This window comes from Euprymna scolopes, chromosome 38 (genome assembly GCF_053919585.1).
Source record: "Euprymna scolopes isolate OS-2025 chromosome 38, ASM5391958v1, whole genome shotgun sequence".
Taxonomy (NCBI): domain Eukaryota; kingdom Metazoa; phylum Mollusca; class Cephalopoda; order Sepiida; family Sepiolidae; genus Euprymna; species Euprymna scolopes.
In genome coordinates, this window is record NC_136519.1 from 55995021 (window position 1) to 56116916 (window position 121896).

Consider the following 121896-nt stretch of genomic DNA (forward strand, 5'->3'; position numbering starts at 1 on the left):
GTTGATTGGTTGAGAAGTGCACTCTTTTGTCACATGGTATGCTTTCAACTACGAACAAAATGCATTTTAAGTTTTGTTCCTCGCAGAATTTGCGTAGGCATATTTTAAAATTTTTTGTGCCTCTGAAATTTATATTTTTTTGTTTGCGCGTGTAATTGGGTTTTTATTTATTTATTTGTTATTTTTAGAACAAGAAGTGAATGCTTTTTTTTTTGGGGGGGGTGTTTAATCGCACAAATACTCCCACTAGATTGTAAAAGATGTGAATATTTTTTAATATGTAATGTATTCTTTCAAATGTTTTGGCTAGTGGACTTTCCTACCGATTTTTGTCGTAGGTTTGGCGTTTGTATCTTTTTGTGCTGCTGCACTCCCTTTTTTCATGAGAGTTTGTTCAGGTGGGAAAATTGTTTGAGGGTATTTCTCAATGTACGCTGTTTAATTCAGTCGATCGCGATGTTATTCTTCATTTCTTTCCACAGGACAGTAAAATATTTTTTACACCTGTCCAAAACCTGATAAGGTCCTGAGTAATTAGGACAAAGTGTTTTTTTTAACTGTATCACTCCTGATGAACATATTTGCAAGTGTGGAGGTCATTCGGAATATAAGTTTGTCTGTCAGCTCCTGGTGGGGGTTAAATTGAGAGAAGACATTTTGTGTTTTAACTCTGTCACAAAGGTAGTTGTGTGTTCTCATTAAAATATTGTCCAGGTACTGTCACTGCCGACCTGAAAACTACTTCTGTTGGCATGCTTTGCAAGTCTTCTTTTATTGTGTTTCGAATCATTAAAAGAATTAACGGTAAATTATCTGTCCAGTCTGTGTTGTTAAGACTCGTAACCAAAGAAGTTTTTAGTTGTCTGTGCAAACATTCGACAAGGCCGTTCGAGCAGGGGTGGTAAGCTGTAGTCTTTATGTGGTTTGTTTCCAATAATTGGTTGAATTCTGTAAAGAGAGTCGATTGGAATTGTGAGCCTCTATCCGTTGTGATTACTGAAAGTACTCCAAAGATCGCTATTCAATCCTGTAGTATAGCTCTAGCTGTTGCCACAGCCGATGTGTCCTTGATAGATATAGCTGTAGGCCACCTGCTAAATCTGTCGACTATAGTGAGGATGTGGGTGTGTCCTTTTGAGGTGGGTAATAGTCTTACCAAGTCAACGTGGATATTGGTAAATCTAGCATCAGGCGTGCTGAAAGTGCCCAGTGGTGACTTTGTGTGCCTGTGAATTCTATTCTTTTGACAAGGTACACACATCTTAGTCCAATTTCGAATATCTGTGTTCATATTTGATCAAACAAAACGGTCTGCTATTATTTTTACAATGGCTCTTTTGCTTGGATGGGATAAATTGTGGAAATGTTAGAAAACTTGTCTGATATTTGGCCAATATGTATGGATGTGGTTGTTTTTTTGCTGTGTCGCAATAAAACGTTGTTGTACTAAAGGGTATGGGCATTTCCTTCAGTTATAAAGACGTTTTCTGTTACATGTCTGTGAGTGTTGCATCCGTCTTTTGTTCTTGTGCAATTAAATCCATACTAAGTGAACTGGAATTTAGCAAAGTAATTGTAGCTCGTGATAATGCGTCTGCTACAATGTTTTCTTGTCCCTTGACGTACCTGATATTGGGGTAAATTGGGCTATATAATCAAGATTTCTGATTTCTCATGGGCCATATTTATCTACATGTGTATGTAGTGCATATGTTAATGGCTTATGGTCAGTATAAATGCAAAAGTTTATTCCTTCTAACAGATGTCTGAAATGTTCAATTGCCAAGTAAATCGCTAATAGTTCCCTTGAAAAGGTATTGTACTTTGTCTGTGTCTTGCTCAGTTTGGTTGAAAAAAAAAACGATATAGGAGTCATCGTATCTTTGGTCTGTTGGTGAATAACTGCTAACTGCTCCTACAGTTATGTCTGACACATCTGTTGTAAGTGCGAGTTTCGTTTTTTCACTATCCTTAATGTAGTTCAATTTTGTGAAGGATCACAGAACAGTTGGGTAAAAATCATTTGTAATATAAAACGACAAACTTGTCTAACAGACGTAGGTTGTGGGAAATTTGAAATGGCACTTACTTTCTCGGGTAATGGTGATATTCTGTCCTTATCGATTGAGTGTCCGAGGAAGTTAATCTTCTGTTGGCTGAAGATACATTTTTCAATGTTTATTTTTAGCTCCTAATTGGACAGTCTTTGGAAAGCTTGTCCTAAATGTTGTCTATGTTCGTCAAGGTTTTTTACTAGCAATGAGGACATCATCCATGTATGCGAATATAAATGGCAGGTCCCTAAAAACCTCATCTATTAATCTCTAGAATGTCTGACAAGTGTTTCTAAGTCCGAAAGGCATTTGAACGAATTTGTAAAGTTCAAATGGTATGGTCAGTGCTATTTTATGGATATCTTCTCCTGCCACTGGAATTTGGTAATCTGCCTTCACTACATCTAACTTGGAAAATACTGTGGTATTTTGCAATCCGATTGTGAAATCATAAATGTGTGAGATCAGGTATATATCCGGTATGGTTTGTGCATTTAATCTCCGAAAATTGCCGCAATTTGTTGTCGCATCTGATTTTTGTACCCTGTGTAGAGAAGAAGACCAAGCACTTTTGGACGGTTGGATAATTCCTTGCTGTAACATTGAAATTCATTTTTCGCGATCCTGTATTTATCAGGTTTCAAACATCTGGGGGTGATGTAGATGGGTTGTCCATTCGTTTTAATATAATTCTTTGCATTATGCTTAATAGTATCAGTGTCCTTGAATGGCTGAGAGAGTTATGGATATTTTTGAAGAAGCTGGCGAATATATCTTCGGTTAAGGCAGAACTGATTCCAGCAGACCGATATCTCGTGGTGATACCTTTAATCACGATCTTCGTTTGATTGTCTGTTAATGTGTGATTAGTCACGTCTACAGACAAATTAAATCTGACCCTAATATTGGCGTTGTCAAGTTGGCTATGGTAAAAATCCACGGAAAAATCCATCGCATGCCGAAATTAATATTTAAGGATTTCTCTCTATATGTACTTTTGTGCCGTTAGCTGCCTGGAGGTGATAAGATTGTGGAGTAATTTTTTGATTTGGTGGCGGTGGAATCACACTTATCTCTGCTCCAGTGTCTATTAAAAAGTTATACCCGTGAGTGTTGTCATGAATACAAAATAGACGACCTTTAGTAGAAAATCCAGCAACAGTTGTTGTCTCTACTGGCTGGAATGTTCGTTTCCCTGTTTCTTATTATTAAAAGAACAAGGGTAAGTACAATGTCACTTTGGTACCGAATTTTTTATGATAATAATATTTGCTCGTTCTCTCCTGTGTGATGTTTCGACCTTTACTAAGAATTTGTCTTCTATAGCTCGGTTGCTTATTGAGTGGGTACAGACGGTCTGTCTGTAGCAAATCTTGTAATTGCTGCGAAAGTTTTATGAAATTCCTTGTCTTTTGTTTGGAACGGTTCACTTTGCGGTTCCAAAGATTTTCATGTATTCAGTCAGCCATGTCCGCTACTTTTTCGGTTTTTGTTTCTTCCGTCGTGTGCACGAGAATTTGTATTGTTGTATCGGGTAGTTTGTCCATCCATAGGCTCTCATGATATTTTCGGACATTTTGTTGTCACCCAGTAATGTTCGCATATGCCATAATAGTTATGAGGGGGTATGATCTCCGAATCTGACCTGTTTGAAGAGATTGTGCAACCTCGTTGGATGAGCCAGTCCATTTCATTATCACCTCCTTGGTTGTACAGGTTGTCTGTTGCAAGGCCGAATGTCGGTGGTAATCGACCCTACAACTAAAAGACAACACAGGCAAGAAGAAGACGAAAAATGACAATGGCAAAGAAGAAATGACAAATGCAGTGGGTACTGTTGTGAACAAATACAGATCTATTCAGGTTTATTTAAAAAAAAAAAAATGAATGGTGGTAGGAGGTCTGAGGCTGAGGGTTGGAATCCAGCTGGTGTTTGAACTGGCACGGCTACAAGGTTGTCACTAGTGGCTACGGGAAACAGGTGCTGGCTTGAGAAGCTGGACTGCTAGGAATCGAGCACATCAACAGCAAGTGGTCGCTGCTGCTGCTACTTGGTTTGGCCGTTGTCAGGGAGGTAGTCTAAACCATTCTGCGTGAACATGACTGCTGCTGCTGCTGAGTTGGGTTGGGCCGCTGATGGGCCCAACCTCGCCATGCGGTGATCTAGCCATGACTGACTGCTTGTTGAAAAAAACTGCTATATTTATACTCGTCTGGCGTACATAGTTGTAGACACCGAGGCTTTGCAGCGCTGGTCATCATTTTTCGTTCTTGATTTGTGTTTATTTTGTGTCTTTAAAGTGCTGTAGGAAGTCATCTGTTTGAGGTTTATATTCATGTGCCATATCAAATTGAAGCTGGGAAAGTTGTGAATATTATTCTAGCGGGAATTGTACTATTCAGAGTTCCACGGGCTAATTATTCACGTTGAAGTACTTGTTGAAGGGCCGTTAGCTGTGGTTTTTATGTTTTGAGTTGGGATCCTTTTTTGGTGAGTGGTTTCCTTTGGTGGAAACCATGACATGTCTTCTAGTACATTCTCCAGTAAATCTGTCACCTTGTAAAAGACATCTGTTGGTAACTTTTCGATTAAGTAACAATATCTGGTGTGTGAAAGTGATTTTGAAGCCTTTAAACTGTTGATTGTTCCGTTCCGAGTTCGGGACACTTATTGTTGAGGTTGAAAACTTTTGGTTTTGGCTTGGTTGCAAAAGTTTGTAGTTTCGATGTTTTTAAACTGCCAAGTAACATAAGAAATTGTAGTGGACCATTGTATGAGGAAGTTGCATGCTCAAATTTCATTCAGGTTTGTTGACTTGTAGTCCTGTGTGTTTGTTTCACGTTCATGGTCACCAACTTGTAGGGACCTTTTAAACAGCAGGTGTCACCAACTTGTAGTCATACTCAGGTCTCATGAGATCCTTTTTCCACCACAAATAAAATAAAAAAAAATAAAAAAAAAAAATAAAAAAATAAAACATGTGAAATAAACAGTGTTTATTTACACAAAAATAACAAATAACAAACGAATCATTTTTAGTGTCCAAAGGGTGTGTCTTGATAGACAGTTCTTCAAATGTGAAAGTTATTGAGACTGTTCGTTGTTTTGACAGGAAAAAAAGCAGAGAGTGTCCTTTGTTTTCTCAGCGAGAAAACAAGCTTAATTTTTGTGTGTGCTAGGAGAAATAAAGAAGGTAAATGTCCTTGCGTGCGGCTGAATATCTGCATTATTCACAATGTGTGTTCGCGTGCGTGTGGATGAGCTCTTCTCTGTGTGTGTGCATGCGTATGGATAATCGTGTTTTATCATGCTGGTGGAAAAATATGTAGCAACAGAGTCGTTGACATGAATAGAGAAGTGAGCGAAGAGTGGTAAGCGAAAAGTGAGGAACGCAGAGTGCGGCGTGCCGAGTGAGAATGAGTGAGTGAGTGAATTCATTTAAGTATTTGTTGATCGGCTCCCAGGCGATGTGAGAAAAAAGGTTTTGAAAATTAAATCCTTCTTTCCATGCTGATTAGTTGAGAAGTGCACTCTTTTGTCACGTGGTATGCTTTCAACTACGCCTGCCGAACAAAACGCATTTTAAGTTTTGTTTCCCACAGAATTTGCGTGGATGTATTTTTAAAAAAATCTTTGCGCCTCTACAATTTATCTTTTTTTGTTTGCATGCATGATTATGTTTTTATTTATTTGTTATTTTTAGAACAAGAAGTGAATGCATTTTTTAGGTGTGTTTAACTGCACATAAGTATGAATTATTGTTTTCTCCTTTGTGTTTGCGATTTTTTTCAAAATGTTGGACGAGACATTCACTTCTCGGATACTTATAAAATTTGATTTTCTTATTTAAAAGTAAAACTACTTGATCAATTTATGTGATTTTTGGAATATGACAGTTTTGTTTCGTCACGTACATCATACAGCCTTTTTTTTATCTCCTATATAATATATTTTTCTATATAGGGGAAATTCGGTGTTTGTTAAGATATAAGTTGACCGACCACTTTTTAAAAATATGTTGTTTTAAGTAAAAACAACAGTCTTGTCATTTCGAAAATAGTAATATATCCAAAAATTACGAAAATTCATCAAGTAGAAAAACTATTTATAGTTAAAAGTAATTTTTATAGAAAATTGGAGGAAATTGCATTTTCATTAGATGTGAACACCTTGGAGATTGTGAATACAGGGGAATACTTATCTCCCATTTCACCACTCTAATGGTTTCCGACATTTGTAAACCTATAGCGATAAACTTTTTATACTAAAAACACAATAGAAGTTGTTCTACTCGATAAATTTTCATAGTTTTTGGATATATTACTATTTTCGACATAATAATTAAGTAAGTACTGTTAATTTTGCTTAAAACCACATATTTAAAAAATCGATTTGTCGACTCTATTTTAAAAAGCATTGGGAATTTAAAACAAAACATTTTTACCTTAAATTCCGCACACAAAAAAAGAAAACGAGATTAACACCTGTTAGAAATGTGATAATTACATCATGCCTCCCATTGTATTTGTTTTGGACCAATCAAATTGGTCGATTGTATTTACTGCATGCAATTCGCTTTTGCGTTTTCTTTTTTTTTTTTGCATTTCGTGCCTTTTTTTAGTTTCATCAAGCCAGCCGTACAAGAAGGATCTTGGAAACTCACCCACCACATGAGACATTAATAGTGCCTCCGACTTTCGTCTCCTTTTATTTCAAGCCTAAATGATTAGGCTCATTAGTTATTATTTAAGTCCGCTAGAAAGATTTTAGGTTTGAATTGCAGCCCTGATATCAAGGACTTTTCCTACATGAACATTAATCATGTACTTCTGTAATATCCTCTCTCAGGGCAAGAACTGAATCTTATTACATCAGAAGAAATCATATCGACCCCCTTTACATGGCTGCAAACCTGTTGAAGATGAAATACTATCACCTTTCGAGGTTGTTAACAGCTCTGTCTACAGAGGCAAAACGGGCATTGCTTTTTGCAACCAAATAAATTTTGTATTGAATTTTAATTGTTGTGTTTGTCTTATTTTGCCAATGTCGTGGAGCAAAAAGCATGTGAGATAAAATATCTAACATACCTTCACATGAATCATGTTCCTAAAAAAAATAAAATAAAATTAAATTAAATTAAAAAAATTAAAATTAAATATAAGATTTTACTTATTTTAAGTGATTATGCGTGTGAACACAAAAAATAACTTGTTAGAAAGAAAAGGAAAAAAGCTAATAATTACATTAGACTTTAGAGTGGAGAATCAGTTTTGTATATAAATTAAATGTAAAATCAGCTCCGATTTCCATGTCATTCTAGTTTTTCATGGTAGTTAAACAAGTTATGTTCTATAATAAAACATCAGTTGCTTAACATTCTGAGGGATTCTTTTTCATGCTAAAAAATAATAGAAAAATAAGGACTTACCCTGCTACTAACCCTAACTTATAGTAGCAAGCTTAAATTGGAATCGAAAAAATTGGAACTTTTGGTAGTATCGTAATTGTAGCAATATATATATATATATAAATTTAACGTAATTTCCGATTTCAACAACATTCTATTTATTTATTTTTTAATATTTTAAATTTCATTTTCCATTGCTGGTACTAATGATAAAACAATAAATATGTATTAGTTTTAAACTGGCAGTAAAAAATAAAATCTATGGATCGCAGTAACATCAAAATGTAAATTTATTTGACTTGTTTATAAACAAAACAAAAAGGCCAATGTACACGAGTGCTACCCGACTAGCGAAATACGCAAAAATTCTTTCCTTGTAAAAATAATGAATTCTCCCTCAATCGAATAATGTTCAACACCAGAGCCGATGCGTATTTCGCTAGTGGGGTAGCACATGTGCATGTTGGCCAACAAAAAAAGATGAAACTTTGCACAAATCGCAAGGTAATCTGTAAAAGATTCCCAAAATTGCGAAAATGTTTAAAACTGAAACATTTTTATCAAAATATTTACAAACATTATTGATAGTTGTAATGAAAAAAAAAAATATCCCAAGTCTTGAAAAAAGATTTATTTTACTGAGAACTATGCAACGATGAGCCACTACAAGTACTGCAGTTGATTTAACGAAAGAAAGAAAGAAAGCTCAAGGGAGCATAAGTGGAAATTAAAGACTTCTTTTTTTAGTACATTCTCTGTTGCTCAGTAAAGTTCGAGGTCATATGATTGTCTTGGGACATAAGGCTACATGAAATATCAGGAGCAGATCTCTATTTAAACTGAAAAAAAAAAGAGAAAAGAAACAAAAGTACAAAGCTGGTAGCTTTCAGCTAAATATGGAGAGCTTCGACTCAGTACCTCATCATCCTTCAATGATCTCCTCTGTTGATGATCTGAGTGGGGAGGAGTAGCAGTTGAATTCTCGAGGATGGAGTTTTCGAGCACACTTGGCAGAGGATCTAAATTGTTGGACTGCAGAGGTGTATTCTGTAGTTATTAGTTCTTCAGCACAGGATCTAGTTCTGCCTCCAAATTGCTTGTCCTATCACCAAATAGAGATAAATAGTGTAGGGACACTGTGTCTCTCGTGCATTATTGAAACAAACATGAGCAGTTAGAATTGACTTCAAGTAGGTCTATGGTCTCGATTAGGGGCTCAAATTTACTTCTGCATACATGTCCCTTTAAAAGGATAGACCTAGCATTTGCTAGCTGGGTGGGCATAGAATCTGTGATAGCCGATTTCCTTTGGAAATTGAAGAGACGTTCACGGGGAGTACAATTAGTGGAGGTGGAAAGCAATGAGCGAATGCTGTGGAGGGCTACATCTAGTACTCTTTCCCAATTTGTAATATGAAGGTTTCTCGAACATAACACCAGGCTCACTGTTTGCCAGATGATACCATTATATCTTTCAACTTGTCCATTACCTTGAGGAGTGAAGGCAGTCATTTAACTATTAACAATATGTCAAGAAAGCAAGAGTTCCTTTAGTTTGTCCGACATGAAAGTGGTTCTACGATCAGAATATTCAAAAGAAGGAGTTCCAAATATGGAGAAAAAGCTAATTAGGTGTTTTCAGACAGATGCAGCTGAAACATCGGCATAGGGGAAAGTAAAGTGAGAGTATTTGTCAATGACTGTCAGTATGCATCGGTTGCAAGAATTTGAGGGTAATAGTTCTTTGAAGTCTACACTTATTCTTTAGGAAACCTAGGTTTTACTTCAGAACAGACCCAGTTTCAAGTATTTCTTCATTTACAGTAAAATAAATTGTTAAGAAAAATCCCAACAAGTCTAAGGATGCTTGAAAGAACAACTATGCAGGGACGAGCCACTACGAGTACGGCAGTTGATTTAACGAAAGAAAGCTCAAGAGAAGTTACTCATTTCATAATAGCATAAGTGGAAGTTAATGAGTTCTTTTTTCAGCACGATGATTAAATCAAAATATAAAACATGTTTTTAATTTGTTTTTAATTCATTTATTCGTGGTATTAGTTCATTATTATTATTATGGGCTCACAAGGAGCTTTCACACAGGTTATCAAAGATCTCATTGAATACAGTCTGTGGTATTCCCTGGAAGCTGAGTAACAACAAGTCTCCTCAGATTTTTCAGTACTCTCCACCTCTTTCGATTGTTACGAAAATAGGACCCCTGTTCTTGTAAGTACGTAAAAATGAGATAGGATAGTCCGAGAATTCGAACCTGGGAAGCTAAGTTTAGAATTAAGATTCAGGAGAGTTTAAAATAAATAACAGACATGTTTGTTGAAAATGAATTCGTTGTTTGGAAATGTTATTGAAAAAGGAATTTGATGATTCAATTCTGTTTATGAAAATGAGATTAAAATAAGGAATTTGAAATGAACAATAGCAAATATTAAACATATTGAGAAATAGGTTAGACCAAAAATAGGTTAAAGAATTCTTGTTGGAGATATGTATGCACGTGAATTCAGGACACATGAGTCGGGCACATGCTCGAACATAAAGAACAAACATGTGAAACATGTCTAGGCCATGGGATCGAGATACACGTGTTTGATCATGCAATGACATCATGGCTAAGAGATGAGTTCTCATTATAGTTAGAGCTTTAGTGAGACAAACAGTTAGAGACGAGGAGTGCTGGGGGAGCGTTGAGACAGAGCTGACATTGGGGAGACTTTGGAGGCGAAAGGTTGGAAGTTGAAATCATGTAGGACTTTGAATTCCTTGATGTGAAATCATTGACCGGTTGAAGAAATAAAGGACGTCATCATATTTTGTAACAGCGTCTTGTGTTGTGGCATCCTACAAACAAAGGTATTGTGAATCATTTATAAGAACTTTGTGTATAAACCCACCTAAGTAATGTGTCTCCATCACCTAAGTAATGTGTCTCCCTCTCTATCAAGAAAAGACTGATAATCCTCATCTCTAAAATAAATATATGTTATAGAAACACTCCCAGACTGTATCTTCATCGAAATGTATTAAAATGTCCCTGTCTCACTTTATATATACGCGATATATTTTTCTCCAATCGGAACAACAAATACACTATACAATATTTATCCCTAATATGAACACGCAGTATATAACACGATAACATTTGCAAATAAATTTGCGTTATCGCAACAGCTGCTTGCCATTGATTTCTCGTTGGCAGTGGCCATTGATCTTTACTGGAATTTGAGTGGCAATAAGCCTCCCCAAGGTCCCAGTTCTCTTCGCACTTATTCAGTAAAGGTCTGGTCAGTGCTCACTCTTCGATCTTTTCTTCCTCCTTGACTACTTGCCTATAGGCATGCAACTTCAATGTTCTTAGTTCCATGTAGCGTCTCATGTTTTGTCTCTGCAGCAGTTTGTCTGGTTTGCGTTTGTGGTTTGTGTATATTAGTTTCCACATTCAAGGGTTTTCCTTAATATTTCAGCTGTTTTCATTATTGTTATTTGTTGTATTTTTCCAGTCATTCCTCTGATTCCAATTTCTCCCATTATCAAAGTTTTTTTGGTTGTTTCTAATGCTCTTACTATATATACTATGTAGGTATTATTTTGATTTTCTTCATCTTCCATATCCTTTTAAGCTCTGTGATTATTATTATTATTAATAATAATAATAATAATAATAATAATTTTGTATAGTGGCATTTTGTGTGGGGAGCTTTCCTCAACATTGACAAACCTAACAAGAGGAAGCCGAAGTGTGTGAAGGAAAAGTAAACATTTTGAAAAGCTTGGTGTAGAATTGAATTAGATAAAAAGGAATTTAAAGATTTTTATAGCTTTGTGGGTAAACTTTGGCATCTGTTCTTCGATTTTGAGTGTTAATGTTTGGACTGGTTGTAACACAAATTTTTTTAATGATAAAAAGAAATAGAATGCAATAAAATCCAATAAAACTGATTCTTGGTTATTAATATTATTGAAACATTTATAACATGTTGGTTATTAATATTATTGAAACATTTATAACATGTTGGTTATTAATATTATTGAAACATTTATAACATGTTGGTTATTAATATTATTGAAACATTTATAACATGTTGGTTATTAATATTATTGAAACATTTATAACATGTTGGTTATTAATATTATTGAAACATTTATAACATGTTGGTTATTAATATTATTGAAACATTTATAGCATGTTGGTTATTAATATTATTGAAACATTTATAGCATGTTGGTTATTAATATTATTGAAACATTTATAACATGTTGGTTATTAATATTATTGAAACATTTATAACATGTTGGTTATTAATATTATTGAAACATTTATAGCATGTTGGTTATTAATATTATTGAAACATTTATAGCATGTTGGTTATTAATATTATTGAAACATTTATAACATGTTGGTTATTAATATTATTGAAACATTTATAACATGTTGGTTATTAATATTATTGAAACATTTATAACATGTTGGTTATTAATATTATTGAAACATTTATAACATGTTGGTTTATATTTTTATTGAAACATTTATAACATGTTGGTTATTAATATTATTGAAACATTTAAAACATGTTGGTTATTAATATTATTGAAACATTTATAACATATTGGTTATTAATATTATTGAAACATTTATAACATGTTGGTTATTAATATTATTGAAACATTTATAACATGTTGGTTATTAATATTATTGACACATTTATAACATGTTGGTTATTAATATTATTGAAACATTTATAACATGTTGGTTATTAATATTATTGAAACATTTATAGCATGTTGGTTATTAATATTATTGAAACATTTATAAAATGTTGGTTATTAATATTATTGAAACATTTATAACATGTTGGTTATTAATAGTATTGAAACATTTATAGCATGTTGGTTATTAATATTATTGAAACATTTATAACATGTTGGTTATTAATATTATTGAAACATTTATAGCATGTTGGTTTTTAATATTATTGAAACATTTATAACATGTTGGTTATTAATACTATTGAAACATTTAAAGCGTGTTGGTTAATTATATTATTGAAACATTTATAACATGTTGGTTATTAATATTATTGAAACATTTATAAAATGTTGGTTATTAATATTATTGAAACATTTATAACATGTTGGTTATTAATATTATTGAAACATTTATAACATGTTGGTTATTAATATTATTGAAACATTTATAACATGTTGGTTATTAATATTATTGAAACATTTATAACATGTTGGTTATTAATAGTATTAAAACATTTATAACATGTTGGTTATTAATATTATTGAAATATTTATAGCATGTTGGTTTTTAATATTATTGAAACATTTATAGCATGTTGGTTATTAATATTATTGAAACATTTATAACATGTTGGTTATTAATATTATTGAAACATTTATAACATGTTGGTTATTAATATTATTGAAACATTCATAACATGTTGGTTATTAATATTATTGAAACATTTATAACATGTTGGTTATTAATATTATTGAAACATTTATAACATGTTGGTTATTAATATTATTGAAACATTTATAACATGTTGGTTATTAATATTATTGAAACATTTATAACATGTTGGTTATTAATATTATTGAAACATTTATAGCATGTTGGTTATTAATATTATTGAAACATTTATAACATGTTGGTTATTAATAGTATTGAAACATTTATAGCATGTTGGTTATTAATATTATTGAAACATTTATAACATGTTGGTTATTAATATTATTGAAACATTTATAGCATGTTGGTCATTAATATTATTGAAACATTTATAACATGTTGGTTATTAATACTATTGAAACATTTAAAGCATGTTGGTTATTAATATTATTGAAACATTTATAACATGTTGGTTATTAATATTATTGAAACATTTATAAAATGTTGGTTATTAATATTATTGAAACATTTATAACATGTTGGTTATTAATATTATTGAAACATTTATAACATGTTGGTTATTAATATTATTGAAACATTTATAACATGTTGGTTATTAATATTATTGAAACATTTATAACATGTTGGTTATTAATATTATTGAAACATTTATAACATGTTGGTTATTAATATTATTGAAACATTTATAACATGTTGGTTATTAATATTATTGAAACATTTATAACATGTTGGTTATTAATATTATTGAAACATTTATAGCATGTTGGTTATTAATATTATTGAAACATTTATAAAATGTTGGTTATTAATATTATTGAAACATTTATAACATGTTGGTTATTAATAGTATTGAAACATTTATAGCATGTTGGTTATTAATATTATTGAAACATTTATAACATGTTGGTTATTAATATTATTGAAACATTTATAGCATGTTGGTTTTTAATATTATTGAAACATTTATAACATGTTGGTTATTAATACTATTGAAACATTTAAAGCATGTTGGTTAATTATATTATTGAAACATTTATAACATGTTGGTTATTAATATTATTGAAACATTTATAAAATGTTGGTTATTAATATTATTGAAACATTTATAACATGTTGGTTATTAATATTATTGAAACATTTATAACATGTTGGTTATTAATATTATTGAAACATTTATAACATGTTGGTTATTAATATTATTGAAACATTTATAACATGTTGGTTATTAATAGTATTAAAACATTTATAACATGTTGGTTATTAATATTATTGAAATATTTATAGCATGTTGGTTTTTAATATTATTGAAACATTTATAGCATGTTGGTTATTAATATTATTGAAACATTTATAACATGTTGGTTATTAATATTATTGAAACATTTATAACATGTTGGTTATTAATATTATTGAAACATTCATAACATGTTGGTTATTAATATTATTGAAACATTTATAACATGTTGGTTATTAATATTATTGAAACATTTATAACATGTTGGTTATTAATATTATTGAAACATTTATAACATGTTGGTTATTAATATTATTGAAACATTTATAACATGTTGGTTATTAATATTATTGAAACATTTATAGCATGTTGGTTATTAATATTATTGAAACATTTATAACATGTTGGTTATTAATAGTATTGAAACATTTATAGCATGTTGGTTATTAATATTATTGAAACATTTATAACATGTTGGTTATTAATATTATTGAAACATTTATAGCATGTTGGTTATTAATATTATTGAAACATTTATAACATGTTGGTTATTAATACTATTGAAACATTTAAAGCATGTTGGTTATTAATATTATTGAAACATTTATAACATGTTGGTTATTAATATTATTGAAACATTTATAAAATGTTGGTTATTAATATTATTGAAACATTTATAACATGTTGGTTATTAATATTATTGAAACATTTATAACATGTTGGTTATTAATATTATTGAAACATTTATAACATGTTGGTTATTAATATTATTGAAACATTTATAACATGTTGGTTATTAATATTATTGAAACATTTATAACATGTTGGTTATTAATATTATTGAAACATTTATAACATGTTGGTTATTAATATTATTGAAACATTTATAACATGTTGGTTATTAATATTATTGAAACATTTATAACATGTTGGCTATTAATATTATTGAAACATTTATAGCATGTTGGTTATTAATATTATTGAAACATTTAAAACATGTTGGTTATTAATATTATTGAAACATTTATAACATATTGGTTATTAATATTATTGAAACATTTATAACATGTTGGTTATTAATATTATTGAAACATTTATAACATGTTGGTTATTAATATTATTGACACATTTATAACATGTTGGTTATTAATATTATTGAAACATTTATAACATGTTGGTTATTAATATTATTGAAACATTTATAGCATGTTGGTTATTAATATTATTGAAATATTTATAAAATGTTGGTTATTAATATTATTGAAACATTTATAACATGTTGGTTATTAATATTATTGAAACATTTATAACATGTTGGTTATTAATATTATTGAAACATTGATAACATGTTGGTTATTAATATTATTGAAACATTTATAACATGTTGGTTATTAATATTATTGAAACATTTATAACATGTTGGTTATTAATATTATTGAAACATTTATAACATGTTGGTTATTAATATTATTGAAACATTTATAACATGTTGGTTATTAATATTATTGAAACATTTATAACATGTTGGTTATTAATATTATTGAAACATTTATAACATGTTGGTTATTAATATTATTGAAACATTTATAACATGTTGGTTATTAATATTATTGAAACATTTATAGCATGTTGGTTATTAATATTATTGAAACATTTATAACATGTTGGTTATTAATATTATTGAAACATTTATAACATGTTGGTTATTAATATTATTGAAACATTTATAACATGTTGGTTATTAATAGTATTGAAACATTTATAGCATGTTGGTTATTAATATTATTGAAACATTTATAACATGTTGGTTATTAATATTATTGAAACATTTATAGCATGTTGGTTATTAATATTATTGAAACATTTATAACATGTTGGTTATTAATACTATTGAAACATTTAAAGCATGTTGGTTAATTATATTATTGAAACATTTATAACATGTTGGTTATTAATATTATTGAAACATTTATAAAATGTTGGTTATTAATATTATTGAAACATTTATAACATGTTGGTTATTAATATTATTGAAACATTTATAACATGTTGGTTATTAATATTATTGAAACATTTATAACATGTTGGTTATTAATATTATTGAAACATTTATAACATGTTGGTTATTAATATTATTGAAATATTTATAGCATGTTGGTTTTTAATATTATTGAAACATTTATAGCATGTTGGTTATTAATATTATTGAAACATTTATAACATGTTGGTTATTAATATTATTGAAACATTTATAACATGTTGGTTATTAATATTATTGAAACATTTATAACATGTTGGTTATTAATATTATTGAAACATTTATAACATGTTGGTTATTAATATTATTGAAACATTTATAACATGTTGGTTATTAATATTATTGAAACATTTATAACATGTTGGTTATTAATATTATTGAAACATTTATAACATGTTGGTTATTAATATTATTGAAACATTTATAGCATGTTGGTTATTAATATTATTGAAACATTTATAGCATGTTGGTTATTAATATTATTGAAACATTTATAACATGTTGGTTATTAATATTATTGAAACATTTATAACATGTTGGTTATTAATATTATTGAAACATTTATAGCATGTTGGTTATTAATATTATTGAAACATTTATAGCATGTTGGTTATTAATATTATTGAAACATTTATAACATGTTGGTTATTAATATTATTGAAACATTTATAACATGTTGGTTATTAATATTATTGAAACATTTATAACATGTTGGTTATTAATATTATTGAAACATTTATAACATGTTGGTTTATATTTTTATTGAAACATTTATAACATGTTGGTTATTAATATTATTGAAACATTTAAAACATGTTGGTTATTAATATTATTGAAACATTTATAACATATTGGTTATTAATATTATTGAAACATTTATAACATGTTGGTTATTAATATTATTGAAACATTTATAACATGTTGGTTATTAATATTATTGACACATTTATAACATGTTGGTTATTAATATTATTGAAACATTTATAACATGTTGGTTATTAATATTATTGAAACATTTATAGCATGTTGGTTATTAATATTATTGAAACATTTATAAAATGTTGGTTATTAATATTATTGAAACATTTATAACATGTTGGTTATTAATAGTATTGAAACATTTATAGCATGTTGGTTATTAATATTATTGAAACATTTATAACATGTTGGTTATTAATATTATTGAAACATTTATAGCATGTTGGTTTTTAATATTATTGAAACATTTATAACATGTTGGTTATTAATACTATTGAAACATTTAAAGCGTGTTGGTTAATTATATTATTGAAACATTTATAACATGTTGGTTATTAATATTATTGAAACATTTATAAAATGTTGGTTATTAATATTATTGAAACATTTATAACATGTTGGTTATTAATATTATTGAAACATTTATAACATGTTGGTTATTAATATTATTGAAACATTTATAACATGTTGGTTATTAATATTATTGAAACATTTATAACATGTTGGTTATTAATAGTATTAAAACATTTATAACATGTTGGTTATTAATATTATTGAAATATTTATAGCATGTTGGTTTTTAATATTATTGAAACATTTATAGCATGTTGGTTATTAATATTATTGAAACATTTATAACATGTTGGTTATTAATATTATTGAAACATTTATAACATGTTGGTTATTAATATTATTGAAACATTCATAACATGTTGGTTATTAATATTATTGAAACATTTATAACATGTTGGTTATTAATATTATTGAAACATTTATAACATGTTGGTTATTAATATTATTGAAACATTTATAACATGTTGGTTATTAATATTATTGAAACATTTATAACATGTTGGTTATTAATATTATTGAAACATTTATAGCATGTTGGTTATTAATATTATTGAAACATTTATAACATGTTGGTTATTAATAGTATTGAAACATTTATAGCATGTTGGTTATTAATATTATTGAAACATTTATAACATGTTGGTTATTAATATTATTGAAACATTTATAGCATGTTGGTTATTAATATTATTGAAACATTTATAACATGTTGGTTATTAATACTATTGAAACATTTAAAGCATGTTGGTTATTAATATTATTGAAACATTTATAACATGTTGGTTATTAATATTATTGAAACATTTATAAAATGTTGGTTATTAATATTATTGAAACATTTATAACATGTTGGTTATTAATATTATTGAAACATTTATAACATGTTGGTTATTAATATTATTGAAACATTTATAACATGTTGGTTATTAATATTATTGAAACATTTATAACATGTTGGTTATTAATATTATTGAAACATTTATAACATGTTGGTTATTAATATTATTGAAACATTTATAACATGTTGGTTATTAATATTATTGAAACATTTATAACATGTTGGTTATTAATATTATTGAAACATTTATAGCATGTTGGTTATTAATATTATTGAAACATTTATAAAATGTTGGTTATTAATATTATTGAAACATTTATAACATGTTGGTTATTAATAGTATTGAAACATTTATAGCATGTTGGTTATTAATATTATTGAAACATTTATAACATGTTGGTTATTAATATTATTGAAACATTTATAGCATGTTGGTTTTTAATATTATTGAAACATTTATAACATGTTGGTTATTAATACTATTGAAACATTTAAAGCATGTTGGTTAATTATATTATTGAAACATTTATAACATGTTGGTTATTAATATTATTGAAACATTTATAAAATGTTGGTTATTAATATTATTGAAACATTTATAACATGTTGGTTATTAATATTATTGAAACATTTATAACATGTTGGTTATTAATATTATTGAAACATTTATAACATGTTGGTTATTAATATTATTGAAACATTTATAACATGTTGGTTATTAATAGTATTAAAACATTTATAACATGTTGGTTATTAATATTATTGAAATATTTATAGCATGTTGGTTTTTAATATTATTGAAACATTTATAGCATGTTGGTTATTAATATTATTGAAACATTTATAACATGTTGGTTATTAATATTATTGAAACATTTATAACATGTTGGTTATTAATATTATTGAAACATTCATAACATGTTGGTTATTAATATTATTGAAACATTTATAACATGTTGGTTATTAATATTATTGAAACATTTATAACATGTTGGTTATTAATATTATTGAAACATTTATAACATGTTGGTTATTAATATTATTGAAACATTTATAACATGTTGGTTATTAATATTATTGAAACATTTATAGCATGTTGGTTATTAATATTATTGAAACATTTATAACATGTTGGTTATTAATAGTATTGAAACATTTATAGCATGTTGGTTATTAATATTATTGAAACATTTATAACATGTTGGTTATTAATATTATTGAAACATTTATAGCATGTTGGTTATTAATATTATTGAAACATTTATAACATGTTGGTTATTAATACTATTGAAACATTTAAAGCATGTTGGTTATTAATATTATTGAAACATTTATAACATGTTGGTTATTAATATTATTGAAACATTTATAAAATGTTGGTTATTAATATTATTGAAACATTTATAACATGTTGGTTATTAATATTATTGAAACATTTATAACATGTTGGTTATTAATATTATTGAAACATTTATAACATGTTGGTTATTAATATTATTGAAACATTTATAACATGTTGGTTATTAATATTATTGAAACATTTATAACATGTTGGTTATTAATATTATTGAAACATTTATAACATGTTGGTTATTAATATTATTGAAACATTTATAACATGTTGGTTATTAATATTATTGAAACATTTATAACATGTTGGCTATTAATATTATTGAAACATTTATAGCATGTTGGTTATTAATATTATTGAAACATTTAAAACATGTTGGTTATTAATATTATTGAAACATTTATAACATATTGGTTATTAATATTATTGAAACATTTATAACATGTTGGTTATTAATATTATTGAAACATTTATAACATGTTGGTTATTAATATTATTGACACATTTATAACATGTTGGTTATTAATATTATTGAAACATTTATAACATGTTGGTTATTAATATTATTGAAACATTTATAGCATGTTGGTTATTAATATTATTGAAATATTTATAAAATGTTGGTTATTAATATTATTGAAACATTTATAACATGTTGGTTATTAATATTATTGAAACATTTATAACATGTTGGTTATTAATATTATTGAAACATTGATAACATGTTGGTTATTAATATTATTGAAACATTTATAACATGTTGGTTATTAATATTATTGAAACATTTATAACATGTTGGTTATTAATATTATTGAAACATTTATAACATGTTGGTTATTAATATTATTGAAACATTTATAACATGTTGGTTATTAATATTATTGAAACATTTATAACATGTTGGTTATTAATATTATTGAAACATTTATAACATGTTGGTTATTAATATTATTGAAACATTTATAACATGTTGGTTATTAATATTATTGAAACATTTATAGCATGTTGGTTATTAATATTATTGAAACATTTATAACATGTTGGTTATTAATATTATTGAAACATTTATAACATGTTGGTTATTAATATTATTGAAACATTTATAACATGTTGGTTATTAATAGTATTGAAACATTTATAGCATGTTGGTTATTAATATTATTGAAACATTTATAACATGTTGGTTATTAATATTATTGAAACATTTATAGCATGTTGGTTATTAATATTATTGAAACATTTATAACATGTTGGTTATTAATACTATTGAAACATTTAAAGCATGTTGGTTAATTATATTATTGAAACATTTATAACATGTTGGTTATTAATATTATTGAAACATTTATAAAATGTTGGTTATTAATATTATTGAAACATTTATAACATGTTGGTTATTAATATTATTGAAACATTTATAACATGTTGGTTATTAATATTATTGAAACATTTATAACATGTTGGTTATTAATATTATTGAAACCTTTATAACATGTTGGTTATTAATATTATTGAAATATTTATAGCATGTTGGTTTTTAATATTATTGAAACATTTATAGCATGTTGGTTATTAATATTATTGAAACATTTATAACATGTTGGTTATTAATATTATTGAAACATTTATAACATGTTGGTTATTAATATTATTGAAACATTTATAACATGTTGGTTATTAATATTATTGAAACATTTATAACATGTTGGTTATTAATATTATTGAAACATTTATAACATGTTGGTTATTAATATTATTGAAACATTTATAACATGTTGGTTATTAATATTATTGAAACATTTATAGCATGTTGGTTATTAATATTATTGAAACATTTATAACATGTTGGTTATTAATAGTATTGAAACATTTATAGCATGTTGGTTATTAATATTATTGAAACATTTATAACATGTTGGTTATTAATATTATTGAAACATTTATAGCATGTTTGTTATTAATATTATTGAAACATTTATAACATGTTGGTTATTAATACTATTGAAACATTTAAAGCATGTTGGTTATTAATATTATTGAAACATTTATAACATGTTGGTTATTAATATTATTGAAACATTTATAACATGTTGGTTATTAATATTATTGAAACATTTATAACATGTTGGTTATTAATATTATTGAAACATTTATAACATGTTGGTTATTAATATTATTGAAACATTGATAACATGTTGGTTATTAATATTATTGAAACATTTATAACATGTTGGTTATTAATATTATTGAAACATTTATAACATGTTGGTTATTAATATTATTGAAACATTTATAACATGTTGGTTATTAATATTATTGAAACATTTATAACATGTTGGTTATTAATATTATTGAAACATTTATAACATGTTGGTTATTAATATTATTGAAACATTTATAACATGTTGGTTATTAATATTATTGAAACATTTATAACATGTTGGTTATTAATATTATTGAAACATTTATAACATGTTGGTTATTAATATTATTGAAACATTTATAACATGTTGGTTATTAATATTATTGAAACATTTATAACATGTTGGTTATTAATATTATTGAAACATTTATTACATGTTGGTTATTTATAGTATTGAAACATTTATAGCATGTTGGTTATTAATATTATTGAAACATTTATAACATGTTGGTTATTAATATTATTGAAACATTTATAGCATGTTGGTTATTAATATTATTGAAACATTTATAACATGTTGGTTATTAATACTATTGAAACATTTAAAGCATGTTGGTTAATTATATTATTGAAACATTTATAACATGTTGGTTATTAATATTATTGAAACATTTATAAAATGTTGGTTATTAATATTATTGAAACATTTATAACATGTTGGTTATTAATATTATTGAAACATTTATAACACGTTGGTTATTAATATTATTGAAACATTTATAACATGTTGGTTATTAATATTATTGAAACATTTATAACATGTTGGTTATTAATATTATTGAAACATTTATAACATGTTGGTTATTAATATTATTGAAATATTTATAGCATGTTGGTTTTTAATATTATTGAAACATTTATAGCATGTTGGTTATTAATATTATTGAAACATTTATAACATGTTGGTTATTAATATTATTGAAACATTTATAACATGTTGGTTATTAATATTATTGAAACATTTATAACATGTTGGTTATTAATATTATTGAAACATTTATAACATGTTGGTTATTAATATTATTGAAACATTTATAACATGTTGGTTATTAATACTATTGAAACATTTAAAGCATGTTGGTTATTAATATTATTGAAACATTTATAACATGTTGGTTATTAATATTATTGAAACATTTATAAAATGTTGGTTATTAATATCATTGAAACATTTATAACATGTTGGTTATTAATATTATTGAAACATTTATAACATGTTGGTTATTAATATTATTGAAACATTTATAACATGTTGGTTATTAATATTATTGAAACATTTATAACATGTTGATTATTAATATTATTGAAACATTTATAACATGTTGGTTATTAATATTATTGAAACATTTATAACATGTTGGTTATTAATATTATTGAAACATTTATAGCATGTTGGTTATTAATATTATTGAAACATTTATAGCATGTTGGTTATTAATATTATTGAAACATTTATAGCATGTTGGTTATTAATATTATTGAAACATTTATAAAATGTTGGTTATTAATATTATTGAAACATTTATAACATGTTGGTTATTAATATTATTGAAACATTTATAACATGTTGGTTATTAATATTATTGAAACATTTATAACATGTTGGTTATTAATATTATTGAAACATTTATAACATGTTGGTTATTAATATTATTGAAACATTTATAACATGTTGGTTATTAATATTATTGAAACATTTATAACATGTTGGTTATTAATATTATTGAAACATTTATAACATGTTGGTTATTAATATTATTGAAACATTTATAACATGTTGGTTATTAATATTATTGAAACATTTATAACATGTTGGCTATTAATATTATTGAAACATTTATAACATGTTGGTTATTAATATTATTGAAACATTTATTACATGTTGGTTATTTATAGTATTGAAACATTTATAGCATGTTGGTTATTAATATTATTGAAACATTTATAACATGTTGGTTATTAATATTATTGAAACATTTATAGCATGTTGGTTATTAATATTATTGAAACATTTATAACATGTTGGTTATTAATACTATTGAAACATTTAAAGCATGTTGGTTAATTATATTATTGAAACATTTATAACATGTTGGTTATTAATATTATTGAAACATTTATAAAATGTTGGTTATTAATATTATTGAAACATTTATAACATGTTGGTTATTAATATTATTGAAACATTTATAACACGTTGGTTATTAATATTATTGAAACATTTATAACATGTTGGTTATTAATATTATTGAAACATTTATAACATGTTGGTTATTAATATTATTGAAACATTTATAACATGTTGGTTATTAATATTATTGAAATATTTATAGCATGTTGGTTTTTAATATTATTGAAACATTTATAGCATGTTGGTTATTAATATTATTGAAACATTTATAACATGTTGGTTATTAATATTATTGAAACATTTATAACATGTTGGTTATTAATATTATTGAAACATTTATAACATGTTGGTTATTAATATTATTGAAACATTTATAACATGTTGGTTATTAATATTATTGAAACATTTATAACATGTTGGTTATTAATACTATTGAAACATTTAAAGCATGTTGGTTATTAATATTATTGAAACATTTATAACATGTTGGTTATTAATATTATTGAAACATTTATAAAATGTTGGTTATTAATATCATTGAAACATTTATAACATGTTGGTTATTAATATTATTGAAACATTTATAACATGTTGGTTATTAATATTATTGAAACATTTATAACATGTTGGTTATTAATATTATTGAAACATTTATAACATGTTGGTTATTAATATTATTGAAACATTTATAACATGTTGGTTATTAATATTATTGAAACATTTATAACATGTTGGTTATTAATATTATTGAAACATTTATAGCATGTTGGTTATTAATATTATTGAAACATTTATAGCATGTTGGTTATTAATATTATTGAAACATTTATAGCATGTTGGTTATTAATATTATTGAAACATTTATAAAATGTTGGTTATTAATATTATTGAAACATTTATAACATGTTGGTTATTAATATTATTGAAACATTTATAACATGTTGGTTATTAATATTATTGAAACATTTATAACATGTTGGTTATTAATATTATTGAAACATTTATAACATGTTGGTTATTAATATTATTGAAACATTTATAAAGTTTACAGGAAGATAAAAGTCATTTTTAGTAAGAAATGTTTATTTAGGAAAATTGATATAACTCATATTCTTGGTACAAAAATATCCAGTGAACATAGGACGCAAGGGGTTGGTTTGTACACGAGGTGATGGATTCGTATGTGAGTCTTGAAATGTTCCTTTCTTGGTGCCTTTCACGAGTAAGGGAGCCGGAGAGCAGGGTGGGGCACACGTTTTTGTGTATTTAAAGGTACTAAGTTCAATCTCTGGAGAACTCTCATTATATTTTCATTTTTACAAAGATTTCTAAGTTTACATCAGCTTATTAAATTTTGAATTTAAAAGCATTTTCATTGGTTGAAAAATATCGAGTTAACACATTCCTGTGAAAACTTCAACTTGCTTTTGGAAGTGAAGAGGAGAGCATATCTCAACAAAGCAGAGAAAGAAAGAGGGTGATTATTCAAGGCAGTTGTACTTTAGCATTCATTCAAATCGCATCTTGGTTTAACTACAGACCCCAAACTATGAGAAAGACAGTGAAAATTTATATAAAATGTATGTACCTATATATATATATATATATATATATTTATATATATATATATATATATATATATATAATTATTTTTTTTTTAATTGTAATGTATTTTATGAATTAAAAATGAATTACTAACAGGCTTTTTAAATATTTATTTTAATTAATTTTTGTTTAAAAAGTTTGAATTGAATCTTTGTAGAAGGTTAGTTGATTTTTGTACTATATAAAAACTTAGTAGTAGTGAGTAGTAATGAGTAGTAGTAGTAGTAGTAGTAACAACAGTAGTAGTAGTAATAAAGAATTATAATGTAACCTTAATATTATCCTAATGTTTCATAAATACTGGCAACTTATTTTGAACAAGTCAGCATGTTAACATAACTGCATAAGTAAAAACAAAATATGCATAACGTCTTTTAACACTCGATAATCGCACAAACATAAAATGACATCAACTTCAACATGTAATGCAATTCTGCTAAAATACATATACAGCCTCGTTGAAGTCTTGATAATCGCTCAAAATTTAAACATTAAATACTGGGATCCTAAAAGATTTTCTACGGTGAGCTTTAACAAAAGGTTTCAGAATTATTGGCATTTTAACACGCATTGCTATTTCCTTGCACGCATGGAACTAACATAAACACATATTGCTCTATCTTTGCTCAGAGGGAACACTCTCCAAATGTAAACATAGCATTGGTTTGAGAATGTAAATACGCACAAAATACCAACACGCCACTATCCCTCACCCCAAAACGACCCTAAAAAAAATTTCTTTTACAGGTACCAACATTTAATTTTTGATTATGGAGTGATAATGAAGACTTTAATGATTTGATTTTTTTTGCATTTTTTAAATTCTTGTTGACGATTAAATTATTTGTTATATATTTGTTTTCTTACCACTATTACTTCCTGCGAAGTATTTTATTATTTAGAAAATGTGCTAGAGCTACTTTTAGAAAAAAATGCGTGCAGTATACCGAGAAGAAAAACGCTGTCCAACTTGAAAGATCCTGTCATTGGTAGAGGGCAGTTATCTACCTCTATTTTCACTCAATCTAAAGATGTAATAAATGCTTTCTTTATAATCGCCTCAAACCAACACTTATCACCAGTAACTAACAGTGCTGACAATCACAGAAAATGGCTTCCACTAGCTGTCACTGGAAAAAAAATACCAGACAGTGGAAGCCAGATTATTACATTTGAGCCACGGCCGCCAGTGTCTGCAATTTTCCAGGGACTGCAGTTGCCACTAACAACAACGTATTTTAATTTGTTTTCAAGGGGGGGGGGCGGGGTCCTTTAACAATTTTCTGGATCTGTCATGCTTCCATCGGGCAAAGCCGGTTAACGGGTCCTGCTAGTATATATATATATATATATATATATATATATATATATATATATATATATATATATAAATATATATATATATTTATTTATTTATTTATTTAATATCTAAAACACTTGTATGTATTTCATGAAGAAAGACATATTATACTGAACGTACATGGTAAAAAAGCCAAACAAACCGTGGTTAAGACCAAAAATGACTGTTTCATGCCCTTTTTATTGTGTATCTGAAAATAACGGAAGCAGGCTTTAGAATTTGTGAGTTAAGGGAAATAACTCTGCTTCAATAGATTGCATCCCTTCAATCTTACTTTGAATCACAGACATAATATTTCCATTCTATAGATGAGCTATGAATATGTTGTAACACTGGCTGGCACTTGTCTTCATTAGTTGTTGTTGGAAAAATAAAAGTAATACAAAATCTAAACCTTTAAAAGGAAAGAACTTTATTTGCCTTTTTACATTTTGGAGTGAGTACACCTCTTGTTAATAATACGTCTTGTTGTTATCAGGGCTAAGAGTATACTGATTACTCACCTGTCATGTTCGTTAGGGATTCGTTAAGGAGAAAGAGAGAGGGAGAAGGAGGTGATGAGGGACTCTGGATAGCAGTTCCTGGTTTGCATCCGATTTATGAGAAAGAGAAAGAGAGGGGCTAAGAAACTATTATTTCTTGGGGAATGGTATCATTTTCGTCCTAATTCTTGGCTTTTAGGGGTGACTCGGATCAGTCCTACAATATTCCCCTACCAATTCACGGAGTGTTTTTTTAAAGTTTAATAATAAATGTATTCATTATCTTTTTTCCATCTGACTCTCCTACCTGAAGTTCTTGTTTTTATTTTATTTTCCTGTACTTTTTCAGGAGGTAAACTATCAGGCTTTTTATTTGTATTTGTATTTTGAGTGCATTTTTGTTTGCTTTCAATGTAACATTTCAAACTTTGAACTATTGAAACTTGTGTATGTGCGTCTGATTTTTGTGCATCTGCCAGTGCTGGGAGGTCATACATATCTATTTGTACAGCAAATGTTGGGTGAGATAGACAATCTGCAACTATATTTTGGTTACCCCTCACATGGACTATGTCTGAAATTAGTTCTGTAATAATTGCTAGCTGTCTTTGTTGTCTATCTGATTTTGCAGGTTTTAGACTGTGGAATGCACAGCATATTGGCTTGTGATCTGTCAGAAGTAACACTTTGCGACTTTCTATGAGGTGGCGAAAATGTAATACCTCTACATATGCTGCTAAAAGTTCATGGTCGAAAGTGGAATAGCATCTTTGGGGCATGGAAAAGATTCTATTTTTTTGATTTCATTATCAGTTGGCTTGATTCCTTTTGAATTAATTCTGAAGCCTAGGAAGTCTATTGATGTTGCATTGAAAATAGATTTCAATAATGATATTTTTAGGTTATTTTCTTGTAAGATTCGAAAAACTGTGCCTATATCTCTCTTGTGGGCTTGCTCGTCATTGCTGAAGATTATAATATCATCTATATATATAAGGACAGAGTTGATATCCCGAAAAATCCTGCCCATGAATCTTTGAAAAGTTGCTGAAGAATTTTTTAATTCAAATGGCATAAATTCGATAAGGTATGGCATAAGGGCCTACTTCACAAGATTTCCAGCTACGGTATAACTGGAAATGTTTTCTCAATTATTAAATCATTTCTCTATGATAGGCTCATAAGAGTAGTGGTTGATGGCCACAGTATTAATGCTGGAGTCTCTCAAGGGTCTATCCTGGGGCTAAATCTCTTCCTGATCTACATCAATGATCTCCCAAAACATATACTTAAAGCATTTGTTGACATCTATGCTGATGACACGACCATTTATGTAAACACATTAAAGGCCGTAAATGACAAAGTTCTCTCTGATTCTCTCTCCTCTGATCTTGAGCGCGTGGTACAGTGGGGGAAGAGATGTCTGGTTACTTTTAATGCATCCTAAACCAAACTCCTATCTTTAAATCATCAACGCTGAGTCACATCTGACATCAATTGAAATGGATGACTCTCGTCTTGAGGAGGTTCCATGTTTTGACAAGCTTCTGGGTTTGACCTTTACTCCTGATCTGAAATAGAACACGTACATCAAGTCAATTGCCCAGGTTGCTGGGAAAATGGTAGGATCATTCTACCGCTCCAGAAAATATCTCACTACTGATGCAATTCTCTATCTGTATAAAAGCCCAGTACGTCCAAGGATGGAGTACTGCTTCCACATCTGGGCAGGAGCTGCTAAAAACAGCTTATCCTGCCTTGACAGAGTACAAAATAGACTTTGTGGCTTAGTGGAGGATGCCCTTTTCTCTTCTCTGCAACCTCTCTCCCACAGAAGAGATGTTGCGAGCCTGTCTTTGTTTTATCTCTCCATGGCAGGTGCTCGTCCGAGCTCCAATCTCTGGTTCCCCCTTGCTAATCTTTCACGATAAACACCCGTCTACCTGAAACCACTGTCAATAATTTTTCCCACTCTTTATCTGTGCCTGAATCAAAACATAGATTCCAATAACAAAGCTTCTTTCTTAGAAGTGCACACCTATGGAACTCTCTTCCATTTGCCTGTTACCTACCTGACTACAACTTGGATGTCTTCAAGTCCAACATAAACAAATTCCTGATGAATCGCCCCCTTAAGTAAGACACTTTATCAAATCTCCAATACTAGCAATTACTATGATACTATCCCATTGATTACTGTACACGCAATAACCATTATCCTCGAGTGGCTTCCGGGTCTTGATAAGTGGTGACCTCCATGTAAAAAAAAAAAAAATCATACTGAAAAAGTCTCATCGGTGAAATAACAGCGGTTCTGGGAATATCATCGGAGTGCATCTTGATTTGATGATACGCTGAAATTAAATCAATTTTTGAAAATCGCTGTTTATTAGCGAGTTTAATTGTAAATGAGTTTATGTTAGGGATGGGGTATCTATCACTATTAGGGATGCTGTTTAGGGTGCGGTAGTCTCCACAACAATGATATCCTCCATTCAGTTTAGGTACCAGATGTAGTGGGCTTAACCACTCGCTATTTGAAGGAGTTATAATGCTTTCGTTTATGAGTCTTTTAAATTCTTCTTTGGGTGTCCGTCAGTTTTTCAGCAGACAGTTGTCTGGATTTGGCAAAAACTGGTGAGTGGCTACTTGTGTCTATTCTGTGATAAACACCGCAGTAGTTGTTTTTGTTAGTATGTGGAGAAATAATTTCTGGTATTTATCCAAACTGGTTTGAATGAATTTGGGTAGTTTACTGGAGCTGTCGTGCTTAACATTAATTTCTTTCTAGTGGTTGTTACTGGGTTGTAAATTGGTTAAGAAGAAAGAGCAAGAGAGAGAGAGAGAGAGAGAGAGAGAGAGGGAGAGGGAGATGATGAGGGACTCTGGATAGCAGTTTCTGGTTCGCGGTTTATGAGAAAGAGAAAGAGAGGGGCTAAGAAACTATTATTTCTTGGAGAATGGTATTATTTTCATCCTATTTCTTAGCTTTTAGAGGTGACTCAGGTCAATCCTACAATGTCCTGACCTGTGAATGTGAGGTGTTGCAGGATTTTCACCACTGTTGGAGTCTCTGTAGTTTCGTCTATATGTCTGCCCTCAGGTAATGGACTTTGAGAAATTTCAGGTATGGCGGAATTCTTAAGATTATGTGCAGTGTTATCTGCCTGTACCTCAGACATCATTTCCTCTGATTCCATTTATGGAGTTTCACTAGTAGGTCTGCAAGTCTTCTCACAAGCCTTCCACTGGCCTCCACTTCAAAATTCACAGCTCCCAACTGTTTAGTAATGGTACCTTTAATCCATCATTAACCAAATCCTAATTATGTAAGCATACATAATCGGCTACTTTGAAATAACAAAGTGGTACTATCACTTTGTTCCCGCCTTCTATTTTGTTTTTCATGCCCAGAGTCTTACAAGTGTCTGGCTTTACCAAATGAAAAACAATTCTTAAGTGTCATTTGAATATCAGCTCAGCTGGAAAAACCTTAGTTGATGCGGTTAGAGTTATCCTATTAGTGAAACAAAATCTGTTCACCTTGGTTTTGAGTGTTACCCTGTGGTTTGCTACCATCCTTTGAAGTGCTGCCTTGAATGTGTATATGTATTTTTTTTTTTTTTGCACTCCTTTTTTTTTTTGGTTCTGGTGGCTATTGCAAAAAATAAATACTCAAAAGATCTTAACCGCCATCTAATCTTTACATTTACTCCGTTTAAACCCATCAACATTCCCCCGGATAGGGACACATTAAGCTACTGTCAATAAGTAAATCCCGAAGAAGGTATTAATAATGTGGAAACGAATAAACTAATACTTCATCATTTTATACTCAAGTTCTACAGCATTAGTAAAACTAATAAGAATATGCTCGGAGTGGCCTTCGGGCCAAGATCACAGTGTGGTATCTGTTCTGATACTGCACTTCATTTTTTCTGTTCTCGGTCAGTGAAGGAGAAATATTTCATGACTTAGACAATTTTTATTTTTGTTCCTATCCAGAGTGCCCCTTTTTTTTTGGGGGGGGGGGGGGGCTGGGGTTTCCTCACATTAAAAACTGATGTCGTGGGGAAGCAAGTAAATAGAAACAATAATACGCTTGGAGTGGCATTCCGGCCAAGATCACAGTGTAATATCTGTTCTGATGCTAATTGCTACACTGTACCTTTTCTATCCTCAGTCAGTGGAAGAGAAATCTTTCATGACTGAGACAATTTTTATTCCTATCCAGAATGTCCTTTTTTGGGGAGCTGAATTTTCCCCACATTAAAAACCGGCCTTGTGTCTAACTCTGCTCTCGTAGGGGAAGCAAGTAAATAGGAAAAATAATACGAAAGGAATAAAGAAAAATGAAAGTAAACATGGTCACGTGATCTAAAATTCTGAGAAAAGAAAACTTTACGCCCACTTAGTTTTTGTGCTTTTCCCCATTTCATAAACTCAGCTTAACCACGGGGTAAGTGACAATATTACTTTCCAGTTTTTAATCGATGAGAATTTTTGTTGCATACTTAGAATTACACTCATTGAAAATAAAAATAAAAATAAAAAAATACAGAAAAATACGTACTCGTCATGGAACGAAGTCTTGTCTACATTCGGGCCCATAATTTTTTTTTTCTTCCAATAAAAATCTTTATGATGTACACCTGTCATCGCACGAAGATGTCATATTCCAAAAATTACGTAAAACGATCAAATTTTTTTTTTTTTAAGATTTTTAAAGAATTTTCTTAAAAAAAAAAAAAAAATTATAGGCCCACAAATAACCATGCACCAAGATATCATATTCCACAAATCACGTAAATTGATCCAGTAGTTTTTTTTTCTAATTCTTAATGTTTACGATTTTAGCGACTAATAATAAAATAAGGTATTTTGGTAAATATCCAGATACGCTACAACAGAACCCCGACTACTCTAATTTGTTTTTTTTTTTTTTTTTAAGGTAATTGAGGTCGTTGACCACGAATCTGATAGTCAAACTTGGGGCAAATTTACCGTTTGCATGGTATTAACCCCTGAACCCAAGAACTACTTTCCACCATTTTGCAGCTTCCATTTACGCTACGCGCGTGCGCTGCAACATGAACGACGGCTTGCTTCACCAAGCAAACTGCCTTCTCACATGGCGTATCAATCAAAAAATTACGGACTGACATTTTTTAATGACTTACAATTAAAGAAAAGTACAACAAATTGGGGGACCTTTTTTTTTTTTTTTTCTCTCACGTAGTTTTTAATGCGGTTTACAAAAACATCAGCACCAAACATTTTTATGTTTTTCGTTCTTTTTTTTTTGCGGGAGGGGGATTCAATTATAGAACTTGTGTAGCTTAATAAGTGCTTGCTTCTGCAGTTTAGTTAACCGTTTTTTAATTGGTAAATGTTGGTGCATTACTTTTTGAAAATTTGAAAATTCTATGTTTCAGGAAAAATACAAACAAACAATTAAATTACCCTCCCCCTCTCCCCAACTTGGAGTGCTTTCTTTTTCTTGTTTTATTTCTTTTTCAGCTAATTTTAACTTTTCCACCCAAAAAGTGCTGGTAAAATCCATGGAGTGCGTACGGTGGTTATATGTGAAAATAATCGTTGTCAGCGACCTAAATTACCTATAAAAAAAAAAAAAAAAAAAAAAAAATTTTTTTTTTTTTTTTTACATAGGCATCACCACATTATCAAGGCCAAGAGGCCACTCAAGGATAAGGGTTAAAGAGTGTACAGTAGAAATTGGACAATATAGTAATCATTAGTAATGAAAATTTGGTAAATTTGATAACATATGGAACGGCTCATCAAGAACTTATTTACGTTAGACTTGAAGACAACCATATTGTAGATATGTAGATATCCAAATTAGAGTGGTTGTAGCGTATTTTTTGTTAATTTACCGACCCCTCGGCATTCACCTTTAATTTGTCAACTATTGACAGTTTTTGGGTACGCTGAGAACGAATATTGCATTTATTTTTTGCGCAAACAAGTAGTTATCCATATTTGAAGACATTCAGTATCCAACGTAATCAATATTGTTTTTTGCTGGCGGCCATCTTGTTTCCCATGTAGGAAAAAACACCAAAAAGAGCCAAACGGAGCCAAAAGGGGGCGAAACAAACATGGCCAGTGGGGCCACCCCAAAACATTTTTCGGCTTCAAGGCCGAAATGACCCCCACCCACCCACTCTTTCGGACTTTTTTTCCGCTTCCCGATATCAAAACAGACAATCTTTTTTTCATTTTCTTAATTATATTCATTTTTTTTCTTACTAAAATGCGCGCACGCGCGTAGTCACTTGACGTTTCACAAGGTGCATGAATACATGGCAGATATTTTAAATGACAAGAAATATTTTTTATAAAATAAAAAGTTTTCGGCTAATGTGCATTTCAGCGGCGTAAATTATTTGCATACAAAAATTTATAAAAATTATTTATTTTTATATAAAACACATTATTAGACCCTCACACAAAAACACGCGTTCACATCTCAAGCCATATTTCTTGTCATATACATACGCGCACACAAACATATGCGCACATGCACACACAAGTAGATATATTCATGTTCGCGTATATACACTCACATTCACGTGTATACACACACATGCTAACGTACACACATGTACTCATATATGCGGACACGTACGCACACAAGGATAACATCACTTCCCCTTTCAAAGGAAATCCACACATGCGCAAAAGACCACTGGAAACAACTATAAAAGCAAGAGACAAGCTGTTTCCAGCCCTTTTCGGACCAGCTCTCGAGCTGAGAGGTGCGACGAACCAGCCGCCTCCCGAAAGGGAGGCGCATGCCTGTGCATGTCATGTCCCCTACTACTGTATGTGTGGGGACAAGAGTTAACAGACAGTAGGTACACCTTACACGTTTTCTATCTCCATGGCCTGGATTGACTTTTTCTCATTTTCTCTCTCGCTATACTACAATAGACTTTCCTTCTCACCAGCTAATAGCGAGAGACGCACACCAAACTGGATTGACTTTTTCTCATTCTCTCTCTCTCTCTCTCTCTCTCTCTCTTTACTACAATAGACTTTACTTCTCACCAGTAAACAGCGAGAGACGCACGCCCAACTAAACGCATGCTGTAACCTTTTCTTTCATGTGTTTCTTCACAAAATAAATTCTAGTTCGTTTACTTTAAATAAACGCGTTGTTCGTTCCTTTCTCGAAGCAATTCATTTTTCCTTTCCCAATTCAAATCATTTCTCCTATTTTGTATGACTGGGGGATATGTATAATATATCCACCAGTCCACTACAAATTGGTGACACCCGAACATGAGATGAACACGCATTTCCTTCTATACCCTAGACCGCTACAGCTGAAATAAAACCCGAAAAAATATAATTTTTATTATTTTTTCAACATTTTTTATTAGATTAAATGTACAACAACGGAGACCGTCATCTTGTTTTGAAATTTTGACCTTTCTAAGGTTGTCAGATTGGGCTTTTTGAGGCCAAATTCGACCTTTTTTACGCTGTTGCATAGATTATAGTTCCGTGCAAGAGCATAAAAAAGGTCGAATTTGGCCTCAAAAAGGCCAATCTAGCAACCTTAGAAAGGCCAATTATATATATATATATATATATATATATATATATATATATATATATATATAAATATATATATATAATTTTTATAAATTTTTGTCTGTGAAATAATTTATGCCGCTGAAATGCACATTAGCCGGTTTTTCGACTATGCTAAACACGAAAGTTCATGTAGTTTAAAAATTGTGCAGTTTACCAAAGACATTAAAAAAACGAAGATATTGAAAAAGAACTACACACCTGTTATGGAACAAAGTTATCATTAAAAAAATGGGTACTAGTGCAGTGCAGTTATTGATCCGCGCTGAAATAACGTTATTATTTAGAAAGCCATTCTTTACATAGGGAGGGAATGGTGTTTTGTACCTATCTGTACTTTAACTTTACAATTTAATAAAAACAGATATCATAAAACTTTAATTAAACTTGAAAATACTATTTAAAAATAGCGCGGATCAATATGTGTAATAGCACAAAAAATCGCTTAATTTAATCAAGTAATTTTCTTTCTTTCTTTCATTTTTTTTTACAGAGGAAAATCAAATTTTAATGAGATTGATCTTATGGTAGTCATCTTGGACGAAGAGCTGGGCAGATAACTCAATCACCGCTTAAAGTTTCTCAAAATTTAACGATTATTTTGAAACATGAGTACCTAGATAAATATTTTAGTTTTTTTGTTTTTTGTTTTTTAACTTATTTTACAGAGTTTCTCAATCTTTTTTTCACTTTATCCTTTGTTAATCTCATTTTTTTTTGTCCTTTCTTAATCTCTTTTTTTCCTTTATTAATCTCTTTTTTTTGTCCTTTATTAATCTCTTTTTTTCCTTTACTAATCTCTTTTTTTGTCCTTTATTAATCTCTTTTTTGTCCTTTATACATCGCTTTTTTTCCTTTATTAATCTCTTTTTTTGTCCTTTATTAATCTCTTTTTTTATCCTTTATTAATCTCTTTTTTGTCCTTTATTAATCCCTTTTTTTGTCCTTTATTAATCTCTTTTTTTCCATTATTAATCTCTTTTTTTCCTTTATTAATCTCTTTTTTTCCTTTATTAATCTCTTTTTTTGTCCTTTATTAATCTCTCTTTTTTTGTCCTTTATTAATCTCTTTTTTTTTTGTCCTTTATTAATCTCTTTTTTTCCTTTATTAATCTCTTTTTTTTGTCCTTTATTAATCTCTCTTTTTGTCCTTTATTAATCTCTTTTTTTGTCCTTTATTAATCTCTTTTTTTGTCCTTTATTAATCTCTTTTTTTATCCTTTATTAATCTCTTTTTTGTCCTTTATTAATCCCTTTTTTTGTCCTTTATTAATCTCTTTTTTTCCTTTATTAATCTCTTTTTTTTCCTTTATTAATCTCTTTTTTATCCTTTATTAATCTCTTTTTTATCCTTTATTAATCTCTTTTTTTATCCTTTATTAATCTCTTTTTTTTTTCCTTTATTAATCTCTTTTTTTGTCCTTTATTAATCTCTTTTTTTGTCCTTTATTAATCTCTTTTTTTATCCTTTATTAATCTCTTTTTTGTCCTTTATGAATCCCTTTTTTTGTCCTTTATTAATCTCTTTTTTTCCATTATTAATCTCTTTTTTTTCCTTTATTAATCTCTTTTTTATCCTTTATTAATCTCTTTTTTTATCCTTTATTAATCTCTTTTTTTTCCTTTATTAATCTCTTTTTTTTGACCTTTTTTAATCTCTTTTTTCCTTTATTAATCTCTTTTTTTCCTTTATTAATCTCTTTTTTTTCCTTTATTAATCTCTTTTTTTGTCCTTTATTAATCTCTTTTTTTGTCCTTTATTAAACTCTTTTTTTATCCTTTATTAATCTCTTTTTTGTCCTTTATTAATCCCTTTTTTTGTCCTTTATTAATCTCTTTTTTTCCATTATTAATCTCTTTTTTTTCCTTTATTAATCTCTTTTTTATCCTTTATTAATCTCTTTTTTTATCCTTTATTAATCTCTTTTTTTATCCTTTATTAATCTCTTTTTTGTCCTTTATTAATCCCTTTTTTTGTCCTCTATTAATCCCTTTTTTTGTCCTTTATTAATCTCTTTTTTTCCATTATTAATCTCTTTTTTTCCCCCTTTATTAAGCTCTTTTTTTCCTTTATTAATCTCTTTTTTTATCCTTTTTTAATCTCTTTTTTGTCCTTTATTAATCTCTTTTTTTTTCCATTTATTAATCTCTTTTTTTTTGTCCTTTATTAATCTCTTTTTTTTCCTTTATTAATCTCTTTTTTTTGTCCTTTATTAATCTCTTTTTTCCCCTTTATTAATCTCTTTTTCCCCCTTTTTTAATCTCTTTTTTGTCCTTTATTAATCTCTTTTTTTTCCATTTATTAATCTCTTTTTTTTTGTCCTTTATTAATCTCTTTTTTTTTCCTTTATTAATCTCTTTTTTTTTTGTCCTTTATTAATCTCTTTTTTTTTCCTTTATTAATCTCTTTTTTTTTGTCCTTTATTAATCCCTTTTTTTGTCCTTTTTTAATCTCTTTTTTTCCTTTATTAATCTCTTTTTTTCCTTTATTAATCTCTTTTTTTTCCTTTATTAATCTCTTTTTTTGTCCTTTATTAATCTCTTTTTTTGTCCTTTATTAATCTCTTTTTTTATCCTTTATTAATCTCTTTTTTGTCCTTTATTAATCCCTTTTTTTGTCCTTTATTAATCTCTTTTTTTCCATTATTAATCTCTTTTTTTTCCTTTATTAATCTCTTTTTTATCCTTTATTAATCTCTTTTTTTATCCTTTATTAATCTCTTTTTTTATCCTTTATTAATCTCTTTTTTGTCCTTTATTAATCCCTTTTTTTGTCCTTTATTAATCTCTTTTTTTCCATTATTAATCTCTTTTTTTCCCCCTTTATTAAGCTCTTTTTTTCCTTTATTAATCTCTTTTTTTATCCTTTTTTAATCTCTTTTTTGTCCTTTATTAATCTCTTTTTTTTTCCATTTATTAATCTCTTTTTTTTTGTCCTTTATTAATCTCTTTTTTTTCCTTTATTAATCTCTTTTTTTTGTCCTTTATTAATCTCTTTTTTCCCCTTTATTAATCTCTTTTTCCCCCTTTTTTAATCTCTTTTTTGTCCTTTATTAATCTCTTTTTTTTCCATTTATTAATCTCTTTTTTTTTGTCCTTTATTAATCTCTTTTTTTTTCCTTTATTAATCTCTTTTTTTTTGTCCTTTATTAATCTCTTTTTTTTTCCTTTATTAATCTTTTTTTTTTTGTCCTTTATTAATCCCTTTTTTGTCCTTTTTTAATCTCTTTTTTTCCTTTATTAATCTCTTTTTTTCCTTTATTAATCTCTTTTTTTTCCTTTATTAATCTCTTTTTTTGTCCTTTATTAATCTCTTTTTTTGTCCTTTATTAATCTCTTTTTTTATCCTTTATTAATCTCTTTTTTGTCCTTTATTAATCCCTTTTTTTGTCCTTTATTAATCTCTTTTTTTCCATTATTAATCTCTTTTTTTTCCTTTATTAATCTCTTTTTTTATCCTTTATTAATCTCTTTTTTTATCCTTTATTAATCTCTTTTTTGTCCTTTATTAATCCCTTTTTTTGTCCTTTATTAATCTCTTTTTTTCCATTATTAATCTCTTTTTTTCCCCCTTTATTAAGCTCTTTTTTTCCTTTATTAATCTCTTTTTTTATCCTTTGTTAATCTCTTTTTTGTCCTTTATTAATCTCTTTTTTTTTCCATTTATTAATCTCTTTTTTTTTTGTCCTTTATTAATCTCTTTTTTTTCCTTTATTAATCTCTTTTTTTTGTCCTTTATTAATATCTTTTTTCCCCTTTATTAATCTCTTTTTCCCCCTTTTTTAATCTCTTTTTTGTCCTTTATTAATCTCTTTTTTTTCCATTTATTAATCTCTTTTTTTTTTGTCCTTTATTAATCTCTTTTTTTTTCCTTTATTAATCTCTTTTTTTTTTGTCCTTTATTAATCTCTTTTTTTTTCCTTTATTAATCTCTTTTTTTTTGTCCTTTATTAATCTCTTTTTTTTTGTCCTTTATTAATCTCTTTTTTTTTCCTTTATTAATCTCTTTTTTTTTTCCTTTATTAATCTCTTTTTTTTTGTCCTTTATTAATCTCTTTTTTTGTCCTTTATTAATCTCTTTTTTTTTTGTCCTTTATTAATCCCTTTTTTTGTCCTTTATTAATCTCTTTTTTTCCATTATTAATCTCTTTTTTTCCCCCTTTATTAAGCTCTTTTTTTCCTTTATTAATCTCTTTTTTTATCCTTTATTAATCTCTTTTTTTCCTTTATTAATCTTTTTTTTCCTTTATTAATCTCTTTTTTTGTCCTTTATTAATCTCTTTTTTCCCCTTTATTAATCTCTTTTTTTATTCTTTATTAATCTCTTTTTTTCCTTTATTAATCTTTTTTTTATCCTTTATTAATCTCTTTTTTTCCTTTATTAATCTCTTTTTTTTCCTTTATTAATCTCTTTTTTTTGTCCTTTATTAATCTCTTTTTTTATTCTTTATTAATCTCTTTTTTTCCTTTATTAATCTCTTTTTTCCCCTTTATTAATCTCTTTTTTATCCTTTATTAATCTCTTTTTTTCCTTTATTAATCTTTTTTTTTCCTTTATTAATCTCTTTTTTTCCTTTATTAATCTCTTTTTTTTCCTTTATTAATCTCTTTTTTTTGTCCTTTATTAATCTCTTGTTTCCCCTTTTTTAATCTCTTTTTTTATCCTTTATTAATCTCTTTTTTTCCTTTATTAATCTTTTTTTTCCTTTATTAATCTCTTTTTTTCCTTTATTAATCTCTTTTTTTTCCTTTATTAATCTCTTTTTTTTTGTCCTTTATTAATCTCTTTTTCCCCTTTTTTAATCTCTTTTTTTATCCTTTTTTAATCTCTTTTTTGTCCTTTATTAATCTCTTTTTTTTTCCATTTATTAATCTCTTTTTTTTTTATCCTTTATTAATCTCTTTTTTTTCCTTTATTAATCTCTTTTTTTTTGTCCTTTATTAATCTCTTTTTTCCCCTTTATTAATCTCTTTTTTCCCCTTTTTTAATCTCTTTTTTGTCCTTTATTAATCTCTTTTTTTTTCCATTTATTAATCTCTTTTTTTTTTCCTTTATTAATCTCTTTTTTTGTCCTTTATTAATCTCTTTTTTTGTCCTTTATTAATCTCTTTTTTTCCATTATTAATCTCTTTTTTTTCCTTTATTAATCTCTTTTTTATCCTTTATTAATCTCTTTTTTTATCCTTTATTAATCTCTTTTTTTATCCTTTATTAATCTCTTTTTTGTCCTTTATTAATCCCTTTTTTTGTCCTTTATTAATCTCTTTTTTTCCATTATTAATCTCTTTTTTTTCCCCCTTTATTAAGCTCCTTTTTTCCTTTATTTATCTCTTTTTTTATCCTTTTTTAATCTCTTTTTTGTCCTTTATTAATCTCTTTTTTTTTCCATTTATTAATCTCTTTTTTTTTTGTCCTTTATTAATCTCTTTTTTTTTCCTTTATTAATCTCTTTTGTTTTTTGTCCTTTATTAATCTCTTTTTTTTTCCTTTATTAATCTCTTTTTTTTTGTCCTTTATTAATCTCTTTTTTTTTGTCCTTTATTAATCTCTTTTTTTTCCTTTATTAATCTCTTTTTTTTTTCCTTTATTAATCTCTTTTTTTTTTGTCCTTTATTAATCTCTTTTTTTGTCCTTTATTAATCTCTTTTTTTTGTCCTTTATTAATCCCTTTTTTTGTCCTTTATTAATCTCTTTTTTTCCATTATTAATCTCTTTTTTCCCCCTTTATTAAGCTCTTGTTTTCCTTTATTAATCTCTTTTTTTATCCTTTATTAATCTCTTTTTTTCCTTTATTAATCTTTTTTTTCCTTTATTAATCTCTTTTTTTGTCCTTTATTAATCTCTTTTTTTTGTCCTTTATTAATCTCTTTTTTTATCCTTTATTAATCTCTTTTTTTCCTTTATTAATCTTTTTTTTATCCTTTATTAATCTCTTTTTTTCCTTTATTAATCTCTTTTTTTTCCTTTATTAATCTCTTTTTTTTTGTCCTTTATTAATCTCTTTTTTCCCCTTTATTAATCTCTTTTTTTATCCTTTATTAATCTCTTTTTTTCCTTTATTAATCTTTTTTTTACCTTTATTAATCTCTTTTTTTCCTTTATTAATCTCTTTTTTTCCTTTATTAATCTCTTTTTTTTTGTCCTTTATTAATCTCTTGTTTCCCCTTTTTTAATCTCTTTTTTTATCCTTTATTAATATTTTTTTTCCTTTATTAATCTCTTTTTTTCCTTTATTAATCTCTTTTTTTTCCTTTATTAATCTCTTTTTGTTTTGTCCTTTATTAATCTCTTTTTTCCCCTTTTTTAATCTCTTTTTTTATCCTTTTTTAATCTCTTTTTTGTCCTTTATTAATCTCTTTTTTTTTCCATTTATTAATCTCTTTTTTTTTGTCCTTTATTAATCTCTTTTTTTTCCTTTATTTATCTCTTTTTTTTGTCCTTTATTAATCTCTTTTTTCCCCTTTATTAATCTCTTTTTTCCCCTTTTTTAATCTCTTTTTTGTCCTTTATTAATCTCTTTTTTTTTCCATTTATTAATCTCTTTTTTTTTGTCCTTTATTAATCCCTTTTTTTGTCCTTTATTAATCTCTTTTTTTCCATTATTAATCTCTTTTTTCCCCCTTTATTAAGCTCTTTTTTTCCTTTATTAATCTCTTTTTTTTATCCTTTATTAATCTTTTTTTTCCTTTATTAATCTCTTTTTTTCCTTTATTAATCTCTTTTTTTTCCTTTATTAATCTCTTTTTTTCCTTTATTAATCTCTTTTTTTTCCATTATTAATCTCTTTTTTTCCCCCTTTATTAAGCTCTTTTTTTCCTTTATTAATCTCTTTTTTTATCCTTTATTAATCTCTTTTTTTCCTTTATTAATCTTTTTTTTCCTTTATTAATCTCTTTTTTTCCTTTATTAATCTCTTTTTTTTCCTTTATTAATCTCTTTTTTTTTTGTCCTTTATTAATCTCTTTTTTCCCCTTTTTTAATCTCTTTTTTTATCCTTTATTAATCTCTTTTTTTCCTTTATTAATCTTTTTTTTCCTTTATTAATCTCTTTTTTTCCTTTATTAATCTCTTTTTTTGTCCTTTATTAATCTCTTTTTTTTTTGTCCTTTATTAATCTCTTTTTTTTTCCATTTATTAATTTCTTTTTTTTTCCTTTATTAATCTCTTTTTCATTTTGGGTATTTGTACAGTTTAATCAAGACATTAAAAAAATGAATATATATATATATATATATATATATATATATATATATATATAAGTTATATTGTACGTATCCGTTTTGGACTGAAGTTCACTTTATTTGATAGAGTAGTTTTTTTTTTACAGTGGAAAACCCGTTTTTATGACAGTGCGCTTGAATTGTTTGAATTTTTAGTACTCGCGATGGGGAGATAACTCAGTCTAAAGCACCTACACCCACCTCCCCATCTTAAATACTAGCTTTTCTTCTTGGAATTTGAAAAATGGCTACCTTTTGATTAGTATCATAACAAATTGTTTTTTCACTATAAAAAAAACAACAACAAAAAAATCTACTTGATCAAATTAATTGATTTTTTTGGAGAACTTCATTCCATAACATATATGTAGAAAATAACTGTGTTTTCAATATTTTCATTTTTTAATGTCTTGATTAAACTGTACAAGTAGCTCATTTTGTTAATCACTTTTTTGTTTATTTTTTTTTTGTTTAAATCATTCGTGAAAATAGGCAAGATGAAAACGATATGATCGATCTCATTAAAATTTGATTTTCCTCTGTAAAAAAAAAAAAAATAAAAATACTTGACTGAATTAAGTGAAATTCTTTTTAATGAGAACTTTATTCCATTCCAAATATGTTTTGACAAGCTTCTGGGTTTGACCTTTACTCCTGATCTGAAATGGAACACGTACATCAAGTCTGTTGCCAAGGTCGCTGGAAAGATGGTGGGATCCTTCTACCGCTCCAGAAGATATCTCACTACTGATGCAATTCTCTATCTATATAAAAGCCAAGTACGTCCAAGGATGGAATACTGTTGCCATATCTGGGCAGGAGCTGCTAAAAACAGCCTATCCTGCCTTGACAGAGTACAAAATAGACTTCATGGCTTAGTGGGGATGCCCTTTTCTCTACCCTGCAACCTCTCTCCCACAGAAGAGACGTTGCGAGCCTATCCTTGTTTTATCCTTATTTCCATGGCAGGTGCTCATCTGAACTCCAATCTCTGGTCCCCCCTCGCCAATCTTTCACGAAAAACACCTGCCTAGCTGAATCCACTGTGAAAAATTTCCCCCACTCTATATCTGTGCCTAAATCAAAACGCGGATTCCATGAACAAAGCTTCTTTCTTAGAACTGCACGCCTGTGGAACTCTGTTCCGTCTGCCTGCTTCCCACCGGACTACAACTTGGATGTCTTCAAGTCCAATGTTAACAAATTCCTAATGAACCTCCCCCTTAAGTAAACACTTCATCAAATCTCCACACTAACGTAATGTACTTGCAATAACCCTTATCCCTGAGTGGCTTCCGGGTCTTGATAAGTGGTGATCACTGTGTAAAAAAAAAAAAAAATATGTATAATATAGTTCTTTTTCAACATCGATTTTTTTTTTTTAATTTCTGGTTAACTGCACAGGCACCTGAAAATCTAATTTAAATTTTGTAGAGACAAGTAGTTAACGAGATATAAAGACCTGTCTTTTTACACGCGTTATAAGTCTACTTCACTACTTGTTTATCGTTCATGCACGCACGTAAAAAGATGGTCACCAGAGAATTATAGTGCATAATATAGGTCTTTATATCTCGATAACTACTTGTCCCTACAAAATTTTAATGAGATTTTCGTGTTCAGCATATTCGAAAACCAGTAAATGTCGATATCAGGCATGATGGAAGAAAGAGAGGGGAAACGTTCATTAAATTTATTCATTAACTCTCTGCACATGCTGTTCGGAAATTTAGCGAACAGAATGTGAGCAATCATAATTGCTGATGTAGAATTCTCAGGAAAAAAATCGGTATTAAAAGATTTGTCCGTCTCAGTCAATTCTAGCTTTACGCGTTCGAGAAGAATTTTGAGGCCTTTAATTGGAAAAAATTGCACTGGCCGAGGAATATCCTCAAAAATTTGGTTAATAATGTTGGTACGGGTTTGGGTTCTTCCAAGTCCCAAAACTACCGACCAGCTTTAATAATTACTAAACGTACAACAAGTATAAACGACAAGAATTTATTAACAAACATGAAAACATGACAACACTGCAATTCAGAACATGAAGGTAAAAAGATTACTCACTTCAATAGTGGGGTTTACGGGAGGAGTGAGGACTGTATTCTAGAGTTGTACTCTGCCTGTCCAACATTGTCTTTTAGGAGAAGAACTTTTTGCGTCCGTGCCTCATGTGTACGGACTCTCCTCTCTTTTCTCAAGGGACCTCACTCCTTACCCTACACCGGTAATCCGGTGCTCTTATTTATTCCCCTACAGTACTCCCCCCCCAAAATACGGAGTACCTGAAATAAATGGGCAACATTTTTAATTTTATTTAAACCGTCACAAAATTTTTTAAATGTGCTGGCCATCTGACATGTCTACCTGACCGTGTCTTTTTCTTTTCTACTTTCTGAAGCGTCATATCTACTGGCATGGCGTTTGGGGGTGATACTTTCAGATATGTCTCTTCCAGTGCTGCGGGTTTTAACCTGTCTACCTAAATGTTTTGTTCCTCATTCTTGATAAGCACCTTGAAAAACTTATTTTGTCTCTCCACAACCTTAAAGGGGCCACGATACGGCGGTTGCAGAGAATGCCTCCTTTCCGTATCACGGATAAAGACATGCGTGCAAGTCTCTAAACCCTTAGGTACATATGGGACCATGTTCCTATTCGAGCCTGAGGGAGAATATGCCATCTTGGCCATTTTTGTTGTTAGCCGGTCGAAAAACGCTGTCATGTCCATAACTTTTTTTGGTGCTTCAAAAAATATTGTGCTGGCAACCGCAATGTGGTTCCATATAGAGCCTCCGCTGCTGAGCACTCCATATCTCTTTTCACCGTTGTCCGCAGTCCCAACAATATTAGTGGCAGATGTTCTAACCACCTTGTATTGTCCGTAAGGAGGCTTTCAGACTGCGATGTAGTCGCTCGACCATGCCGTTTGCCTGGGGGTGATAAGCCGTGGTGTGTATACTCTTGGTGCCCAAAAGTTTTGCAAGTTTATGAAAAAGGTCTGACTCAAACTGTCGACCTCTGTCTGATGTAACATTTTGTGGTACACCGAATCTGGCCACCCAGCCAGCAAGGAATGTCCTGGCAGTTGTGTATGCCGTCATGTCTGGCATTGGTAGAGCTTCAAACCATCGTGAGAATCTGTCGATACATGTCAGCAGATAGCACTGACCTTCACATGTCGGAAATGGTCCGGTGATGTCGATATGAATGTGCTGAAATCTCTCATCTGGAACTGGAAACGTGCCTAGAGGAGCCCGCGTGTGACGACCGACCTTGGCTTTTTGACACTCCACACACGTTTTCGCCCACGCTCTTGTATCAGCTTTTATTCGCGGCCAGACATATCGGTCTGTTAGTAGCCTTACAGAGGCATTGGCCCCTGGATGCGATAGACTGTGTACTGCCTTAAATATGTCTTTGCGTAGCGATGCTGGAACGTATGGTCGCAGTTTGTTTGTGCTTGTGTCACACACAACTTTTGTGTGGCTGGTAGGGTTGGTAATTGTCACTAGGTTCAATGAAGTTGGATTATTCTGCAGGAGATTTTGTAAATGTTCATCCTTCTGTTGTTCTTTAGACAAGGTGTCGACGTCAATTGCCGGCTGCAACAGGAAGGAATTAATTCCCCGCGATAAGGTGTCTGCTGGGATGTTGTCTGCTCCCTTGATGTGCCGGATATCCGATGTCAATTGAAGGATATAATCCATCTGGCGAATCTCTCTGGGAGAATATTTGTCCGAGGAAGACTGTAAAGCGCCTAACAGGGGTTTGTGGTCCGTGAGGATATGGAACTGCTGACCTTCCAAGAGCTGCCGGAAATGGTGTATCGCCGTGGCCTTCGTTATAAAGACGGTCTTGGTATCGCGGAGAATGCAGCTAACAGCTCCCTGGAAAATGTACTATAGCGTTTCTCAGTCTCTGTTAATTTTTTTGAGAAAAAGGAAATGGGTTTCCAGTCCGCATCACATTTTTGTTGTAGGACCGCTCCAATTCCAACTGCGGATGCATCCACTGCTAGGCACAGCTCCTGGTTGGGTTGGATGTGAGACAATTTTGCAGTCTCCTGCAACATAGCCTTGATCTTGTTGAATGCTTCTACCTCGTGCTCTGAAGATACAATGTCACACTTCCTCACATTTGTCAACAAACTTGTCAATGGTAAAAGTACTTGTGCACAGTGAGGTAAGAACCTACGATAAAAGTTTATCAGCCCCAAGAATTGACGCAGCTGCCTCATTGTGGCAGGGATAGGGAAATTTTGAATGGACTTGACCATCTCTGGTGATGGGGATATTCCCCCCTCTGAAATATGGTGTCCTAAAAAAATGACTTCGGATTGACCAAAAGCACATTTTAATGGGTTTAGGACTATCCCATATTGCTTCAAACGTTCGAAGACCTGTCGCACATGACCGATGTGTTCCTTTCTAGTTTGGCTAGCAATAAGTACATCGTCAATATATGCACAGACGAATGGCAAATCTGACAACACCTGGTCTATGAACCGTTGGAATGTTTGTGCTGCATTCCGCAACCCAAAAGGAACTCGCATGAACTCGAACATCCCGAATGGGGTGATGATAGCCGTTTTAGGAATGTGTTCGGGCTCCACCGGTATTTGGTGATATGCTCGAATTAAATCCAATTTTGTAAAAAAACGGTTATTTTGAGCCACTGCTGTCACGTCCTGGACATGTGGTACTGGGTATCTATCTGGTTTAGTGACTGCATTCAGTGCTCTGTAGTCCCCATATGCCCGCCATGTGTTAACACCTTTGTTGACAATGTGAAGAGGTGAAGCCCATTCGCTCTTTGAAGGGCGAACTATGCCTAACTTCATCATTTACTGAAATTCAGCCTTGGCCGCTGTTACCTTTTCTGGTGCTAAGCGCCTAGCTTTGCTATGAACGGGCGGACCATTTGTTTCGATATAGTGTGTGGTGGAGTGTGGCAAAACGTCCCTATGGAAAGAAGGCATTGAAATTGAAGGGTATTCCTTCAAGAGACTCAGAAAATCGTTATCCTGGTTTGCATGTGCCACTGCTGGACACAATGGAGTACCAGTCCTAACTACCCCACACGCTGTGAGATGCGTTTCTGGATCTTTCAGACACTGGCCTGTTATATCCACCACCAAACCGAACGCCTGTAAAAAATCGGTACCTAAAATAGCACTGTCTACATCCGCCACTATAAAAATGTGGGTAAATGTTCTATGCAGGCCTAAATTAAGGTCCATACACTTCTCCCCATATGTGTGTATTAACGAGCCATTCACAGCTCGTAGTGTGAATTTACAGGGAGGGGATTTCTTGTCGGCTGCAGTCGCAGGAATGAGAGACACCTGTGCCCCGCTGTCCACCAAAAAGGACGTACTTGAGTTTTTGTCCACCACATACAATAGGCGGCCTGAACGAGATGCACCGACAGTTGATGCCGCATTCTTCTGTCGGTTTAAGCTTTTCCCGAACTCTTGTAACAACAAGGTGGGATACAGGAATTTGCCTTCTCCCCAAATCTCTTGTGCTTCCAGCAAATGATCCTATCCTGCCTCCGTTCTCTGGAGTGGCTGCGCACCCCCCCCCCCGCCTTTGCTTATTCTCGAGGGTAAGTCTCGCGATGTCCTCCGCCATTTTGTTCATGTGAGCTTCCAATCTGGTCTGTCCCTCCATTAGTTTGGAGAGTAGCTCGTCTTTCTCCGATGTCTGAACGCCAGCCACCGTTGACGACCGTGTCGACATTATATCGGCAATATGGTCGGCTATCTCAGCCACTGGTTCCACTGGCATAGATTCATCTTGTGCAGCTATTACCACCTTATACTCGGTTGGTATGCGCTGTAGGAAGATGTGTTTGACAATATTATTGTCCATTGTCCCTTCAACCAACTTCTGCAGGCGCTTTAGAAACTGTGACGGCGTGCTATCCCCCATCGTTTCCTGTTCTAATAATTGTGAGATTCGCCTGTGTGCTGAAACTGACACAGCAGTTGTCACTCTTTCTCGTAGAGTGTCATATGGTTTCTCCGTGGGAGGAGATATAATTAGGTCTCTCACCTCGACAATAACATCCTGAGGTAATATAGTCGCCACATGGCAAAACTTTTCAGTCTGTCCTGATATCGTTTTCTTCCGAAAATATAAATCTAGCTGTGCGAAAAACAAAGCAGGGTCATTCCGTACATCCGTTGGAATCAGACTGAATGTGGGCGACGCCATTTCACATTTATTTATGATTTTTATTATTATTATTATTATTATTTATTTTTATCTTATTTATTTATTTATAGCGACAGTTAGCTAGATGACACCGTATAGTAGTAATAGTAGGGACAGAGCAAGAGGAAGACGAAGTGTGACGTAGTGTTCACATCAGCCAATCACGAGACTGGCGCCGCGTGCAAATTGAAAAAGACGCGGTCGGCCATATTTGTTGTGCGAGAAAAATGTGAATATCCCGATGAAAGGGTAACAATACTTGTATAAAATAAATCTCGGCACAAAAACGTAACTAGTCATTATTTTTTTATTTTTTTATCTTTAACTTACGTACGTAAATGTTTTGTTTATTTATTTTTAACTACTCTGACGCCGGGATTCATGTTATGGATTATTTTTATTTAAAAATAAACTTTAATTTTACGCATTTTCCTTTTGTTATTAAAACATAAAAAAAACGTTGCTTTGCGTATTCTATGTTGCTAGTTGGGATCACCCATTGTTGGTACGGGTTTAGGTTCTTCCAAGTCCCAAAACTACCGACCAGCTTTAATAATTACTAAACGTACAACAAGTATAAACGACAAGAATTTATTAACAAACATGAAAACATGACAACACTGCAATTCAGAACATTAAGGTAAAAAGATTACTCACTTCAATAGTGGGGTTTACGGGAGGAGTGAGGACTGTATTCTAGAGTTGTATTCTGCCTATCCAACATTGTCTTTTAGGAGAAGAACTTTTTGCGTCCGTGCCTCATGTGTACAGACTCTCCTCTCTTTTCTCAAGGGACCTCACTCCTTACCCTACACCGGTAATCCGGTGCTCTTATTTATTCTCCTACAATAATAAAAGGTGAATTAAAAATTTTCCCCTTCAAACAAGCCAAAGCCTGCTCGTAATTTTCAGGTTTTATATCCAAATTGTATATGAGATTGGGAAGGCCTTTCCCGCCAATTTAGATGTGAGTAAAAGAAGCTTATCTGCATCATCTAAATTAGACGTACAGAATTCAAACTTTCTAAGGAAGTTACGAAACTCAAATTGGTGCAAGTCTATAAATGGGCCACAACAAATCTTTTTTACAATAAAAATCTGGAAAAAATCTTTATAATGTATGTACTTGTCAACGCATGAAGATGTCATATTCCAAAAATCACGTAAATCGACCAAGTAGTTTTTTTTTATTTAAGAAAATCAAATATTATCGGGCGATCCATCGAAGAAAAAGCTATGCGCCATCTTGTTTAAGAGATAACGCAACTAACGACCCCTGGCGGATATATAGGTCAACAAGGGCAGATCATGCAAATTTATTTAAAGATGGATCCCCGCTGAATTGTGGACACTAACTCCATCTTCATAGGAACAATAACATTAGAATTTCCCCGGGTCGGGTCCTAAACTTGCCAATTCCCTTCTAATCTCTGCCATAAACTGTGCTGAATCTCAACAAATATTCAGTCTCAATTCCTGCAAAGATTTCAAAACTAATTGGACGAAAAGATCGTCCAACTCGGAAATCCATTTATGTATATCCGAAGAAAAATTCTTGGCAGATCCCCCAATTAACTAAAGGATCAAAATGGTAGTTCCCCACATGGGGATAAAAAAAAAGGCACGAAACTACAAGTTATAAATCTCCGATAACGTTAAATTATTGTCATTGAGTAAAAAGGGAAAAATTTGGGACTCCTCACCGGTTAAACGAGAACTATTTATTAGAATCAACGATATAATTTTAATGGTGCAAGGGAGACAATCATATCAACCCTCGCTGAGTTAACAATTTTGACCGCGTGTGGGACAATTTAAAACTATATTATCCAACTTAATATTTAAGCAACAGACAAACAACATTAATAAAAAATTTCAATTAATTATTTTTTTATATCTTCATTTGATGAATAAAGAAAAAAAAAACAGAAGTTTTTTTCAAGTTACAAATTAATAATGGACGCTTTTTTTTTTCAAATTACACTTTAATAAGATGATAAGGTTTTTTTATTTTTTACAATTTAAATAAGATGTTATTTATTTCAGTTACAATTTAATAAGATGGACATGTTTTTTTCTCTGTTACAATTTAAATAAGATGGACATTTATTTATTTTTACAATTTACAAATTATGACAAATCTAAGAACGCTTCAACATTAAAATAATTTGACAATCTGACAAAAGAAAGCGTAACTAAAAGAAACTGTAAGTAAACGATTATACGTAGGCACCGCCAAAACTGGGGGGGGGGGGCAGGTCAGTACTTTTTGACGGACCGTCTTTTTAAAAATCTACCAAAAATTAGGTAATTATCCGATCAATACGAAATTTTCAGCGATTATTAGGAGAAGAATGAACTTTATAACAGTGTACTTATTTTTCATAAACGATATTTATATATATATATATTTTTGCTTACAAAACCCCCCCTTGTTTTGAAGTGGGAACAAATATGCTTAAAATAATCATCTGAAACTGAACAAAACATATTGTGTTGTTCTAAGGGACAGAATAATAGATTAAAAAAAAAAAAAATTGTTTGCATACCTTATTTTGACGTCTGAATATCAGAACTTCGATTGTGTTTAATTATCCCGCTTTTGAGTTTTGAAGTGTGAAATTCGGTGAATATGTTAAGTAAAATAATTAATTTAAGTTAAGCAAAACAAAAAAAAATTTTTTTTAATATTTATACGAAAAAAGCCATTTTAAAATTTTTGATAAATAAATTAACAATTTTTTTTTAGCGAGCCGAATAATGCATGACCATGCTTTGAATAATCGATACCAAAAAAAAAAAATTCGATAAATATTGTGCCCTTTGTGTTAAAAATAGCATCATTTTTTTCGATCTCGTTTGAAAACGTTTGCCGCCTTTCGGCTACGGTGGACCAAACGCGTTCGACTACGGTGGACCAAACGCGCTGAAATAATTTTTTTTTATTCTGCTTTAAATTGCCCCCCCCCATTTTGGGGAGCCTGGCCCCCACACACATACACATTAAAAGCCAAACTCATACAAATGGTCACCCATCTGGTACTGGCCAGCCTCAGCTTAATAATACATTGAAATTTTCGTCACTGAAAAATAAGTTTTTTTGGCCTGTTTGGTCTTCCATAGTTTTCTTCTTATCAAAAGAAAACGTAAACTGAGTCGATCTGAACTCTACGTCGACGCGAAATATCTGGTTACCTATATGAATAAGTGGAATTATTTGAAATTCAGGTACTTATATTATAATATTTTTGCATATTCTCTTAGAAAATCATCCTAAATCTTAGACAATAAATAAATAAATAAATTATTTCAAAAACCCTTTTTTTTTTTCAATATTTAAGTACGTTTTTTGTGCAAGACAAAAAATGTCAATTGTTAACATTTTGGGAAAATTTAACATTTAAAATTGAATTAAAAATAGTAGAAAAAGTTTTACATTATTCTGTTTTCTATATGATAAAATTCAGGGTTTTATCTTTCTGGAGAAAAAAAAGTTACTCAGAAATAATGGATTTTAATAAATCTAATGTCGTTTTAAAAAACAACAACAACTTGATTTTGTGGCCATTTTTGGCGGTGCCTAAACGAAATTACAATTACAAATTAATGAATTTCTTGCAAAAAAAAAAAAAAAATGAAAATGGAGTAGAGGGAGGGAAAAGAAAAAAAATATCTTTTGCAAAAAAAAAAACAAAAAAAAAGCGGTGTGAGATTTTGCCCATGGCAGAATGAAGAAAAGCAAACAGAAATCACAGAATGAAGAAAAGCAAACAGAAATCGCAACAGACTCACCTTTAAATTTTAACGTAAAATTCAATATTAAATCCAAATTGCAAAAGATGTGCCATCTTTAGCTTTCTGCAGAACAGAGCTGGTAACACCTGTGGGGGTCGTCAGGCCTTTTTAGGAACTAACTTCCTCCACAAATAAATAAAAATAAAAAGAAGAAAACTTACATGCAAAACAAACGGAGGTTTATTCACAGAAACCAACCATTAACAAATAAAATATGATTCTCTTTATAATGAGTTCAGAAGGCCTTTTTTAAGTGTTCGTATAAAAAAAGGAGAATGTTTTTTTTTTGTTGAACTGTTCATATGTTAAAACATGTTAAGAGAGGCAATAGGTAATGTTCGCCTGTGAAATTGTATGAAGCGCGCGGAGCGGTGAAAATGGAAGAGTGATAGTAACACGCGTGGAACGTCCGAATGAGAATGCAGTTGAGAGAGAGATTCGATGTTTGTGTGTGCTTAAATACTATTTGGACCGGCTCCCAGCGAGCTTAAGAAGAAAAGTTTAGAAAAATGTCCTTGGAGAAATCCCATTGGACGGAAACATCACGTGGGGTGTTCTGTACTACGTCCGCTCGTTTTGAGTCGATTTAATATATAAGGCCAAGCCGGAATTTGCGTGGGAGTTATTTTTTATTTTTCACGCGCCAACATAATCATAATCATACTGCGCACCTAAATTGTATTTATTTTTATAACAATTTTTAATCCGAATCTTAACAGTGTCAACTGGCACAATACTCCCCCCCCCCCCGATTGAAAAAAAAATTTTTTTCAATATGTAATGTATTCCTTGAAATGTTTCGGCCAGTGGACTTTCCTACCTGTTTTTGTCGTAGGTTTGATGTTCCCGTTATTTTCTGCTGGACTCCCATGTTCTAAGGGAATTTGTTCTGGTGGGGAAATTGTCTGAGCGTATTCCTCAATGTATGCTGGTTTAATTCGGTTTATTGCTATGTTGTCTTTCCTTTCTTTCTTTGGACAGTAAAATATTTTTCACTTCTGTCCAAAACTTGGTATGGTCCTGTGTAATTTGGACAAAATGGCTTTTTGGCTGTATCATAATAGAATGTTGTTGTACTAAAAGGTACGGGCATTTCCTTCAGTTGAAAAGACGTTTTCTGTTGTACGTCAGTGAGTGTCTTGTCCGTCTTTTGTTCTTGTGCAATTAATTCCATACTCAGTGAACTGGAATTTAGCGAAGTTATTGCAGCTCGTGATAATGCGTCCGCCACAATGTTTTCTTGTTCCCTGACATACCTGATGTCTGTGGAATATTGAGCAATATAATCAAGATGTCTGATTTCTCTTGGGCCATATTTATCTACATGTGTATGCAGTGCATACGTTAACCGTTTATGGTCAGTGTAAATACAAAAGTTTCTTCCTTCTAACAGATGTCTAAAATGTTTAATTGACAAATAAATTGCTAATAGCTCCCTTGAAAAGGTACTGTACTTTGTCTGTGTCTTGCTCAGTTTGGCTGAGAAAAACGATATAGGGGTCATTGTATCCCCTGTCAGTTGGTGTATAACTGCTCCTACAGCTATGTCTGATGCGTCTGTTGTAAGTGTAAGTTTCGATTCTTCACTGTCCTTAATATAATTCAATTTTGTGAAATTGACTAAGGCAGTTTTAGCTTGATGGAAAGCTTTTAAAGCTGATCCATCCAGTTTTAATTGTTGGTTTTTCGTTTTTTTCTTCAATAATGACGTTAACGGTGCAAGGATTGTGGAACAGTTGGGTAAAAATCGTCTGTAATAATTAATTACACTTATGAAGCGACAAACTTGTCTAACAGATGTAGGTTGTTGAAAATTCGTAATGGCACTTACTTTTTCGGGTAATGGTGATATACCATCCTTATCAATTGAATGTCCGAGGAAATTTACTTCTTGCTGACCGAAAATACATTTGTCCAAGTTTAATTTTAAACCGTAATGGGACAGTTTTTGGAAAGCTTGTTCCAAGTGTTGTTTATGTTCGTTGAGGTTTCTACTAGCAATTAGGACATCGTCTACGTATGCGAATACGAATGGAAGGTCCCGAAAAACCTTGTCTATTAACCTTTGGAAGGTTTGACAAGCGTTTCTAAGTCAAAATGGCATTCTGACGAATTCGTAAAGTCCAAATGGTGTGGTCAGTGCTGTTTTATTGATATCTTCTTCTGCCACCGGTATTTGGTAATATGCTTTTACTAAATCCAGTTTGGAAAATACCGTGGCATTTTGCAGTCCGATTGCGAAATCGTGAATGTGTGGAATAGGGTATCTATCTGGTACGGTTTGTGCATTTAATCTCTTGAAATCGCCGCAAGGACGCCATGTTGTCGCGTCTTATTTCTGTACCATATGTAGAGGAGATGACCACGCACTTTTGGAAGGTCGGATAATTCCTTGTTGCAACATGCATTGAAATTCGCCTTTTGCGATCTTGTACTTATCCGGCTTCAGACGTCTGGGGGTGGCGTAGACGGGTTGTCTATTCGTTTTAATATAATGCCTTGCATTATGTTTAATATTATCCGTGACTTTGAATGGCTGAGTAAGTTGTGGGTATTTTTGAAACAGCCGACGAATGTACGTCTCTTCAGGTAAGGCAGAACTAATCCCAGTAGACTGGTATCTTGTGGTGATACCTTTAATTACGACTTTTGTTTGGTTATCAGTCAGTGTGCGATTAGTCATGTCTACCGATAGATTAAATCGTGCTAGGAAATCTGCTCCTAATATTGGTGTCGTCACGTTGGCTATGGTAAAAATCCACGAAAATGTGCGACGCAAGCCGAAATTGACGCTTAAGTACTTTTCACCGTATGTCGGTATTTGTGTGCCATTAGCTGCCTGGAGGTGGTAAGGCTGTGGAGTAGCTTTCTGTTTATGTAGCGGAGGTATCACGCTTATTTCGGCGCCAGTGTCTATTAAGAAGTTATATCCGTGATTACTGTCATGAATAAAAAATAGACGACCTTTAGTGGAAAATCCAGCGACAGTTGTCGTCACTACTAGCTGGAATGATCGTTTCCCTGGTTCTTATTATTAAAAGAACAAGGATAAGTGCAACGCCTCGCTTCTGTGCCAAATTTTTTGTGGTAAAAACAGATTTCGTTTGCTCGTTCTCGTGTATTGCTTCGACCTATACTAAAACTTTGTTTTCGGTAGTTAGGTCGTTTGTTAAATGAGTAACGACGGTTTATTTGCATTAATTCCTGCAATTGACGAGTGAGATTTTCGACCATAGTTTTTAGTCCGGCTACTTCGTCGTCTCTCGTCTGTTTTGGCTGTGCTTGTGCTGAGTTTACTTTGCGGTTCCTCAGATTTTCATGAATTCGGTCTGCCATGTCAGCGAGCTTTTCAGTGCTTGTCTCTTCCATTGTGGGTGCCAGAATTTGTACTGTTGTGTCTGGGAGTTTATCCAGCCACAAACTTCTCATTATATTTTCGGACATTTTATTGTCCCCTAGCAATGATCGCATGTATCGTAAAAGTTGCGACGGTGTGCGATCTTCCAATTCTACTTGGGTGAAGAGATTGCGTAACATTGTCTCGTTTGATAAGCCAGTCCGTCTCAAAATGGCCTCCTTAAGTTTATCGTATGGATTATTTTCTGGCACGTTCTCCAATAAATCAGTCACCTCTTCGACGACGTCTGCCGGGAGTTTTTCAACCAAATAACAATACTTGGTTCGCTGAGACGTAATCCGTTTTGCGTCGAAAAGGGCCTGGATCTGGATAAACCATGTCTTTATATTGGTGGGATTAAAAGCTAGTATATTTAGCGTTAATGTAGCCAGAGGTGTTTCAGCCCGTGGAGGTTCTATTTTTCTGTTTTTCGTTTGAAAGTGATTTTAAAGCCTTTAAACTGTCGGTTGTCTTGTTTTGAGTACGCGAAGCTTGAAATCATGATCGAAAAAAAAATGTTGCTTTTGCTAGGGTCTGTGTTTCTGAGGTCTGTTAAACTGCCGAGTGAAGTTCGAGATTGTGGTAGATCATTTTCCGAGGGGTTTTACATGCTCGTGTTCACGTTTGGATCGGCTGAATTGTAGCCGTGTGTGTTCATTACACGTTATTTATCACCAACTCGTTGTTGGGGGGTGCCTGATGAGCAAAACTGCTGTTTTGACGCTGAGTCATGATTTGTTTAATTTTCGATTTTATAGCGACTATCGACATAACTCGCTAATTTGTTGCTATATTGTACTGAGATCCACGCTTCGTTTGACGGCTTGTATCATCCCTTGAGATTCACGTTGTCTTTTTACTTCCTTTGAGTGTTACCGCACACATGATATAGCAAGTAGTTTAGGAAACCGCGTGTAGCTTGTAAGGAGCTTCCGTTGTGCATGCAATGTTCTGAGTCGGGTCACCAACTTGTGGGGGTTGTCAGGCCTTTTCAGGAACTAACTTCCTCCACAAATAAATAAAAATAAAAAGAAGAAAACTTACATGCAAAACAAACGGAGGTTTATTCACAGAAACCAACCATTAACAAATAAAATATGATTCTCTTTATAATGAGTTCAGAAGTCCATTTTAAATGTTCGTATAAAAAAAGGAGAATGTCTTTTTTGTTGAACTGTTCATATGTTAAAACATGTTAAGAGAGGCAATAGGTAATGTTCGCCTGTGAAATTGTATGAAGCGCGCGGAGCGGTGAAAATGGAAGAGTGATAGTAACACACGTGGAACGTCCGAATGAGAATGCAGTTGAGAGAGAGATTCGATGTTTGTGTGTGCTTAAATATTATTTGGACCGGCTCCCAGCGAGCTTAAGAAGAAAAGTTTAGAAAAATGTCCTTGGAGAAATCCCATTGGACGGAAACATCACGTGGGGTGTTCTGTACTACGTCCGCTCGTTTTGAGTCGATTTAATATATAAGGCCACGCCAGAATTTGCGTGGGAGTTATTTTTTATTTTTCATGCACCAACATAATCATAATCATACTGCGCACCTAAATTGTATTTATTTTTATAACAATTTTTAATCCGAATCTTAACCGTGTCAACTGGCACACACCCGTAAGGGTAGTAGTTCATGGTTTATCTTCGTGTTTGCATGATCCAAGACTCCACGCTGTTCGAAGAATAGTTGCAACAAGTTGATAAGTTAAGTGATGCCTTCCAAGGATAAAGGGTAGGTCAAGATGTAGACCTTAAATTCATCTCGGAGAGACATTATACAAGTAATGAAGAAAGTCAATCAATTGTAGAGCACAACAGTGTGCGAAGAATTTCGCCCAACATAAAGGCATTGGTGTTTGCAAACGATAACATTTCGCCCCATGTTAGGGCATTAATACGTCTCCATGAGACAAAGAGGTTTTGAGACGACAAGCCTCAATTGGGATTTCTTATGTTCATATGAAAATTGAGATGACCTAAACATAAAAATAGCGCCAAAATACGACTCGGCAGTTATAAACAATCAATCTAATAGGTCCAAACAAAATCGTGGGCGGTCAAATGGGCCAATGAGGAGCCTACTTATTTCTGCAGAATTTCTTACAAAAAACGGGGGAAATACATTTTTTCTAGTAATAATAAAAGTAAAGTTTGTTTCATTTTGTTTTTGAGTTTTCGATTCAATGTTTAAGTTTGATGAAATTCAATTTTTATGGTATCTTGTTTATTAAAATATTATGTGAAACGACAGTCTAGTTGAAACAAACAAACAAAAAAACACATTTCTTAATTATTAGTTGTTGTTATCAGCAGTTGTTTTTTTTTTCTTGTTAAGCTGCACAGTCGACTCTCTAATTTGTTTTGCTAAAATTTGCGTTTCCTTTCAATTTTTCCATCCGTTCGTGTCCGCCATCTTGCAGACTAATAGATTTAAACTTGCTAAAACTTTTATTTTTATATTTGCTTAAAAATAAAAAGCTACATGATACGGTGTTGGTCATCTATCTGACATCATCAGAGTAATGACTTTGTAAATAAAGAAGTGCCAATCTTAACGAAAGCTCGATTTTTTTTCTTACAAGAAACAACTGATTTTGTTTTGGACAGACTAGCATGCTGTTTTTTACTGCTAAAAATTTTCACCTGTTTGTTTCACCTGTAGGAGATGTTTCCCTAATTTCTACTTTCACTCACATGCCCCTATTCTAACAGCGAGCCGACATTAATGGACTTCTTGTCTACCAAAACATTTATTGACAATGTTTGACTTTATGTTTTACATATTTTAAACTAATATAAATTATTGCACAATAAAAATAATTAAATCAGCAGAAAACTTGCCACTATGTCCAACGACGATTATCCACGGGTCATAGTTACCAAGGTACTTAAAAAATGCAACTATAAAAACAAGAAGCAAGAAACGACTGTCTATATGACAAAATAATTTATTGAAAAAAAAAAAAAAGAGGTAAAAAAATAAGATGTAAAATGTTCACTTATGTCTGTAACTGCTATATTTGTCCCTTTTACATGGTCAAACAGGCCTCAAGTAATTATAAAAAAAGAGAAAGAATGCGGAATAGAAGGAGGAAAGAGAGAGATAGAAAGAAAACACTGAAATACTTTTTACAATGGTTGACCTTTTATCTTTTTACATGTCTACAAAATAAGTCAACAGAAGTTGCTTCCCCTTAACTGTCTTCGATATCTTTTTTCATTAGTGTAAATAAATCCAAGTTCTTTGCAGATGACGAAAATAGCCATGGATGTTCATTCGAAGTTCTTTTGGTAATTCCTGTAGATTTGTTTCTTCAACAGTTGAGTCTTCACCACCTAGCTCGGCGGAATTTTCTTTCTTTTTCTTAATGAACGCAACTCCCCTTTTGTAATTTGGCTATGATTAGCCATGCAGCATTGCAGCATTACGACCTCATGTTAGGCCATTAAGGAATTTCTCCATTGCTAGAAGAAATGTTCTGTCTTTATCTCCCAGTACTGGAATATTTCGGATTTCTATGTCTTTACTGACATGTATTCTTTTTCGACGTGTTTATAGTCGAGTCACAGCATCAGTATAAAGCATAACCTTTACTTGGTTAGCTTCTCCAAACTTCCTGATTTCCAACTGTTTTAAAGTTCAGCTAACTTTTACGTCCTTATTGACGGAGACAAAGTTCACACGTCCGACACCATCGGACGGCAAATCTCTAACTGATGAAATAACGAAAATCTTCAAAAAAGAAGCGGGAACTTCCTAAACTAATCAGTGAGTACAATTCTTTAGGGTTTAGATGCTTTTAAGGCACAACCTAATAAAATAAATAATTCAATACAAGCTTCTGAAATGACGAACACAACAACTTCAAAAAATGTAACACAGAAAAGGTTTATTAAGGAGAATGTGATATGTTCCTTGTCAAAAGCTGGACTCCGTCTACCTAGTGCTATCGCGGTAGTTATTCCCAGTGGAATCGTCGATACTGTTAAAGATAACACCGAGGTGGAGAGAGAGAAGAAAAGGAGGTTAGTTCTGTTTGGTGTCTCTCTCAGTAAGGACGAGTTGTTCTTCTTCAAACCGGATGCTGGCTGATTTCCTTTGGAGATAGGAAGAATCAATGCGATTGATTGGTCAGTATGTGGCCAAATAGTACAGGGGAGAGGCATTGATTCGAGGAAGAAAAAAGTTGCATTTGTTTCTGCTACAATTCAGTCACGTGATACAACAATAATTATCTTCATCAGAAATAGATAAAAAGAGTAAGAAAGAAGAAGTGGAAAAAGAGAAAAATTAAATAATGATAAAATTCCAAGATAAATTAAAAATAAAATAATTTTTCCTATTTCAAATTAAGTAAAATTACCATTTTTTTACTTGATTACTGAAGTGTTACTTATTGGAGTGCTATTTATAGGAAATAGAGTCGAACAGAGGAGTGAGTAAATCAACGTTTATTTAGCATGAGAGCTAGGCCGGTAAGGTTACATCCTGGCCTATACAAACGGAGGTAATTGGTTTAGTGCATTACTACAACATGCCCTGTTTAGTTCATTGTGTATATTTGTGTGTGTGTGTGTGTGTGTGTGCGGGGGTTTTTTTTTTTTGTGACAGTTCCTGTCATTGGTTTGTGGAGTGGGGCCAGTCTTTGTATCGTGAGGGTGTCCTTATAGTTCTGCCAGATTTGGTTTGGAGTGGGCCATACCTGCTTATGTCCCGTAGGGGTGTGTTGCTGTTGGTTTCATTGGTTTTGTCCCCAGCCTTTGTTTCCTCTGGCTTGGTCATATCATGTGGGATATCAGGTTCAGGGATTTGAAAACATACTTTCTTAGTTGCTGGGAAAGGTATGGCACACAGGTGGGTGCGGCTGTGACGGAGTCTTGCGCCATTAGGCGTTTTGACTATATAACTACTGGGTTCCTCATCATTTTTGAGGATGGTCCCCGGGTGCCATGTGTGATCCGTCATGTTGAGTATCCGCACGCATTGACCTAGATAGCGGTCTGGCTCCACTGTACTGATCATGGGGAGTCTTCATGTTTAATGACCTTGCCTGTAGTTGGTTGTGGTGGTCTTCTTTGCCTGGTTCTGACCGGCTGGGTAGAGTGGTAGTTATTGGCCTGCAAAACAGCATTTCGGCTGGCGAAGGGAGTTTACTATCTATTGGTGTTGCCCTGGCCTGAAGCAGAGCAAGGTGGATATCAGTTCTCTCCCTTTTGTACTTCTTTATGATTGACTTGATATGTCTCACATGTCTTTCCACAAAGCCATTGCTTCTGGCATAGTGGGGTGAGCTTGTCACATGTCTTATGTCCCAGGATTTTATAAAGTTTTGGAAGACATGTCCAAAGTACTGGGGGCCATTGCGGGTCATAATTTCGTCCGAGCGACCAAAAAGCGAGGCATAGTATTTGATTTTGTCTGCCACTGCCTTGCTGGTTATAAGCAATGTCATTTCATTGACGATGGGATATTTAGAGTATCTTTCGACGGTGAATAGGTATTGTTGTCCATCCATTTCAAATATGTCGGATGTGATGAGCTTCCAAGGCTGGGATGGAATGTCGTGTGGGAGCAGTGGTTAATGCCTGTGCACATCCTGGTACTCTTGACATAGTGTGCACAACCTGCACATCCTTTCAATGTCCTTATTGATATTGATCCAGTACACGCATTCACTGGCAAATCGGCATGTTTTTTTAAATACCTTCAATAGTTTGGTGGAGCTGGTGGAGAATGTCTTCTCTCATGGTTTCTGGGATGAGAACTTTTCTGCCTTTAAATAAAATTCCTGATTCGACAGCAAGTGTATCGCGGAAAGACTGGTATGGGCGGATCCCTGTAGGTAAATCACAGATGTTGTCAGGCCATCCTTGGTGTGTGACCTCCTTGATGAGATTCATGGTTGGGTCTCTGATAGTTTTCATCTGTAGCATCTTCTGCTTTTCCTATGAGAAGTTGATGGTTGAGATGGTTTGGTCTTTGTTGACCTCTGTGTTTAGGTTGTCAACCCTCTCATCCAGCTCAATTGATTTGTTGTTGTCAGGGTTAGGTAGCCAGCTTAGGTTGTCAGCGAGGATCACTTCACTGCCCGGTCTATACATGATGTTGTAGCTGTACCCCTGGATCTTTAGCAGCATGCGCTGTAACCGGTGTGGCGCTGAATCCAGTGGCTTGGCACAGATTGTTACCAGTGACTTATGATCCGTGATGACAGAAAAGGCTTTTCCGTGACGGTATGTATGGTACCGTTGAATACCATGCATCACGGCCAATATTTCCTGTTCAATGTTGATGTACCGGGTTTGGGCATCGGTAAGCGTCTTCGATCCAAATGCAATCGGTTTGCCATTCTGGATCAGGGTTACTCCCAAGCCCTGCTGCGAAGCGTCCACCTCAAGCGTTATAGGCTTGGCCTGGTCGTAGTACGACAGGCATATGTCCTGAGAGATCATCTCTTTAAGCTGGTCATAACACCTTTGGGATTTAAGAAGACTGCGTAGTGGGTGTGTCTTCTCAGCATAGTTGGGAATGTATGGGGGACAGGTAGTTCAACATACCCAAGAAGCGTTGCAGTTCCCCCTTGTTTTGTGGGTTTAGTAATTTCTCCATCCTCCATATAGAGGTTCATTTTCTGTTTGAACAGGGACATAGCTTTGTTGAGGTCTGGGTCTGACCAGTTCGTAGTCGGTAGGAGGTGTGCCATAATTTATTGTTTGTTGATATTTTCGATGGCAAATAATAATATTATTATTATTGTTATTATTTCTGTTTTTTTTTTTCAAGAGCTAAGCTCTAAGAGGTGTAAATATTACGTACTCACGCTTTTTTTTCCCAATATGGCATCGTTCCTATCTTCATGTGGTCACTAGTGGTCATTGAAGTTTTTTTTTCCGTCTGTTATTTTCTTTTCTTTGTTGCTGTCGTAGTGCTGTTCTTTTTGTATATATTTATTTATGGTTATTTAATCCCACCGCTGCCACCATGAAGTGTTACTTATTGGAGTGCTATTTATAGGAAATAGAGCCAAACAGATAGCGAGTAAATCGATGTTTATTTAGCATGAGAGCTGGGCTGGTAAGGTTACATCCGGGCTTATACAAAGGGAGGTTATTGGTTTAGTGCATTACTACAATTACTAAATTTAAACAGTAATTTTTTTTATAGTATTTTAAAGTTAAATTCAATTTTTTTTTTTACAATATTTTTGTTTATTAAATTGTTAGTTAATTTGATAGAATAACTTTTAAAATTTCGTAATCAAATAAAAAATGGAATTTTTTACTTGAAGAAAAATGATTTTTGTTTTAATTTAATTATTTTTATTGTGCAAGAATTTATGTCAGTTTGAAATATGTTAAACATTAAAAAAAAAATCATTGTTAATGATCGTTTTGGTAGAACTGATGTCTGTCTGCTGCTACAAATTAGAAATAGTGGCATGAGAGCAAGAAAAAGCTAAAGTAGAAATCATGGAGACATTTCCTACAAGAGAACAATATTTTGAAAAAATATATTTATACTTATTTTATTGTTGTTTTAAAAAGGATAAAATCAATTTTTCACTCAATACATGTCACAGTAACATTATTGAGTGGATTTCTGTGTTACAGCATTTTGTTTAGTTTTTTGTTTAAGACATTATCATAACTTCAAATATTTAGGATGTCAGTTTTGCTACCCGGAAAAATCGTCCATGGAAAACGGGTCCATTTTTACTAGGTAGGAAAACTCGTCCATTACTGAATAAATATCGATTGAAAACACATTTTATAACCGTTCTTGATGAAGATATTGTTTTTAAAAGGGACTACACTCCTATAATATTTAAAAAAAAATTTTTTTTTCTTGTTTACTGTTGTTTTAAAAAAGACAAAAGCGATTTTTCTAAGTGTTGTTTTCTACCTAGCTGACTAAATTTTCAGTAGTTTAACTTATTTTAAATGGTTCATTCATTTCAAAACCGAGATTACAGACTGCATAATATTTTTTTAAATATTTATACTTATGGTAAAACTTGCGGAGAATGCTCTGTGTTATATTTGTTTTAAAAATGAAGCAGAAATTTAAATTTTGTTCCGTTTTAATCTTTTTTTTAATTGCGCCCCAAAAAATGAAAGTAATCGAAAACAATCATACTTTATATATATATATAAGCGAAAATGTATGTATGTATGTATGTATGTACGCTTTTCCTCGATGTCCACAAAAGGCTTCTTTCAGAGAAGCTCTCGCTTGCTTCACAACTTAAAACTTTTTATATCATCTATAAATTGTAATATCTCACACTTAACCATGGAGCTCGCCTGTCTATTTAATTTTATTGACTTTCAAACATTAATTATTCCACATTTCCCGCATCGGCACGCGTTACATTCGGTTTTCGGTATAAACAAAAAGCGAAACTCGACTCTAATAACAGGCCCCCCCCCCCCCGCTTCGGCGGCACGGGGGACAAGATCGGGGTGTAGTGTCTGTTCCGACTGATGCTGCAGGCTATGACTAGCAGGGACCATATGTGGGGGTAGCCCCACATATCTGACCTTGGTCACTGTAGGGGCAGCCCTTCATACCAACAGTTACTATCCGGCTCCCATTTCCCACCTCTTGGGAGCTGGTCCCCCCTTTCCCTCCCCCCTCCCCCTATCTCCACATTAAAAAACGGCCTTGTGCCTAATTTGCTCAGTGGGGAAGCAAATAAATACAACAGGCCCAAACCCCGCCTCGGCGGCAAAGGCGACAAGATCAAAGTGTAGTATCTGTTCCGACAGATACTGCAAGCAAACACCAGCAAAGACCATATGTGGGGTAACCCCACATATCTGACCTTTAACCAGCTCCCATTTCCCACCTCTCGGGAGCTGGTCCCCTTTTTCCCTTCCCCCTCCCTCTATCTCCACATTAAAAAACGGCCTTGTGCCTAATTTGCTCAGTGGGGAAGCAAATAAATCCAACAGGCCCCCCCCCCGCTTCGGTGGCACGGGGGACGAGATCAAAGTGTAGTATCTGTTCCGACAGATGCTGCAAGCAAAGACCAGCACAGACCATATGTGGGGGTAACCCCACATATGTGAACTTGGTCAATGTAGGGATCACCCTACAGACCAACAGTTACTATCCAGCTCCCATTTCCCACCTCTCGGGAGCTTTTCCCCCTTTCCCTCCCCCCTCCCTCTCTCTCCACATTAAAAAACAGCCTTGTGCCTAATTTGCTCAGTGGGGAAGCAAATAAATACAACAGGCCCAAACCCCGCCTCGGCGGCACGGGCGACAAGATCAAAGTGTAGTATCTGTTCCGACAGATACTGCAAGCAAACACCAGCAAAGACCATATTTGGGGTAACCCCACATATCTGACCTTTAACAAGCTCCCATTTCCCACCTCTCGGGAGCTGGTTCCCTTTTTCCCTTTCCCCTCCCTCTATCTCCACATTAAAAAACGGCCTTGTGCCTAATTTGCTCGGTGGGGGAGCAAATAAATACCTACTGCAAGCAAAGACCAGATGTGGGGGCAGCCCCACATGCCTGACCTTTAACCAGCTCCCATTTCCCACCTCTTCCTTCACTCCTCACATTAAAAATCGGCCTTGTGCCTAATTTGCTCGGTGGGGGAGCAAATAAATACCAACAGGCCCAGAGCCAGTGAACGTTTGGTCAATGTCGACTTCGTCATATCAGACGGGGGGGGGGGGGGCGGATTTTTAAAAACAAAAAAAACGATTCATTGACTTCATTAAAAACTGTCCCGCACAAAATGCTGACTGCTGAATACCTATCGCTGTCACGTCAATCAAAAACGCGCACCTGTTTTTTTTTTTTTCACACTTTACTATTTTCCAACTGCGCGTTGTCAAGGCTTTGTTTTTTTTTCACACACACCTGCAAACACCCGGGCAACGCCGGGTACCCTTCGCTAGTATATATATAAACGAAAGATTTTATAAAAATATATATATATAAACGAAAGATTTATATATATATATATATATATATATATATATATATATATATAAACGAAAGATTTTTATATATATATATATATATATATATGTATATATATAAACGAAAGATTTTTTATATATATATATAAACGAAAGATTTATATATATATATATATATATATATATATATATATATATATATATATATATATATATATATAAAAACGAAAGATTTTTTTATTTTAAATGAAAATGTTATTAACAAAAATTAAATAATTTAATTTTTAAACGAAAAAGTCAATTTGATATACTCTTTTGGCATTTTTTTTTTACATAAATTCATTGAAAATGTTGACTTTTATAGGTTTTCGGGTATGCTTACAATGAATAAACATCTCAACCTCCCCATGTTAAGAACGGCTTTCGGAATAGACCCCCCCCCAATTTAGTCAGCATACCCGAAAACCTATAAAGGTTGACATGTCAAATGTGACATGTCAATGTTGGACGAAATGTAAACATGTACTGAATTTAAAATGAAACAAAATTTAAATTTCCATTCTATTTTTAAAACAACTGTAAAACAGTGTTCTTCGCAAGTTTTACCATATTTATTTACTGTTGTTTTAAAAAGGACAAAATCGATTTTTCTACCTTGCTGGTGAAGTTGTTAGTGGTTTAACTTATTTTTAAGCGTTTACTCAGTAAAAGAATAGTAGCGTCAAATGTTATGTGAGAACGAGAAATAATGTTCGACATGAGGGATCACATCTTAGCAGTCTTGATAGTCGCTCAAAAATAGAATATTTAGTTTTAAAAAAAGCCCCCACCCTCCATAAGAAAATAAATTTGAAAATTTTTAAAAATATAATTTAGGGAGGCAGGGGTTTAAAAACTACATCTTCCTCAAAAACAAAACGATAAACAACAACAACAAAAAAATGAAATTTAAAAGATTCTTGATAAACAAAAGGAGAGTTTTCGATAAAATATAATTTTAGCAACTATCAACATTTATTGTCGTTCTGTCAAAAAAAAAAAAAAAAGAATTAATAGAATTAAAAGACCAAAACCAAAACAAACAAAAAGTACCGGGCAATTCCAAAGAATCAAACCTTCCCCTGTTTTTTGTTTTTATTATTATTTTTTATTACTAGATGAATAGCACACCTTTCCTTAGTCGATGAGGTATGGACAAAGAGACTGGCGTGGGTTGATTACACACGGCACTGACGATCTTGATGAAGTCTGAGTATGGCCTCCAAGTTCCATACAAGAATGCTGTTCACTCTACACTCTGAAACAATAGAGAAGAGGGTTGGTGAGCTTATGTCCTAGGTGATGATAGGAGAAATTTACATTAGCTAATTACTCCAAAAAATATTGTTAAAATAAGAAAATGTGATGCCTAAACACTAGAAATATAAAAATTGTAATATTTAAAAATTAAGAGAAGCACCAATGCCAAGAGACGGGAGGTGGAGATCTGAGAGGGTCGGTTCTACCCTAAAGCATGTTTGACTCTGCCATTTTATGAGGAGTGATTAGCATATATGTACTGGGAGGAGTGGTGGGATAGGCTGGCCTTTGGATATATATTGAACGTGCTTTGGGCCAGTGGCCAGGTTAGTAGGTTAGTTAGTCGTTGGTGCACACCACTTCATTCCAAAGAGTTCTGAGGGGTGCCAAAGTCGTCCGTGTTCTGCAGTGTTCCCTGTCTACCTTATAGCTTCTTACATTGCACTTAATCATATTATGCGGTGCAGTAGAGTGCTAGCAGTGCTTCAGTGAGCATTTCATTTGTTACCAGTTCGTTGCTGGCATACATGCATCATACCGAGTCTGGGCATGATAATGAGGTACATTGTGGGTTTTACTAAATATGTACGACTAAAAATGATGTACGATCATTGTATGACTAAATTTCCACTGCTGCTGATTAAAGCAACTTCATCGCAGACAATCGACTGGGTTCGTCAGCATAAAATATAAAACAATCTTGTAATAAACAATAAGACGAATTTACTCAGAAGTTTCGAGAGGTTATTTTTCGCAAATATCTTTTTAAGTCTGTAATGAGAACAGGACAAGAGATTCCATCTAGTAATCTTTTAATCAATTAAGAATCTTAGATTCGTCTACTTGACAAGCGGAACTGTACAGCTTTTATAGCTTGGATTATCAAGGAGGAGATAATCCATATTCACAACATTCTCCCCCACCAAATTTCTCACTGATAGGGAAGAAAGTTCCTTTAATGTCCAGGCTCTCTAGGATCTCGCAGTTCATGAGTCAGAGTTGGAGTACTCAAACAGGAAAGCTCTAAAATACCTCGCTCCGAAATGTTTCCTTCTCAGAGAAGCAGGCCATTCTGCATCAGAGTCAGTCTCTGGATGAACACATTTTTCGGTGCTAGTTCTTCATCTATCAGGGATTCAGGTGTTGGCCCATCCAAAATGTCTGATGGAGCCCCTGTAACGGTTAACGAACTATTTTATATATGCGGATCAATGCCCTTTGCCAACATGATTCGGCAAGACTGACCAATCGGTTGGCAGAGCGCATTGATTTTAGCTGTCCCCTAAAGGAATATTTTTAGCCTTTTGGAAACTCAGCTGATTTGGGCAGTGAGACACTAGCCAGCGACTAGAACAGATCTCTCTCACAGCACTCCTAACACTGCTACTCACTGGCTACTGCAATCCGTCGCTCACCTACCCGACCATCAGCAGATGAAACCCAGCCAGGCAGATTCCTTTGCTCTTTCTTTCTTTTCAGTTCGAGAAACAATCTCATCTTTTTTCTGCAATAAACCCTTTTTGTTGTTATTTGTTTCAAGGTGTTTTGTTGTTTTTGTGATTATTAATTAAATAATTATTAGGAAAGTAACGCACCTACATTTCTTCTCCTAAACCCCAACGGAGACAGTGTCATTAGACAACGTGTCAGGAGCAATTTCAGTGCCATGATCTTCTGGAGGGGCTTCAGTGTCAGGTGGAGTTGGTCTGTCCTCGAGGGTTGTCCATGGTCCTAGTATGTCTCTGGCAGATGCTAGATCTCTGAGAGACACATTAGATTCTCTACCATCTGCATCTTGTATTAGAGTGTATATCTTTAATGTATTATCTGTAATATCTTTTTTCAGACGCTCGAATACCTCAACGGCTTGATGGGACAAAGGAAACACCACTACTGTTAATGGATCTTTTCTGAAAACAATGAAATCCATTGGGAGTAGTGAGCAGATATGCCCATAGCACATCAAAGGGAAGGCTGATTGTGAGGGAAAGGCATCTTGAGTAAAGGTTTCAATCCATCTGCGTCCAGTGCTATAAAACCTTTGCTTATGGTATACCCCAGTAGGTTTATTTTGTCAAGTCCAAACAAGCATTTTTATTCGTTTCGGGTAAGATTGTATTTGTGGACGGTAGACATGAACCGTGTGAAATTTTCATATTCCTTTTTATTATGGTTACATACTGTGACGTTGTTAATGTACGCAAATGTGCCTTCCAGTTTCTCATCTGTTATGATTTAGTCGACTTTCCTTTGGAATCTGGCTACTCCATTCATAACGCCAAAAGGAATCCTGCAAAATTGATAGAGTTTACTGTTCGCCTCGAAAGCTGTGTATAGCTTGTCTCTAGCAATTTGATGGAACGTGCTTTTCAAGTCCAGAGTGCTAAACATACAATATTTGGCTATTTCACCTATCATTTCATCTATCCTGGGTAGTGGGAAGGCGTCCAAAAGAGTAAATCTATTTATGGTTTGGGAGTAATCTATAACCATTCATTTTTATAGTTTTCAGAAGTGACTATAACTACCTGAACGCTCCAGGGTGATTTGCTAGGCTCAATTATACCCTCCTCGAGTAGACTTTTTATATCAGAATCAATGAATTTTTTATTATTATAAGAAAAATGTCTGCTTCTCACTGCTATGGGTTTACAGTTTTCAGTTAAATTTTCGAAAAGTGATGGTACTGGATTTTTGCTGTCGCCAATCCACAAATTTTCAATATGGGCATTAAACTGCCAAATGGAATTTAAATCTGTGTGTGTTGCTGAAAAAATCATGTCTCAGTATTATTTCACAACAAAGGTCCATTGCGTATAATTTAGTGGTTTTATAGGAGACATCATTAAATAGTAAGTGCACCAAACAATAACCACTTACTTGTGCAGACAATGATGTCTTTGCCATTGTTACCCTGCTGGGAGAGGGGAAAAATACAATTTATTGGCTTTTACCAAGCTTTCTTTGAGCTCCTTGTATCTAGCAAAGCATTCGTAGATCTCCCGTTAATTTTCACTTTTACAATAGTTTTTGAAAGGCAGTCAGGGGAGGCGGCAAAAGTTGCAGATGTATTTTGACGAGTGGCTTTGTATAGGGTTTTAGAAGACTTGCATACTTTTGAAAAATGACCAAGTTTTCCACATTTATGGCAATGAGTATCTCTGGCAGGGCATGAAACTCATGTGTTTAGATAAGCCACAAAAATAGCAGGTGTCCCTTTTTAAAGCGGCAGTGATCGGTTGTTCTTAAAGCTTCGTCAGACTATCATCATGATGAGTGGGGCAGTAGGAACAGGTGGGTTTAGTGCAGTGCCCATGGTGTCTGGCTGTAAATAAGAACTAGACTGCTGTATAGCATATTCGAAGGTATAGGCTTGCTCCTCGTGAGCTGTTTTAAGTGTAAGGGTCTTATTCTCATCTTACCTGAGCATTACGTAAGCCGTTAATGAGGTCGCCCAAAATGTGTTGTTCTTAGGCCTCTAATACCATCATTAGGCAGAAGTTGCAATGTTTGTTCAGTGTCCGATAGCTCTTAAGGAAATGATTCAATGTTTCGCATGATTCTTGTCAGTGAGTCGCAAGTAAGTATCTAGGAAATATCTCATTTTTGGGCTTTATGTATGTAGCTAATGCAATCCGAGATAATTTTGTTGACTGTGTGATGATGGGATGTCCCAGTGTTTCTTAATGTAGAACCTCAATGAAATTTTTAAATGTCTCCCGCCAATATTTCCAGCACTTGTTGGCTGAATCGCTTTGTGAATCTGTGGTAAATCGCTCCGTTGTTAATTGAATAAATTGTAATGAAAACAGGACAAGAGATTCCATCTAGTAATGTTTTTATTGAAATAAGAATCTTACTACTCGTTTACTTGACAAACGGAAATGTTCAGCTTTTATAGCTTAGATTATTAAGGAGGAGATAATCCATATTCACAATAAATTCCATACCTAAAAATATAGGCCCTCTTGCAGTTTAAGGAAACTGAAATATGGAGGAAAAAAATGGGGCATAAGTCGTATTACACCGGTAGAAAGAATGCCACCTGATTGGATAGTTAAATTTGTGTCATTTTATAAATAAAATGAAATATTGAAATTGACAATATTAGAAAACAATACTTTTTTATTAAATAATAATAATCATTTTTTTTTTAAATTCCTGTATTTAATAAAAATTATTTAATAAAAAAGATATTGTTTTCTAATATTGTCAATTCATTTTATTTATAAAATGACGCCAATTTCACTACCCAATCAGGTGGCGTTTTTTTTACCAGGGTAATATGACTTATATCCCGTTTTTTTCCTCCATATTTTAGTTTCCTTAAACACCCCTTCCTCCAAGCTGCCACTAAAATTCCTACATTGCACACACCTTTGTAGTGGAATCTTTAACTTCCAGCCCTTAACCTTCATATGCTAACTGATTAACCAACCCTTAACCTTCACATGCTAACTGCTTAATAGTCATCACTAAACATCTATACATTTCTACCTCTAAGACATGCATTAGAGTTCATTCCTATCCAGTTAGGTACTTAACAGCCAAAGTATGTACTCAGAAGCAAAGTGATCTGCATTACATAACAATGTCTCCTCCTAGATAGTTTTGCAACGATTAATACGAAACTGAACCGATACTTCTTGTTATACAAAATGCCCCATGACTCTTAATTGAAAGCTGAAATTATCTTCCTTCAATAATAGAAACACACAATACCTACAACTTCTACTTATGTGCATCTACTGAAAACTTGCCCATATATCTATTTAGTTAATTACACATGACTCAAAACTTGCTTCCTGTTTTACCCATACTGTATTGCACTTACATCTTAACCCTCCTGTCATCTAAAATATATAGAGATTGGGCACAATTCTTAGTTCAATTATTACTGTAACGTTATCGTATACCTAAGCTAACATATAAATAAAATAAAATAAAAAAAATATAAAGGAAAAGCCTCAAACCACATTTTTTTTTTTTTACATAGGCATCACCACATTATCAAGGCCAAGAGGCCACTCAAGGATAAGGGTTAAAGAGTGTACAGTAGAATTGGACAATATAGTAATCATTAGTAATGAAAATTTTGGTAAATTTGATAACTTATATGGAACGGCTCATCAAGAACTTATTTACGTTAGACTTGAAGACAGCCATATTGTAGTCAGCCGGAAAGCAGGAAAACGGAAGACAATTCCATAGGCGTGCAGTTCTAAGAAAGAAGCTTTGTTCATGGAATCTACGTTTAGGTTTAGGCACAGATAAAGAGTGGGGGGAATTATTGACAGTGTTTACAGCTAGACGAGTGTTTCTTGTGAAAGTTTGGCGAGGGGGGACCATAGATTGAAGCTCAGTCGAACACTTTCCATGAAAATAACGATACATCAGAGACAAACTCGCAACATCTCTTCTGTGAGATAGAGGTTGCAAGCAAGAGAAAAGGACATCTACGAAACTACGAAGTCTATTTTGAACTCTATCAAGGCAGGCCAAGTCCTTTCTAGCAGCTCCTGCCCATATGTGGCAACAGTATTTCACCTTGGACGTACCTGGCTCTTATATAGATAGAGAATAGCATCAGCAGTGAGATATCTACCGGATCGATAGAAAGATCCCACCATTTTTCCAGCGGCCTTGGCAACAGATTTGATGTACGTGTTCCATTTAAGATCAGGAGTAATGGTCAAGCCAAGAAGCTTGTCAAAACTAGAGGCCTCCTGAAGACGAGAGCCATTCATTTTAATTGATGCCAGATGTGGATCAGAATGTTGATGATGTAAAGAGAGAAGCTTGGTTTTAGATGCATTAAAAGTAATCAGCCACTCCTTACCCCATTGTACTACGTGCTCAAGATCAGAGGAGAGAGAATTGGAGAGAACTTGGTCGTTTACTGTCTTAGATGTGCTACCATAAATGGTAGTGTCGTCAGCATAAATGTCTACAAATGATGTAAGGATGTGATTTGGAAGATCATTAATGTAGATCAGGAAAAGAGTTGAACCGAGGATGGACCCCTGAGGGACACCGGCATTAATACTGTGAGCTTCTGATTTTTGCCCCTCAACTACTACTCTTATGAACCTATCAGAAAGAAATGATTTAATAATTGAGAAGACATTTCCAGCAATACCATAGCTAGAGATCTTATGAAGTAAACCTTTATGCCATACCCTATCAAAGGCCTTAGATATGTCAAGAGCAATTGCCCTAGAAAGGTTGCCTCCGTCGAGAGATTTGCTAATCCTATGAGATATAACTGTAAGTACATCTGCTGTAGATCTAGCAGAACGGAAACCATATTGAGTGTCACTAAGAAGGTTATTTTTGTTGAGATGGTTGATTACTTCTGTATTTAACACAGATTCCAGCAACTTACTCATGACGCACAGGAGACTTATTGGTCTGTACTGAGAGGGGGATGAGCGATCACCTGAATTCTTAAATACAGGGCATACTGATGAAATTTTCCAGGGAGATGGGAAACTATTCTCCTTAAGACAACGTTTAAACAGTTTTGTAAGTATGGGCGCTAGTTCAGGTTGAAGTTTTTTGAGTACTATAATTGGAATACCGTCAGGGCAAGTTGCTTTACTGGAATCAAGGTTTTTGATTAGCTTGGCAACATCACGTACAGATATATGTATATCACATAGCGTGTTTTCTGATACAGAAGGAAATATTGGGGGTTGGCGGCATTGATCGCAAAGGGTAGAATTAGCTGCAAAGTTCTTGACAAAGAGTTTGGCTTTGTCTGATGCTGACGAGATTACCTCAGGTTCATTGATAATAGCTGGGATGGAGCACACGCTTCTGTTCAGGATTCTGTTTGCTATTTGCCAAAACTGGTGGGAACCAAGCCGCTGTTCAGCTACTTTGGACTTAACAGATTGAGCATACAACTCTCTTGCATTTTTTATTACTTTCTTACAATGGTTGCTGGCAGTCCTGAAAGCGGCTTTAGTTTTCATACATCTATTACGTTTGAAGCAGTGGAAAAAGTGATTTCTGTGCGCAATGGCAGCAGCACATTCTGGAGAGAACCATGGCTGGCTGTTAGGTTTTTGCTGAAACTTTTTCGAGGGTATGAAACGGTCAATACCTACAATTAACCATTTTGTCAGGTCTAATACTATAGAGGATGCATCCTTTTTAAACATGGAATGCAGAGGTAGATCAGATATAAATGTACGGAAGCTATCCCAGTCAGCCTTAGTGTATCGATATACTGTACGATGGAGAGGTACGTCTGGGGACTTATTACATTTCATTTTTATCTTAATTGATGCAACAGAGGTGACAGAACAGAAACTGAACATAGTTCAGGGCAAGTTGTGAGAAAAAGGTCTAGTAGGCTCGCATACTGGCTGTCATTGTCGGGCACACGGGTGGGTTCCTGAACAATCTGAGTGAGATCATAGGCAATGGAGAAATCATGACAGAACCTCCCCTCATCATCGGTCTTGTTAGAGTGGGTCAACCATTCGATGTTGTGAACATTAAAGTTACCACATACGTGCATGTTAGCTGAAGGATAAGCAGATAGGACTTGGTCAATTTTCTCAGATATGCTTTGAAAGATAGTATCTCCGCTCTTATCTCTTTTCTAACTGCTTACAAACTTATTGAGCTTTACTTACCCTCTTTATCCAGTAACAATGAAATAGCAATGTCCTCAAATCAATTTAAGGAGTGTAACTATTCAACATATATATAACCTCTACAAACAAACCCAGTAACATTAACAAACCACACAGGGTCGCAGAAATACCTGGATTAGGACCCAGGCGCGGAGCAAACCCTCTCAGTGCTGACGGACCCAGTAGATCTTCCCAGATCATCCGCCTAGGAGAAGGAAAACCCTGAAACTAAACCAAAGGGGAGGGAGGCCTCTTCAGTCTTGGATGACAAACTTCCTAGAGCTGGTGACTCAAACAAATTACCGGTTTGCAAACCTAAGCTTATAAGTAGTAGATAGGCTCTGTCTATCGCCCGGCTTCCATACTCCTTCTTTGCCTATTAGTCAGGCACAGAGACGCTATCACAGTGATTTGACAGAAACACTCACTGGTAGATCTTGTTTTTGTCTAGGGCAATGAACGCTATTTTTCCCACTTCCAACACATCCCACCCCTCAAAACTGGGCACTTGGGAGTACTTGAGTACCACATATGCCTATGCAATTAGATTGGGTTGACCTTCTTCTGATGGGTTGAGGGTACCGGATTGACAGTTCCTGGCTGCTGTTTCTGACTAGTAGTACTGGGGCCCTAACTTTTTGATAGCGTTTAGAGTGGCTGCTTCATCAACAGTTGTATAATATCGGGATCTTTGTAGTGCCATGTCGCGCATGGAAAGGGACCCTGCACTCATCCTCGGTGGGCTTTCCTGAGGCTACAATCCTAGTTGAACAAAGGTTAGCTGATGGTCTACTTGTCTTGCATGTCTGATACTCTGCATAACCTCTTGTTCAGCTCCCCCTTACCTAAACTGAAACTCTTTAAAAAATATGATAACAGTACAATAAAAAAATAAGCTTCAGCCAGGCTTAGGGTCAAACAAATCCAATTTGCCTCCTCCCTTGAGGCTTGCATTCACGAACATCTGTGGGCTTAGAACTAATTTAGCTGATGTTGAAGCATTTCTCCTAACAAATACCCCGGATATCTTAGCACTAAGTGAGACTAACCTACACTCCTCTATCCCTTCTAACTACTTTAACATGCCTGGATATCTCCCACTCTGCCGTAAGGACTCTGACAGACATATGCATGGACTTGGAGTCTACATTCGTAATACGCTTCCCTTGACTAGAGAAACAAACCTAGAATTGGACGATCAAGCCTTTATGTGCTTTAGACTAAACATGCAAAATAACATTAGCTACTTTTATTTTTTCTACCTCTCTCACTCGACCCAGGACTGCACCATAATAAACAAAGTCTCTGACAGCATAGACACAGCACTCTCCCTCGACACTAGCACACTACTACATGTATTTGGCGACTTTAATGTCCACCACAAAAACTGGCTTGGATTCTCTACTTACACAGATGTAGCAGGCAGAACAACACATAGCTTCTCTATATCTCATTCCCTATCACAAATGGTTACGTTTCCAACTCTTTTCCCTGACCAGCAAGAACAACACGCATCACTTCTAGATCTGTTTTTGACCGCAGTTCCCGATGATTGTATAACAAATGCCGACAGCCCACTTGGGAACGCTGATCATGCAGTGATAATGGTTGAAATTGCCCTAAACTCTAGAGCCAAAACTGAAGAGCCAGGGCCCAAAACGAGATATTATAAAAAGGCTGACTGGGAAGCCATCAGAGATCTTATCAGAGATGCCCCATGGGGAAATATTTTTTCTCTTCCTGCTGAACAGTGCGTAAATGAGACCACTGAATGGTTCAAAATTGCAATTGAAGCACATGTTCCCATGCAGAAATTTTATAGCAAGCCCCACTCTCCCCAATGGTTTACTTCTACTTCCGCGGCTGCCATTGCTGAAAGGCAGCATACATACCACAGACTTAACCAACATAAGTCCAGTTCAAACAGACAGAAGTATATAGAAGCTAGAAGTAATGTTAAGAAAGAAATAGCGACAGCTAAGAGAGAATTTACTGAAACCACTAAAAAACGCATCGAAGCACAAAAATTAGGAACTCATGACTTCTGAAAAATCTATAATAGTGTAGTAAATAATGGGTGATCAACAATTCCCCCACTAACCAACAATCACGAGGTTGTTTGTTCAGCAACCAAGAAGGCTAACATGCTTGCCAGTCGGTTTGCCTCAAACTCCACATTGGACCCTTTCAATCACCCCCTACCTGACTTTTCTATGTGGACAGATGCCACGCTAGACAATCTGAAAATCACCCTGCTCAGGTGTATGCTATCATAAAAAATCTTGACACTTCAAAAGCATGTGGGCCCGATCTCATCCCAGCTGTGCTATTAAAAAAGTGCTCAGCCGAAGTAGCTCCAGTTCTCTCCAAACTCTACAACAAATGCCTTAATGAATCTTGCTTTGATGCCTGCTGGAAAACTGCTTCTGTAGTACCAGTATTCAAGAATTCTGGCGAAAGAACTGACCCATTAAATTATCGCCCCATTAGTCTCCTCCCACTTTTTGTCAAAATATTTGAGACCTTAATTAACCATTAACTTACAAATGCTAAACTTCTGATTGACCAACAATATGGATTTAGATATGCCCGTTCCACAGCAGACATCCTAACTGTAATCTCTGAACGTATATACCATTCACTAGACAATTTGGGGAAGGGCAGAATCTAAGGCTTTTGACAGGGTATGGCATGAGGGTTTTCTCAAGAAAATCAGATCATACGGCATCACTGGAAGAATACATAACATAATTAGATCCTTCTTAGATAAGAGAAAAATCCAGGTTGTCCTTGATGGTCGTACATCTAAACAGTGTGATATAAATGCGGGAGTGCCTCAGGGGTCTATCCTTAGGCCGCTATTGTTCCTAATATTTATTAATGACCTCCCTGACAAAACTGCCTCTGAGATGGGTATATATGCTGATGACACCACACTCTATAACAGGCATGACAGGAAAACAAATGAACACATAACTAAAGAAATGGCAAAAAACACTAGAGGACGACCTGCAATATGTAGTGGAATGGGGACATAAATGGATGGTCACATTCAATGCTGCCAAGACTAAACTGGTTTCCTTCAATAATTACAAGAAACCTCTGCCACCAATAGCGATGAGCAGTGACTCCCTGTCTGAGAGTACATCTTTCAAACTGCTTGGCCTAACGTTCACAGGAAACATGAGTGGGAACAATTATATTGAAAACATTGCTAGGGCCGCTGCGAAAAAGATAGGCTCTCTCTACCGTGCTAGAAAACTACTGACACCTGAAAGTATCCTGTACCTCTATAAGGCCACCATTCGCTCATGTATGGAGTATTGTTGTCACATTTGGGCTGGTGCATCTGCTACTAGTCTCTTGTTCCTAGACAAGGTTCAAAAGAGAGTCGCCAATCTAAGCTTCAGCCTCTGTCCCATCGACGAAACGTTGCATCCCTCTGCCTGTTCTACAAGTATTTTAATGGTGAATGCTCTGACGAACTGCAGACACTTGTGCCCCCACGACGTAGACACTCTCGACAAACCCGACAGGCAGCTAAATCCCACCCCCACACAGTAGAGATCCCTAGATGTAAAAGGTCTTTCTACTCCAGTAGTTTCTTCCCCAGAACCGCTAAACTTTTGAATTCCATTCCTGGTCCCTGCTTCTCCAACTGTACTGATGTGCAGAAGTTCAAGTGTAATGTGAACCGACATCTTTCTGCCCAAATCCCTAGATAGTACCCCAGTAGTTGTTGTCCCTGAAAGTAGTCTCCTACACCAAAGTGGCAATGTGCCTTGTTTTGGGTGAAAATGTAATAATAAAAAAAGAAAAAAAAATATTTACTAAAGAAAACTCCCGATCTTTATTAAATATTCCCTCTTCCATGAGCGATCTACTGAGTCTGTCAACACAAAAAAATGTTATTAAAATAAACAATAACACTTTAGTTACAGTTGCGATTATTTTTGGCAAATTCTTAAAGACTTAGACTTTTTCAACCCTGTGTTTTCAACAAAAAAATAACACGATGAACAAGCAAAGGTCCGATCGGTAAAAGTTCTTGAGATATCATTATGATTAGAATGTTAGATGAAAGTCCTTCGTTGAATTAATGAGATTAGAAGGTGAAAGTCTTGTGTGAAAATAATGACTTTATTTCAAGGTTTGTGTTTCAATTGGCAAAGTTCGCCTAATTCAAAAGTCCCATGAGGAAAAAGTAGTCTGTTGTTATTAATTCTTATAGAAAATATACAGAATAGGTGCGTGTGTGTATAAGTGTGACTTTTGAGTGCCTGCGTGGTGTATGTAATTATGGTTTCAACAGATTTGAAAACGATGACGAGATGAAAACGAGAGGCATGTTCTCGTATCACATTGGAGCGAGAAGAGAAGAAGAAAAAAGGGAAAAAGGAGGAAAGAAAGAATGTTTGTTGCGTTTAAATACTTTTTGGACCGGCTCTAAAACAAGATTACTATTGCTAATATTTTGGTTTTTGGAAAAGCGTTAGAAAGACAATCTTTTAAATTTTCTCATTAGTCGCTTGTGTCACATGATACTGTCTTCAACTACGTCCGCCAGAAATTTGTTCATTTTACTTTGGATTACTACTGCTAATATTTTGGTTTTTGGAAAAGCGTTAAAAAGACAATCTTTTAAATTTTCTCATAAGTCGCTTGTGTCACATGATACTGTCTTCAACTACGTCCACCAGAAATTTATTCATTTTACTTTTGATTACTACTGCTAATATTTTGGTTTTTGGAAAAGCGTTAGAAAGACAATCTTTTAAATTTTCTCATTAGTCGCTTGTGTCACATGATACTGTCTTCAACTACGTCCGCCAGAAATTTGTTCATTTTACTTTGGATTACTACTGCTAATATTTTGATTTTTGGAAAAGCGTTAAAAAGACAATCTTTTAAATTTTCTCATTAGTCGCTTGTGTCACATGATACTGTCTTCAACTACGTCCACCAGAAATTTATTCATTTTACTTTTGATTACTACTGCTAATATTTTGTTTTTTGGAAAAGCGTTAGAAAGACAATCTTTTAAATTTTCTCATTAGTCGCTTGTGTCACATGATACTGTCGTCAACTACGTCCGCCAGAAATTTGTTCATTTTACTTTGGATTACTACTGCTAATATTTTGATTTTTGGAAAAGCGTTAAAAAGACAATCTTTTAAATTTTCTCATTAGTCGCTTGTGTCACATGATACTGTCTTCAACTACGTCCACCAGAAATTTATTCATTTTACTTTTGATTACTACTGCTAATATTTTGTTTTTTGGAAAAGCGTTAGAAAGACAATCTTTTAAATTTTCTCATTAGTCGCTTGTGTCACATGATACTGTCTTCAACTACGTCCGCCAGAAATTTGTTCATTTTACTTTGGATTACTACTGCTAATATTTTGATTTTTGGAAAAGCGTTAAAAAGACAATCTTTTAAATTTTCTCATTAGTCGCTTGTGTCACATGATACTGTCTTCAACTACGTCCACCAGAAATTTATTCATTTTACTTTTGATTACTACTGCTAATATTTTGGTTTTTGGAAAAGCGTTAGAAAGACAATCTTTTAAATTTTCTCATTAGTCGCTTGTGTCACATGATACTGTCTTCAACTACGTCCGCCAGAAATTTGTTCATTTTACTTTGGATTACTACTGCTAATATTTTGATTTTTGGAAAAGCGTTAAAAAGACAATCTTTTAAATTTTCTCATTAGTCGCTTGTGTCACATGATACTGTCTTCAACTACGTCCGCCAGAAATTTGTTCATTTTACTTTGGATTACTACTGCTAATATTTTGATTGTTGGAAAAGCGTTAAAAAGACAATCTTTTAAATTTTCTCATTAGTCGCTTGTGTCACATGATACTGTCTTCAACTACGTCCGCCAGAAATTTGTTCATTTTACTTTGGATTACTACTGCTAATATTTTGATTTTTGGAAAAGCGTTAAAAAGACAATCTTTTAAATTTTCTCATTAGTCGCTTGTGTCACATGATACTGTCTTCAACTACGTCCGCCAGAAATTTGTTCATTTTACTTTGGATTACTACTGCTAATATTTTGATTTTTGGAAAAGCGTTAAAAAGACAATCTTTTAAATTTTCTCATTAGTCGCTTGTGTCACATGATACTGTCTTCAACTACGTCCGCCAGAAATTTGTTCATTTTACTTTGGATTACTACTGCTAATATTTTGATTTTTGGAAAAGCGTTAAAAAGACAATCTTTTAAATTTTCTCATTAGTCGCTTGTGTCACATGATACTGTCTTCAACTACGTCCGCCAGAAATTTGTTCATTTTACTTTGGATTACTACTGCTAATATTTTGATTTTTGGAAAAGCGTTAAAAAGACAATCTTTTAAATTTTCTCATTAGTCGCTTGTGTCACATGATACTGTCTTCAACTACGTCCACCAGAAATTTATTCATTTTACTTTTGATTACTACTGCTAATATTTTGGTTTTTGGAAAAGCGTTAAAAAGACAATCTTTTAAATTTTCTCATTAGTCGCTTGTGTCACATGATACTGTCTTCAACTACGTCCGCCAGAAATTTGTTCATTTTACTTTGGATTACTACTGCTAATATTTTGATTTTTGGAAAAGCGTTAAAAAGACAATCTTTTAAATTTTCTCATTAGTCGCTTGTGTCACATGATACTGTCTTCAACTACGTCCACCAGAAATTTATTCATTTTACTTTTGATTACTACTGCTAATATTTTGGTTTTTGGAAAAGCGTTAGAAAGACAATCTTTTAAATTTTCTCATTAGTCGCTTGTGTCACATGATACTGTCTTCAACTACGTCCGCCAGAAATATGTTCATTTTATTTTTATTGTGAGAAAAGCGTGTGGACGTATTTGAAATTATGTCGTTTCTGGAAGAACTTATTTTTGTGCAAAATATGTGGGGAAATTGAAATGAAGAATTATTTGCGCGCAAGCATGTGTGTGTGTGTGTGCGTGTGTGAGTGTGTGTGTGTGTGTGTGTGTGTGTGTGAACACAAATCCCCCCCCTCCCCATTGGAAAAAAGATATAAAACTGTTTTTCTCTATTTTTCTTCAATAGTAGGTTCTGTAAGAGGTTGCTTCAGTGGGGGAATGATTTGAAAATCTTCTATGTATGCCGCTTTAAGTCGTTTCAACGCGATAGTGTCTCTTTTCCCGTTTTTTTTAAACCGTGAAATATGTATACTGCCTGTTCAGAACTGGGTATGAACCCGAATAATTTGAACAAAATGGCTTTTTTACTGAGTCGTTTCTGACAAATACGTGTTTGGTGGTGTGAAGGTCTTTTGGGATATAGGATTATCTGTCTGTCCTCCTGGTGGGTGTGAAGTTTAGACAAGGCATTTTGCCTTTCAACTTTGTTGAATCTATCGACAATAGTCAGGATGTGGGTGTGTCCCTTTGAAGTGGGTAATGGTCCTACCGAATCGATGTAGATGTTGGTGAATCTAGCATCGAGTGTGCTAAAAGAACTCAGTGGTGATTTTGTGTGTCTGTGAATTTTGTTCTTTTGACAAGGTATGCACGTCTTAGTTCAATTTCAAATATCTGTGTTCATATTCAGCCACACAAAACGTTGCGTAATTAGTTTTAGAGTAACTCTTTTTCCTGGGTGAGATAAATTCTGAAGGTGTTGGAAAATTTGTTGTCTGAGGCTAGGTGATATGTACGGTCGTGTTTATTTCTTTGCTGTGTCACAATAAATAATCGCTGTACTGAAAGGTATGGGCATTTTTTTAAGGATGTGTTTTCCTGAACATTTTTAAGCGTTGTGTCTGATTTCTGTTCTCGTGCTATCAATTCCATGCTTGCCCTATGTCTGAATACACTTTAAGTAAAATTTCAAATGTTTAGATCAGAAATTGGCTGAGTAATTTGGTAGAGACTGCAGAGGTCAATTTTTTTTTTTTAAATTTTGACCCCAATTTTGACTCCTTAACATTTATTGTTTTGAGCTCAAATCAAATTAAAAAGTTTAATCCAAATCATTGACGTTTGACCTCTTCACGGCCAAATTTCTGGCTGAAACGGATTAAAAAGATTTTCTAAAATCTCAATACTCCTTATGTCAGATCTCGAGCCTGTAGACTGAAAATTGACAAAGTAGTTTGGTAGGAAAATGCACACACACACACACACACACACACACACACACACACACACACAGACAATTTCACTTTTATAGATATATAGATTAAATATTATATAATATTTTTATTGTGTAATATCATTGTTAATGAACCCACTCAGGTACCTGATGCTGACGGACAATTTGAAATTCTTGTAGATTTTTCTCTAACAACATACTCTAAACTGTGCTCATCCTTAGTTCTGTCTTCACTAGTATCTTCTGATCACCCAGTTGTTTCAATAAAAGTAAAACCAATGTGTAACAAAACCCCAAACAGTGCATCAATACTTGATGGCTGGGACAGTTTCTGAACGTTGTTCATATTGGAACTACTTTTACGCTCTATGTTTAAAAAGAACACGCCCTCTATAACATCCAACAACTCATTGGTTAACTGACAGCATAGACAACTACATACCCTCCAAGAAATTGCAATAGAAACCAAACAGCGAACCATAATATACCCCTCAGTGCTGCCACCATTACTCTTAGAAAGCACTACTTCAATTACTTTAAGTGTAATCGATGTTTAGAAACTAAAGTCACCTTTAGGACTGGCAGCAATCATTACTGCAAAAGGATTATATAAATGTGAGCAAATCATATCAATCAAGTCCAAAGTAGAAGAACACAGGATCGCATGAGTTTTGATGAATAACAAACAAGGTCCTGAACAAATGTGTGTTCTCTATCCAACCATCAAAGCAGGTATGAGATGATTTTGTCAACAGCTGACAAAGCCAAATTCTACCAAAAACTTTGCATCAAACTCAACCCTATACGATCAGGGCTACCTACCGCCCTCATTTCCTCAAAAGACCCAAAATAATCTGCTCAAGATGTTGCCACACTCGTCAAGAACCTTGATGCTAACAAAGTCATCGTCCTGATAATATTCCAGCCAGAATACTAAAAAAACTGCAACCATAACTAGCATCTATTCTTGCAAAACTATTCAATGGATGCCTAAAGTAGAATTGTTTCCTAACATCTTGAAAAATATCATTCATCTGCTTAGTATCTAAAAACACTGGAGATTGGTCTTCTGCATCTCAGTACAGACTAATTAGACCTATGCATCATGAGTAAGTTGCTTGAATCCGTGCTAAATAGAGAAATTATCAACCACCTCAGCAAAAACAATTTAATCAGTAACAAGCAATATGGTTTCCATCTTGTAAGATCTACAGCTGATGTGGTGACTGTAATTTCACATAGGATCAGTGAATCTATGGACAGAGGCTTCTCTAGAGCAATAGCTCTTGGCATATCAAAGGCATATGATAGGGTTTAGCATAAAGGTCTACTTGATAAGATATCCAGCTATGGAATATCTGGAAATGTCTTCTCAACCATCGAATGTTTTCTCTTCAATAGGTTTATTACAAGTAGTTGTCGATGGCAGAAGTCTGAACCTCAAATTATCAATGCTGGTGTGGCCAAAGCATCCATCCTGGACCCATCTCTTTTCCTTATCGTCATCAATAATTTTCCAAATCATATTCTAAGTTCATTCGTTGAAATATACACAGGCAATACTACCATCTATGGTAACACTTTAAAGACCAACAATGACCAACATTCCCCTGAGTCTCTATCTTCCAATATTCATGTGGTGCAATGGGGCAAAAAGTTGGCTGGTTAATTTTAACGCATCAAAAACCAAACTTCTATCTTTTCACCATGAATGCTCTGAAGCCACTTGGTCACAATTTATATGATTGGCTCTCATATCAAAGAAGCACCATGCTTCAACTAGTGTCTGAGACTGACTTTCACCTCTGATCTGAAATGGAAGATTTACATAAAATCTGTTAAGGTCGCTGGAAAAATGGTTGCATCATTCCACTGCCCAAGAAAGTATTTCACTCTTGGTGCAATCCTCTACCTGTATAAGAGACAGATACATCCTAAGATGGAGTACTGTTGCCACATCTAGGCAGGAGCTACTCATAGCACCCTATCCTGCTTTGATAGTGTTCAAAACCGACCTCAAAACCTAGTAGGTGATGTCCTTTCTGAGTTTGGACTTTCAGGATCATTTATGTCTGTATGACCAGTCTATCGTCTCTTATCCATTGGTTCCAACAGAGCAGAGTCCAAATTACAACTATTGCTTTACTTTAACAGTATTTGTTTCTATCAGAAACAAATACTTTATCAACACAAGAAATTCAGATTTTTTCATTGTTTTGAAAATTTGCAGCAGTAGTTTCACTTAAATAACTTTAATTTCTAAACTAATGATCCGATTGGGTTCAAATTTTGACAAGCACAATTTGAAGGCTAGTACTTTATAAAATCTGATAGACTATTTTAGTGGAACGAGGACTTATTTAGTGATGTGTTACAATGACTGATTTTCTATGCTATTGGCATTTATGTAGGCTTTGAATTTTCATGGCTGTCACATATAAGGCACAAAGCCTTTTTTTCCCAAATTGCAAATGGCAGACAAAACATACAACATATTGCATGTAATTAATTTGAATTTACATCACATAGACAAGATTTTATTCAAGTATTAAAATGTAAACTTTAAAAGCCAAATTATTTCTGATAATCTTTTCTTTTTCTTTTGCAGTTAAAATGCGGCCATATGAATAATATATATTCTTTGATTCTTGATAAAGTCTTTTCCTCACTTCATATGGATTCAGCCACACGAATATCAAATACAACGATGGAAATTCTGAAGAACTCTTTCTTTCATTTCTCAGTCTTGCAAGATTAATAAACTGAGTGATTCCTCTGCCATTAATCTAGTTCTATGCAATCTACACACGAAACAAAGACCGGAAGATCACTGTAGACAAGGTTGCTTCATCTGACTCATTCTACAACCAATGAAAAACAAAGAATATCTTTTAATACTTAAGTCTTAAGCAATTTAATGAAAAGTTAGAGTTAACATGTATATTTAATCCATAGAGAGTAAAAAAAAAATAATTTCAGGAATCAAATTGTGAAATCAACGATGGTGTAAACGTAAGGAGATGGTGTAAACCTCAATTGCTTCAATATAGAAAAGTTATACAAAACTTCACGCAATGGATACACAATAGAAAGTTCATTAAAGTGTTTTATGACAAAGCTAATCAGTTTACATAGATATAGATATAACTTATCAAAAATATTTTTTCATGCATTGAAATACACAATTTGCATTGTAATTCAGTAACAAAGTTTGAGAGCTTAAAAAATAGTATTCACATTTAAAATTAGAATATTGAAAAATAAAATGGCTGAAAATAAAAATATAAAAAAGAATTATGCTAACAAAAGTGTTTGTCAATATTGTGGAATTACTTTTAAACGTTTAGATCTACATGAACCAAGTTGCAAAGAAAAATCGATAAAAGTAGAAAACTGTTCATCTATCTCAGACAATGGAGAAGAAGAAGAAGAAGAAGAAGGAGAAGAAGAAGAAAGAAAAAGAAATAAATGTCGCTACTGTAGAGTTACTTTTAAACGTTTAGATCTACATGAACCAAGTTGCAAAGAAAAATCGATAAAAGTAGAAAACTGTTCATCTATCTCAGACAATGGAGAAGAAGAAGAAGAAGGAGAAGCAGAAGAAAGAAAAAGAAATAAATGTCGCTACTGTAGAGTTACTTTTAAACGTTTAGATCTACATGAACCAAGTTGCAAAGAAAAATCGATAAAAGTAGTAAACTGTTCATCTATCTCAGACAATGGAGAAGAAGAAGAAGAAGAAGGAGAAGCAGAAGAAAGAAAAAGAAATAAATGTCGCTACTGTAGAGTTACTTTTAAACGTTTAGATCTACATGAACCAAGTTGCAAAGAAAAATCGATAAAAGTAGAAAACTGTTCATCTATCTCAGACAATGGAGAAGAAGAAGAAGAAGAAGGAGAAGAAGAAGAAAGAAAAAGAAATAAATGTCGCTACTGTAGAGTTACTTTTAAACGTTTAGATCTACATGAACCAAGTTGCAAAGAAAAATCGATAAAAGTAGAAAACTGTTCATCTATCTCAGACAATGGAGAAGAAGAAGAAGAAGAAGGAGAAGCAGAAGAAAGAAAAAGAAATAAATGTCGCTACTGTAGAGTTACTTTTAAACGTTTAGATCTACATGAACCAAGTTGCAAAGAAAAATCGATAAAAGTAGAAAACTGTTCATCTATCTCAGACAATGGAGAAGAAGAAGAAGAAGAAGGAGAAGCAGAAGAAAGAAAAAGAAATAAATGTCGCTACTGTAGAGTTACTTTTAAACGTTTAGATCTACATGAACCAAGTTGCAAAGAAAAATCGATAAAAGTAGAAAACTGTTCATCTATCTCAGACAATGGAGAAGAAGAAGAAGAAGAAGGAGAAGAAGAAGAAAGAAAAAGAAATAAATGTCGCTACTGTAGAGTTACTTTTAAACGTTTAGATCTACATGAACCAAGTTGCAAAGAAAAATCGATAAAAGTAGAAAACTGTTCATCTATCTCAGACAATGGAGAAGAAGAAGAAGAAGAAGGAGAAGCAGAAGAAAGAAAAAGAAATAAATGTCGCTACTGTAGAGTTACTTTTAAACGTTTAGATCTACATGAACCAAGTTGCAAAGAAAAATCGATAAAAGTAGAAAACTGTTCATCTATCTCAGACAATGGAGAAGAAGAAGAAGAAGAAGGAGAAGCAGAAGAAAGAAAAAGAAATAAATGTCGCTACTGTAGAGTTACTTTTAAACGTTTAGATCTACATGAACCAAGTTGCAAAGAAAAATCGATAAAAGTAGAAAACTGTTCATCTATCTCAGACAATGGAGAAGAAGAAGAAGAAGAAGGAGAAGAAGAAGAAAGAAAAAGAAATAAATGTCGCTACTGTAGAGTTACTTTTAAACGTTTAGATCTACATGAACCAAGTTGCAAAGAAAAATCGATAAAAGTAGAAAACTGTTCATCTATCTCAGACAATGGAGAAGAAGAAGAAGAAGAAGGAGAAGCAGAAGAAAGAAAAAGAAATAAATGTCGCTACTGTAGAGTTACTTTTAAACGTTTAGATCTACATGAACCAAGTTGCAAAGAAAAATCGATAAAAGTAGAAAACTGTTCATCTATCTCAGACAATGGAGAAGAAGAAGAAGAAGAAGGAGAAGAAGAAGAAAGAAAAAGAAATAAATGTCGCTACTGTAGAGTTACTTTTAAACGTTTAGATCTACATGAACCAAGTTGCAAAGAAAAATCGATAAAAACAAAAGTAGAAAATCAATTAGATTTTGAGAATTTGAATTTCCCAGAATCAAAATCAGGATTAAAACAAGAAAAACTAGATCTCCTTACGTTTACTGAATTTTGTACAAGTGTAAAACTAAAAAAACCTGATATTATCTGTGCTATTGATGTCATTAACGACTTGATGGGAAACATTTTAAGAAAATTAAAATCTTCATTGCCACTAAAATGGGAAATATTGAATAGTGGATCATATTATTCGCACGTCAAGGTAAGTTTATTTTTGTCTACAACTTTTTTTTTTGTTACAACTTTTTTTGTTAGAACGTTTTTTGTCTACAACACTCAGTGAATAAAACAGAATTGTCTAAATAAGGTTTGTAATATTTTTGTATTTCTCTTTTTTTTTTTTTTACTATTGTTGCCTAAAGTTATGAAGTATCTACAGATACATGTTTGCTACTACTGGACACTATATAACTCAGAAAAACAATGTATACTGTAGAATATAATACTAAGGAATTCCATTGAGAATTACACTAAGGACATAATTCTCACCTATTAACTTCTCTATTATTTATCATACCTTAGAATTTTTGGAAATTGTAAATTGCTTATAACTTTCCTATCATAATTTCCTTTTTATTTTTCATTAAGTACTTAAGTACTTTCCCATTTCCTGATAACTTTCCTATCACTGATCAATCTATTTAAACTTCCCAATTCCTCTAATCATTCCTATTATTTCTTATACCTTATAAATTTTATCTAATTCCTAATTGCTTATGACTTTGATAAGACATGCCATTCTCTTATTTCCCAATTCCTATTTAGTTTTCTCTTAGTTCTCAAACCTTTAGGTAATTCCCAATTGATTATAACTTTCCCATCACTTCTCATTAGACTTTATATTTCACAATTTTTATTAAAGCTCCTATTATTTCTTATGACCCTACATAACTCAAGAAAACAATGCATAATGTAGACTAAGGAATTCAATAGAGAATTGTAAGCAAAAAGGAATTCTCTCCTGGGTTTAAGAACTTAGATGTTCTCACTTTCAGGGTCCCTTCTAGATACATGTTTGACTCTAAATACATCAAGGAGACAATGTTAATGTAGACTAGTGGTGCACAAACACTGCATCAGAACACACTGGTGCATTTTTAGATTTTCAGGTGCTCTTCATTGTATTCCTCTAAAAATTTATCCAAAACAAATGGATACTAAGTTATATAATTTCTTTATGAAGACTTTTCTGATAGTCATAAGTTACTTTTATTGCAACAAGCTTTTGGTTTGCAAGTTTTTTGAAGGAGTATGAGCAATGTGAACTTGTTGATAGTGTCATGTTCTTGCCAAGAAAGAGGAAATAAACAGTGGGCGATCCTTTTTATAATTTCTTGTCAAGTGCTCAGCTCGCCTGAGAGATGGCCTCTTATTGGATAAACTAGAAAGGAAGTGAAATGCTTGTACTAGTCAACACCGATCTTAGAAATTAACCATAGATTTCAAATTGCTATGGTGGCTGATTGTAATTGGTTGTAGTGCCACAGTTACAAGTGTAATTGTCGGGTTATCTCTCTATATAATAAAACAGATGCAGGTTATCTTCTCTGGTTTACAACAACAGATGGCACATACAAATGTATTATGGTTACACTATTAGCCATTACCTTATTTAACTATAGAACGACATTTTAGACACATTAATTCATAATATTAAAACATTACATTTACTCCTAGGAGTGACATTATCATCATCGTCATAACCTACAAAGGAAGTAGTTCCCATTTTACCCCCTATTCGTCAAGTACTTCCAGGTTCCTCTCTTACACCGCATTTTTCTCATATGGTACTTAAATTTAGGCCCTTTCTTACATAACTGATCTATTCATTATTTGACATGACATTTACCTTCTGTTCTTCTATACTAAAAGTACTAACGTCCCCCACACTTGTTTCTCTAATATGAGCCATTCAACTATTAATGGATTGAAACATTTCCTTTTAATTAACAAACACTTCACCAACTTACTGTCCTCGATTACTAATACAGACATATAATTACATTTTAGCCAACTATCATAATCCAACAGTTTGATTTGTTTTTCCCCCTATACAGTTGTTTTTCTTACATATTATTGAAATGTACATAAACCCCTAAACAGTATGCTTTGCCTTTTTTCCTTATACTTTTTTTCCTTATACTTTTTTTCCTTTAAATTATCGAAATGTAAAGAAATCCCTACATTTGCTTTTATTTTGTGCTTCCTGTATTTTCTGGTTTATTTACATTTTTACACTTTCCGTTTTATTTTACATTTTTTTTATTATTATTTACAGATAAATACACGGACTGAGTTTCTTTCCATTTCCGTATTTACTGCCTTTGCTAACAATTATTTACTGACTATTTGTTTTATTTTTCACCTTTTCCTTTTGCCTAACCATTCATACCTAAACTCGCAAAAAAATCGATTTTCAAAGTAGATTTTATTAGCCTCTGTAGTTTAAAATATGATCTAAGCACCCACCTTTAATTTAGAATTAATTATTCACTTAGTTAAAGCGTAGAAAATTTAACAGCCGAAAATTGTAAAAAAGCAAGATACAACAGCAAAAAAAAACCCTAAAAAAAAACATTTATACACTAGAATTTAATTATCTACCAAGTTATATACTTTAGCGTACTAAAACAAAGGTTTTTTTTTTAATTACAAATTATTTTGTTCAAACTGGTTTTTACACACTGATTAAAAAAAATAAACAAATGGCCGCTTATCGCCTAACGGGCAAGGAGACTTAATTCCCCAAAAATTGGAAACAAATGACTTATTCTACCATTAACCCTAAGTCCGAGTTGCACACCCAAATTAATAACAGAAATGAAATAAAAAGAACTCAAACGCAATTTCAGCATGTATAAAAGATACTTGAATTTTACTGCATTTGGTATCAGATATTTGTTGATTTTTTAAATTGTTTACAATTTCTTGAATGTTAATTATTCGACATTTTACCAAATGACTGTGTTGTTCCTACTTATTTGCCTCCCCAAAGAGCTAACATTCATGATTTTACTTATTTTTAATAATTTTTTCAACGTTTATTATTCCATTTAATTGTCAACATAAAGCCACCTTTTTTTTAATTTTAAGTTTATTGCATTTACTATGGTGCAAATATTAATAACCAACTCTTTTCCACCTGTGATAACAAATATATTTCCTAAAATAGCAAAGGTCGCTTTTTACCCCCCAAAAATGCACTCTGGATTGGGGAAACATTTTTTTTTTAATCTTCAATCTTAAAAGATTTCTTCTTCATTGACCAAGAACAGAAAAGATAAAATATAGTATCAGAACACATATTATACTTTAACGATAATTTTATTTGAAAAACTAAAAATAATACAAATAAACTGAAAATAAAAGGACATTGTAAAATTGGTGAATATTTAAATCATATTTTTCCTTCATTATAAAAGTTTTCAAAGCAACTACAAATATATTTGATTGTGCCTGGTGAACATGAAAAGTGCTGTCCAAGCCAAAAAAGTTAGAATGTCTTGAAATGAGGGATTATTTTAATAAATTTATATGAAAAACATGATTCTCCCACTTTAAATTCTAAAATATTTTATTCAAAATATTCACACGTAATCGTCTAAAAAAGTAGAATCTCACTTTTTGAAGGGGGGATTGCTAAGGGTCCTCATCTGCTTTTAAATATACTTATAATTTATTTTTAAAATTGACAAACTTGATGTTTTCCCTTTGGACGTATTCTCAAAGATTTTCATCATGTGGTATTTTCCCCTACATACCAATGTACCATTGTTACCTCCCCTCCCCGATCTCACCTTATTATTGGTTAAAAAAATCTATCAAGTAATTCACATATAAATTTGGTGTCTATGTTCTGCGGATTTAAAAATTTTTTTTTTATTTTGCAAATATTAATTCATCCTATATTTATGGAGAATTTATTCAGCAATATTCAATATTTAGGTATGCCATTATTGTGCTGCTTAATTTGTAACATATTTCAATTTAACGTTCATTATAACCACTGTTTCATTTTGTTGTGTCGTGGAACAACAGTGAAAATAAGAACAATCAACTCGAGGTTCGGTTAAGGAACAAGTGTATTAACAATAATGTACAAAGATAGGAAAGCGTGTATATCTGCTGGGCACTCGGCTAGCAGTTGAAGTGCAGTCACATCTCTCTCACCGGTGTTGGAATTACTAGCACTATTTATAGTGCTAATCGGTGTAAATTCCTTTGTTCAAGGAATGCCGGTATAACACATTTTATAATTTGTTTCTTGCAAAACAAAATATACACTCTATGAAAAACAGATAAAACTAGCTGATAAAACCTTACGTGAATTTTTTTGAGGGGGGGGGGGCACGCTTCCACTGAGCTGGTTAGCAGGTACTGCTAGTTAAGAATAATTCACACATAAAAATCGATAAATTTTTTTAAAATCAAGAAATCTTACATTGATGAATGTGAGCAAACCTCAAATGTGGAAAGTTGTTCTAGTAAGAAGGCAAAAGTGTGACTAACTTGTAAATATGATCCGAGTTATTTAAGCTTTATCTTTTCTTGGATCGAAAATATTGATAATCTCCAGCCAGTATGTTTACTTTGTGGAATAAAAAGAGCAGATGAATTAAAATAATGTCACCTTTAAATATGGTAGACATTTTTAAAGATTTATCCTCCATCTTGAAGATTCATCTAATTTTGATTACAAAACATAGATTTATTAACCAATCTGATTTTTTGGCTAATAAAGTCATATATTTTTGTAACAATTTGCCAGATCAGATTTAGAAAAGCAATTGTGTAGAAAAGTTTTAGATGGAATTAAATAAATTGAAAAAAATTGGAAGAAAAAAGGAATTACAAAGTTGTTTTTTGGAACTCTCAGATGAAATGTTTAACTGAATTTGATCCGTATATTATAGCCATCTTCAAAATTATGCTGTAAAAAATGGTTGAATCTGTTGAAGTTTAATAAGGGATTTAGATATGTCGTCTACAATATAAATTTATTTTCATTTACTGAATTTATAATTCCCTGTAATCCTCCTCTCATTCCCACTTTTATTTTGATATTTAAAATTTATCATTTTATAGGAATTAGTAATAAGATTTAATTTTTCGTATTACTAATTCCTATAAAATGGTAAATGGTTTCTTTTTCAATTTGTAGCAACATTGATATCTATCAACTTGAATATCGTATAACATCTTTTTCCTGACAAACCTTGGAGGAATCCATCTCTCTCTAAGCCATACACCATTCGATGAACAGTTTTGTCATGACTAGTTTGGTTGATCCGTGGCATTTACATTTCATGCACTTATTGAAGAAATGGTAGGGCAGGATAGAAGTGATAATGAACTGATTAGAGTATTTAGTTAAAAATGAAGACAAGAAAAGAAGTCTCATTCTAACATTTAAAAGCAACTTTATTGGTTATCTTCATTAGTAGTAGGGATATAGGAGAGAAACGAGTTGTATAGAGAAAAGGTTAGTCATTGAAAGTGTTCCTGTGTGAAAATGTAGATTAGAGATTAGACAAGCTTGTTGAAAGGGAAAAAAGTTCAGTGTATACGTGTTGAAGTTGGTAGTAGGAACATGCGTCCATGCATGGATAGGGGGCAAAAGATTAGCGAGTATGTGTATGTACCGCATGTGGAAGTCGGTGTTTGGAGATATTGATGTTGGCTTGTTTGTAGTGATGCTAGCCTGAAGCCAAAGAGCCAAGGCGAGGTTGTGCTCCAACAGAGGGGTGTGTTGTTAGCCAGAGCCAGGAAGAAAGAGAGGGAGTGTGGTGGCGGTTTCACATTTTATACACACGGTCACATGACTGAGAGCTAGCTTCTGATTGGACATGCCAGGAAGGAAGTGTATTTCAAAATCTTCAGCCGCAAGAATTTGCTCCTGCTTATGTTTGTTGCAAATTCGTCTGTTACAAATACCCCCTCATTTGGATTGGTTTTTGGAAGAAACCAAAAATGTTTATGGAAATAAAAGAGAGGTTTTTTATGTGGGTTGTCTTAGACAATGTTGTATATTAGAAAATTTGTAGTGAGGATTTTGGATGTATCGATCCATGACAGTTGCTTGTAAAATCTGCTTTTGTTAACACAAGGTTTGTTGCTTGTGACCGTGTTCAAATTTGTTTCGTAGAATTGTATAAAAATTTCTTTAAATTTAAACTATTCCAATCGGTGACGAATTGTTTTATTGACACAAAATGAAATCCGGTGGAAGTTGTGAAAAAATGTTTCGAGTATCCTTCAGTGAAGGTTATTTTGAATGGCTAGTCACTAGTAACGAATTTGTGTTTTGACATGAATGTTCGATGAACAGTTATTTACTTTTTCAATGAAAAGATCTTTTGTGTGTGTGCAAGATAAATTTGCAAGGAGAATGCTTCTTGTTGCAAAGAATATTTACACCACATGTGTGCAATGTTGTCAAGTTGACCCATTTTACTTTTTAAATATTCTCTGGGGTTAAGTAAGATTGCTTTATTATCATGGATATTTACACACGTGCGTTTAATAGCGTTGAGTTGACCAATCTTTTGTATTTGTTTAAATATCTGAGGTGAGCATTTTAGGAAACTGTAATAGGGAAAAGGCAGCTTGAAAACTGGTGAAAGTCCGATATTAGATATGTTTTCGTACACGAATAAAGCATCCACTCTTTTATTTTTAAGTGTTTTTATTATTATTTTTTTTTTTTAAATATATCTAGGTTTTAAAAATGTCCGGTGAAAGAAAAGATGTTTTTTTTTTGTTTTGTTCATTTCAGCGAAATGAATCTGGTTGAAACGTTTTATCATTTTCAGCCAAAATGTCTTCAGTGTTTCTCATGAAATGTGTTTGAGCTAAACTATTTTTAATTTTTTATTATGTGATACATGTCTGTTTGAAAATATTTCAGCCTTTTAAGTTTAAAGTGTTTGGCGAAAATATCTTGTTTTTCTTTTAGGTGAAAAGAATGTTTGGTAGTAGAACACTGATGAATAAGTGATGTTTGAATTGTTTTCACTTTTCAGTGAAAAGCGTGCCTGTTTGTTAAAACGTTCCTTTTTTTGTGGCGAGCAGGCGTTCTTTTTTTCTTTTTTTTAGGGACTGAGAAAAAAACAAAGTGTTATATCCCGTTTTGACGGTATATAATAACATGACAAAATACGCCGAGTGGAATGCGTAACAAAAAGGTTTATTCGTACTTCGAAATAATACACAATACAAAATGGCTGCTCGCCTTGAAGTTGATATACGCGTAAATGAAGGTAAAGGAAAAAGGTAACTTAACGTGTGTGAGCGGAACGCTCGTCCTGGGAGCTTGGTTAATCCTGACTACACTTGGAGAGTGCGAGACGGTCGGGCTAGTGCGTACCACTGAACTGCCTCCAAGACAATTCAAGACGCTCTTTTATACACCGTTTCGTATCCGGTGCTATCCGTAATTATGTCCCTTATAACACCTCCCCCTGAAGCTGAAATCTTCCCGATTTTAGCTTTAATATCGCTTCTGTTTAGGATCAGGACTTAAACGCCTGACGACTTTCCTTTTACATGTGCTCTTCCTTTTGGTCAGAGTTTCCTTTGGTAAAGAATTCTGTTCAGCCCGTGCGGTATGTTCAGGAGATACATTCATGGGTCCATGTATACCCACCGGTTTTGGAATGTCAAATGTGTCGCACAACGTTTCCATTGGGATTTCCTCTGTATTTTCCGAAATTCTGGAACGGATTTGATTAATATGTCTTTTACAGACAAAACTGGGACCTTGAATAGTATAGACCATGTTCCCAATTCTTTTCTTAACAATACCGTCCACCCAATGATTTTTCCATTCTGAAAATTTTTAAAATAAACTTTATCTCCTGGGGAATAGCACTTTACATTAAAGTTTTCTTTTCTGGTAACTTTCTTTTTATCCGGTAGAAGTCTATCGAAAATGGATCTAATTTTTCTGGCGAACATAAGTTCTGCAGGGGATGAATTTACATCATTGTTTGGATTTGGGGTTACTCTGTAGATCGCTAGAAATGTTTGTATTGTCCGCTCATCTGTGTCAATGTTCATGTTTTTCCTTAATGCCCACTTAAACGTGTCCACAAATTTTTCTGCCAACCCATTCAATCTAGGATGGTAAACAGGCGTCGTGATGTGCTGTATATCCATCCAGTGAGTTGCAGAATTCTCTAAATTCGTAACCTGTGAATGCTGTACCATTGTCACTCACTATGGTCTTTGGTACACCAAACCGGCTGAAAATTTCGTCAAGTGCACTTACAGTGTTCCTTGATGTTGGATGTCTGATCTTGAATATCTCCGGCCATTTGGAGAAAGAGTCCACTACAATTAAGTAAAAAAAACCTTTTAGGGGTCCAGCATAATCAATATGCAGTCGTGACCAGGGCAAGTCCGTCTTTGGCCATGGGGTCGTTTTTACAGGCGGATCTCGGGCTGCTAACTGACATCCTTTGCACGCTTTGACACAGTTTTCCACCTCTTTATCCATACCAGGCCAATACACGTAACCTCTAATTAGGGATTTCATCATTGAAATGCCAGGATGACCTGTGTGAAATTCGTTTAGCATTCTTTTTCGTAATACCTGTGGAATTACGATTCTATCGGCATACATAAGCACATCTTCGCAAATGGAAAAAGGTGTAATTTCTCTTGCCATCTTATTTCTTTCCGTCCGTCCTACTTGATTTTTCATTTGCTTTATAAAAACGTCTTTTGCAGCTTCTCTTTTAATCTCTTCTAGAGTTACCGGGAGTTCACGGATCATACTGCACATTGAATTTGAGCATTCGCTTTCATCTTTAAGAGCTGCAATTACCGTTTCTTCCAAACTTTCATTTCTTTTTGGAATCAACCTTGACAGTGCATCCGCGTGTCCTAACTTTTTTGATGACACATGCTCCATCTTAAACTGATAGTTTAAGAGAGTTACAGCCCATCGCTGTAGTCGATTTGCAGTATGCGTAGGGATGCCTTTCTTCGATCCAAATATCGTGATTAGTGGTTTATGATCCGTCTGTAATATGAAGTTTCGTCCATGGAGAAAACGGTTAAACTTTTTGACTCCAAATATTATTGAGAGAGCCTCCTTTTCAATCTGGCTGTAGTTTTTCTCAGCTGCAATCAAAGTTCTTGACGCGTGAGAGATTGCTTTTGTTGTTCCATCCTCATACTTGTGGAGTAATGCAGCACCAACTCCGTAATCACTGGCGTCCGTTGCCAGTACAATCTCTTTCTCTGGATCGAAATGTGCTAATGCCAGATCTGATAGTAAACATTTCTTAATTTTCTGGAAAGCAGATTCACATTCCTTTGTCCAATTCCATCTACTGCCTTTTTTTAGTAGCTCGTTAAGAGGAGCTCTCAAATTATGTACATTAGGGATGTATATCGCATAATATTGTACCAATCCCAGAAATGACTGTAGTTTTGATACTGAGTCTGGGGCAGGCATCTTATCAATTGCTTCGGTCCGTTGTGGATCTGGCCTTCGTCCATCTTTGTCAATTATTTGACCCAGGTATTTGATCCTTTTCATGAAGAAATCACATTTCTCCGGACTCAATCTGAAACCAAACCCCTCTATTCTCTTAAGTACTTCTCTGACGTGCTTCTTATGTTCTTGCAAATTACTGCTCTTTATCAAGATATCGTCAAGGTATGCCATCGCAAATTCCAACCCTGCGAGCATTGTATCCATTATCTGTTGAAACAAAGCAGGGGCGACCTTTAAGCCAAAAGGAAGCCTCTTTAGCTTGAAGATACCCTTGTGCGTATTAATACACAGGTACTTTGAACATTCATCATTGACCTTGATTTGCAAGTAGGCGTCTGAGAGGTCTATCTTGGAAAAAATTTTTCCTCCGTTTAGTTTTGAGAATAGATCTTCTGCCGACGGAAGGGGATAATTGTGGTCCTTTAAACAGTCATTAAGGCCTGTTGAGAAGTCCGCACAGACCCTGATTTTGTTATTTTTTTTCTTCACATATACTGTCGGGCTGGCCCAATCCGTATGGTCAACTTTTTCAATAACCTCTAACTGTTGAAGTCTTTCCAACTCCTTCTCGATTGCGTCCATCGATGAAAACGGTACAATTCTTTTAGGCTTGAACACTGGGGTGGCATCTTTCTTCACTTCAAATTTGGCTTCTACTTTCACACAATGTCCAAGTCCTTCAGCAAAAACCCTTGGAAATTCTGCTTTTACATCGTCCAGAAAGTCTTCCACTTGGTTTGCTTTCTCTGTGTTCAACCTATTACAAAAAGAATTAACTGGTCGCTCCCATAAGTTAAACAGGACAAACCAATCCACTCCAAACAGACTTGTGTTCCTTCCTGGAACCACGTACACTTTGGACGTGCGTGTCTGACCATCAAATGTCACGTTTCACCTCAGTTCTCCTTTAAATTCCAACTTTTTGCCACACACACTCCTCGCCATCTTGCTGGTTTCCATTAGTTCGGGTCGACCGATCCTTCTCCAGATATCTTCATCTATGATGCTGATGTCGGAACCACTATCCAGGAGTAATGTTACAGGATGTCCATTTATGTGAACACTGACATACTTACGCCTTTCGCAACTTTTCTCTTTCCTTGTGCGAAGCGCATTCACTTTGTCAGTCTTTCGTTTTTTCTTCTGGTCACAGTACGTTCCCTTGTGGCCTTTGAACCCACATTCGTAACATATCTTATTCCTGAACCAGCAGGTCTTTTTGGTGTGTCTCGTACTTCCGCAACATTCACAATTTTGGTACTTGTGCATTCTAGAGGTCCTTTGTTCTTGGGTCTTGTAAGTTCTAGGGGTCCTTTGCCTTTTTACATGTTGTATCTTGTAAATGCTTTTTTCTTCAATGCGGGTGTTGTCTCTCTTGATATTAATGAGACGTTGACATTCCTCGGTAACTTTTTGTAAAGTTATATTTGGGTCCGACTCCATAATTGTCAGGATCCGGGATCTGATATCTTTGTCCCTTGGTTCTGTGAGTCCCTGTACAAAGATTAAACATTTAAATAAATCCGCAGAAATTTCATTTAATTTAAATGATTCACATAAGCAATTTACAATACAAGCATACTCTAAATAGTCTTCAGATTCCGATTTCTGTAAATTCAAACATTTATATCTAGAGTGGAAAAGGCTATCTCTTTTATCAAATATTCTAGACAACGTATTAATTGTCTCTTCAAAGGTCACTTCCTCCAGTTTTTTGGGTAAAATTAAGTTAGCGTACTTAGTGTTTTCATCAGTACCCAGTTTTTGGAGCAACAGCGTGACTTTTTCTTCGTCGGTCCAATCCGAACACCTCTTTGTAAAAACTGTTTCATACCTTCTATAGTATGCTGGAAATGTAACGCCAGTATCGGGAGAGTAGTGAAATTCCGACAAAGAATTTCAAATACCTTCTGCAGAAAAATTCGTTTTTTTCTCAGTTGTCGAGGTTTGAATTAATTTTTCCAAATTCTTTTGTTGAGTCGACATTTGGCGTTGAAGTATTTTTGTTTGTTCTTGTTGTGCCTCTAAAGTTTTTTGTGTCATTTCTTGCTGTTGTTGTTGCAGCTGTTGTTGTTGCACTAAGAATTGTTGTGTCATTTTTGACTGTTCCTGAACGCTAAGAGTTAGCACTTTCGTCAACTCAGCCAACTGTTCCATATTTAAAAAAAAATGTCTTTCTAAAATTTACAACAATGATTCCACAAAATTTTGTAAGTATACGTTTTTCGCCAATTAGCAACAAGTCTTGCAAGAATAAATGTTTCCATACAGTTCATACAATTTAGCAATAGTAATTCTGCCTAAACGTAATTTTACACAATAATACTTTTCAAATTTACACAACGAATAATGCTCGAAAATGAGCAAACTGTTTTTCAACAAAAATACGGTTGCACGAAAGAAAAAAAAAATAAATTATAACAATAATCTGTTTAATTTAGAGAAAAAAAAATCGTAAAAGTTCTTTTTTTTTTCTTCCAAAAACGTAATACAAAGGTGCCGGGTTCGAATTTGCCTGCGTTCCTCACATATTTTTTTCTTCAAAAAATATAAATAAAGTTCACTTTACCTTGTCAATATCTTTCAAGTACAATTTTATTACCTTTCCGTGAGTTCATATCGGAGAAATTCGTACTTTATGTAAGACAATTTCGAATAGTTCTTTGTCGTACGTGTTCAGTAACGAAATCCTTGTAAATTTGAATAGTACACAGTCCTTTTAATACGGTCATTTATCCCTGTTAAGAGATAAGAATCATCCTTGTCGCCAACTGTTATATCCCGTTTTGACGGTATATAATAACATGACAAAATACGCCAAGTGGAATGCATAACAAAAAGGTTTATTCGTACTTCGAAATAATACACAATACAAAATGGCTGCTCGCCTTGAAGTTGATATACGCGTAAATGAAGGTAAAGGAAAAAGGTAACTTAACGTGTGTGAGCGGAACGCTCGTCCTGGGAGCTTGGTTAATCCTGACTACACTTGGAGAGTGCGAGACGGTCGGGCTAGTGCGTACCACTGAACTGCCTCCAAGACAATTAAAGACGCTCTTTTATACACCGTTTCGTATCCGGTGCTATCCGTAATTATGTGCCTTATAACACAAAGATAACCAAAGTCGCCTACCACTACCATTGTTAGTAATTATCTCTCTTAAATAAGAACTCTATTATATCTAGAACACGAAATTATTTTAAATTGAATAAACTTCATAAGCTATATCACACACTTAGATTTTATCAGAACTGCTATTAGCTTTCCTCTTATTTTTCATTCCTCATAATCTTTAGATAATTCCAAAATGTTTATAACACTTTCTATAATTCTTTTGTTCTTGTTTGCATTTAACAATGAAATTTCAATTTTATTTTGAATTAAATTTTTTTACAAAATTTATTTTCTGTTACTTTTTTGTTCAAAGGTATTGAAGCCAAACGAGTTTGACTATATGCTATATCCTAGGAATTTTTATAATAGAACTCCTATGAACTTTCCACTTATTTCCTATTCTTTAGATAATTCCTATTTGTTTATAACATTTTCGATAATTCTTTTATTCTTGTTTGCATTTAACAATCGAATTTCCATTTTGAATTTAATTTTTTATGCATTTATTTATTCGTTACTTTTTTGTTTTTATTTATCTTTTCAAAGGTTTTGAAGCCAGACGAGTTTGACTATATGATGTATCCTACAAATGTAAAATGTAAAATCGAGCCATATGATAAAGATCCCTGTTTTTGCCGTGTCTTTGTAACCAATAAAGATGGTTTGCCATACCATTTTCAAAACATATTAACAACAGAAAATGAACTGAAGCCATCAGAATTCAAAAAGTTCATTTTCCCAGTATTTGAAGAGCTGGTCCAACAAAATCGGAATTTATGTAAGAAATATTCTTTTCTTTTTTTCCTTTCAAGTTCTTTTTTTTTTTTTTTTAAATTCTCCCCAAACCACACTTCAGCTGTTTTTTTTACATTTGTTAACATAACAAACATATTGTATTAGGAATAAAAATAACATAATTGATGAAAATACATATTTAAAAAGTTATTTAAAATCATGTTAACATTTTATGAGTTCATAACATTAAGAAAATGTGCATCATTTTATGTCATTGGTTGAAAAAAAACAAATTTTTGATTTTTAAGATATTTTTAAAGAAAAACAGAAAAAATGTTACCAACAGTTGTGCATATAAGAAAAGATTGAGTCTGGAAAGAGTGAGTCATGAATGTATTGATTTTGAGTGTCTGCAAATTGGCTTCGGTAAAAGAATATTGTTACTGGGGCTACACATGACTGGGCAACATCATAAGACAGTGTTATGAATTTTTAGCTTTGACAACGATCTCAGACACACAACCAGAGCCTGACTGAGTCATACCAACACCTTATCTTGTGTTGTTTTAACTGTAGCGCAACCATGGAGATCATTGGGTCTCAGGTATGTGTAAATGAAAAATTTTTTTGGATAAGTATATAGCTAATGTAGAGGTTATAATTAATTTTTTTGGTTATAACAAATCTGTGTAAGTTGCTATCTTTTTTGAAAGAATTATCAGGTTGGCTAACATAAGTGATGAAATCGATTGGAATTTTATTGTTTTTATCCACAGAACAGACTGGAAATGTCTGTATTTCATTGGCTGAACAGAAACAATCATGGATCTGTCAGCTAAAATGCTATTTATGTCAAACTTCTAACATATGTTTGACTTTATTTTACATATATCCTAGAGGAGTACCCTACAGAATTGGTTAAAATAATTTTCCAAACAGTAGAGTTTTGCACCCAAAATTAAATATATTGATACATAATTTGTGTTAAGAATGTTTATTTCCATTTTAATCAAAATTTATTACATGATTTTGAAAACATCTAAAATTTAATGCTTCAACTTTTAAGGGGTTTTAAAAAAATTGAAATCAAAGAACTTTTGTTTAATTAGTGTCTAATAATTATGGATCAGATTTAATACAAATCTGAAATATTTCAATTTTTAAATTAATGTTATGTCCATAGTATGTACACTGAAAACGCCTTGAAATACATCAAAGAAAGTAAAATTTGGCGAATATTTATTAATTAAAGTCAAATACCTATTATTAGAATTTCACAAACGAAATCTGAGTTTATGAATTTTCACAAGGGGTTTTACCCTCTTTTCAGAAAACTAAATTAAATTAAATATAACCTACATTTCGGCATGGTACACCTTGCAGATGTGTTCCAAAATTCATAATGATTGGTTAATTAGTTTAGGTGTGAATTCTGTATATACAAATATATAAACACATAATCAGAACTAATTTCTATATATATATGGGGTTCCACATAACTGGGCAACAATCATCAGACGGCATTATGGATTTCTAGTTATGATAACCATATCAGACACATAATCAGAGCCTGAGTGAGTTATACCAACAATTTGTCCTGTGTTTACTGTAATGCAATCATGGAAACGATCATTAGGTTTCAAGTTGTGCTTTGTAAATGAAAAAATTTTTTGAAATTTAGACACAATTATGATTTATTTTGGTATAACAAATGGTAAATCTTTGTAAGTTTCTATTATTCAAAGAATTGTCAGATTGGCTAGAACATGTAAGTGATGAAATCGATTGGAATTTTATTGCTTTTATCCAAAGGATAGACTGGAAATGTCTATATTTCACTGGCTAAACAGAAGCAATTATTGATTTTTCAGCTAAAGTGCTATTTATGTCTGACTTCTAAAATTTGTCTGACTTTATTTTACATATATACTAGAGGAATACCCATCACAGAAAGGATTAAAATAATAGCGTTGTGTTAAGAATGTTTATTTCAAGTTTGATAAAAATTGAAATAAAATCCATTACATGATTTTGACACTATCAGGTTGACAAGAAAGTTCTTGCGGTTTTTAACTTTTAAATTCAGATGAACATATCTCAGCTCAAACAAAAATGTATTGATCAAAGTAAACACTATCAGAATCAACAAACTTTTGTCAAGACAAAACAAGTGTATTTATGCCAGTAACGTAAAAATCTTGCATTCTGGTAGCAGTGATATTGGTGAAGGCGTTTTCGATATTGCTTAGAATTTTGAAGCCTTTCTCATGCAAAAGCTGTTGAGATGCTTGAAAAGTGGTAGTCAGTAGGTGAGTGGTCTGGAGTGTATGGCGGATGAGGCAGAGTTTCATAGTCAAATTTGTTCAACTTCCGCAGGGTTGGTTTAGCAATGGGGAGTTGGGCATTGTCATGAAGGAGAATTGGGTGTTGTTGTCGAAGTTTCTGATGCATTTCATCCATTTGTTGACAGTACTTATCCGCTGTAATGGTTTTGCCTGCATTCAAAAAAACTGTAATGGATTAGACTAGCCGCAGACCACCAAATAGCATGATCTTCTTTTGGTGTAACTCTGGCTTCGGGGAAGTGTCGTAGAGCTTTATCGGCATCTAACAACTGAGCTAAGCATTGCTGATTGTCATAAAGAACCTACTTTTCATTGCAAGTCACAACCCGGTCAAGAAATGGGTTATTCTTGTGGTGTAAGAGAAGGGAAGATGACATTTCATAATGGAATTTATTTTGGTTGTTGTTCAATTCATGAGGGATCCATTCATCAACTTTTTTTGTCTTTCCAATCTGTCTCAATTGGTTGGAAATCATTTTATACATTATGTCTAATTCAAAAGCAAGTTCTCCAACAGTTGTGCATGGATTGGCTTCTTAATTGATTGTTGTCAACATCTGATGGTTGACCACTGTACTCATCATCTTCAAAACTCTCATCGCTGTCACAAAATTTCTTAAACCACTATTGTGCTGTGCATTCAGTAGTGGTTTCTGGGTCAAATGCTTCGTTGATATTGTGAGCTGTTTCGGCCGCTTTTCAGCCTAACTTGAATTGAAATAAGAAAATTGTGCAAATTTACGTTTTTTGCATCTTGTTCTGAAAATAAGACATAATTATTTTAAAACGATTGTATTTTAAATGATTAGATAGAGTGAAAATCGCTCTTTAAAGGATATATAAAGTAAAGGTATGATCACAAAAACTTATTTGAAAGTACATCATGTGAAATCAAAATTAAAAATTCTACATGAACTTTTGTGTCAACCTCATACTGAATTCTTATGTCACAGTAATGAAAATATCCCCAAATTACTAAAAAAAAACGGGAGAAAGTTAATTATTAATGAAAAAGTTTTCAGAGACAATTTGCAAAAATTAAGTTGTGCTAAAAAATGAAGTTCAAAAGGAGATAACTATTTTCCAATTTAGCCAAATTGAATTTTCACTAATTGTCTTTGAAAACTGTTTTCATTTAATAGTTAATTTTTTGCCCGAATCTAATATTTTATTAGGCTTGAATCTAATATTTTAATTTATGCAGATTTCATCTGAGCTAAGATTACATGTTTTTTTTTAAATTTTACAAATTAACCAACTTAATATATAAAATGTATATTTGTGCATGCATAAAGGACACACATTACTTTGACTTACTCCTGCTAGATTCTAATTTTTCAATTTTGATCCCTTAGCAGCTTGTTTTGTTTTTCGGATAAAAACCAAATTGAATTTGTTCCACAGGTCTGAATAGCCCAGAAATCAACCTTCAAGTTTGTAGACCAAAAATTGACAGAGTAGTTGTGTAGAAACCGTACACACGCACACATGCACACAAAGACTAGGTCACTTTTATAGTGTTAGAAATTTCAGAATGCAAGGGCGATAACTGCTAGATTGTTCCAATTACGCGATTATTTTGACCAATGAAATTGCATTGTTTCAGTTGCTGCAGAGGATTCAGGAATTAGCGGGAATATTGTGTTTCTTCAAACAGATTTCCATTCCGTGTCGAGCAAAGCAGACACGTGGTGTCTCGCTCCGTGCTAAATGAACCAAGGCAGGGTTCTATTCTATTTGTTATCTCCGCTCACTTAAATGCGGATACAAACCTGAGGCAAAAATTTTTTAAGGACTAATTACATTCATCATCATTGCCCGCAGGAGGGCATCCTTTATTATGGAACATCGATCGCAATGTGCGTTGTTCTTATTTGACCAGTCTGGAAGGATTTCGAAGAACCCTCAACCACTTCTACGAGCGGCCGAATTCAACCAGCATCTTCACAGAAGAAAACTACCTACACCTTTCGAGGCATAAACTACCCGCCATTTGGCCGAAGCTAAAGAGGTGCACTCTTTTGCAAATATGGACTCATTTTACCTTTCTTGTAAATAAATATTCTTGGAATTTAAGGTGAGCCTTTGTTGCTTTTCTGAGTGTCTCTTTCATTCTGCCAAAGGCAAAAACGAGTAAGAGAAATTCTTACACCGTTTTTATTGCAAAAGAAATCCTCCCCCCCCTCCAATTTTTTTTTTCTTATGAGTAATAACGTTCTTATTGCATAAGATTTCGATTCCCCCCCCCCCATTATTTTGGATTTTTTCCTTTCATTGTGTCGCCTTTAAAAAAAATAATAATATTTAATATTCATTTTTATATTTAATTTGTAATGGTCCTTAAAAGACCATGTGCTTTGAAAAAAATAATATATTGAATATTCATTCTTATATTAAATTGTAATGGTCCATAAAAGAACTTATTCATTGAAAATAAATATTATTTCATGTAAATTGTAACTGAAGTTCATTTGAAAAAAAAAAAGTATTATTTCATGTAAATTGTAAACTGAAGTTTTAATTCGTAAAAAAAAAAAATACCTTTCAAATATTTTACGATAATTGTAATCGTTTAAATAATGTATGGAAAGCAATTATATATTAATTCTTGAATTCATAATTGATTCATTGTTGAAATGTGTTGTCGTAATGTTGGTCTGAACTTTCCTTATGGGTTTAAATTCCTTGTTCATTGAGAGTTTCGAATTTTGTTGACGTAACCCCCTTCAGATAATAGTTGGTTCTCGTCGGAGAATCTTTTTCGCGCCCTTTGCTTGCCACGTGTGAACGGCCATTTTTTTTTCTCGTGTTGTGTCCTTCGACCATGGCAAATTCAAATCTCCTTGGTCGAATAGAGGCTAAAAAGTTTCATATAACGGCTTCTTTGGATTGGATGACCGAGAGAGGAGGTGGGCGTTGTATAAATAATTTTTCTTCAGACATCGAGAAACGATTGTCTGAAGTGGACGATTTATTAGATCAGTTAATTTTGAGGTCCCCTGTTGTGACTTCGAAATGTTTAAAGCGGGAGTCCATGACAGACTGACTGAGCTCCAGCTGGAGATTGAGAAATCAAGGGATATTGTTCCCATGAAAATGGAGTTGGAGTGCCCCCCGTTTAGTGGGGATCCAACTCCCAATAAGTTTGAATTCCGTGGGTTCCTAAGGAAATTTGAATTCTGTACTGCGAACATGAAAAGTGCAGATAAATTACTATTGCTAAAATCCAAATTATCAGAAGAGGCGTTTAATATTATTTCTAGGTTTGATGTGATTCCCGAGAATTACGACGCAGCTTTGGAGTGTCTGAAGGAAAAATATTTAAATCCTTCAGCAATTATGAACAAAATATTTGATGACATTATTCCACAACCAGAGCATTATGCGTCTTTGAGGGATATCAGAATCCTCGTCCAGCGAGTCAAATTAGAACTGACGGAGATGGATAATTCCTTTGGCACGGATTTTTTTACAGATAAATCCACCTCAGGAAGATTAATAGCTCATATTCTGTTCGCTAAATTTCTGAACAGTGTTCGCAGAGAAATAATGAATAAATCCTGTGAACGGTTTCCTTCTTTAAAGTCTATTTTAACGTATACGTTTGACGTTATAGACATAATAATGGCGTCGCCTTTAAATGCGTCAAGGCGGGAAAATTTCCCGCCAAACATGTCGGGTTCGTTGAATGCTGGAACCCTCGTGGCGAAGAATTCGGAGCCAAAACAAATCAAGTCCTTTCAGAGTAATAATAACTCTAAGTCTTTCGTCAAAAATGGCGAAAATAAATTTTGTAAATTGTGTCAGATTGATGGTCACCTGACAAGAGTTTGTTCTAAATTTCCAAATTCGGAATCTAAAATTATTTGAGCGAAAGAATTAAGATTATGTCTCCGGAGCCTCGGTGAGCACTCAGAGTCCAGTTGCAGGGGGGTTAAGGGGTTCCCCTTCCATTGCAGTAATTGTGGTCTAAAAAACCATTATTCCTTAATGTGTCCTAAAGGCTCTAGGTCCTTTGTGGGACGTACTTTCGTTGCGGATCAGGACAAGAGTATTAGTCCTGTACTCAAGATATCTATGAAGGTTAAAGCGCACCCGGTTTATTTTTTCTGTCTGATAGATATGGGTAGCCAAAAATCCTTTTTCTCTAAAATAATTCTGGACTGGTTGATTCACAACTGTAATCTAAATCCTGAGACGGTACAAATGTCCGTCAATACCCTCGTGGGGAATAAGTCCTTACATCTTTCAGAGCTGGAAGTGTCTATTAAATTGGGACATCAGCGTCCTTTTTATCATTCTGCATTGTTTGCTGAAAATTTGAAATTGAAATTTAACGTAAACAGGTTCGACGAGATTACGTCGAATTTAACTGAAAAAGGGTATAAGTTTTGCCCTGGTTTATTCTGAACTAAACGGTTCTAACATTCTCGGTATCATTGGCCTGGATCTTATTCCTAGAATCCATAATCTCAGTTTAATTAAGTGCTTGGGAGGTTTCGCTTGGAAACTCCCCAATTATATCATTCTTTTCGGTGAGGGGTCAAGTTTTTTAAACAAAAATAATAAGGCTGTGGAAAAATTGCCAGCCTTCGATCAAGTTATTAAAACACTCCCTATGTGTCAGTCATATTTAATTGATAGTGTATTAAAGCCAGTAGCATCTTACGATGATGTGCTGCAACCTTTTTTTGACAGTCCTGCTGTTCAACGTTGAGTAGAAAAGTTATTTTCTCTGGACTCCATAGGTATCGAGGATGCCAACCAGTTGTCTTCAATTGATACAGAAAAAATAAATGCCTTCGAAGAGTTCTCAAGGAAGGAAAATATTACGTCGAGCTGCCTTGGGAGCATGACAAGCTTCTCAAGGTGGAGTCCAATTATGTGCCTTCACTGCGAATAATGCATAGGGTGGAAGGAAAAGGACTGTATAATATACAGGTCTTCAAAGAATACGAAGACTGCGGAATTATCGAACCTTTCACCGTTCCCCATGGAACTTATGAGAATTATAAATGGATTCCCCATCGGCCAGTAATTAAAGAAGGTCTGGGAATAACTACAAAAATCCGCCCTGTTTTCAATTGTTCGTTGAAACGTAAAGGTAGCATTTCGATTAACGACGCTGCTTATTCGGGTGTTAACATGACTGCATTGTTGCTAGATATTCTACTAGCTTTCCGAAAAGAAAAATATGTGCTTTTGGGCGATTCGCGCAAAGCTTTTTTACAGATCAGGTTAAAATCTATTGAAGATAAAAATAGATTTTGTTTTTTCCTCAAGGTAGATGGCAAATTGTGCGCCTACCGATTTAATACTATTATATTTGGGTTCAATGCCAGCCCTTTTATATTAAGCTTTATATTTAAGCATCATGCCAAAAAATATGAAGCCGATTTAGCTTCACATTCGATTTCCAATAATTTCTATGTTGACAATTTAGTTACTACTAATAGTGACCGAGATACTCTAACCTATGTGTATAATAAAGTCCGCGACAGACTCGGAGAAGCGGGGTTTGAACTCCAATCCTGCAACTCCAATTGCACGAGCATACAAAATAAAATGATGGAAGACGGTACTATCTCGTCTTCTTCCCCCACCTTTGAAAAGGTGCTGGGGTATCAATATTCTGTTGAAACTTAAACTCGCTCCATCTGTAATAGATGGCAATGCCAATACCAAACGCAAGATAGTATCTCAAGTTTCAAGTGTATATGATCCATTATCTTTACTTCTTCCTGTCACCGTGCAGGGGAAGATTATTATTAGTCAACTGTGGAAAAAGGAGTTGTCTTGGGATCAACAAATCCCTGAAGAAGTTAAGGCCACATGGCAAGCACATGCCAACGAGCTGAATTGTATAGGGACTTTGAATTTCCTAGATGTACTCTCCTAGCGGAATCCCCTGTTGAAATTATTTGCTTTAGCGATGCTTCTAAGCACGCTTATGGGTTTTCCGTGTATGCGAAACAAGGTGCTCAGTGTTCCTTGATATTCGCCAAGGCAAAAGTGGCACCCATCCAGGGAAAATCACTATCTGTTTTGGAATTATTAGCTATATTTCTAGCATTTAAAGTTATTCCACAAGTTTTGGGTGCTCTAGCGCCCATCAATATCAAATCCTTTTTTGTCGTGTCTGACGCACAAGTATCCCCGTCATGGATTTTGAATGGGAAGGCTGCGAGAAAAAATATATTTGTAGAAAATCGCGTGTCAGACATTAATAAGTTCATTGAAAACATTAAACTTAAATATGGGATAAACCCTAAATTTAGATATGTTCCTTCGTCGGATAATCTGGCTGATCTTTTAACCAGAGGTATTACTGCCTCTAAGTTCAAACAATTTTTCAAATTTTGGACCTGCGGACCAGATTGGCTTAATCAAGGTGAAATCAGCTGGCCCACGTCCCCCTTGCCTTGTCTTAACAATGTTAACAGGAAGATGGTAACATGTATGTTCTCGGATGAAACTGCTTCTAACGAGAATCACTTGCCAATTAAAATATCTGATTTTTCCTCATTAACTAAGGCTATTAATGTCTTAGAAAAAGTTGTGAGATTTGGTGATAAATTACGTCACCGAAAGACTGACACCGTCAAGAGAGCTAAATTGTTGCTCTTCTCTCATTTACAAAGGGAAGCCTTTCCCACAGAACTTGCTTATTTGCAACAACCCTCTAATAGGGCTGCTCCCCCAAGAGTTACAGCCCTTGGGTTATTCCTAGATAGGGAGGGACTGATACGGACTCAAGGATGTATTCAGAACTCCGAGGTTTTTCCATATGAAGTGAAATTTCCTATATTGTTAGGAAAAAATACCCACCTGACCAAATTGGTCATTATTGAAGCTCACTAGAATTGTTGTCATATGGGAACAAATTCAACCCTTAGCAAGGTGAGGCTATCGGGTTTTTGGATCTCCTAATGGAGACAGGCGGTGAAGTCGGTTCTCCGTGACTGTGTTAAATGTAAGAGAATTAATTCTCTACCGTACAAAGCACCCTCTGGGTCTCAACTGCCTTCTGATAGAGTAAATTTTGTCCGGCCCTTCAAATGTGTAGGGGTGGATTTTACTGGACATTTTTTTGTCAAAAACAATAATGAGGATGTCAAAATGTACATCCTACTGTTTACTTGCATGAGTTTACGTGCCATACACTTGGAATTGGTACCGGACATGAGCGCAAGATCTTTCTTGTTAGCTTTGTTAGGTTCACCAACTTATTTGGTGTACCAACTCATATGTATTCCGACAATGCTAAATCTTTCATAGCGTCGGGTATTATATTATCAGACATATTTGTGTCTGATGAATTTAGAGAACATTTCAAATCCACTACTATTGTTCATTATACAATTCCCCTGTACTCTGCATGGTATGGTGGAGTATGGGAGAGATTAATTAAAACTGTGAAACAGTGTCTTTCCAAGTTGTTGAGTAGGAGGAGGGTCGGTTATTTCGAGTTCCTAACCGCCCTTTCAGATGTTCAAAAGGCCATAAATGATAGGCCACTAACATTTATTTCGACTTCTGATAGAGGCCTTGATGGGTTGACTCCCAACCATTTTTTGCGGACAGGATATCATCCCCACCTGCTTATCAATCTTAGCGGTTCAGAGGACCCTTGTCCAGAACCTCCAAATAGAAATTCGCTCTTAGATTCCCTTGAAATGAGGGATGAATTTGTCAGTAAATTCAAACGTATTTGGCATAATGACTACTTGCTCTCAATTAGAGAAGTAGACGCCCACATTACAGAAAATGAAACCTCTAAAATATCAGAGGGTGAAATTGTTCTTATCAAAGCTCCTAATAAGTCCCGGCCCTTCTGGGGGTTGGGTAAGGTAGTAAAATTATTGGTCGGAAAGGACAACAGGGTTCGTTCAGCCTCAGTGCTGAACGACGGGTGTGTCCAAATTCATTCCTTAAAAAATATTTATCCTTTAGAGATAAAACATAACCCTGAACCTGCATTAGTAGAATTTGCGGAAGAAGGAGGCCCCTTCTTTTGCCCTACATGTTCAGTCACCAACGACGGAACAACACCTATGGTGTGTTGCGACTTGTGCAATGAGTGGTACCATTTTGGTTGTGTCGGGGTCGACCAACAAGTTACCGTTGAAGATTGGGTGTGTCCGGATTGTGCGGACCAAACACCAAGTTAATAATTGTATATTCCTTTTATAGACTCATCAGTAGAGTCATACCTTTTATTACTAATAAATTCTCTGTTTGCCATAGAGAGATCGTTATAAGTTCAGATTGACAACAGGCACACATTGAATTTAATTGCTATTATTGTGTTAATATTAAGTCCTTTGGGACAGAATTTCATTGTAATAACTTGTCCAAATAGGCGACAATCCTTAATTTCCCGATAAAAAAAAAAGAAAGAAATGAGTAATCCATTTCTTTCTCTTCCTTCCTTTGGCAGTGTGTTAGAAATTTCAGAATGCAAGGGCGATAACTGCTAGATTGTTCCAATCATGCGATTATTTTGACCAATGAAATTGCATTGTTTCAGTTGCTGCAGAGGATTCAGGAATTAGCGGGAATATTGTGTTTCTTCAAACAGATTTCCATTCCGTGTCGAGCAAAGCAGACACGTGGTGTCTCGCTCCGTGCCAAATGAACTAAGGCAGGGTTCTATTCTATTTGTTATCTCTGCTCACTTAAATGCGGATACAAGCCTGAGGCAAAAATTTTTTAAGGACTAATTACATTCATCATCATTGCCCGCAGGAGGGCATCCTTTATTATGGAACATCGATCGCAATGTGCGTTGTTCTTATTTGACCAGTCTGGAAGGATTTCGTAGAACCCTCAACCACTTCTACGAGCGGCCGAATTCAACCAGCATCTTCACAGAAGAAAACTACCTACACCTTTCGAGGCATAAACTATCCACCATTTGGCCGAAGCTAAAGAGGTGCACTCTTTTGCAAATATGGACTCATTTTACCTTTCTTGTAAATAAAATATTCTTGGAATTTAAGGTGAGCCTTTGTTGCTTTTCTGAGTGTCTCTTTCATTCTCCTAAGGGAAAAAACGAGTAAGAGAATTTTTTACAATAGATAGATAGATAGATAGATAGATAGATAAGAGAGTGAGGGAGAATGATCATTTTACCTATGTTTTTTTTCTTCAGCTATCTTTAAGAATGAAGTCACTTGTCCGGCTTTTACCGTCAAATATAAATATAAAGCCTATGAAGAAAAAGAGGCTGATATTGACTGGGTGCCTTCCTTATTGCTACAGAAAGTTCCAGAAATATATATGGAATGGCAAAGCACAAAGATTTGCGAACAGGATAAAAATGAAGGCAATATTTTTGTGGTTCCTAAAATGAAAATTGTTGGTGAGTTCTTGAATTACATTTTTAACTCTATTTCATTTTTTATGTGTGTTTGTTTGTGCATGTATGTGTGTATAAGTTTGTGTGTATATATGTATGTGTCAATTATACAGCCTAACACCACAAGTGTATTTGAGAAGTTTTATCATCACACAAGCAGAAGGGCCGGCATATAAAATCATTACATTGTTTTTTTGATAAAACAGGGGCGCGTGAATGTTTCTGTTTAGAGTACAATTGACACGTGATACTTTACTTTTGCATTTTAAACTTTAATTCAAGACATTATATATAAAAAATAGGTTCTTGACAGTGCAATTTAGACTACAATATTTTTTTGATTAAGTCACTGCGAGGAGGCATGTGAAACTTCCTCCCAGTGCACCACAGTGGATCAATTGATTTTATTGTAAAATTGATGATTACACTGATTTTGATGACAATAAAAATATTTGAAGTGTAAAATATTAATTGATCCTCATTCAATCCTGAGCTAAGTTGGGTCTCTCTGCGCACGCACACACACACACACACACACACACACACACACACACACACACACACACACACACACACACACACACACATTAGTGTTGGGACAATGAATTGAAATTGGAAAAATCAAAACATTTAAGGGTATCTGAATCTGAAAAATTTGTGCATATTTTCTGATGCCAAAAACGATTCCTTTAATTATTGTTAAAACAAAATCTTCAACTGCTGATAGTAACAATAAAATAATAAATATTCATTGATTTTAAATTTTTTTTTGAATTATCAGAAAACTAAAATCTATAGATTATCGCTCACAAGTGTGTTTTTATATTTGGAAAAATATCTGCACATTTTTTTCATTAATCAGGAAAATTAAATATTAAATATTTGTAAAGAATTGGAATTGGTAATTCTATTGAAATCGGGAAGAATTTAGTACAGAATCGGTAAAATATCTAAATCCTCCCATCACTATATATATATATATATATTGGGGATCGAGCACAATCATAGTTCAGTGAAAGTTAAACAAATGATTGAAAACAAATTTTTAATTGTTAAACTAAAAAATTTACCCAGTGTTGTCCGGTATTAAACATAACATTAATTAAATTCCTTAAAAAAATGAAGTAAAAAAAAAAAAAACGGAAAGAAACATGTGCATGCGAGTATTATGTTTTTCTAAACAGTTCACTGCTAGTGAGTAAAAAAAATACTCGAGCTGAGATTGAAACCAAAACCTAAAGACAGTGAGGCCAGTTTGACATGATATTTAAAAAGTGTTTTCAGATCTACTTATTCTTAACACATTGTAAACGATTCAGGCATGCACAGACGTGAAAAAGTTGACAAACAAAAAAAATATGCAAATAACTCCAAGTACCAATTTTTCAATTTTGACCTTGTAGCATCCATTTTTTCTGGATGAAAACAGATTAAAAAGTTTTCCAAATATCTGAATACCCTATATACCAAATTTTTAGTCTGTAGATCAAAAATTCATTGAGTATGTAGGTTGAGACATGTCCTCACACATACACACATTCTCACTTTTATAGATATATAGATAATCTATTTCTCCTTCTTATGTATTCTTCTTTGAAAAACTTTAGTTTAAAAAACTTTACTATATTTTATTTATATTGTTGCGCTAATCCAAAATTATTAAACTTGTCAAAAATGTAATTTTATTACATTTTTAACTTTTTGAAATGAGGCTATTTGTTATTTGTATGATTTGGATTCTCGTACAACTGTTCTATTCTTGAGTATCATTGTCACAGTGTTTCAGTAAATGTCCTCTCTGACCTCTTCAGGTGCATCTTGCCAAACTCGGAAAAGTTTCTGTCGAACTTGGGAATCTGCATGGAGTTTCGAATGGAACCCTTTATTTACTTTATGGGGATAGCATGCTCTCATTCCATCAACCATGTAATTTGCATTTTTTGGTTGCCCACACTAAGGATTGAACCATCAACCTTCAGAAGAATATCATTTTACAATTGATTTTTTCCAAGTACTCTAACCACTGCACCATGGGTTCTTGTGGACAAAAATACAATTGTGAATTACTTAGGACCTCTATCCAGTCTGTTACAAGAACAGCCGCTTGTTCATGTAAGTAAAAATGAGATAGGATAGTCTGAGAATTCGAACCTGGGAAGCTAGGTTTGGAATTAAGATTCTAGAGAGTTTAAAATAAATAATACAGATATGTTATTGAAAATGGAATGTAGAATTACTCATTGTTTAGTTTCACATAAAATAGCTTAGATATGTGGCTTAAAAAAGGAATTTAATGATTCAATTCTGTTTATGTGAAAAAGGAATTAAATTGAGGTTATCTAGATCCGAACAATAGAAAATGTTAAACATTATTGTAAAATAGGTTAGTCAAAAAATAGGTTCGAGAACTTTTGTTGTAAACATGTGAGGAACAGTGCGTGTTTAGACATGGGACCAATATGCAGGTTGTTTGGTCATGCAATGACATTATGGAAGAAATGAGTTGTCAATATAGTTAGAGCTTTAGAAGAGTCGGTCAGAGAGTCAGAGTGCCAGTTCTTTTATTTGATGAAAGAAAAATAGTGTCTTTGTCTCATGTTTTATTTTTCAATTCTTTTTCTTCTTTAGATCGTAAAGAAGTAGAAGTATGGAGGCTGAGTTATTCATTCTTTGAGAAGGAAATCATCGGCAAAAAATGCACAACAGATGAACGCTTCATCATACGTATTCTGAAGAAAATTCGAGAAGAAGTTAAAGATAAAAACAGCGATCTTTGTTCATATCACATCGTAACTTCTTGCTTACATTTCTTTCATGAAATCGAGGAACGACCTAAACTTCAGGAATATACCATACAAGTTATGACTTCTTTGATTAGGCAACTGAAAGAGCGGAAACTTCCACATTTCTTTATTAAAAATTGCAATCTTTTATTGGACGTAAAAGAGAGTGAATGCCAAAGGTATATTCAGAGACTGAACGCATACAGACAAAAATGGATGCATTAACAGCATAATTTTTTTTTCTTAAAAAATGTATTTTTGTTTCACTTTTTGTTGTTTTTTCTTCTTTTCCTGAATGCTGAACGTTAGCGACAATTAGATCTTAACAATTAATGCATCCAAGTTTTATGACGCCTTTTACTCTCTAACGTTGCAGTTCTCATTCATGACTTTTCCCATTCTATTAATGCTTATATGTGCCTATGTAGTGGATTTTACAGCAAAATAATGATGCTCTTAAATATGATATATTCAAATAAAGCCAGTGATAGCAAGTTGAATGCATCTACATCATTAACATGTTCATCTGTGACCGCTGGCCTTGGTTGATGTCTGTTTATGATATATAAATTTCTTTATTTCTTAAAAAGTGTAACCAATCAAAACAAAATATCATTACTTTCTGGATAATTCAGTGTCAGTTCTTAAAAGATATCTTCTAGCAGACAGTTTATAATAATGAATAAATCATAATAATTCATGATAAATCAAATAACAATTATCTGTACAAAATCAATAAATAATCACAAAAAAGAGAACGATATGCTGTTAGAAGGGATTGAACTCACAACTTTTGTTTAATGTTCAGGATTCGTACAAACTTCAAAAATCCTGGAATTGTGACTATTGCCTTGAAAAAGCCTTATTTCTATTATTATGTTGAAAAATCCTTGCAAATGTTTGGAAAAAACCTTGAAAATTATTCTTTATGTCCAGTAAAAATTTGTGTTAAAATATTAAAAATGAAATCGAAATAAATACTATTAAATTATTTCTGAAGTATAAAAAAATAATATAATAATACCATTAAAATATTTTTTAAATATTGAAAATAAAATCAAAGTAAATTGTTCTGAAAATTGCACCGTATTATTGTGGATACAAAATTTACGTCCCTGTATTACAAAACATAATGTAGACCAATCTACAATCAGGGAAAATAACAACATTTAATTGTGCTTGGTTGGCGAAATCTATAAGTGGGTCAGGGAATGTCAACAGGCATATTATTATGAATGTAAAAATGCATTTGTTTTAAGCAAAATGGATGAAAATGACTTGCAATTGCACATGGCTAACACTAAAAACAAAACAAACGAAAGCTGTAAATAGTTGACCAGTTTTGTTGCATGTTAGAGAACTGCATGTAAATAACTGTGTGTGCTTTAAAATTATTTCATGAAATAAAGAGATAAATGAAAATGACTTTTCTTATTGTCAATGAAATTCTTTTGGTGCATTATATCATTGTTTGCATATCAAAATTTGGGATTGTTTTACAATACACAGTGATTCAAAAAAGTGGTCAAAAATCAAATAGACAACAAATAAATGTTACTATAGCCAATAAAAATCTCAAATATTAACTCTCTTTATGGCTTTAAAATTTTTAAGCAAGATGGCTGCCGTGATTCAGCCAGCCTCTTTTTTGATTATCGCAATTTTTCTGTTTTGGTGGTGGTGGTGGTGGGGAAGGTCACCAATATAATAATATATAGATGGTAAATTTGAAGACATCCTGTATAATCATTATATTATTACACTTATCGCTCTGTCTGTTATCATGCTGTGCATCCCTTAAAAAGGTAAGTGGAATATTCCAAATAAAACTTGTCACCCCTTAAAAGCAAAGTGGAATATTCCAATGCCTAATAAAACAAAACAAAAAAAAATTGGTGTCACTATTGAGGCAAAGCTATTAAAAATGATTTGTCTTTCTTGGCTAAGATCAAAGTGTAGTATCTGTCCTTCAAATGCTACATTTCAATTTCTTCTCTCTTAGTGGTGGAGAAATCCTTTGCGACTAAGACAATTTTTTCTCCATGTTAAAAAACGACTCTAGTGTCTAACTCTGTCCCGTAGGGAGGCATTATGAATAGGTATTACGTTTAATGTAACAAAGTTTTAATATTGCAAAAGCAAAGTGTAATGAATATACAAAAGTAACTGGGAAAAGTAATTTCTTGTTTAATTACAAAATGCCCTGGAAATGTCCCTTCTGATTAATTATAAAATGCACTGGAAATGTTTCTTCTGATTAATTATAAGATGCCCTGGAAAATGTCACTTTTAATTATTTTTTTGTTTACTTGCCTCCCCACCAAGACAGAGTTGGACATGAGGTCGATTAAAAATTTTGGGGGAAACCAGCTCCCTAAAAGGGGTACTCTGATCAATAACAAAAATAAAAATTGTATCAGTAATGAAGGATTTCTCCTCCATTAACCAAGACCAAAAAAAGGGGGAATTTAAGTCACTGGAATGCTGAGACTGATACTGCACTCAGAAATTCCTTGTTAATGTTTTTATGTATTAATTTCGTGTTAATGTTTTTATGTATTAATTTCGAAAAGCTGCTGAAATAGTTTATGATTTAAACATTACTTTATTTCAAGTAGATTTTAAACAGTGGGGTGGGGAATATAAATCAGTCCCGGAAATTACTTAAACTGTTTACAATTTAAACATTACTTTATTTCATGTATATTTTTAACAGTGGGCTAGGGGGATATGAAATCAGTCCCGGAAATGGGTGAAACCGTTTACGCATTAAACATTACTTTATTTAATGTATATTTTTAACAGTGGGGTGGGGAATATGAAGTCGGTCCTGGAAATGGCTGCAACCATTTACGTTTTGGACATTACTTTATTTAATGTATATTTTTAACAGTAGGATGGGAGATAAGAAGTTGGTCCCGGGAATGGCTGAAGAAGTTTACGATTTAAACATTACTTTATTTTATGTGTATTTTTAACAGTGGGGTGCAGGATATGAAGTAGTCCCGGAAATGGCTGAAACAGTTTACTATTTAGACATTACATTATTTCATGTATATTTTTAGCAGTGGGTTGGGAGATCCGAAGTCAGTCCCGGAAATTGCTGAAACAGTTTACGATTAAAACATTACTTTATTTTATGTATATTTTTTAACAGTTGGGTGGCGGACATGAAGTTAGACCCGGAATTGAATGTGATAAGCGCAAATATATACTAGCAGAAAGCGTCGCCCAGTATTGAATGAGATAAGAGGAAAACATATAGTAGCAGAATACCCAGTGTCACCCAGGATTAAATTAGATAGGTGAAAGATATATACTACCAGAATATGCAGCGTCACCCGGGATTGGATAAGATAGGTGGAACATATATACTATGATAATACTCGGAATTGATTGATGTGTTTGTAATTAAATAATCATCCCAGGCAATATATCAAAATTATTATTTAAGTAAGGGGGAGCGACATAGTGGGTTTAAGTTATGAAAATTATTGTCGAAATTAGTAACATATCCAAGAATTATGAAAAATGATGAAATGTGAGTTATTTGATTGGTGTGTTTGTAATGAAATAATAAGCCCAGACAATATATCAAACTTCTTATATTAGTAGGAGGGTGGCATAATGTGGGTTTTTAATTATAAAAAATGATTGCCGAAATTATTAACATATCCAAGAATTATGCAAAATGATGAAATGGAAGTTATTTGATTGATGGGTTTGTAATGAAATAAGCAGCCCAGCAAATATATCAAAGTTATTATTTTAGTAAGGAGAAGGCTATAAAGTGTGTTAAATTTATGAGAAATTATTGTCGAAATTAATAACATGTCCAAGAATTATGAAAAATGATATGTGATTTAATGAATTAGTGTGTTTGCAATGAAATAATCATACCAGACTATATATCAAAGTTAAAGGGGGCGATGATGTTGGTTAAAATGATGAAAAATGATTGTCGAAATTAGTAACATATCTAAGAATTATGAAAAATGACGAAATGTGAGTTAATTGATTAGTGTGTTTGTAATGAAATAATCAGATTAGAAAATATATCAAAGTTATTATTTTAGTAGTGTGGAGTTATTAATGTGAGCAAAAATACACAAAGTGAGTGTCGAAATTAGTAACATATCCAAGAATTATGAAAAATTATGAAATGTAAATTAATAAATAGTTGTGCTTTTTATAAAATAATCAGTCCAGACAATATATCAAAGTTATGTTTTAGTAAGAGAGGGCGATGAGGATGGTTAAAAAATATTATTGAAATTAGTAAGATATCCAAGAATAATGAAAAATGGTGAAATGTGAGTTAACTGATCGGTGGATTTATGATAAAATAATCAGCCCAGACAATACATCAATATTATTATTTAAGTAAGGGGAAAGGCAATAAGGGGGGCTTAAATTATGAAAAATTGTCAAAATTAGTAACATATCCAAGAATCAGAAAAATGATGAAATGTTAGTTGATTGATTGGTGTGTTTGTAATGAAATAATCAGCCCAGACAATATATCAAAGTTATTATTTTAGTAAAAGAAGGCGGTAGGGATGGTTTTAATTACAAAAAATTATGGTCGAAATTAGTAACATATCCAAGAATTATGAAAAATGATGAAAAGCGAGTTTATTGATTGGTGTGTTTATAATAAAATAATCATTCCAGACAATATATCAAAGTTAAAATGCTAGTAAGAGAGGGCGATAAGGATGGTTTTAATTATGAAAAATTATTGTCGAAATTAGTAACATATCCAAGAATTATGAAAAATGATATGTGATTTAATGCAATAATGTCTTTGCAATGAAATAATCAGACCAGACAATATATCAAAGTTATTATTTTAGTAAGGGGGAGGAGTGATAGCGTCGGTTTAAATGATAAAAAATGATTGTCGAAATTAGTAACCTATCCAAGAATTATAAAAATGATGAAGTATGAGTTAATTGATTGGTGTGTTTGAAATAAAATAATCAGCCTAGACAATAAATCAAAGTTATTATTTAGTAAAGGGGGAGGTGCGAAAATATGGGTTAAAATTATGAAAAATGATTGTCGAAATATGTAACATATCCAAGAATTAAGAAAAATGATGAAATGTGATTTCATGCATTAGTGTGTTTGTAATGAAATAATAAGCCCAGGCAATATATCAAAGTTATTATTTTATTTAGGAGGGGGAGATAATGTGGGTACAAATTATGAAAAATGATTGTCGAAATTAGTAACATATCCAAGAATTATGAAAAATGATGAAATGGAGGTTGATTGGTTTGTTTGAAATGAAATAAGCAGTCCAGCAAATATATCTAAGTTATTATTTTAGTAAGATTGGGCGATAATGTTGCTTAAAAATATTAAAAAAAAATATTGTCGAAATTAGTAACATATGCAAGAATGAAGAATGATGAAATGTGAGTTAATTGATGTGTGTGTTTGTAATAAAATAATCAGCCTATACAATATATCAAAGTTATTATTTTAATAAGTGTGCGAAATGGTCAGTTACAAATGATGAAAAATTATTGACATAATTACTACCATATCCAAGAATTTATTACATATGAAAAATAGATTTTCTAATGCCGATTTATCGGTAAATTTTGTTGTCATAAATGATACTAATATTATTTATATTGGAAAGGAAGACAAATTAACTTGCTTGATTGCTTGCCAGGGAAAATTTATTGAAGTGAAATGCATTGCTAAACCATATTATCAAATGACACGCTGTTAACATGTAGACTTTTACAACTGAACTTAATTTGAGTCAAATAGATGTAAGCATATAGAAAATTTCCCTCCTTTCTCTTTCTATCGAATCATCATTATTTTTTTACTTTAAATTACTGTCAAAGAAAAGTATTCCTTTACCTTTCAGTTTTCATGTTGAGGAATTGTACCGTAAATTTGACGATGTGTGAACTGAAAATAAAGTATTCTTCATCAGTCATACTCTTGTTCCTCATTTTCGGACTCTTGTTACCATTACAGATATATTTTAATTTTTCTGGTTTAGATAAT

The 121896-nt window shown here is 33.0% G+C and overlaps 1 protein-coding gene across 1 annotated transcript; it reads left to right on the forward strand.

Moving 5' to 3' along the window:
* Window positions 1–31803: 31803 nt before the first annotated feature.
* On the forward strand, window positions 31804–117288 carry LOC145263158 (uncharacterized). The gene is made up of 5 exons (XM_080120163.1): window positions 31804–31935; window positions 85357–88221; window positions 101186–101417; window positions 112874–113083; window positions 115709–117288. Exons 2-5 carry the CDS (start codon window positions 86014–86016, stop codon window positions 116086–116088), a joined length of 3030 nt encoding a protein of 1009 aa, XP_079976289.1. The 5' UTR covers window positions 31804–31935; window positions 85357–86013; the 3' UTR covers window positions 116089–117288.
* Window positions 117289–121896: the final 4608 nt, after the last annotated feature.

Excerpts from the sequence above, each read along its gene's own strand:
- LOC145263158 (XM_080120163.1), top strand. The coding sequence starts at position 86,014 with ATGGCTGAAAATAAAAATATAAAAAAGAATTATGCTAACAAAAGTGTT. Across the intron at positions 88,222-101,185 it reads CATATTATTCGCACGTCAAG|GTTTTGAAGCCAGACGAGTT; the intron begins GTAAGTTTATTT and ends ATCTTTTCAAAG. Across the intron at positions 113,084-115,708 it reads TCCTAAAATGAAAATTGTTG|ATCGTAAAGAAGTAGAAGTA; the intron begins GTGAGTTCTTGA and ends TTTCTTCTTTAG.